General features: G+C 40.8%; 4 protein-coding genes and 11 non-coding genes across 23 annotated transcripts in view; 2 read left to right on the top strand and 13 right to left on the bottom strand.

The window, feature by feature from the left end:
- Positions 1 to 10209: 10209 nt before the first annotated feature.
- On the bottom strand, positions 10210 to 40899 carry CENPL (centromere protein L). 2 transcript variants are annotated; one of them, XM_003258900.4, is made up of 7 exons: positions 40398 to 40899; positions 40178 to 40271; positions 27384 to 27558; positions 20145 to 20396; positions 17159 to 17296; positions 13665 to 14207; positions 10210 to 11174 (listed from the first exon to the last, which is right to left on the bottom strand). In XM_003258900.4, the coding sequence occupies exons 3-7, from the start codon at positions 27549 to 27551 to the stop codon at positions 11103 to 11105; spliced, it is 1173 nt and encodes a 390-aa protein (XP_003258948.1). In that variant the 5' UTR covers positions 27552 to 27558; positions 40178 to 40271; positions 40398 to 40899; the 3' UTR covers positions 10210 to 11102. The 2 variants fall into 2 exon arrangements, with proteins under 2 accessions (XP_003258948.1, XP_003258947.1); XM_003258899.4 differs by lacking the exon at positions 17159 to 17296.
- Positions 40900 to 40934: 35 nt separating this feature from the next.
- On the top strand, positions 40935 to 75175 carry DARS2 (aspartyl-tRNA synthetase 2, mitochondrial). The gene is made up of 17 exons (XM_003258898.4): positions 40935 to 41588; positions 42917 to 43016; positions 44527 to 44593; positions 47089 to 47190; positions 47985 to 48080; positions 50322 to 50445; positions 51420 to 51466; positions 53252 to 53358; positions 54498 to 54567; positions 56030 to 56209; positions 57519 to 57626; positions 61850 to 61912; positions 66964 to 67116; positions 69973 to 70191; positions 70417 to 70527; positions 73296 to 73371; positions 74148 to 75175. The coding sequence occupies exons 1-17, from the start codon at positions 41462 to 41464 to the stop codon at positions 74333 to 74335; spliced, it is 1938 nt and encodes a 645-aa protein (XP_003258946.1). The 5' UTR covers positions 40935 to 41461; the 3' UTR covers positions 74336 to 75175.
- A 3393-nt stretch (positions 75176 to 78568) lies between these two features.
- On the bottom strand, positions 78569 to 83272 carry LOC100602364. Of its 7 annotated transcripts, none has more exons than XR_001116696.2 (12): positions 83168 to 83272; positions 82231 to 82283; positions 82001 to 82036; positions 81767 to 81806; positions 81422 to 81451; positions 81097 to 81134; positions 80676 to 80752; positions 80434 to 80487; positions 79873 to 79902; positions 79682 to 79704; positions 79454 to 79502; positions 79096 to 79276 (listed from the first exon to the last, which is right to left on the bottom strand). It is a non-coding gene; the product is annotated as an uncharacterized LOC100602364 (transcript). The 7 variants fall into 7 exon arrangements; XR_001116695.2 differs by having other exon boundaries at positions 79096 to 79272; XR_004032602.1 differs by having other exon boundaries at positions 79098 to 79272; positions 79454 to 79902.
- Positions 79343 to 79419, bottom strand: LOC115837761. Its single transcript, XR_004032813.1, has one exon. It is a non-coding gene; the product is annotated as a small nucleolar RNA SNORD81 (small nucleolar RNA).
- On the bottom strand, positions 79567 to 79643 carry LOC115837777. Its single transcript, XR_004032829.1, has one exon. It is a non-coding gene; the product is annotated as a small nucleolar RNA SNORD47 (small nucleolar RNA).
- Positions 80025 to 80106, bottom strand: LOC115837780. Its single transcript, XR_004032832.1, has one exon. It is a non-coding gene; the product is annotated as a small nucleolar RNA snR60/Z15/Z230/Z193/J17 (small nucleolar RNA).
- On the bottom strand, positions 80553 to 80637 carry LOC115837763. The gene has a single exon (XR_004032815.1). It is a non-coding gene; the product is annotated as a small nucleolar RNA SNORD79 (small nucleolar RNA).
- Positions 80827 to 80891, bottom strand: LOC115837798. The gene has a single exon (XR_004032848.1). It is a non-coding gene; the product is annotated as a small nucleolar RNA SNORD78 (small nucleolar RNA).
- LOC115837779 lies at positions 81208 to 81268 on the bottom strand. The gene has a single exon (XR_004032831.1). It is a non-coding gene; the product is annotated as a small nucleolar RNA SNORD44 (small nucleolar RNA).
- Positions 81546 to 81609, bottom strand: LOC115837797. The gene has a single exon (XR_004032847.1). It is a non-coding gene; the product is annotated as a small nucleolar RNA SNORD77 (small nucleolar RNA).
- Positions 81874 to 81955, bottom strand: LOC115837758. Its single transcript, XR_004032810.1, has one exon. It is a non-coding gene; the product is annotated as a small nucleolar RNA SNORD24 (small nucleolar RNA).
- LOC115837800 lies at positions 82119 to 82178 on the bottom strand. The gene has a single exon (XR_004032850.1). It is a non-coding gene; the product is annotated as a small nucleolar RNA SNORD75 (small nucleolar RNA).
- On the bottom strand, positions 82875 to 82954 carry LOC115837778. Its single transcript, XR_004032830.1, has one exon. It is a non-coding gene; the product is annotated as a small nucleolar RNA SNORD74 (small nucleolar RNA).
- A 90-nt stretch (positions 83273 to 83362) lies between the features above and the next one.
- Positions 83363 to 102473, top strand: ZBTB37 (zinc finger and BTB domain containing 37). Its single transcript, XM_003258901.2, has 5 exons — positions 83363 to 83614; positions 84146 to 84341; positions 85423 to 86371; positions 88693 to 88792; positions 100647 to 102473. Exons 3-5 carry the CDS (start codon positions 85449 to 85451, stop codon positions 101133 to 101135), a joined length of 1512 nt encoding a protein of 503 aa, XP_003258949.2. The 5' UTR covers positions 83363 to 83614; positions 84146 to 84341; positions 85423 to 85448; the 3' UTR covers positions 101136 to 102473.
- A 14656-nt stretch (positions 102474 to 117129) lies between these two features.
- The window catches only part of SERPINC1 (serpin family C member 1), an 18931-nt gene continuing 7430 nt past the window's right edge, over positions 117130 to 128630 (bottom strand). The window contains exons 6-8 of one of the 2 annotated variants that reach the window (XM_030823958.1): positions 125220 to 125610; positions 123133 to 123197; positions 117130 to 119627 (exon numbers count right to left, since the gene is read on the bottom strand). In XM_030823958.1, the coding sequence (XP_030679818.1) occupies positions 119451 to 119627; positions 123133 to 123197; positions 125220 to 125610 (633 nt within the window). In that variant the 3' untranslated portion in view covers positions 117130 to 119450. The remainder of the gene's footprint in view (positions 119628 to 123132; positions 123198 to 125219; positions 125611 to 128630) is intronic. The other variant, XM_003258904.3, reaches the window with a different exon arrangement.

Raw genomic sequence — 128630 nt, 5'->3', positions numbered from 1 at the left:
AAGTCTGGTTTTACATGTAAAAAGTATAAAAACTTTCATGAGATCCTTACTGTAGTACATCATTAACAATCAGTCTTCAAGGCAAAATCATGTATTTCCCAAGACTCTACTATTTCCTACATCTGAGGCAAAAGAGAGTGATGATAGCAAGAACAAAACTAGGGATTAGACTCTCCATTAGGAAGTCCCCAGTGGGAGCAATTCATAGGGCACTGATTCAAGAATAGAGACCCAGGAATTAACAGCACTGGCCAAAGTCTTCATTGGAGCCTGTTAGGGGTTTGTTTTTCCCCCTCCACTGAAGGCACTCCAGTTTTATTATTGATTGAAATGTATACTATTAAAGGTGTTGCTGTAAAATAGAATGTTTATTAATTTGTGTGCATAGTTTTTTCCACAACTCAAGTTTGGAATGGGGGTTGGATTGGCAGTCATTTTCATTTCATAAATAAGTCCACTGAAGCTTAGAAAAGTTAAAATGACATGGTAGGAGCTGAACCTTAAATCTATAACCCCTGATTGTAAATCCTTTGTGCTCTATACACATTCCCCCATTCCTGTTTTTGATTGCTTCCCAGCTTTGTTCCATAATGTTTTACCTCCAGATATTCATACTGCAGATAATACTTCTTGACCACTGTGTAAAAGGGGTCTTTCCCGAACAAGATTTGAGGGAGTAGGGGACGAACCTTTCAAACTTTTATGTTAACTGAGGAAACAGATGGGAAGAGAAAAAAATGCAAGAAGGAAAGAAATACAGAAGAAGAGAGAAAGAAGCAGCAGGAGGCAAAAATTACCCACTAAACCTGAGTATGTCTGCCCAATTGTGAGAAATGGCTCTGCGAATTGCTTTGAGGGCCCTGCTGGAAATGACTGAAAAGAATGGTCCCAAGAAATGATAAAACTCTTCAACTAAGTTGTCTTACATGTCCTTAATATTGATCTTTCAATTATTTAGCTGTGTAAGGTTAGGAACTTAGATTATTTTAAATGTAAAAAAAGAAAGGATGGTTATTCACTGAACTATCATAAAATATTTGGGATTATTCCAATAACAGTAACCTACTAATACCCCTATCCTAGAAAGACTGTTTAAGCCTGAATTCCTGGGAAAAGAGGACACATATCTTCAGTGTGAATTCAGATCAGTGAGCCCTTGGACTTCTAAACAGGAACAGCCCCTGCTTTCAAAAAGCTTAGTTTTAAGCCTTAGTTTCATCAAGCCTCTGTATCAGTGGTTCTCAAAGTATGGTTTGTGGACCCCGAGGTCTCCAGTATCTTTCTTTTTCTTTTTTTTTTTTTTTTTTTTTTGAGACGAAGTTTCGCTCTTATTGCCCAGGTTGGCGTGCAATGGTGCGATCTCGGCTCACCGCAACCTCCACCTCCCAGATTCAAGCGATTCTCCTGCCTCAGCCTCCCGAGTAGCTGGGATTACAGGCATGTGCCACCGGGCCCGGCTAATTTTTTGGTATTTTTAGTAGAGACGGGGTTTTGCCATGTTGGTCAGGCTGGTCTCAAACTCCAGACCTCGAGTGATCTGCCCACCTTGGCCTCCCAAAGTGCTGGGATTACAGGCGTGAGCCACTGCACCCAGCCAAGTCCCCAATATCTAAGTATCCTTGAGTCGAAACTATTTTTTTTTTCTTTGAGACGTTGTCTCGCTCTGTCGCCTAGGCTGGAGTGCAGTGGCGCGATCTCGGCTCACTGCAAGCTCCGCCTCCCGGGTTCACACCATTCTCCTGCCTCAGCCTCCCCAGTAGCTGGGACTACTGGCGCCCGCCACCACGCCCGGCTAATTTTTTTTTTTATTTTTAGTAGAGACGGGGTTTCACCGTGTTAGCCAGGATGGTCTCGATCTGCTGACCTCGTGATCTGCCTGCCTCGGCCTCCCAAAGTGCTGGGATTACAGGCGTGAGCCATCGCGCCCGGCTTAAACTATTTTCTTAGTAAAACTAAGTTTTCTGCCTTTTTTACTGTAGTGGCATTTGTGCTAATGGTGCAAAAGCTATGGTGGGTAAAACTGCTGGTGTCTTAGCATAAGTCAAGGCATAAATCAAAGCATAAATCAAACTGTATAACTAGACATAGTATTCACCACCATAGACTTGCAGGACTTTTTTTTTTTTTTTACATGTTTTTGTTTTTGAGACAGAGTCTCGCTCTGTCACCCAGGCTGGAGTGCAGCGGTGAGATCTCTGCTCACTGCAGCCTCCACCTCCTGGGTTCAGGCGATTCTCCAACCTTAGCCTCCCAAGTAGCTGGGAATACAGGCGCCCACTAGCACCCCCGGCGAATTTTTTTATTTTTCGCAGAGACGAGGTTTTGCCATGCTGGCCAGGCTGGTCTGGAACTCTTAACCTCAACTGATATGCCCACCTCGGCCTCCCAAAGTACTGGGATTACAGGCATGAGCCACCGTGCCTGGCCTGGAGTTTTGTAAATTTGCTTAAGCATGTCCTTGATGAAGCAACAAAAATTATTAGTTTACTAAATCTCAACCTGTGGACATATGTCTTTTTCAATATTTTATGACAAAATGGGAAGTATACATAAAACACTGCTGCAAACCAAAATACAGTGGTCATCCCAAGAAAATCTTCTGAGATTTTTTTTTTTTTTTTTTTTTTTTTTTTTGAGACGGAGTCTTTCTCTGTCCCCCAGGCTGGAGTGCACTGGCGCAATCTCGGCTCACTGCAAGCTCCGCCTCCCGGGTTCACGCCATTCTCCTGCCTCAGCCTCCCGAGTAGCTGGGATTACAGGCACCCGCCACCACGCCCGGCTAATTTTTTGTATTTTTAGTAGAGACGGGGGTTTCACCGTGTTAGCCAGGATGGTCTCGATCTCCTGACCTCGTGATCCGCCCGCCTCGGCCTCCCAAAGTGCTGGGATTACAGGCTTGAGCCACCGCACCCAGCCTGAGATTGTTTTAAGATGCAAGCTGAACTACCTACTTTTTGAAAGAATGACGGGCACACAAATTAAGGTCATTCAGACTTGGGTGTTGAGCAGACATTTTCTCTCAAATGAACAAAGTGAGGCTATCATTTCAAGGAACACAACTGACAGTACTTATTGTCAACCATATTCAAGAGAAAAATTACAATTTTGAGAAAGCTGTGTTGACTATGAACTTGACAGCTACTTAAAAACTTTTCTGATGAAATTGGTGATGACACTGATGAATGCCTTTTTAATTGCATAGTGAAGTGTGTCAACATGTGGAAGATCTGCATAACTCATGGAATCAGTTTTTCTAAATGATTAATGCACAGGTTAATATGTATCCAAAGCAGAAGATAGACCAACAGATCTAAATGGGAACAATATGAAAGGTCTACTGATATGGTTTTAGATTTCAGCAGTCACTTGTCAAGTTTTGATGTAATATCAAGAAGAATATCCATAATTATCAGAAAAGCTATTAAAATCCTCCTCCCCCTTCCAATTTCATATTTGTGTAAGCCATATTTTCTTGACATACTTCAACCAAAATAACATTGCAAAAGATTGAATGCAGAAGCAGGTAAGAACTCAATTGCCTTCTAATATAGCCAGATATTGAAGAATCATACAAAAATGTAAAAGAACACATCACTAATTTTTTTGCTTTAGAAATACAAAAATTTGTTTTAAAAATGATAGTCTGGACCAGGCACGGTGGCTGATGTCTGTAATCCCAGCACCTTGGGAGGCCAAGGCGGGCAGATACACTTGAGGTCAGGAGTTTGAGACCAGCCTGGCCAAAATGGCAAAACCCTGTCTCTACTAAATATACAAAAATTAGCTGGGTGTGGTGGTGCACACCTATAATCTCAGCTCCTTGGGAAGCTGAGGCAGGAGAATCAATACCCCTGTTGTTAAGTGATGCATGACTGTATTTCACCCACATTTGAATATTTAACAGATAAGGTCTAACTATAACAACATTATCACACTTGATAAAATTAACATTCCTTAATATCATCTAATACCCAATGTTGAAATTCCCCTAGTTACCACTTAATTTGTTTACTATTATACTTTGAAGTTTTCTTTTTTTCCTGTCCCTTCTTTTGCTCACTTGGTCAAATTTCTATTTTGTTCTTTTGCCCTTTAATTTTAGAAATTCTTCTATAGTTTCTATTCTATTTGTGTGTGTGTATCTGCACTGCAACAGATATAAACATATTTCTCTACGAAGATTAAGTGGATTCTCTACTCACATTAAGAGGCTGTTATCCATCCTGGCTAACATGGTGAAACCCCGTCTCTACTAAAAATACAAAAAAAAAAAAAAAAATTAGCCGGACACAGTGGTGGGCGCCTGTAGTCCCAGCCACTCAGGAGGCTGAGGCAGGAGAATGGGGTGAACCTGGGAGGCAGAGCTCGCAGTGAGCCAAGATTACGCCACTGCACTCCAGCCTGGGCGACAGAGGGAGACTCCGTCTCAAAAAAAAAAAAAAAAAAAAAGAGGCTGTTAGAAATACTTCATAGGTGCTCTATAGCACCCAGTCATAACATACGTGATACCTAGACAGCCCATGTTTGGAGATACTAACAGTGGGCAGTGGCTTCGGGTGTTATCAGCTCGCTCCATTATAAAATACTCCATCAATCTTTCACCTAAGGGTTTAAGCAGATACTAATGATTGATGCTTACATCTATTATTTCACTGAGAGTTATAAATGATGCCTTCTGATTCCTTTGCATTTATCAGCTGAAATATATCTAAAAAACTTGCCTTGATCAGCTATTTATCTTGAAATATAATTTATACTAGAAAGTAGAAAATGTTTGCTTCTCCCCTTTACCAATTTTCAGAACTTGATTCTGCAGCAACCTCCAAAAGTAACTCACCAATTTCTAAAATTTTGTTTAGTACCAGTATGAGCTCATAAATTATTTTTTACTTTAATATTCTGATATAAATAAATTTTTATATATTTAATCAATTGCACTTTTTCCTTTTGATATTTGAATTGTCTCACCTTTGGCAAGTAGGGTCCCCCTTCATTTTGGCTCCTAGCCTTTTGACACAACTTTTGATAGCTATTTTGCTTTTCTGATATATGAAAGGTATTTTTATGCATTTCTTGTCCCAAACCTGAAATCAGCCCTTCCTCAAGAATTTCTAGCTCCTTTCAGTGGGAAATACTTATAGAACATAATCTGTGTGTTAGTAATGTTCATTGTTAATGGCTTTTTACTGCTTCCAGGCCTCTCCAGTAAACAAAGCTATGCGTTTTTTAGCAAAAGAAAACTAAATCATGAATAACCTCAATAGATGCAGAAAAAATTTTTGACAAAGTGCAACACCTATTCATAATAAAACCCCTCAACAAACTAGGAATAGAAAGGATCATTCTTAACTTGATAAACGACATCTATGAAAAAACCTACAGCCAACATCATATTTAATTGTAAAAGACATGATGCTTTCCTACTAAAAACAAGACTAAAATGTACATTCTTACCAGTTCTATTCACCATTGTACTGGAGATTCTAGCCAAGGCAATTCAGCAAGAAAAAGAAACAAAAGATTAAAAATTAAGAAATAAAACTGTCTTTATTCACAGATGAAATGAACCTTATATGTAGAAAATCCTAAGGAATTCAGTGAAAAAAAACTAAATTCAGCAAAGTCACAGGATACAAGAGCAATATACAAAATCACTTGTGTTTCTATATGCTAGCAACAAACAATTTGAAAATGAAATTAAGAAAACAATTCCATTCTCAATAGATCTAAAATAATAAAATATTTAAAGATTAAATAAATGGAAAAACATCCTGCTCATAGATTAGAAGATTTACTATCATTATGGCAACACTCCCTAAACTGCTCTATGGATTCAACACAATCATTATCAAAATCCCAGGAAGTTTTTTGGTTTTTTTTTTTTTTTTTTGCAACAATTGACAAGCTGATCCTAAAATTCTTATGGAAATGCAAAAGACGCAGCCAAATAACCTTGGGAAAAAAAGTTGAAGGTCTCGCACTTCCTGATTTCAAAACTCACTACAAAGCTATAGTAATTGAGACAGTGTCATACTGGCATAAGAAGTAACAAGTAGATCAATGAAATAGAAAGTCCAGAAATAAACCCAAACATCCATAAAATACTGATTTTTGAAAAAAGTGACAAGACAATTCAATAGGAAAAAAAGTCTGTTCAACAAGTGGTGCTGAAGCAAATGAATATCCACGTGCAAAAGGATGAATTTGGATCCCTACCTCACACCATACACAAAATTTAACTCAAAATGACAGACCTAATTTTCTAATTAGAAAATCCTGAGAAGAAAACAAAAGTAAACCTTTAGGACCTGAGGTTAATCAATGATTTATTAGATTCAACACCAAAAGTACAAGCAAGAAAAGAACAAAAATTGGTCAATTAGACTTCATGAAAATTAAAAACTTTTGCACTTTAAGAGTTAATTCTGATATTCCCAATTAAATATAATATTAGAGTTTTTACTTACTTGATTTTATAATTTGTATCTTTTACACTGATAATCTCTTTTTTTTTTTTTAATGTCACCCAGGCTGGAGTGCAGTGGCACAATCTTGGTTCACTGCAATCTCCACCTCCCAGGCTCAAGTGATCCTCCCACCCCAGCCTCCTGAGTAGGTGGTACTACAGGCATGTGCCACCATGCCTGGCTAATTTTTTGTATTTTTTATAGAGACAGGGTTTCGCCGTGTTGCCCAGGCTGGTCTCCAACATCTGACCTCAGATGATCCACCCACCTCAGCCTCCCAAAGTGCTGGAATTACAGGCACAAGCCACCATGCCCGGCCTACACTGAAAATCTGAATAACTACACGTTACCATATTATAAATAGTGCCGAAATAATAATAGCTATATTATTAAGACAACTGAATGTGATTTAAAATTTATTTGCTGCTCTTATTTTTCTAGGATGGAGCCTGCTAGAATATACAACCAAAATACCACAAATTTAAAGATACTAAAAATTTAAAGATACACAAATTTAATGATACTCCAGGTTGGGTGCAGTGGCTCATGCCTGCAATCCCAGCACTTTGCAAGGCCAAGAGGGGAGGATCACTTGAGCCCAGGAGTTCAAGACTAGCCTGGGCAACACAGCAAGACCCCAATTCTAAAAAAAAAAATTATCAAAAAAAAAGAAAAAAGGCCAGACATGACGGCACACACCTGTAGTCCCAGCTACTCAGGAAGCCGGGGCAAGAAGATCACTTTAGCCCAAGAGTTTGAGCCCAGCCTAAGCAATACAGCAAGATCCCATCTCTAGAATAAAAATATAAAGGCCAGGTGTGGTGGCTCACATCCATAATCCTAGCATTTGGGGAGGCCAAGGCAGGAGGATTGTTTGAGCCTTGGCTCAGGTGGGAAGGGTTAAAGACCAGCCTGGACAACATAGTGAAACCCCATCTCTACCAAAAATACAAAAAATTAGCTGGGCATTATTGCATGCACCTGTAGTCTGAGCTACTTGGGAGGCTGAGGAGGGAGGATGGTTTGAGCCCAGGAGGCAGAGGCTACAGTGAGCTGCGATTATGTCACTGCATTCCAGCCTGGGCAACAGAGCCAGACCCTGTCTCAAAAATAAAATTAAATTAAATTAAAATAGATACTGAAAAAAATTTGTGTAGGCTGGGCACAGTGGCTCATGCCTGTAATACCAGCACTTTGGGAGGCCAATGCAGGAGGATCGCTTGAGCCCAGGAGACCAGCTTGAACAACATAGGGAGACCCCATCTCTACAAAAATTAAAAAATTAGCCAGGCTTGGTGGCAATATGCCTGTGGTCTCAGCTACTTGGAAGGCTGAGGTTGGAGGATTGTTTGGGCCAGGGAGGTCAAGGCTGCAGTGAACTGTGATTGTGCCACTGCACTCTAGCCTGGACAACACAGCAAGACCGTGTCTCAAAACAGAACAAAAAAACTTGTGTGATTATGCCATGAACTTATATAGTTAGGCTCATTTGTTTTTAATTGCTAAGGATTGCTTTGTTTTTTCCTTTTGTTCTAATTTTGTTTCATAATTATACAAAACACATGGTTCTAAACTATTAAAAAGGAACATTCAGGTAAATCTTAACTCTCATTCCTGTCCCCTCTACACTGTTCCTTCCTTCTCCCTATAAGTAAATACATTTATAAGTTTGTGGTTTATCCTTTCATTGTTTTTTGAAAGCATAAGGAAATACACACTCATCTCTCCCTCATTCCTTACATAAAAAGTACAATACTCTACATTCTGTCCACATACATTGCTCTTTCACATAACAGTACATCTTGGAGATCACTCCATGGGAGTAAAGAGATACCTTCCCCAACCCTTTTTATAGTTGCATAGTAGTAATTCATTTTGCAGCTATACCAGGCCTGATGAGCATCTGAGTTGTTTTTAGTCTTGCTATTACAAATACTATTGTAATAAGTAACCCTGTACATGCTTCATTTCATATTTTTTTGCCAGTGAAGTTTTGGGACAGAATCCTAGAAGTGGAATTGCTAATCAAAGGGTGACGGCACACATAGTTTTGTTTAATATTGCTAACTTCTTCTCCATTAGGGTTATATCATTTGCAATAACCTTTTAACTGTTTCCCTTCTTCCACTCTTGTCTACCTACACCCATTCTCCCTCGTATCTTATAAAATCCTATAAAATACTAATCGAATCATATTACTCTCTTAAAATCTTTCAGTGACTTCCCATTGCATTTAGAATAAAATCCAATCTCTTCACACTATAAAAACTTAGATGATATAGCTCCTGCCTCTGTATCAAGTTAGGATTAAGTTTGACTATGAGCAAGGAAGACCCAAAATGACAACAGCTGAAACAAGAGAGAAGTTTACTTCTCTGACAAGTAAGTCTAGAGGAAGACTGCCCAAGGCCGGCACTGGAGTTCACCTTCAAGAAAACCTTAGGGCACAAGCTCCTCCCAGGCCATGCTCTGTCATCCCTAGGACTTGTTCCTCATCCCCATGACCTAAGATAATAGCTACAGTACTAGTCATAATATCAATGTTCCAAGGCAGCAAAGTTGGAAGAAGGGAAAAGTAAGAAAAGGGGGAAGGGGTACATGCCAGTTGTTTTTTATTATAGGTAAGATTTCTGGAAGCTCTATATGACACTTCAATTTGTATCCCAAATCAGAACGTATTCATATGACTATACCTACCTACGAGAAAGGCTGGAAAATATCATCTTTATTCTGGGCAGCCAGGTGCCCTAGCCAAAAATTGGGAGATTTTATGCCATGGAAGAAGTCTTTGCTGCACAACCTATTCAGTTTCAGCTCATAATAGGCCATATACCCTTATTCACTATGTTCTAGCCAAAAAACTTCTTTGTTCTTCAAAGCAGCCAAACTCTTACCTATCTCAAAGTTTCTCCTGCCTAGCACACCCTTCCTTAGATCTTCACATGGCTGGTTCTATCTCATCATTCAGGACTCAGTTCAAAAGGTCACTTCCTCAGACAGATCTTCTTGGACTACTGTATGAAAGGTAGGCCCCACCCCAGTCACCCTTTTTCATATTGCACTGCCTTATTTTCTTCATAGCATTTGTCTCCATCTGAAATTATTTACCTTTTGCCTTCTTTCACTAGAATATAATTTCCTCAGAACAAAGACCTTTTTTTCACTTCTTCACTGCTATATTCCTATTATGCAATACAATTCTAAGCACATGGTAGGAGTTTAATATTAGTTGAATGGATGAATGTCTGACTCCAAAGCCCATGCTTTTCCCATTACATCAGCTGCTCCTAGTATATCTGAAATAATATCCCATTCCAGTAGTTAATCTTTGTTTTTTAGAGAATGACAGCCTATTAATTTTCTTTCAATCAAGATTTTTAAAAAATTATTCCTAAAGTAAAAGAAAATCTTATGCTCAGTAAGTAAAAAGAAGAGATTTGGATAAAACATCATGGGCAAGACTCTTAAGTTCCTCGATCTCACAGTTTTCATCTGTAAAAAGAAAGAGTTGATTAAAATTGATTTAATCTACAAATATTTACCAAGCATTATGCTAAACTGGGACATGAAGGTTAAATAATTTCTGACCTCAAAAGGGGCTCACAGGTGCCTTTCAACTCTACAATTTGTATGATTCTATATAATTGTTAGTCTGTACCCTCTCTGTTAACAGAAAAAGCCTACCAATTTCCACTACTGAGATATTAATTAAAAGATGTCGAGACATTGATAAACACATTGCTTCATTTTAAAATAAACATTTAATTCAACATTGCAACAGGAGTTGAACTGTATTTAAAACAGAAGCATATTAGTGACTAAAAAAATGTGTATATTAATCTTTAGTTCCCTTTTGAGGGGATTTTGATTGCCAGTTCTCTGCAGTGAAATGCTAGGAAAATGTCTTTAGAAGACAGAATTCTTTCTGAAGGCAAGTCTAAAATGCTTAAAAGAGATTAAAGGTTTTAAAGACCCAAATCAGAAATATCCATTAGATACATCTCATTTGAATCCTAAGAGTTTAAACATAATAAACATTATATTTATTTATTTTTTATTTTTTGAGGCAGAGTTTCACTTTGTTTCCCAGGCTGGAGTGCAGTGGTGCAATCTTGGCTCACTGCAGACTGTCTTCCGGGTTCAAACGATTCTCCTGCTTCAGCCTCCCCAGCAGCTGGGATTATAGGCATGTGCCACCACGCCCAGCTAATTCTTGTATTTTCAGTAGAGAAGGGGTTTCACCATGTTGGCCAGGCTGGTCTTGAATTCCTGGCCTCAAATGATCCACCCACCTCAGCCTCCCAAAGCGCTGGAATTACAGGTGTGAGCCACCAAGCCCAGCCTATATATATATATATATTTAAAGATGACAAGAAATTAACAACTCAGCATTTTGAGACTGGCATGCCAGGTTATCATGATTAGTACATGGGCACCTGGCTGTGGCTCATCTACTACCATATTCTTTGTTCTTCTAGATCCTTCTTAGCTTCCATCTTGGCAACTCCAAAGGCATGGTGGGGAAAACAGATGCAGAGACAGATGCCCATTTCTCCTGCAGTCTCTTTCAGCATAGCAATTAGGCAAGTAATCAATAAGAGTATATAATCTATAACTTATAGTCCACATAAGGCTTCACTCAATTTGAAAAATTGCCAGTTCTGTCAAATATGCTAACACTCCAATAAGGTATTTATGACACAGAATCTGCAAAAAGAAAAAGAAGACATTTAAAATTAGAATAGTATTAATTATAACAAAGCAGACTGATATTTGAATAATCAATGTTATATTGGTCTAACTTCTGGATTTAATTCATGAAGCTTACCACATGCAATACACTCATTTTTGGCCAGGCACAGTGATTTATCCCTATAATCCCAGCACTTTGAGAGGCCGAGGTAGGAGGATCACTTGAGCCCAGCAGTTCTAGACCAGCCTGTGCAACAAAAGGAGACCTCATCTCTACAAAAAATTTTCAAATGTAAAAAACAGCCAGGTGTAGTGGTATACACCTATAGTCCCAGCTACTCCCAAGGCTGAGGCAGGAGGATCACTTGAGCCCAGGAGTTAAAGGTTATAGTGAGCTATAATCACACTACTGCATTCCAGCCTGGGTGAAAGAGTGAGACTCTCTCTAAAGCAAAAAACAAACCCCTCATTTTTATATTTTCTATTTCTTTCCTTTTTTGTTTTTTAATGCTGGTCTCTTCTCATCAAAATTATTTCCCAACCTACTGTTGCACTGTGACCTCCAGTTTGAAAAGCATGAATATAGTGCTTACAGAGTATTGACTTATTGGATCTAAGAGGTACAAGTTCAAATCTTGATTCTTCCTCTTGATAAGCTATCTTGCTTGTCATTTAAACCTATCTTGGCCTCAGTTTCCTTGTTTTAAAATAAAATATGGATAAAAACACCTAACTGTCCAGGCACGGTGGCTCACGCCTATAATCCCAGCACTTTGGGAGGCCAAGGTGGGTGGATCACTAGGTCAGGAGTTTGAGACCAGCCTGGCCAACATGGCAAAACCCCATCTCTATTAAAAATACAAAAATTAGCCAGGTATGGTGGTGGAGCCTGTAATCCCAGCTACTCGGGAGGCTGAGGCAGGAGAATTGCTTGAACCCAGGAGGCAGAGGCTGCAGTTAGCCAAGATCACACCATGGCACACCAGCCTAGGCGACAAAGCAAGACTCCGTCTTGAAGGAAAAAAAAAAAAAATCTAACTAGCCAGGCACGGTGGCTCACGCCTGTAATCCCAACACTTTAGGAGGCCAAGGCAAGTGGATCATTTGAGGTCAGGAGTTCAAGACCAGCCTGGCCAACATGGTGAAACCTCATCTCTACTAAAAATACAAAAATTAGCTGGGCATGGTGGCAGGCACCTGTAGTCCCAGCTACTCGGGAGACTGAGGCAGGAGAATCACTTAAACCCAGGAGGCGGAAGTTGCAGTGAGTTGAGATCACACCACTGCACCCCAGCCTGGGTGACAGAGCAAGACTCCGTCTCAAAATAAATAAATAAATAAAGATAAAAATAGTAAAAAAAGTAAAATTACAAAAATTAGCCAGGTGTAGTGGCTCATGCTTGTAGTCCCAGCTACTCAGGAGGCTGAGGCACGAGAATCGCTTGAGCCTAGGAGGCAGAGGTTGTAGTTAGCTGAGATCGCACCACTGCACTCCAGCCTGGGTGATGGAGTGAGATTCTGTCTCAAAAAAAAAAAAACAAAAAGCACACACAAAAAAAACACCTAACTAAAGGGTTGCTCTAAAGATTAGAATTTAAGGTCTGTTAAACTCTTAGCACAGTAACAAGATCACAGGAAACATTTACTGAATGTATATTGTGGCTGCATATTTTAATATATTTTAGGAGCCAATTCTCAGTTTATTTCTGTCTGATACCTTTTTTTTTTTTTTTTTTTTTTGAGATGGAGTCTCGCTCTGTCACCCAGGCTGGAGTATTCTCGTTCTGTCGCCCAGGCCGGAGTGCAGTGGCGCAATCTCGGCTCACTGCAAACTCCACCTCCCGGGTTCACACCATTCTCCTGCTCAGCCTCCCCAGTAGCTAGGACTACAGGTGCCCAGCACCATGCCTGGCTAATTTTTTGTATTTTTAGTGGAGACGGGGTTTCAGCGTGTTAGCCAGCATGGTCTCGATCTCCTGACCTCATGATCTGCCCGCCTCGGCCTCCCAAAGCACTGGGATTACAGGCGTGAGCCACCATGCCCGGCCTATTTCTGATACTTCTTATCAGAAATCACTTTGTAGAGAATAAAACAATGTCTCTATTCTTTCTTTCCCAATGAGGACAGAAAAACCTAGAATATAAAGATGACATCTTAGTTCTGTGTTTCTGGCTATAATTTTGTCTAACACAAAATTCTCTATTACTCTGATAATTATTTCAAAATTTCACAAGAAACAATTTTGAAAGTTTCAAAGTTACTACAAAATAATAATTCACATTATTACCAAAGGCTGAAGCACACAGCATATAGTGTCCTTCCATTATAAGGCTATATCTAGAAGGCTAATGACTTTAGTAAACCATAAACCATAAAATAAAAGCTCTCTATTGTCTTAAATACATTCAAGTGTGTTTCTTCAATTGAGTGGACAATACAATCATCATACATTTTTAAAACCATAAAATAAGGAAAAATTACTTAACTAAATTGTTCAAACTAACCTTTATTTTTCCATCAGTATGTGCTGAAGCTACAGATGTTGAAACACGAACTAATCTTGTGGCTGATAAATGAATTTTGAAATGTCTATGGAAATGTGAATAAAGGCAGTCCATGAATAGGTCAACTTCTTCCTGGGTAACCTCCCCAGGTGTTTTGTGGACACTGTCCCATAGAGCTTTTGCATCCTCTGGATGTATTGCAAAAGAAATGTCCAGACTTTGAGGGCTACAGGGTACAGACCAAAGAAATTCAGTAGTAGCCACATAATGGTCCATTTTGCATGCAGTCCACATGGCAGCCATCCAGGAAAGATTAAATGCATTGATTGCTAAAGGACTGAAATAACAGTCAAAGGTTTTCTGAAACCAAGTTCCAATTATTGCTGTGTTAGACTCTGCTCCATTTGCAAGGAATAAGGGCAGACAGGTGAAATCTTCTGAAACAGTCTCCAGAAGACTGTCTCCAAATATACAGCAGAACCAGCCAGTCCACAACACTTTACCTTCTCTATTCTCAGATGGCAATTGAGATTTTGACAGAATCTACAAAGAAAGTAAACAGGTTCCTTAAATTCAAAAGTACATTTACTTCTAAATTCCATCTTCTCAAAATTAGTTCATTAAAAATAAGACGAGCCAATGTAATACTTGCAAAAAAAAAAATAGAGGGAATAGTCTCCCTAATGATTAACAGGGCTTATCAAAATAATTGGCCTTTTTTTTTTTTTGAGACAGAGTCTCACTCTGTCGCCCAGGCTGGAGTGTGGTGGCACGATCTCAGCTCCCTGTAACCTCTGCCTCCTGGGTTCAAGTGATTCTCCAGCCTCGGCCTCCCAATTAGCTGGGATTACAGGCATGCACCACCATGCCCAGCTAATTTTTGTATTTTTAGTAGGGATGGGGTTTCACTATATTGGTCAGGCTGGTCTCCAACCTCTGACCTCAGGTGATCTGCCCATCTCGGCCACCCAAAGTACTAGGATTATAGGCGTGAGCTACCGTGCCCGGCCCCCAATATTCTTATACAGTGGAAACATGATATATGGCAAAATCTTGGTGTAACCAAACTGCAAAATAAGGGCTACCAATAGGGCATAACCAGGTGTAGTACCCTGAAAGAAACAAACAAAAAAAAACCCTCAACTTTAGAAAGAACTGTGAAAGGTCACAAAATCCAACATGTTTGAATTCTTTCATTGAGGAAGACTTCGATATTTCCTAAGGCAGCACTATCAACTTAAAATGTTCTTTTATATGTTAGACCCTACAGTTTCTACCCACTGGTCCTGCTTTCTTCCTTTTGGGCATGTAGAATATAGTCACATCTGATCTCTCTTCTACAAGAAAAGTCCTTCAAATATCTGATGGTCCCCATCACACATAGTACTAAGTTCAACATTTCCAGTTTCTTCAACCATTCGCCTATGACATACATTCACATTCTCTCACTATTCTAGTCACTCTTCCCTGAAATTATTCTGCATAGGAATCATTCATAAGTGAACATAATTACTTTAAAAAGGTCTGATTTGCGGAGGGAAGGGGGAAAAAGGTCTGATTGCAAGACTAACCACCACCTTTAACTAGATTATACTCCTATTAATGTAATCTCAGATTGCAGTTTTCTGGTTTTTAGTTGACAGCTTTATATAAACTAGCCCTGTATATTCATGTTTGCTTTATAGGTAAATCTCTCCCCACTTATACTGAGGCTGTAAATTTATTCCTGCTAACATTTTAATCTCTTTTGATTTGGCTCATTGGACAATCCATTCAAATCATTTAGGATATTTTATTATATTTTTAGCTGATTGCCTAACCCCTCAAACTTTAAATTTTAAGTTACATGACAAACATTCCAGATACTCAAAGAACTCTCTGTTAAAGCATTAAGCAGACCAAGGTTAAGATCACAGCTTTGTATCATACCCCTTCAGAAATGATCATTTACACAGTTCTTTTAACATATTTCTCCTTCTTGTTTAAGAAATTATGGAAGACTCTCAAATACCTGGAAGCTTAGATATATTAACTTTATCACACTTTCATGACCTAAGAGTCTTGTAACCCTATCAAGAAACGAGATTTAATTTGAAAACTATTAGAACACTATACCAGGAATTCAAGAGGTCATTTCTAATCCTCACAAGGGTAGATGCTTGACTGATAATATGCAAGTCACAAAATTTCTCTGTGCATCAGGTGCTTCACTTGACAAAAACTGCTAATTGTCTCTTGAGTATCCATTTTTCCTTCCACAATAAAATAGTCCCTTTATGGCTGGGCGAGATGGCTCATGCCTGCAGTCCCAGAACTTTGGGAGGCCGATGTGGGTGGATCACGAGCTCAGGAGTTTGAGACCAGCCTGGGCAACATGGTGAAACCCTGTCTCTACAAAAATATAAAATTAGCCTGGCATGGTGGCACATGCCTATAGTCCCAGCTACTTGGGGGGGCTGAGGCGGGAGGACTACTTGAACCCAGGAGGTAGAGGTTGCAGTGAGCCAAGACAGTACCACTGCACTCCAACTTGGGTGACAGAGTGAGAAGCTGTCACAAAAAAAAAAAAAAAAAGTCTCTTTAGTTAAGTTGGCAGAGTATCCACTGAAAAAAAAGTCTTTTCTAGCCTCCCTTCCAACTAAGATGTAAAGAGAAGTTATTGGGTCTCAGCAAGATTTACTCTGCATCAGGTTCTGTTTGTCCTTCCCAACTTCTTCCTACTTCCTGCCTGGAACTTGAATATAACGTTTAGAGCTGCTGGAGACGTCTTATGTTAGACCATAAGGTAACTTTTAAGATGAAAACCATGCACTAAGGAGAAGAAAGAGCCTAGATTATTAATGATTTCATCAAGCATCATACCAGCCTTGGACAGCTTACATCCATGCACTTTTTAAAAAAAAAAAAAAAAAAGACAGTATACCACTATCTTGTTTAATTCACTGTTATTTAGGCTAACCCTAATCCCAGAACATCTTGAGATCTTTGCCAACACCATGACCTATATCAGGGGTCAGCAAATTTTTTCTGTAAAGGGCCAGTTAGTAAGCATTTCAGACTTTGCTGGCAATATGGGCTCTGTTGCAACTTCTCAACTCTGCTGTGCTGTACAAAAGCAGCCACAGACAACATAGAAGCAAATAAAAGGGGCTATGTTCCAATAAAACCTTATTTACAAAAACAAGCAGCAGGTCAGATTTGGCCTATGGGCCATGGTTTACTGACCTCTAATCTATACAAACAAAAAGTCAGTCCTTTTCAACTGCTTGAGAACTTAATTTCCTTATCCATTATTAAGATTAGTTAGCTCAAAAGAAACAGAAGCAGCAGGCATGAATAATAAACAAAATAAATCTGAGGCTGAGTGTGGTGGTTCATGCCTCTAACCCCAGCACTTTGGGAGGCCAAGGTGGGTGGATCACTTGAGCCCAGGAGTTCGAGACCAACCTGGGCAACATGGCGAGACTCTGTCTACAAAAAAATACAAAATTTGCCCAAGTGTGGTGGCATGCACCTGTAGTCCCAGCTACTTGGAAGGCTAAGGTAGAAGGATCACTTGAGCCCAGGAGGCAGAGGTTGCAGTCAACCAAGATCGTGCCAGTGCACTCCAGCCTGGGTGACAAAATCAGATCCTGTCTCAAAAAAATAAAATAAAATAAAATAAATGCAACATTTTATATTCCTTCCTATAAGCAGTATATAAGAGCAATAGAACTATCTTGATTAAGAAACCAGATTTATTTATTTATTTATTGTATTGTTTTGTAGAAATGGCCTCTTGTCATGTTGCCCAGGATGGTCATGAACTCCTAGGCTCAGATGATCTGCCCGCCGTAGCCTCCCAAAGTGCTGGGATTACAGGCGTGAGCCACTGCACCCAGCCTTAAAATGTTACATTTCTGAGAGTAACCTGGCATGAAGTATCACAATATTTAATGATATATATTTTTATACTAAAATTCTACTTATAGAAATTTAATCTGCCCTCTCTCACCACTCCTATTCAACATAGTGTTGGAAGTTCTGGCCAGGGCAATCAGGCAAGAGACGGAAATAAAGGATATTCAATTAGGAAAAGAGGAAGTCAAATTGTCTGTTTGCAGATGACATGATTGTATATCTAGAAAACCCCATTGTCTCAGCCCAAAATCTCCTTAAGCTGATTAGCAACTTCAGCAAAGTCTCAGGATACAAAATCAATGTACAAAAATCACAAGCATTCTTATACACCAATCACAGACAAACAGAGAGCCAAATCATGAGTGAACTCCCATTCACAATTGCTTCAAAGAGAATAAAATACCTAGGAATCCAATTTACAAGGGATGTGAAGGACCTCTTCAAGGAGAACTACAAACCACTGCTCAAAGAAATAAAAGAGGATACAAACAAATGGAAGAACATCACATGCTCATGGGTTGGAAGAATCAATATTGTGAAAATGGCCATACTGCCCAAGGTAATTTATAGATTCAATGCCATCCCCATCAAGCTACCAATGACTTTCTTCACAGAATTGGAAAAAACTACTTTAAAGTTCATATGGAACCAAAAAAGTGCCCGCATCGCCAAGTCAATCCTAAGCCAAAAGAACAAAGCCAGAGGCATTACACTACCTGACTTCAAACTATATTACAAGGCTACAGTAACCAAAACAGCATGGTACTGGTACCAAAACAGAGACATAGATCAATGGAACAGAACAGAGCCCTCAGAAATAATGCCGCATATCTACAACTATCTGATCTTTGACAAACCTGTCAAAAACAAGCAATGGGGAAAGGATTCCCTATTTAATAAATGGTGCTGGGAAAACTGGCTAGCCATATGTAGAAAGCTGAAACTGGATCCCTTCCTTACACCTTATACAAAAATTAATTCAAGATGGATTAAAGACTTACATGTTAGACCTAAAACCATAAAAACCCTAGAAGAAAACCCAGGCAATACCATTCAGGACATAGGCATGGGCAAGGACTTCATGTCTAAAACACCAAAAGCAATGGCAACAAAAGCCAAAATTGACAAATGGGATCTAATTAAACTAAAGAGCTTCTGCACAGCAAAAGAAACTACCATCAGAGTGAACAGGCAACCTACAGAATGGGAGAAAATTTTTGCAACCTACTCATTTGACAAAGGGCTAATATCCAGAATCTACAATGAACTCAAACAAATTTACAAGAAAAAAACAAACAACCCTATCAAAAAGTGGGCGAAGGACATGAACAGACACTTCTCAAAAGAAGACATTTATGCAGCCAAAAAACACATGGAAAAATGCTCATCATCACTGGCCATCAGAGAAATGCAAATCAAAACCACAATGAGATACCATCTCACACCAGTCAGAATGGCCATCATTAAAGTCAGGAAACAACAGGTGCGGAGAGGATGTGGAGAAATAGGAACACTTTTACACTGCTGGTGGGACAGTAAACTAGTTCAACCATTGTGGAAGTCAGTGTGGCGATTCCTCAGGGATCTAGAACTAGAAACACCATTTGACCCAGCCATCCCATTACTGGGTATATACCCAAAGGACTATAAATCATGCTGCTATAAAGTCACATGCACATGTATGTTTACTGTGGCACTATTCACAATAGCAAAGACTTGGAACCAACCCAAATGTCCAACAACGATAGACTGGATTAAGAAAATGTGGCACATATACACCATGGAATACTATGCAGCCATAAAAAATGATGAGTTCATGTCTTTTGCAGGGACATGGATTAAACTGGAAATCATCATTCTCAGCAAACTATCGCAAGGACAAAAAACCAAACACCGCATGTTCTCACTCATAGGTGGGAATTGAACAACGAGAACACTCATAGGTGGGAATTGAACAGGAAGGGGAACATCACACTCCGGGGACTGTTGTGGGGTCGGGGGAGGGGGGAGGGATAGCATTAGGAGACATACCTAATGCTAAACGACGAGTTAATGGGTGCAGTACACCAACATGGCACACGTGTACATATGTAACAAACCTGCACATTGTACACATGTACCCTAAAACTTAAAGTATAATAATAAAAAAAAATTAATCCCAGTAAAAACCACAAAAATATAGAATTCCTAATGATATAAGTGTCTACAATATTACTAAAAATATCATAATGTAAAAGTAGCAGCAATATGATCCCAATTTCAAGACTATATAGATACAGATAACCAAACACATATACCAAAATGTTAAACTATAATTTTTAACTTTTTTCGTACTTTTATGTATTTCCTCAGTTTTTAAAAATAAACATGATTTTGTACAAACTACCTATATATACATAGGAAAAAATTTTTAAAGTAGATTATATCTAATTATTATAGTTTAGTCAAACAAGACATAAAATACATTATAAATCACAAAAGAAATTTTTAAAACAGTTAAGAAAATACCACAACAATTTCCAAACAAAGAAAATGCAGATTCTTTTCCCCTAGGAAGCAAGTATTGTTTATGTACTATACCTGGACAAGAAATGCTTCCGGGTCCCTTTGTGTTCCTTTCATTCCTAGCAGAGTAGAAAAAATCACTTTGATGTTGAAGTCTTCTCCCACTTCCACAGCAAGTCCTTTTTGCTTTTCAGCAACAATAAAAGCATTGAGAAGTCTAGAATACTCTTTGAGATTACTATAGGAGAATTTATATAAGGGAGTTAAACTATATAAAGTCCACTGTTTATGCAGAAGGAATGCAACCTTTTGAGGGTCAACATCTTCCTACAAAAAAAAAATCAAGACAAAAGAAGTTTAAAAATTAGGAAACAATAAGAATTTAATCATAGCATTTAAAACATCTAATACAAATATATTATTGGGTACCTGATTTTTGCACTCCAACCAAATGGGTTTGCAGGACTTTTTGCAGATCCTTGAACAGACCTTTACCTTTGCTGTACTTTCTCTTCAGAATGCTCTTCTCCCAAGTGTTCACATGGCAAGTTCCTTCACTTCATTCAGTTCTCTACCCAAATGTAAGCAAAGAGGCCACTTGATCTAAAGCAGCACCTGCACCCACTCCAACTTTGTATCACCTCACCCGGCTTTATTTTTCTTCACAGCACTTATTACTACCCAACATTATATTCTTGTCTGCAATTTTTTTGTACTTTTATTATCTGTCTTCCTTACTGGTGTATAAGCTTGATTACAGCAGTGATTTTGTCTATTTAGTACTCTCTAGAACAATGCTATCTAGAACAAGTGTTCAATAAATATTTAACATAAAATTTATAACTGTCTCTCAGACCACAGTGCAATCAAACTAGAACTCAGGATTAAGAAACTCACTCAAAACCGCTCAACTACATGGAAACTGAACAACCTGCTCCTGAATGACTACTGGGTACATAATGAAATGAAGGCAGAAATAAAGATGTTCTTTGAAACCAACGAGAACAAAGACACAACATACCAGAATCTCTGGGACACATTCAAAGCAGTGTGTAGAGGGAAATTTATAGCACTAAATGCCCACAAGAGAAAGCAGGAAAGATCCAAAATTGACTCCCTAACATCACAATTAAAAGAACTAGAAAAGCAAGAGCAAACACATTCAAAAGCTAGCAGAAGGCTAGAAATAACTAAAATCAGAGCAGAACTGAAGGAAATAGAGACACAAAAAACCCTTCAAAAAATTAATGAATCCAGGAGCTGGTTTTTTGAAAAGATCAACAAAATTGATAGACCGCTAGCAAGACTAATAAAGAAGAAAAGAGAGAAGAATCAAATAGATGCAATAAAAAATGAAAAAGGGGATATCACCACCAATCCCATAGAAATACAAACTACCATCAGAGAATATTACAAACACCTATATGCAAATAAACTAGAAAATCTAGAAGAAATGGACAAATTCCTCGACAAATACACCCTCCCAAGACTAAACCAGGAAGAAGTTGAATCTCTGAATAGACCAATAACAGGCTCTGAAATTGTGGCAATAATCAATAGCTTACCAATCTAAAAGAGTCCAGGACCTGATGGATTCACAGCCGAATTCTACCAGAGGTACAAGGAGGAACTGGTACCATTCCTTCTGACACTATTCCAATCAATAGAAAAAGAGGGAATCCTCCCTAACACATTTTATGAGGCCAGCATCGTCCTGATACCAAAGCCTGGCAGAGACATAACCAAAAAAGAGAATTTCAGACCAATATCCTTGATGAACATTGATGCAAAAATCCTCAATAAAATACTGGCAAACCGAATCCAGCAGCACATCAAAAAGCTTATACACCATGATCAAGTGGGCTTCATCCCTGGGATGCAAGGCTGGTTCAATATACGCAAATCAATAAATGTAATCCAGCATATAAATAGAACCAAAGACAAAAACCACATGATTACCTCAACAGATGCAGAAAAGGCCTTTGACAAAATTCAACAACCTTCATGCTAAAAACTCTCAATAAATTAGGTATTGATGGGATGTATCTCAAAATAACAAGAGCTATCTATGACAAACCCACAGCCAATATCATACTGAATGGGCAAAAACTGGAAGCATTCCCTCTGAAAACTGGCACAAGACAGGGATGCCCTCTCTCACCACTCCTATTCAACATAGTGCTGGAAGTTCTGGCCAGGGCAATCGGGCAGGAGAAGGAAATAAAGGGTATTCAATCAGGAAAAGAGGAAGTCAAACTGTCCCTGTTTGCAGATGACATGATTGTATACCTAGAAAACTCCATCGTCTCAGCCCAAAATCTCCTTAAGCTGATTAGCAACTTCAGCAAAGTCTCAGGATACAAAATCAATGTACAAAAATCACAAGCATTCTATACACCAATCACAGACAAACAGAGAGCCAAATCATGAGTGAACTCCCATTCACAATTGCTTCAAAGAGAATAAAATACCTAGGAATCCAACTTACAAGGGATGTGAAGGACCTCTTCAAGGAGAACTACAAACCACTGCTCAGTGAAATAAAAGAGGATACAAACAAATGGAAGAACATTCCATGCTCATGGGTTGGAAGAATCAATATCATGAAAATGGCCATACTGCCCAAGGTAATTTATAGATTCAATGCCATCCTCATCAAGCTACCAATGACTTTCTTCACAGAATTGGAAAAAACTACTTTAAAGTTCATATGGAACCAAAAAAGAGCCCGCATCGCCAAGTCAACCCTAAGCCAAAAGAACAAAGCTGGAGGCATCACGCTACCTGACTTCAAACTATACTACAAGGCAACAGTAACCAAAACAGCATGGTACTGGTACTACAACAGAGACATAGATCAATGGAACAGAACAGAGCCCTCAGAAATGATGCTGCATATCTACAACTATCTGATCTTTGACAAACCTGACAAAAACAAGAAATGGGGAAAGGATTCCCTATTTAATAAATGGCGCTGGGAAAACTGGCTAGCCATATGTAGAAAGCTGAAACTGGATCCCTTCCTTACACCTTATACAAAAATTAATTCAAGATGGATTAAAGACTTACATGTTAGACCTAAAACCATTAAAATCCTACAAGAAAACCCAGGCAATACCATTCAGGACATAGGCGTGGGCAAGGACTTCATGTCTAAAACACCAAAAGCAATGGCAACAAAAGCCAAAATTGACAAATGGGATCTAATTAAACTAAAGAGCTTCTGCACAGCAAAAGAAACTACCATCAGAGTGAACAGGCAACCTACAGAATGGGAGAAAATTTTTTCAACCTACTCATCTGACAAAGGGCTAATATCCAGAATCTACAATGAACTCAAATTTACAAGAAAAAAAACAAACAACCCCATCAAAAAGTGGGCGAAGGACATGAACAGACACTTCTCAAAAGAAGACATTTATGCAGCCAAAAAACACATGAAAAAATGCTCATCATCACTGGCCATCAGAGAAATGCAAATCAAAACCACAGTGAGATACCATCTCACACCAGTTAGAATGGCCATCATTCAAAAGTCAGGAAACAACAGGTGCTGGAGAGGATGTGGAGAAATAGGAACACTTTTACACTGTTGGTGGGACTGTAAACTAGTTCAACCATTGTGGAAGTCAGTGTGGCGATTCCTCAGGGATCTAGAACTAGAAATACCATTTCACCCAGCCATCCCATTACTGGGTATATACCCAAAGGACTATAAATCATGCTGCTATAAAGACACATGCACACGTATGTTTATTGCGGCACTATTCACAATAGCAAAGAGTTGGAACCAACCCAAATGTCCAACAACGATAGACTGGATTAAGAAAATGTGGCACATATACACCATGGAATACTATACAGCCATAAAAAATGATGAGTTCGTGTCCTTTGTAGGGACATGGATGAAACTGGAAACCATCATTCTCAGTAAACTATCGCAAGGACAAAAAACCAAACACCGCATGTTCTCACTCATAGGTGGGAATTGAACAATGAGAACTCATGGACACAGGAAGGGGAACATCACACTCCGGGGACTGTTGTGGGGTGGGGGGAGGGGGGAGGGACAGCATTAGGAGATATACCTAATGCTAAATGACGAGTTAATGGGTGCAGCAAAACAACATGTCACATGAATACATATGTAACAAACCTGCACATTGTGCACATGTACCCTAAAACCTAAAGTATAATAATAAAAGAAAAAAATTTATGTTTCACTTTTAGAAACTTCAAATTATAGATTTCAAAAGTAGTAACTACTACTAAAGTATCTAATTTGATTAGCCTTAATTTAAAAAATTGTTTGGGCCAGGCGCGGTGGCTGACGACTGTAATCCCAACACTTTGGGAGGCTGAGGCAGGCGGATCACGAGGTCAGGAGTTCGAGACCGGCCTAGCCAACACGGTAAAACCCCATCTCTACTAAAAATACAAAAATAAATAAGCCGGGCATGGTGGCTTATACAGGGATACATGCACCTGTAATCCCAGCTACTCAGGAGGCTGAGGCAGGAAAATTGCTTGAATCTGGAAGGCAGAGGTTGCAGTGAGCCGAGATCACGCCACTGCAATCCAGCCTGGGTGGCAGAGTGAGACTCTGTCTTAAAAAAAAAAAAAAAAAGAAATTGGTAGCGAATCTACTCTATCAAACCATGCCCAATTCAACAGATTAAATAAAAAGATACTTGGGGGCTGGTCCAAAGGTAGTGAGTTATCTCAGTTGATTGTTCACAATCAGTTATAGATCAAACTCCTTGTTTCCAATTCCTTGTTCTACTCTTTCCCCCTTCCCCCTTCTCACTACTGTGCTAGACTAGTCTAAAAAAAAAAAAAAAAAAAAAAAAGAGATACTTGGGAATATTTTTTGCCATGCTCTATTAGAACCACAGTTACCATTAAAAACAAAAACACTTCATTTGTACCATATACCATATACAAAAATTAACTCAAGGTGGATTAAAGACTTAAATGTAAAACGCAAAACTATAAAAACCCTGGAAGACAACCTAGGCAATACCGTTCAGGACATAGGTACAGGCAAATATTTCATGTCAAAGATGCCAAAAGCAATTGCAATGAAAGCAAAAATTGACAAATGGGATCTAATTAAACTAAAGGACTTCTGCATAGCAAAAGAAACTATCAGTAGAGTAAACAGAAAACCCAGAATGGGAGAAAATTTTTGCAAACCATGCATCTGACAAAGGTCTACTATCCAGCACCAATAAGGAACTTAAACAAATTTAAAGAAAAAAAATGGGCCAGGCCAGGTGTGGTGGCTCACGCCTCTAATCCCAGCACTTTGGGAGGCCGAGGCGGGCAGATCATAACGTTAGGAGTTCGAGACCAGCCTGGCCAAAATGGTGAAACCCCGTCTCTACTAACAATACAAAAAAATTAGCTGGGCGTGGTGGCAGGCACCTGTAGTGCCAGCTACTTGGGAGGCTGAGGCAGGAGAATCGCTTGAACCCAGGAGGCAGAGGTTGCCGTGAGCCAAGATCATACTATTGCACCCCAGCCTGGGTGATAGAGCAAGACTCCCAGCATTTTGAGAGGGTGGGGAGGGTGGATCACCTGAGGTCAAGAGTTCCAGACCAGCCTGGACAACATGGTGAACCACTGTCTCTACTAAAAATACAAAAAAATTAGCCAGGCATGGTGGTGGATGCCTGCAATCCCAGCTACTCGGGAGGCTGAGGCAGAAGAATCGCTTGAATCTGGGAGGCGGAGGTTGCAGTTAGCCAAGATCGTGCCACTGCACTCTAGCCTGGGTGACAGAGTGAGATACTCCCTTAAAAACAAACAAACAAAAAACCCCATTAAAAAGTCAGCAAAGGACATAAGTAGACACTTTTCAAAAGAAGACATACATGAGGCCAACAATCATATGAAGAAAAGCTCAACATCACTCATCATTAGAGAAATGCAAATCAAAACCACAATGAGATACTATCTCACATCAGTCAGAATGGCTATTATTAAAAAGTAAAAAAAACAACAGATGCTGGTGAGGTTGTGGAGAAAAATAAAAAGTCAAAAAATAACAGATGCTGGTGAGGTTGTGGAGGAAAAGGAATGCTTATACACTGTTGGTAGGAGTGTGAATTAGTTCAACCATTGTGGAAGACTGTGTGGCAATTCCTCAAAGACCTAGAGACAGAAATATTATGTGACCCACCAATCTCCTTACTGGGTATATACCCAAAGGAATATAAATCGGTCTACCATAAAGACGCATGCGTACACTCACTGCAGCACTATTCACAATAGCAAAGACATGGAATCAACCTAAATGCCCATCAATGACAGACTGGATAAAGAAAATGTGGTACATATACACCATGGAATATTATGCAGCCATAAAAATGAATGAGATCATATCCTTTGCAGGGACATGGATGGAGCTGGAGGCCATTATCCTTAGCCAACAAGTAAAGGAACAGAAAACCAAATACCACGTTTTTGCTTATAAGTGGGAGCTAAATGATGAGAACATGGAAACATAAGAGGGGAACAACACATGCTGAGGCCTATTGGGGTGGAGGGTGGGAGGAAGGAGAGAAGCAGGAAAAATAACTAATGGATATTAGGCTTAACATCTGGGTGATGAAATAATCTGTACAACCAACCCCCATGACGCACGTTTACCTAGATAACAAACCTGCACGTCCTGCACATATACCCCTAAACTTGAAATAAAAGTTAAAAAAAAAATACCGTGGACATGATTCAGATTAAAGGAGGTTAAAATACATAAAAACTCCTGGTATATATGGGTTATATGTTTGAAAATTACTTTAAAAATAAATAAACAGGCCGGGTGCGGTGGCTCATGCCTGTAATCCCAGCACTTGGGGAGGCTGAGGTGGGCAGATCACGAGGTCAGGAGATCGAGACCATCCTGGCTAACACAGTGAAACCCCGTCTCTACTAAAAAATATAAAAAATTAGCTGGGCATGGTGGCGGGTGCCTGTAGTCCCAGCTACTGGGGAGGCTGAGGCAGGAGAATGGCCACCAGGAGGCAGAGCTTGCAGTGAGCCGAGATCGTGCCACTGCACTCCAGCCTGGGCCACAGAGTGAGACTCCGTCTCAAAATAAATAAATAAATACATAAATACAAATATAAAAAACAAATCAAAGACATAAAAGAGGTAGTGCTGATCGTTATGAAATTGTTTATTTCTCATTTATTTTATTAGCTGAGGGGTTAAGAAGATACTAAGAATACTATAGTTACAAAAATTGAAATGTTTTGTTCACAGATATTCTCAATTATTGACTAACACAAAGGAACACAAAAAGCATACCTGCAACTGCGAACACTGGGGAATTTTCCTTCGAGGTGGAGTCGGGATAAATGAACTCTGCTTCCTGACTGATTCTAATCGTTTCTGCAGAGGAGTGGCACCTATAAAGTAATCTTCAGGTCTTGAGGATGCACTAGGAGTTGATTCTGGTGCGTCGTAAGAATCCATGGTCTGTCTACATAAGAAGAAATAAAACCAGAATTTTAAGCACTAAAAAGTTAATTCACACTTACAGTTTCACTGATTCCTCTCCTCACTCTAAAGGAATCCTTTCTCTTTCTTTCTTTTCCCCTCCCTATCCCCAGTCCTATATTCCTCATTGGCTATAGCCCACTTTTATGTATATCTTACAGATACCTCGAAAACAGTGTATGTTCAAAACTAAATTCAACTTCTTTTCCACCTTCAAAAAGGTAACTGATCCATTTTCAAATTCCTGTCAATTTGCTAAGTTAACTTAAATTCATGTAGTCCCCCACCTTCATTAACATATAGTCATTAAGCACATTCTACGGAGTTTTTCTTTCAAGAATCTGTCGAATCCAGTTCCAAGATGGCTGAATAGGAACAGCTCCAGTCTGCAGCTCCCAGCGTGATTGACGCAGAAGACAGGTGATTTCTGCATTTCCAACTGAGGTACATGGTTCATCTCACTGGGACTGGTTGGACGGTGGGTGCAGCCCATGGAGGGTGAGCCAAAACAGGGCGGGGCATTGCCTCACCTGGGAAGCGCAACGGGTCCAGGGATTTCCCTTTCCTAGCCAAGGGAAGCCATGACAGACTGTACCTGGAAAAACGGGACACTCCCACCCAAATATTGCGCTTTTCCTATGGTCCTGGCAACCAGCAGACTAGGAGATTCTCTCCCGTGCCTGGCTTGGCAGGTCCCACGCCCATGGAGCCTTGCTCGCTGCTAGCGCAGCAGTCTGAGATTGACCTGCGAGACAGCAGCCTCGCGGGGGGGAGGGGCGTCTGCCATTGCTGAGGCTTGAGTAGGTAAACAAAGTGACCAGGAAGCTCAAACCGGGCGGAGCCCACCGCAGCTCAGCAAGGCCTACTGCCTCTATAGACTCCACCTCTGTGGGCAGGACATAGCTGAACAAAAGGCAGGAGAAAAGTCTGCAGACTTAAATGTCCCTGTCTGACAGCTCTGAAGAGAGCAGTGGTTCTCCCAGCATGGCATTTGAGCGCTAAGAACTGACAGACTGCCTCCTCAAGTGGGTCCCTGACCCCCGTGTAGCCTAACTGGGAGACACCTCCCAGTAGGGGCCGACTGACACCTCACACAGGCAGGTGCCACTCTGGAACAAAGCTTCCAGAGGAAGGATCAGGCAGCAATGTTTGCTGTTCTGCAAAATGCTGTTCGGCAGCCTCGCTGGTGATATCCAGGCAAACAGCGTCTGGAGTGGACTTCCAGCAAACTCCAACAGACCTGAAGCCTAGTGACCTGACTGATAGAAGGAAAACTAACCAACACAAAGGAATTGCATCAACATCAACAAAAAGGACATCCACACCAAAACCCCATTTGTAGGTCACCAACATCAAACACCAAAGGTAGATAAAACCACAAAGATGGGGAGAAACCAGAGCAGAAAAGCTGATAATTCTAAAAACCAGAGCGCCTCTTCTCCAAAGTATCACAGCCCCTCGCCAGCAACAGAACAAAGCTGGATGGAGAATGGCTTTGATGAGTTGACAGAAATAGGCTTCAGAAGGTCGGTAATAACAAACTTCTCAGAGCTAAAGGAGCATGTTGTAACCCACCGCAAGGAAGCTAAAAATCTTGAAAAAAGGTTAGACGAATGGCTAACTAGAATAAACAGTGTAGAGAAGAACTTAAACGACCTCATGGAGCTGAAAACCATGGCACAAGAACTTCATGATGCATGCACAAGCTTCAAAAGCCAATTCGATCAAATGGAAGAAAGGACATCAGTGACTGAAGATCAAATTAATGAAATAAGGCAAGAAGACAAAATTAGAGAAAAAAGAGTAAAAAGAAACAAACAAAGCCTCCAAGAAATATGGGACTATGTGAAAATACCAAATCTACGTTTGATTGGTGTACCCGAAAGTGACGGGGAGAATGGAACCAAGCTAGAAAACACTCTTCAGGATATTATCCAGGAGAACTTCTCCAACCTAGCAAGGCAGGCCAACATTCAAATTCAGGAAATATACATAACACCACAAAGATACACCTCAAGAAGAGCAACCCCAAGACACGTAATTGTCAGATTCACCAAGGTTGAAATGAAGGAAAAAAATGTTAAGGGCAGCCAGAGAGAAAGGTTGGGTTACCCACAAAGAGAAGCCCATCAGGCTAATATTAGATCTCTCGGCAAAAACTCTACAAGCCAGAAGAGAGTGGGGGCCAATATTCAACATTCTTAAAGAAAAGAATTTTCAACCCAGAATTTCATATCCAGCCAAACTGAGCTTCATAAGTGAAGGAGAAATAAAATCCTTTACAGGCAAGCAAATGCTAAGAGATTTTGTCACCACGAGGCCTGCCTTACAAGAGCTCCTGAAGGAAGCACTAAACGTGGAAAGGAACAACCGGTACCAGCCACTGCAAGAACATGCCAAATTGTAAAGATCATCAATGGTAGGAAGAAACTGCATCAACTAACGGACAAAATAACCAGCTAACATCATAATGCCAGGATCAGAGTCACACATAACAATATTAACCTTAAATGTAAATGGGCTAAATACCCCCATTAAAAGACACAGACTGGCAAATTGGATAAAGAGTCAAGACCCATCAGTGTGCTGTATTCAGGAGACCCATCTCACATGCAGAGACACACATACGCTCAAAATAAAGAGATAGAGGAAGATCTACCAAGCAAATGGAAAGCAAAAAAAAGCAGGGGTTGCAATCCTAGTCTCTGATAAAACAGACTTTAAACCAACAAAGATCAAAAGAGATAAGGAAGGCCATTACATAATGGTAAAGGGATCAATTCAACAAGAAGAGCTAACTATCATATATATATATATATATATATATATATATATACACCCAATACAAGAGTACCAAGATTCATAAAGCAGGTCCTTAGAGACCTACAAAGAGACTTAGACTCCCACACAATAATAATGGGAGACTTTCACACCCCACTGTCAATATTAGATAGATCAACGAGACAGAAGGTTAACAAGGATATCCAGGATTTCAACTCAGCTCTGCACCAAGTGGAGCTAATAGACATCTACAGAACTCTCCACCCCAAATCAACAGAATATACATTCTTCTCAGCATCAAATCCCACTTATTCTAAAATTGACCACATAATTGGAAGTAAAGCACTCCTCAGCAAATGTAAAAGAACAGATATCACAACAAACTGTCTCTCAGACCGCAGTGCAATCAAATTAGAACTCAGGATTAAGAAACTCATTCAAAACCACACAACTACATGGAAACTGAACAACCTGCTCCTGAATGACTACTGGTTAAATAACGAAATGAAGGCAGAAATAAAGACGTTCTTTGAAACCAATGAGAACAAAGACACAACGTACCAGAATCTCTGGTACACATTTAAAGCAGCGTGCAGAGGAAAATTTATAGCACTAAATGCCCACAAGAGAAAGCAGGAAAGATATACAACTGACACTGTAACATCACAGTTAAAAGAACTAGAGAAGCAAGAGCAAACAAATTCAAAAGCTAGCAGAAGGCAAGAAATAACTAAGATCAGAGCAGAACTGAAGGAGATAGACACACCAAAAAACCCTTCAAAAAATCAATGAATCCAGGAGCTGGTTTTTTGAAAAGATCAATAAAATTGATAGACCGCTAGCAAGACTAATAAAGAAGAAAAGAGAGAAGAATCAAATAGATGCAATAAAAAATGATAAAGGGAATATCACCACCGATCCCACAGAAATAGAAACTACCATCAGAGAATACTATAAACACCTCTACACAAATAAACTTGAAAATCTAGAAGAAAAGGATAAATTCCTGGACACATACACCCTCCCAAGACTAAACCAGGGAGAAGTCGAATCTCTGAATAGACCAATAACAGGCTCTGAAACTGAGGCAATAATCAATAGCCTACCAACTAAAAAAAGTCTAGGACCAGATGGATTCACAGCCAAATTCTACCAGATGTACAAAGAGGAGCTGGTACCATTCCTTCTGAAACTATTCCAATCAATAGACAAAGAGGGAATCCTCTCTAACTCATTTTATGAGGCCAACATCATCCTGATACCAAAGCCTGGCAGAGACACAACAAAAAAAGAGAATTTTAGACCAATATCCCTGATGAACATTGATGCAAAAATCCTCAATAAAATACTGGCAAACTGAATCCAGCAGCACATCAAAAAGCTTATCCACCATGATCAAGTCAGCTTCATTCCTGGGATGCAAGGCTGGTTCAACATATGCAAATCAATAAATGTAATTCATCACATAAACAGAAACAACAACAAAAACCACATGATTATCTCAATAGATGCAGAAAAGGCCCTCAACAAAATTCAACAGCCCTTCATGCTAAAAACTCTCAATAAACTAGACATTGATGGAACATATCTCAAAATAATAAAAGCTATTTATGACAAACCCACAGCCAATATCATACTGAATGGGCGAAAACTGGAAGCATTCCCTTTGAAAACTGGCACAAGACAAGGAAGCCCTCTCTCACCACTCCTATTCAACATACTGTTGGAAGTTCTGGCCAGGGCAATCAGGCAAGAGAGAGAAATAAAGGGTATTCAATTAGGAAAAGAGGAGGTCAAATTGTTCCTGTTTGCAGATGACATGATTATATATTTAGAAAACCACATAGTCTCAGCCCAAAATCTCCTTAAGCTGATAAGCAACTTCAGCAAAGTCTCAGGATACAAAATCAATGTGCAAAATTCACAAGCATTCCTATACACCAATAACAGACAAACAGAAAGCAAAATCATGAGTGAACTCCCACTCACAATTGCTACAAAGAGAATAAAATACCTAGGAATCCAACTTACAAGGGATGTGAAGGACCTCTTCAAGAACTACAAACCACTGCTCAACAAAATGAAAGAGGACACAAACAAATGGAAGAACATTCCATGCTCATGGATAGGAAGAATCAATATCATGAAAATGGCCATACTGCCCAAGGTAATTTATAGATTCAATGCCATCCCCATCAAGCTACCAATGACTTTCTTCACAGAATTGGAAAAAACTACTTTAAAGTTCATATGGAATCAAAAAAAGAGCCCACATTGCCAAGACAATCCTATGCAAAAAGAACAAAGCTGGAGGCATCATGCCACCTCACTTTAAACTATACTACGAGGCCACAGTAACCAAAACAGCATGGTACTGGTACCAAAACAGAGATATAGACCAATGGAACAGAACAGAGGCCTCAGAAATAACACCACACATCTACAACCATCTGATCTTTGACAAACCTGACAAAAACAAGAAACGGGACAAAGATTCCCTATTTAATAAATGGTGCTGGGAAAACTGGCTAGCCATGTGTAGAAAGCTGAAACTGGATCCCTTCCTTACAACTTATACAAAAATTAATTCAAGATGGATTAAAGATGTAAATGTTAGACCTAAAACCATAAAAACCCTAGAAGAAAACCGAGGCACTATCAATCAGGACACAGGCATAGGCAAGGACTTCATAACTAAAATACCAAAAGTAATGGCAACAAAAGCCAAAATAGACAAATGGGATCTAATTAAAGACCAGGCCGGGCGCAGTGGCTCATGCCTGTAATGTCAGCACTTTGGGATGCTGAGGCGGGTGGATCACAAGGTCAGGAGTTCGAGACCAGCCTGGCCAATATGGTGAAACCCCATTTCTACTAAAAATACAAAAATTAGCCAGGCGTGGTGACGTGTGCCTATAATCCCAGCCTTGGGAGGCTGAGGCAGGAGAATCGCTGAACCCAAGGAGGCAGAGGTTGCAGTGAGCCAAAATGGTGCCACTGCACTCCAGCCTGGGTGACAGAGCAAGACTCCGTCTCGAAAAAAGTAAAAAAAAAAAAACGAAAGACCTTCTGCACAGCAAAAGAAACTACCATCAGAGTGAACAGGCAACCTACAGAATGGGAGAAAATTTTTGCAATCTACCCATCCGACAAAGGGATAATATCCAGAATCTGCAAAGAACTTAAACAAATTTACAAGAAAAAAACAAACAACCCCATCAAAAAGTGGGCAAAGGATATGAACAGACACTTTTCAAAAGAAGACATTTATGAAGCCAACAGACACATGAAAAAATGCTCTTCATCACTGGTCATCAGAGAAATGCAAATCAAAACCACAATGAGATACCATCTCACAACAGTTAGAATGGCGATCATTAAAAATTCAGGAAACAACAGATGCCGGAGAGGATGTGGAGAAATAGGAATGCTTTTACACTGTTGGTGGGACTGTAAACTAGTTCAACCATTGTGGAAGTTGGTGTGGCGATTCCTCAAGGATCTAGAACTAGAAATACCATTTGACCCAGCCATCCCATTACTGGGTATATACCCAAAGGATTATAAATCATGCTATTATAAAGACACATGCACACATATGTTTATTGTGGCACTATTCACAATAGCAAAGACTTGGAACCAACCCAAATGTCCACAGTGATAGACTGGATTAAGAAAATGTGGCACATATACACCATGGAATGCCATGCAGCCATTAAAAAACGATGAGTTCATGTCCTTTGCAGGGACATGGATGAAGCTGGAAACCATCATTCTCAGCAAACTATCACAAGGACAGAACACCAAACGCTGCATGTTCTCACTCATAGGTGGGAATTGGTCAATGAGAACACTTGGACACAGGGTGGGGAATATCACACACCGGGGCCTGTCGGGGGGTCGGTGGCTGGGGGAGGGATAGCATTAGGAGAAATACCTAATGTAAATGATGAGTTGATAGCTGCAGCAAACCAACATGGCACATGTATACCTATGTAACAAACCTGCACGTTGTGCACATGTACCCTAGAACTTAAAGTATAATAAAAAAATAAATTTTTTAGAAATGTTAAAAAAAAAAATCTGTCATCCCTTCACAAAGCTAATTCCTTAGCCACAACTAAGAGTTATCCGTATTCTTCCAAAAATAGCACTTTATTTTTATCTATGCAAAAACCTTTACAGTAACAAGACAAATCCTAAACTCTTCTGCTGGGCTTAAGGTCTTTCTAATTCAGCTTCTCCTTATCTTCCTAATTCTCCTCTCCAACCTGGGACATAAACATATTCTTATCTTCATGTGTTTGCTTCTCAACTGTATTTCCTATCTTAAGTGTCCTTTTCCCATCTCACCTCCTTTAAGACCATGCTAGAAATTTGATCTCCTTTCAAACTAGGGTGTTTTTAACCTTTTGGTCCTGAAATATCCATGACATACATTTTTATCTGTTATCTGTTATCAGTGGCTCATTCCTGGAAGCAGAGTATGCATGTGTGTGTGTGTGCTGAATGAGCTCTCATCTCTAACTAAGTCTGAAAAAAAATCCCTCAAGAATGTTCTACAAAATCCTTGGAGATATACCAGCACACATAGCTTTCCTCAATCACCCAGTCTGTACCACTCATTTTAGCCCCGTTCATATACTTCCTTGTACCATTTTTTAGCGTGTATTTCTTGTATCCTCAGTAAAACTAAGCTACTGTAACTGAAACCAGGCTTTATATTTCTCTTGTATAATTACCCAAATACAAGGCTGAGTGTCCTTTAATTGTTAAACAAGTATTGGTTCAATTAAACAGAAGTATTTCATAGAACTTCCAAATTAGGGCCAGGCATGGTAACTCATGACTGTAATCCCAACACTTTGGGAGGCTGAAGCAGGTGGATCACTTGAGCCCAGATGTCTGAGACCAGCCTGGGCAACACTGTGAGACTCCATCTCTACAAAAAATAAAAAATAACTAGCCAGGTGTGGTGGTGCACACCTGTGGTCCCAGCTACTCAGGAGGCTGAAGTAGGACTGCATGGCTCAGGAGGTCAAGGCTGCAGTGAGATGTGATCATGACACTGAATTCCAGCCTGGGTGACAGAGCAAGAACCTCTCAAGAAAAAAACACAAAATTAAAATACAATTTTCATTAAAAGGAATTATCATTTCAAAGTTATGATTAGTCTCAGCCAGGCGTAGTGGCTCACACTTATAATCCCAGCACTTTAGGAGGCCGAGGAAAAGTGGATCGCCTGCAGTCAGAAGTTTGAGACCAGCCTGACCAACGTGGTGAAACTCCGTCTCTACTAAAAAAACAAAAATTAGCCGGGTATGGTGGCATACACCTGTAGTCCCAGCTACTCAGGAGGCTGAGACAGGAGAATCGCTTGAACCTGGGAGGTGGAGGCTTCAGTGAGCTGAGAGCACACCACTGCACTCCAGCCTGGGTGAGACAGGGCAAGACTCCATCTCAACAACAACAACAACAACAACAAAAAAAAGTTATTAGTTTCAGCTACTACACAATTACCCTTTTGAAAAGTTTTTTACAAATAAAAAGTTATATTACTATATTTACTTATTTTATTTTATTTTTTGAGATAGAGTCTCGGTGTTGTTGGCCTGGGCTGGAGTGCAATGGCACGATCTCGGCTCACTGCAACCTCTGCCTCCCAGGCTCCAGAAATTCTCCTGCCTCAGTCTCCTGAGTAGCTGAGATTACAGCTGCCCGCTACCACGCCTGGCTAATTTTTTGTTTGTTTTTTTGTATTTTTAGTAGAGACAGTATTTCACCACTTGGCCAGGCTGGTCTTGAACTCCTGACCTCAGGTGATCCACCAGCCTCCCAAAGTGTTGGGATTACAGGTGTGAGCCACTGCACCTGGCCCATATTTAAATAGTATTATATTTAAAATAGCACAGGTTGAGCATTCCTTATCCAAAATGCTTGGGACCAAAAGTGTTTTTGGATTTCAGATTTTCTCAAATTTGGGAATATTTGTATTACACTGGTCAAGCATCCTTAATCCAAAAATCTGAAATCCAAAATGCTCCAGTGAACATTTCCTTCCAGCATCATGTCAGTGCTCAAAAAGATTCATGTTATGGAGCATTTCAGACTTCAGATTTAACCTGTAACTTCAATTTCAATATGTTAGACTAGGACACCATTTATATCTTGCACAAAACTCCATAAATTAAACATGTAGTCCTAGCATGGACAACATAGCAAGACCCCATCTCTCAAAAAAAAAAAAAAAGAATTAGCCTGGCATGGTGGTAGTCGTAGCCACTCCAGAGACTGAGGCAGGAGGACTGCTTGAGCCCAGGAGTTTGAGGCTGCAGTGAGCTATGATCACACCACTGCACTTTAGCCTGAGCAACAGAGTGAGACCCTCTCTAATTAATAAATACATAAATACATAAACTAAACATGTAGCATTATTTGTCCTTAAAGCTCAAATAATGTCCAGAGCAAGTTCATATACCACACAATTTATTTATTTATTTTTACAAATGTTCATACTAGCTTTATTCATAATAGCCAAAAATTGAAAACAACTCCGTGGGTGAATGATTAAATAAACTGTGGTACATCCACACCATGTAATAGTACTCAGCAATGAAAAGAAACAAATTACTGATACATGCAACAACTTGGATGTTAAAGCCAATCCAAAAAGGTCACATAAAATTTCATACATTTAACATTTTTAAAATGACAAAGTTAAAAGAATGAAGAACAGATGAGTGGCTGACAGAGATTAGGGAAAGGGAAGAGGGTGGGAGGGACATAAATGTGACTATAAAAAGGCAACACAAGAATCCTTGTGGTGATGGAACCGTATCTTGACTGTGGTGAATACATGACTCTACAGCAGACACCACACAATTTAAAGCAGCTATTCTAAAGCATCCTAGCTTTAAATGCATATTGAATTACCTATTTCAAAGGGAATTTTAATCAATCCTACTTACACAGAATGTTTCCTTCAAATTTGTTACTTGGTACAATAATTGCTAACACTTATTGAGCATTAATCCTATTTCAGGTACTCTTCTAAGCCCTTTATAAATATTTTCTCATTTAATCTTCAAACAACCCCATGAAGTAGATCATGCTCCCAGCTGACAAACAGGAAACCAGACAAGTTAAGTAACTTGCCAAAGTCAACAAGTTAGAGTGGAAGAGTCAGGATTTGAATCCAGACAGTCTAACTCTGCAATGAGTGCACTTAACTACTTCTTTCACGTTGCCTTTTAAACAGGGATCAATTATGAGGCAACATAAGCCCTGCTGAATTTGACTCCTTAAAAGAGAAATGCTACGAATTCCAAAAAGATTTTAAAGTCTAGGTGACTTTAAAAAGTCTAGCAATAAATGTAGGTGAGAAAAAGACTATCAGCACTAAGAGGGATGGTTTTGAAAAAACATGTCCTTTGAGTATTTAATGTTAAAATAGCCCAATCCACGAATTAAAGATTAGCAAATGATTTATACTTATTTTACCTTCTCATCTCACACTCAAGAATGTGTAATTTTTGCCCAGCACAATAATCAAGAGGTTATAAATATACCTTGATTCAATATATTACTGTCCCAATACTCTTCCTTCCAATCGGAAGCAAAGAGGTCCTCTTACTTGTATCTCCTCTGGACACCATCTCTTTTGTGTACTTCAGCTTTTTTTTTTTTTTTTTTCTTTTTTTTTTTGAGACAAGGTCTCACTCACTCTGTTGTCCAGGCTGGAGTGCAGTGGCTCGATATCACTGCAGCCTCCACTTCCTGGGCTCAGGCGATCCTCCCACCTCAGCCTCTCGAGTAGCTGGGACTACAAGCGTGCACCACCACACCAGGCTGTACTTCACCTATCATCTTCAATCACTCCTATACAGGATCCTTTTCTTTCACTGCCAAGCATATTCTAGTATTTCTAACATTAAAAATTTGTGTTTAAATCCAATTCGTCTCATTCCTTCTGAGACCAATCTCCTGGAAATGTGGTCTACACCTATTGCCTCCAGTTACTAATAAATATTTTACTAGAAATCTTCAGCAATCTCTTTTTTCCATCTATCACTACAAAGAAACTGCACTTTTGAAGATCACTGTTTTTCCCAAAACCATGGCCAAATACTTTGTTGATCAAGTTTGTTCATCCTTACTCATCTAAACTTTCTGGGACCTTGTTTCCTCTGACATTCCATTTTTCAGGGGCTTTTCTCTTCCTTACTTTTTATAGTTCCAATTTATTTACTGATTCTTTTTTTTCCTCATGTTCCAATAGTAGGTGGCCCCAGACTCTGAAAATCATTCATTCTACATAGGAAAATAATCATTCTGTATGACTCCTAAATCTCTATCTTCAGACCATTACAGCTGCAACCCAGTCCTGCATTTTCAACTTCCTATAAGATGGTAAACTTTCATGTTGTCAAACTCATTAAGTTCAAAACTAATCATCACTTCACATCTCATTCAATCTTTCTTTGCCAACTACTGTACTCTGTTTTGCTCAGTAATAATTGCATTCTTCCTTTTCATTTTCTTTCCCCACCAAAAAAACTTTCATCATCTTTTACTCTTCCTTCAACATCACCTTTACATCTAAAAAGTTAACTTTGTTAACTTTATCATCAAATTCTGACATATTTCTTTTTTTTTTTTTGAAGACAGAGTCTCACTCTGTCTCTCAGGCTGGAGTGCAGTGGTGCAATCTTGGCTCACTGCAGCCTCCACCTCCCAGGTTCAAGTGATTCTCCTGCCTCAGCCTCCCGAGTAGCTGGGACTACAGGTGTGCACCACCACGCCTGGCTAATTTTTGTATTTTTTGGTAGAGATGGGGTTTCACCATGTTGGCCAGACTGGTCTTGAACTCCTGACCTCAGGTGATCCGCCTGCCTTGGCCTCCCAGTGCTGGATTACAGACATAAGCCACCACACCTGGCCTCTGACCTATTTCTTAAAAAGATATACACTTGTTCTCTTAGATGTGGGCTTCACTTTCATTTTCACTTATAGCTACTTATCTTGTTCCCAGTCTTAGCCCCTTTCCCTAATCCATCATCAGTCTTTCGTTGTCACCACTTTTATCATTACCTTGCTTGAGATCCCATAACAGTTCTCACACATCTATATGAAGTCGAATCAGAATTCCTGTCTGGCTTTCGAGGCACTACTGTATTTGATCTTATTATCTGATCCTATCCTGGTTCATTTTCTACTACTTCAGTTCTTACCCCAAGATCCATGGACATTAGTCTTTCCAAAATCCAACATTCTGCACACACTTCCTCTAAGGTTTTGTATACAACATTGGGGGGTGGGGGGGTGGGAGTGAAGAAAGTTCCAGTAGACAATTAAGAGGTTAAATGACAGCCCCATACCCAAACATGCACTCCTTACTCTAGACAGATGATCACTCTACTGTTCTCCCTGCCTTTTTATTCACCTTATCGCCAATTAAAAACACTTCTCTACTCCCGTTTGTCTCAGTAAATCTTATCCATTTTCCATGTGCCATATCCTCAGAAGTTTTCCAGAGCTTGGCAGGGCTAGTTCTCTTGACAATTCCACTTGCAGTTGTGGTTCACAGCACACAAGCTTTGTTGTTTCTCTTGCGGTTAGTCCGTGAAGGGGCTCTGACTTGATCACTTTTCTACATTGCCACCAATACCTAAATCCAACCGCCCCAATGCCAATACTTAGCCGGGTGTTAAGCACGTAGTGTTTAAACACACCTCAACACGCAAGTATTGTAAGATAATGACCACACAACAGGGCAAATACAAAGTTAAAGCAGGTCCGGGACCAATACAAAGCATTTTTACCAATAAAACGCCGTGATGACGCTGTCACCCATTCCGGATTCATGAATCATTCTTCAAAAGTCCGGCTCCAAAACTATGTGGAGACTGAAATCCCCTGAAGAAGAAAAAAAAAAAAAAAACCGCCAAAATGACAGCTAAGACAGAGGCCAGACTAACCCCTGGCCCTCCCAAATTCCCTCTCGCTCCACCACAAGTGGGTTCACAAGAGACACAAACGCACCCAGGAAGACGTCCGCTCCCTCAGACGCGGTGCGGGCCCTGCGACTTCACTCTGGGTGGGACATTTCCGCTCGCCCAGCTCCGCGACCCTCGCTCCAGCGGAGTCAGCTTCTGCTCGCGGAGGGGAAAGGGCAAAAGGACAGTGCGTCCCAACCCGTCCCTCTCCAGCTGAGCCTGTCAGAGACCAGCCCAGCTCCGAAATCAAGCCGTTGAGAAAAGGTAATTCGGCCCTCCGCCGCCTCTTCAGTTTAAAATCGTTTCCCGACTCGCTCTGCGGCACCACGCAGGAAGCCTCCTTGGCGCCTCGCCGATTCCGTATCAGTGAAGCAACTAAAATTGCCATTTTAACTGAGGGCAAGGCCGAGCCACTGAACCACTATCGTAAACCTTTCCAATCGTGCTCGGTTGCTCGTCGGTTTTCCTACCGGTGCAAAGCTTCCTCTCAAATTTCCGCCCGTAGTAAGCATGGCGGCCGCACCTCACCACTGATTCGTTGAATTCCTTCCCCGTAATTTTGGGCACTAGCGGGCGGAGTTGGAGGGCGCTTGGACCCCAGCGGCGATCTGTGGTTGGGTTCGGGCTCTGGGAGCATTTTGGCTTTGCTCGCCTTCCTCTTTCAGAAGACTCGAGATCGGCCAGCAGGTCTGCGAGATTTGAAACGCGACTGTTACTCCTTGTTTTCCGGTTCTGGCCGCGAGAGCCTCTCGAGAAGCGTCGTATACCTAGTGACCGCCTCTGGTTGTCTTGGGCGCTGCTATTTGGAGTCGCTCTCTCGTCGTCACTTTTGGCTGCCGACTTGTTGAGTAGAAGTGCAAACTGATGCTTTAAGATTCAGGGAAAGGTCTTTCCCTCATCTCCACTCCAGCAAGCACCCCAGAGACCTTGGAGATTTGTCTTGTTTCTAGACACGTGTACTCGAATGTTGTGCGGAGGAGGACTTAAATATTCGAGAAGAGAGTGGGAACTCCTGGAATTTTAAGGGATTTCTGTGTATTTCCAAAACTGACTTTTAACTACCGGCAGCGTGGGATTCGTGATTGTTTTTCGCCATCGTGTGGCTCCAACATGTACTTCCCTTCTTGGTTAAGTCAGCTGTACAGGGGTTTATCCAGACCCATCAGAAGGACCACCCAACCGATCTGGGGTTCTCTCTACAGAAATCTGGTGCGGAGTTCACAGAGGAGAATTCCAGGTGAAAATAGCGAAGAGATCTGTCCTATGAACAGTACTTCAGCCTGTTATCTACGGCTGGAGAGCTTTTATTCCATTTTTTTTATTTTTTCCCCCATTCTTTTTTTTTTTTTTTTTTTTTTTGAGACGGAGTCTCGCTCTGCCGCCCCAGGCTGGAGTGCAGTGGCGCGATCTCGGCTCACTGCAAGCTCCGCCTCCCGGGTTCACGCCATTCTCCTGCCTCAGCCTCCCCAGTAGCTGGGACTACAGGCGCCCGCCACCACGCCCGGCTAATTTTTTTGTATTTTTAGTAGAGACGGGGTTTCACTGTGTTAGCCAGGATGGTCTCGATTTCCTGACCTCGTGATCCGCCCGCCTCCGCCTCCCATAGTGCTGGGATTACAGGCGTGAACCACGGCGCCCGGCTTTTCCCCCATTCTTAACTGGATAGCCTTATGTGTAGAAGCAGATCATTCACTCTCATTATATTCATTATAAGGCAGTTTTATTTTCCCTGAGTTTTTAGAAAGACCACAAAAAGGTAACCACGTAATATATAGAATACTCTGCTTTTGGTCGATGCCTTAAAAAATCCTTCTTCGGCCGGGCGCAGTGGCTTACGCCTGTAATCCCAGCACTTTGGGAGGCCGAGGAGGGCGGATCACAAGGTCAGCAGATCGAGACCATCCTGGCTAACACGGTGAAACCCCGTCTCTACTAAAAATACCAAAAAAAAAAAAAATTAGCCGGGCGTGGTGGCGGGCGCCTGTAGTCCCAGCTACTGGGGAGGCTGAGGCAGGAGAATGGCGTGAACCCGGGAGGCGGAGCTTGCAGTGAGCCAAGATCGCGCCACTGCACTCCAGCCTGGGTGACAGAGCGAGACTCCATCTCAAAAAAAAAAAAATCATTTTTCACAGAATTATAATAGTGTTTTCTAGTGTACAAGTGGCTGTTAAACACTAGATTCATACTAAAACTAAATAGTTCCTACACCGTCCATTTCTGCAGTTTCTAAAATCCTATTTCATTTGAGGAAGAAATGTGCAATGTTAAGAATTGGGTAATGAGGATTTTAGGTCAATGCAAATGCTAGAAGATCAAAAAAATTTTGATTTCCTAACACAAGACAGAAATTTATATTCAGTTATTCACTTGGCTTTTGACACATTTGCAGGTAAATTTAATAGTGAATGAATTAAATTACATACTCTGACTTATTTTGTAAATTTCACCTGTAGCCCTGAAACACCTAAGATATATTTTGAGAATTTTCATTTTTAAGCAACCTGCAAGTGATGTATTTTTAATCTTGCCTTGTAAAGTTTCTTTTTTTTTTTTTTTTTTTTTAAGAATTCAGTAGCTTTGTTGTCCGGACCAACACATGTGGAGAGTTGCGTTCGTCTCACTTAGGCCAAGAAGTCACCTTGTGTGGATGGATTCAGTACCGAAGGTAAATTGAGGAAGACAGTCTGAAATGCATGGTGGTGGTTTTCCCAGGGCAATTCCAAACCTTTACTAATTTACAACCAGTTCGAAGAATAAAACGTTTTGCAACTCCTGCAGGATTAAGAACTTACTGAATTTTCAACTTTGTTTTAGTTTTGAAAGACCCAAGTGTCATTCTCAGTAGGTACATTTCAGTAACATCTGTTGAAGGGTATAACAACGAAGCTTGATCCACCAATGGACTGAAATGATACTGGGCTTACTAAGACTGAAGAGTTCCTATAACCAGTAATTAAAAATGGGCCAACCTCCTATAAACCAGCTGTTAAACTCCAATAGCATGGGGGAAAAGCTCATTTTATTCCATTTAGGTAGAGAACAAGCCTAGAAACATAAACAGTGATTCCTTAAGATCAGAGCCCATTTTTATTGTTGTTCATCTCTCTATTCCAGAACATGCCTGAATAGTACATTAATTCACATGGAAGAGATCCAAAATACATAGGTTATATGACCTTCTTAAAGAATATGTCCCAGCCTGGCGTGTAAGCCTGTAATCCCAGCACTTTGGGAGGCCGAGGCGGGCGGATCACGAGGTTAGGAGTTGGAGACCAGCCCAGCCAACATGCTTAAACCCCGTCTCTACTAAAAATACAAAAAAATTCACCAGGCGGGGTGGCGCTCGTCTGTAATCCTAGCTACTCAGGAGGCTGAGGCAGGAGAATTGAACCCAGGAGGCAGAGGTTGCAGTGAGCTAAGATCGCGCCACTGCACTCCAGCCTGGGCAACAGAACGAGATTCCGCCTCAGAAAAAAAAAAAAAAAAGAGTTTGTCCCAAGTAGGTGGATATTTTTCCCATTAGTTTAGTGACTGTTTCCTGAACCCAAATCTGAAAAGGATTTCTGTACCTGTTCCTTGTGCTGAGGACAGTATGAGAAATAGAGGTTGGATGTTAAAATGTTGGCATTTCTGGGACCTTTTGATGATTCATAGAGGTATTAAATTAGTAGTTGGAACTCTTCCAGAAAATGTTAGATTGTATATTTTTTTAGAAAAAGACTTTATATTGCTATATTTCAAATATGATCCATCAGATGTTTCTATTATGCTAAAATATTATCTTTGGATTTTACTATATGCAAAGTTTCCAAATTTAATAAAATTTTCTTAAAAGGACTTAAGCCAATGAAATTTCTTTTAATTGTTTATCTATAATAATTTTTCATTAATAAGCCATCTGTATAAGATTAATATACCAGATAAGTAGACAATAAAAATTGAAACTGAAATAAAAAACAATCTTTTTTCGTCAATGAGCTACATAGATAACAATTGCATGAATGTAACTAATGAAAGTACATAATTATAAAAAACATGAAAAATTATAATTGTAAAAAAGAAACATGAAAAATTGCATGGATTTTTGTTTGCTTTTTATTTTGTATGCTTAAACTTTAGACTTAGAGATTTTATCTTAAAATGTTTCTTTTTCCCCCCCTCCCCCCATTAATCAGGCAAAACACATTCTTGGTCCTAAGAGATTTCGATGGGCTTGTTCAAGTTATCATTCCCCAGGATGAGGTAATAGAAAATTTCTTGTTATTATCTAAAAGCCTCTTTGATGCTATTGCTGGGGTAAGCTAAGTAGTTAGATGAATATGTTAGAGGTTTTAAATTCAGAAGTTTATTGTTAATGAAAACTGAAAAATATAAGCAATGTTAAGACATAGCAAAAAGACCAGTGACCCAGTAAAATTAGGAACTCAGGATATGAACAAAAAATTTAGAGGAAAAAAATATATAAATGGCTTGTAGACATAATGAAAGTATGCCCAGCCTCACTCATAGGTAGAGAAATGTGAATTAAAACTGCATGTAATTGTCATTTTTTTTTTTTTTTTTTGGAGACAGAGTCTTGCTCTCTCGCCCAGGCTGGAGTGCAGTGGCGCGATCTCGGCTCACTGCAAGCTCCGCCTCCCGGGTTCACGCCATTCTCCTGCCTCAGCCTCTCCGAGTAGCTGAGGCTACAGGCGCCCGCCACCACGCCCGGCTAATTTTTTGTATTTTTAGTAGAGACGGGGTTTCACCGTGGTCTCGATCTCCTGACCTCGTGATCCGCCCGCCTCGGCCTCCCAAAGTGCTGGGATTACAAGCGTGAGCCACCGCGCCTGGCCGTAATTGTCATTTTTAACACATTAGATCGACAACACACTGTGTTTGGGAAAGCAGGTGCTCAATACCTGGAGGGAGTACAAATTGGCACTAGCTGAAGGGAGAGCAATTTGGCAATATCAAAACTATAAATGCATATATCCTTTGAGCCATTAATTTCACTTCTGGTAAATTATATCTAGACTTATACAGATATAAAATGACATATGTACAAGGATATTCATTTCAGGATTCTTTTTAATAGAAAAAAATTTGGAACCACCCAGATGTCCTCCAATAAGAGACTGGCTTAAAAAATAATGTATATTCTTACAATACGATACTCTGCTCAGCCGTACAAAAAAGAATGAAGAAGTTCTATTCTAATAGGAAAAAGAAAATCCAAGGAATACTGTTAACTGAAGAATCCTGTATTCTTGAGTATACAGAAGAGCAGCTGTTAAACTCCAGCACTCTAAGTGCTGTCATCTGTATAAAAACTGGGGGAAGGATGCAGAATATACATTTGTGTGTGTGTGTGTGTGTTTGCTTGTATATATGTTACAAAATGTCTCTGGAAGGATACCTAAATATCTGGTAACATTGGGTGCTGCTGGGGGAAGGAAGCTTTTCACTATATCTTTTTGTACTCTTTGAATTTGAAGCCATGTGAAGGTACTAACTGCTCAGAAAAGTATTTAGTTTAATTACCATTGAAATTAGATAAAATATTACAGAGTAATATTCTGAAAAAAAAATTTTTTTAATTAAAAAATTCAAGGCCAGGCACGGTGGCTCACACCTGTAATCCCAGCACTCTGGGAGGCCGAGGCCAGCAGATTGAGTACAGGAGTTTGAGACCAGCAGCCTGGGCAACAGAGTGAAACCTTGTCTCTACTAAAATACAAAAAATTGGCCAGGCACGGTGGCTCATGCCTGTAATCCCAGCACTTTTGGGAGGCTGAGGCAGGTGGATCTCGAGGTCAGGAGTTCAAGAGCAGCCTGACCAACAACATAGTGAAACCCCGTCTCTACTAAAAATACAAAAATTTAGCCGGGTATGGTGGTGGGCGCCTTTAACCCCAACTACTCAGAACCCGGGAGGCAGAGGTTGCAGTGGGCCGAGATCGCACCACTGTACTCCAGCCTGGGCAACAGAGCACGACTCCATCTCAAAAAAAATAACAACACAAAAAATTAGCTGGGTGTGGTGGCATGCGCCTGTAGTCCCAGCTACTTGGGAGGCTGAGTTGGGAGAATCACCTGAGCCCAGGAGGTTCAGGCTGAAGGGAGCCAAAATTGCACCACTGCACTTCAGCCTGGGCAACCAGAGTAATACCCTGTGTCAAAAAAAAAAAATTAAAATTAAAGAATTAGATAAAATAAAGAACTTCCATCATACTTACTGGGCAAAGTTGGTTTCTATTGTAATTTTTACTAATGCTTGTATGCCTAAGAAAAATATTATTTATTCAGCTCTTAAGTTTTGAAATAAATAAAGAGCAATGAATTATCTTTTAGGGATCAACATCCAGAGATGAGTATAGCTAACCCTGGAGAACTCCTTTGACTTTGACCCATTATTGCTATTGGATTTAACTGCCCCTAAGACTAACCCTGGAGACAATTGCTTTTCAAGTATGTGGGACTTGTTTGCACTAATGATAGTCATTCTTATCCTTATTTTCCTTTAAGGAAATTTTTTTTAAAGCTCTTAACTAATAGTTTTACTTGCTGTATTATATAGAGTCAAAATGGGGATGTAATTTTTACTAAATTTGGTAATAAAGTCATTAAGGAGCAGCCCCAGCCTTTATGGTAATTAAGCTGTGACTATTGACATTTTTTAAACCATCTACTTACAATTACTGAAGATTCCTGTAAGTTCATTTGTTTCTCAGAACTCTTTCCCCCTTGTTCTGTAGTCGGCAGCCTCTGTGAAGAAGATTTTATGTGAAGCCCCTGTGGAATCTGTGGTGCAAGTGTCTGGTACAGTCATTTCCCGTCCTGCAGGACAAGAGAATCCAGTAAGTAGTTTCGAAGAGATCTGTGTAATTTTTGCTTGTATGCATTTGCACTGTCTGTGTACACATTCTGGCAACATATGACTGGACATTAGGCACTAAAGTTGAATAAATTCTACAAATGAACTGACAGATTTCAAAATCTTGACTACAAACAAACACATCTATGTAAATATGCATGCTAAGTCTCGATCTGTCTCCAGGCTGGAGTACAATGGCGCGATCTTGGCTCACTGCAACCTCTGCCTCCTGGGTTCAAGTGATTCTCCTGCCTCAGCCTCCCGAGTATCTGGGACTACAGGTGCGTGCCACCACGCCCAGCTAATTTTTGTATTTTTAGTAGAGAGAGGGTTTCACCATCTTGGCCAGGATGGTCACCATCTCTTGACCTCATGATCCGCCCATCTCAGCCTCCCAAAGTGCCGGGATTACAGGTGTGAGCCACCGTGCCTGGCCCTTTTTTTTTTTTTTTTTTTTTTTTTTTTTTTGAAGACAGTGGTCTTGCAGTATTACCCAGGCTTGTCTTGAACTCCTGGGCTTAAGTGATCCTCCTGCCTCAGCCTCCCAAGTATCAAACTGCAAGGATATGCCATGATGTTTGTTGATATCTGAACACATCGGCCACAGATATGCATAAGAATGTCAAAATCATGCACAGACATGTATGTTTTATACTATACACTATAAGGACTTTGCACATTTTACATATGTAAATAAATGCATATGTTCTACAAATGTGTATTTTGTGTATATCCTGATGAGTAATTTTTAAAACACTTCCTTTCTCACTCTCTAAGAAAATGCCAACAGGTGAGATTGAAATCAAAGTTAAAACAGCTGAGCTTCTGAATGCCTGCAAGAAGCTGCCCTTTGAAATTAAGGACTTTGTGAAGGTACCATCCTCTGTTATTAATAAAATAGAGTATCTAGAAAATGTTGATGACTAGTCAAGTATTTTCAGAGTGTTTTTAAAGAAAAGTTTAACTTCTACAAAATTAAACATTTTATTGTAGACACATCATGAAGTGTTCTCTTAGTTCTACAACTTCTTGGCACACTGTTCTGAAATAATGACAGTTCAATAAACTGTTGCAATCCCTAAATACCTAGACTGTTTTTTCAGACAGATTAAAATGTGATTCTCTCTTTAAAACTTGAGGTGTTATATTATTCAAGTTTTTTGTTGCTATTATTTAACATTTGAAAGGAAATTTATGTCTAGCTTAGAAATGACCAAATGGGACAGGGGAATCCTATATCTATTAAGTGATAAAATGTGTGCTTAGAGCAACTCTTGACCTCCCAAGCATATAAATATAAATAGGATTACCATAATTTAGAATGTTCTTTGCCAAAGTTTAAGGGGTTGATGGAGCTATACACTCATATGATTTTCAGCTTTGTCACAGTTTATAGACTTATATATTCCTAATTTTTAAACTGATCTATTAATGGATTTTTAAATTCATTTCATGGCCAATTAGTCTTACATTTAAGTTCTCAATACTTAATTATCTTTTTTTTTTTTTTTTTTTTTGAGACGGAGTCTCGCTCTGTCGCCCAGGCTGGAGTGCAATGGCATAATCTTGGCTCACTGCAAGCTCCGCCTCCCGGGTTCACGCCATTCTCCTGCCTCAGCCTCTCCGAGTAGCTGGGACTATAGGCGCCTGCCACCACGCCCGGCTAATTTTTTTTTTTTTTTGTATTTTTAGTAGAGACAGGGTTTCACCGTGGTCTCGATCTTCTGACCTCGTGATCCACCCGCCTCGGCCTCCCAAAGTGCTGGGATTACAAGCATGAGCCACCACGCCTGGCCCCTCAATACTTAATTATCTAATTAGAAAGAGCAATGTAATTATAGAGTTGACCTTATTTTGAAAAAGAAAATATATAGTTTTCCTCAGATGAGCATTCAAAAAGAGAAGTTATAGGCATTTCCTAAGTTTTCAGCACAAAGAGGGATGCAGAGATTTGTACCCTTGAAAATAAGCAAACTAGGCTGGGTGTGGTGGCTCACACCTGTAATCCCAGCACTTTGGGAGGCCAAGGCAGGCGGATCACAAGGTCAGGAGTTCAAGACCAGCCTGGCCAATGTGGTGAAACCCCGTCTCTACTAAAAATACAAAAATTAGCTGGGCGTGGTGGCAGGCATCTGTAGTCCCAGCCACTCGGGAGGCTGAGGCAGGAGAATCGCTTGAACCCGGGAGGCAGAGGTTGCAGTGAGCCGAGACCGTGCCACTGCACTCCAGCCTGGGTGACACAGCAAGACTCCATCTCAAAAAAAAAAAAAAAAAAGAGAAAATAAGCAAACTGTTTCTACTAGTACAACCATGGAGATTCCATCCACTGTCCCCTTGCATTCTTTACACTTGTAGTCAGCATCCCATTCAGGTGAATCTTCTACTCTGGTGTATCTTTTTTTAGGAGATGGGGTCTTGCTATGTTGCCCAGGCTGGCCTCAAACTCCTGTGCTCAAGTGATCCTCCCACCTCAGCATCCCAAGTAGCTGGGATTATAGGCACATGCCACCATGCCCAGATACAGCATAATGGTGCTGTGTATTTTTCTAAGAGATCTTTGAAATCTTTAAATTTTTTTCAAGACTCAACTATGGGCTTATTTTTTTTTTTTTTTTTGAGATAGAGTCTCGCTGTCGCCCAGGCTGGAGTGCAATGGCGCGATCTCGGCTCACTGCAGGCTCCGCCCCCCGGGGTTCACGCCATTCTCCTGCCTCAGCCTCCCGAGTAGCTGGGACTACAGGCGCCCGCCATCTCGCCCGGCTAATTTTTTGTATTTTTAGTAGAGACGGGGTTTCACTGTGTTAGCCAGGATGGTCTCGATCTCCTGACCTCGTGATCCGCTATGGGCTTAAATTAATGGATAAATGTTTAGTAAAGTAGGCAAATTTCAGTCAGTGAAGAGTGATATTAATAATAATGAATAGTAAAAAAATGTAAAATCTGCACTGATGACAAAATTAGAAGTTGTAGGAATTAACAGCATACAGTGGGCTACTTGATGATAGAAACTAAAGACAGAGCTAAAATTTTTGAAAATTCAAACTCTATTTCTAAAGATAATACCTTTCTAATATTGAAAAATATTTAAATATAAAAATCTTTCAACTTCTTTAGAAAACAGAGGCTCTTCGGTTGCAGTATCGCTACTTAGACTTGCGTAGTTTCCAAATGCAGTATAACCTGCGACTGAGGTCCCAGATGGTCATGAAAATGCGGGAATATCTCTGTAATCTGCATGGTAAGAGAAATGCCTAGATGCTCTTTGGAGCTTTGTAGCATCTCTTCTATTTTATTCAGCAGTTTTATTGTATCCTTTCCTTAGCATGAGGTCAAGATGTTGCCAGAAGTCTGGAATTCACTCAATGTGTAATGTAGTTTTTGAAGAAAAGTTAACATTATTTTAAAGATGATAAAGATGATAGTGGCTATTACATTGATTAATGTATTATAGTATTTCCCATCATCATCAAAGGCAGGACAGCCCTTTGGCTTTTTCTATAAGATTTGTTTTCTTTTTTTTTTTTTGAGACGGAGTTTTGCTCTGGCTAGAATGCAGTGGCATTACCACAACTCACTGCAGCCTCAACCTTTTAGGCTCAAGTGATCCTCCCGCCACACCTTCCCAAGTAGCTAGGACCACAGACATGCACTACCATACCCAGCCAATTTTTTAAAATTTTTTGTAGAGACAGGGTCTCATTATGTTGCCCAGGCTAGTCTCAAACTTCCGGGTTTAAGCAATCCTCCCACCTAACCATCCCAAAGTGCTGGGATTACAGGCATGAACCATGATACCCAGCCAGTTTCCTTAATTCTTTATCATGTGCATACATCACTTATTGGGAGCTCAAAAATGTCATGTGAATTAAAGTAGACATCTCATTCAGTCCTGGACTTTTTCTGCTATATTTGTGTTATTTCTACACTAACAGAACATTTAAAAAATCAGAATAGTTCAGTAGACAAGAATCCATTAAATATTTAGAATTATTTTATGTGAACAGTATGCTTTATGAACAGAATAGTATTTATGAAAATCTTCAGCTTCCTTCTTAGATTTGTAGAAACCAGCACCAGTAGGCTTGGTAGCTTATTTCAGCTAAAATTCTTAATTAAAGGGAAGCCTCAGATTTGTTGTACTATATTGTGGACATGATATTTGACAAATTTCACATTCCTGTCTACTAAGTGATAATGTTTCTCTCTTTTTAGGGTTTGTGGATATAGAAACCCCCACGTTGTTTAAGAGGACCCCAGGGGTATGTATATTCCTTCAATCAGTCTATTAATAATGTCCTATTAGTTATAAAGCTAGACTGCTTTGCTTTTATATTCACTTGGTTTATTTTATTTACTTTATTTTTTATTTTATTTATTTACTGCCTCAGGATGGTCATATTAACTAGGTTTTTCTGAAGAATTGAGAAAATTATTTGGGTATTTTGAGTCAGAATCATTTTATTCCACATAAATTTTCTTTCCTTTGAGATTTTTTGTTTGTTTTTTTTTTGGTTTGTTTTGGGGTTTTTTTTTTTTTTTTTTTTGAGACGGTCTCACTCCATCACCCAGGCTGGAGTGGAGTGGCATGATCTCAGCTCACTGCAACCTCTGCCTACTGGATCCAAGAGATTCTCATGGCTCAGCCTCCTGAGTAGCTGGGATTACAGGCATGCACCACCATGCCCGGCTAACTTTTGTATTTACTTTAGTAGAGACGGAGTTTCACCATGTTGGCCAGGCTGGTCTCGAACACCTGACCTGAAATGATCCGCCCGCCTCGGCCTCCCAAAGTGCTGAGATTACAGGTGTGAGCCACCTTGCCCAGTCTCATTTGAGTTTTATAGATGTAATCATTAATAAATTGGTATTTTTTGTTTTTGTTTTTGTTTTTTTAGACAGTCTCGTTCTGTCACCTGAATCCGCCTACTGGATTCAAGTGATTCTCCTGCTTCAGCCTCCCAAGTAGCTGGGACTACAGGCATGCGCCACCACACCTGGCTAATTTTTGTATTTTTTTAGTAGAGACAGGGTTCTGCCATGTTGGCCTGGCTGGTCTCGAAATCCTGACCTCAGGTGATCCACCCGCCTCAGCCTTCCAAAGTGCTGGGATTACAGGTGTGAGCCACCGCGCCCAGCCAATTAATTGCTTCTTTAAGAACAAATCTCTTGGCCGGGCACGGTGGCTCACACATGTAGTCTTAGTACTTTGGGAGGCTGAAGCAAGGAGGATGTCTTGATCCCAGGAGTTCAAGACCAGCTTGGGCAATAAGACCGTATCTCTTGTCTTAAAGACCCTAAAGAAAAAAAAAATTATTTTAAAGAACAAATCTCTTATATATTAAAATTTGACATTTTTTGGCCAGGCGCAGTGGCTCTCACCTATAATCCCAGCACTTTGGGAGGAAGTCCAAGGCAAGCAGATCACGAGGTCAGGAGTTCAAGACCAGCCTGGCCAACATGGCGAAACCCCGTCTCTACTAAAAATACAAAAATTAGCAGGGCATGGTGGTGGCAGGTGCCTATAATCCCAGCTACTCGGGAGGCTGAGGCAGGAGAATCACTTCAACCCGGGAGGAGGAGGTTGCAGTGAGCCGAGATTGTGCCATCACACTCCAGCCTGGGTGACAAGAGCAAGATTCTGTCTCAAAAAAAAAAAAAAATGACATTTCTAAACATTAATATTTACTCGATTTATACAGTCTATGGAATTATAAAACTACAGTTTAATTTGGAAATGCAATTAAGAATTACTTGGATAGGAAATGATACACAAAATTCATTCATCTAGTAACAATTGGAAATTCAATTCCGCAAGCATAAACTTAACACCTACCGTATACAATGGTGTTTAAAGCCTACTATGTGCAAGTCTTTTTAGGGACTCAAAGATAAGCAAATTATCTCTGTCATTGTAGGAACTTTGTTCTTTAGTCATTCATTGATAAACTGAAGTAACAACTTCTACTAGTCAGTTATACTTTGGGTTTGTTTTTGTGTTTTAATAATCTGTCTTCTCTCTCTCTCTCTCTCTCTCTCTCTGAAAGGGTGCCAAAGAGTTTTTAGTACCATCCAGGGAACCTGGAAAGTTTTATTCTCTCCCTCAGAGTCCTCAACAGTTTAAGCAACTTCTGATGGTTGGCGGTTTAGACAGGTGAGCTTTTTTTATGCTAGCAGTTGTCAGAAAAGGAAAAGAGAAAAAGGGAAAAAAGGAAACACAAAATCCTCTCTGTTCTCAAGAGAAGGATAGAAAATTTATGAGAATTTGGAGAATACTTATAAAATGCCCTCATAATTTGTAGTCATCCTTTATTAAAGGTTTATTGGGTGGCCACTATGTACAAAGCTCTATGGTAGTAGATGTGAGAGGGGATTTAAAAAAAAAAAAAAAAAAGAATAGGTTCTACTCTCAAGGTGTTAAGGCTAGTAAGCCAGAATAGGATAATGAATAAAACCAACTGTGATATAAACCAAATGTAAATGTATTGAGATTTGCAAGTTAGGTGTTAAGAGCTTTAAAATTATACTGTTTGAGGAAATACAGAAAACTTTGTGAGCTAGATCTTTGAGGACAGAGCTACATTTCAGCAGGTGAAGATGAGAGTTGGAATGGCATAGCACAGAAAGTCTCAAGTGTATCCATGGCACAGTAAGTATTTCACTTTGGCCAAAGCAAAAGAGTATATATGAAGAAGCATGGACTAAAAAAAAATTTTAATAAAAAGAGCTGGCATGGACTGATTTGCATGCTAGTCTATTACATGAATATCCAGAGGTGCCAGTGTTTATTTTGAAAACAATATATAGAATAGTTAACTTCTCATAGGTCAGCTGTATATCTAATTCAATTAAAGCGTCATAAAAAATAAAAGTATTTCTTACTTGTTTTTTTTTTGAGACAGAGTCTTGCTCTGTCACCCAAGCTGGAGTACAATGGCACGATCTCGGCTCACTGCAACCTCCGCCTCCCTGGTTGAAGTGATTTTCCTGCCTTTGCCTCCCGAGTAACTGGGATTACAGGCACACGCCACCTGCGCCCAGCTAATTTTTGTATTTTTAGTAGAGACAGGGTTTCACCATGTTGGCCAGGCTGGTCTTGAACACCTGACCTCATGATCTGCCCGTCTTGGCCTCCCAAAGTGCTGGGATTACAGGCATGAGCCACCATGCCCGGCCCTTCTTACATTTTTTCAGTATCATTGTTTTATAGCTTGCATTGCTTTAAACTTTTGGGGAAAAGTGTGTATGCCTTCCTAGAATCATAACTCAATTAATGCTGTTTCTCAATTGTAGATATTTTCAGGTTGCCCGTTGTTATCGAGATGAAGGTTCAAGACCAGACAGACAGCCTGAGTTTACTCAGGTACAAAGTTATATTCACTTGTTTCTTAAAATTCAGGCTTACTATTTTGAAAATAGTATTTTCAAAACCAGTGCAGTATTAATACTTTACTTCTCATTACATTTTATCCATCAGATACTTAATTAAACTCACCTGCAGTTGAGAAACTAATTATTCATTTTTTTATTCATTTCATGTGTCCTTTTTAAAATTTTTTTCTTTCCTTGGATAGCACAGGGGCCACACTGTCATTCAAATTTTAGTATATGTGCTGCCAAAATGAGCATGTGTCCTTTTCATAAAGAATGTGGTCAGCAACTAAGGAATGCCAGAAATTCCTAAAGTGTTCTAATGTTCATGATAAAGTCTTTAAAACAAATCTCTTATATATTAAGAATGAATAATTTTATATATTGATATTTTAATCTAATATGTGGACTTACCAAAGCTATTATGATTTGCTTTCTTTTTTTTTTTTTTTTTTTTTTTTTTTTTTTTTTTTTTTTTTTTTTTTTGAGACGGAGTCTTGCTCTGTCACCTAGGCTGGAGTGCAGTGGCGCAATCTCGGCTCACTGCAAGCTCCGCCTCCCGGGTTCACGCCATTCTCCTGCCTCAGCCTCTCCGAGTAGCTGGGACTACAGGCACCCGCCACCACGCCCGGCTAATTTTTTGTATTTTTAGTAGAGACGGGGTTTCACCGTGGTCTCGATCTCCTGACCTCGTGATCCGCCCGCCTCGGCCTCCCAAAGTGCTGGGATTACAAGCGTGAGCCACCGCGCCCGGCCTTATGATTTGCTTTCTGTATGATAGCATTTTATTTTATTTTATTTTATTTTATTTTATTTATTTTATTCTATTTTTTGAGACAGAGTCTCACTCTGTCTCCCAGGCTGGAGTGCAATGGCGTGGTCTCGGCTCACTGCAGCCTCTGCCACTCAGGTTCAAGCAATTCAACTGCCTCAGCCTCCCAAGTAGCTGGGACTACAGATGCGTGCCACCATGCCCAGCTAATTTTTTGTGTTTGTATTAGAGACGGGGTTTGACCATGTTGGCCAGGATGGTCTGGATCTCCTGACCTCGTGATCCACCCACCTTGGCCTCCCAAAGTGCTGGGTTTACAGGCGTGAGCCACTGCGCCTGGCCAATAGCATTTTAATCATGTGTTGAAGTGAAAAAATTATGAGCTTTGGAGTTGGACAGACATGGGATCAGATGTAGCTTCGCTGCTTACTAATTGCACATATGCAAATAAGTAACTTAGTTCTCTGAGCCTTCAGCCATGAAATAGTTGTGGGAACTAAGCAAGTTAATGTATGTAAGGCCATTAGCACAGTGTCTGACATAAAAGAGATGTACAATAATATTTATACCCTCTGCATGTATTATTTATGTGCAAAATTCTATAGTAACTTGAAAGCAGAAAAATATATAAACGTGTATACATTGTGGCTAAATTAGTTTCCATATGTTACTTTGGTTTCAGATTGACATAGAGATGTCTTTTGTAGACCAGACTGGGATCCAGAGTTTAATTGAGGGTTTGCTCCAGTATGCCTGGCCCAATGACAAAGATCCTGTGGTTATTCCTTTTCCTACTATGACTTTTGCTGAGGCGCTGGCCACCTATGGAACTGATAAACCTGACACTCGCTTTGGAATAAAGGTACTTATCTTCACTTTTCTAGGACTCTGTCCCCAAATAATCCTGCAGTCTTTTTAAACCACTTTGAAATTGACAAGTGTTACACACTGTTAGATGATATTTTTGTTGTTACCTTGTTACCTTCATTGTTACAGAGCTAGGGCAAGAGAGAATAATAGCATGTTAGCAATACAGTGCTTTCTATCTATCATGTTCCAAGATCCATTTCCAAGAGCAAGATTCTTGCCATAAAGTTTTTATTACTTGCAAGTTATTGATTATATGGATATGAATGGTAACTTGAAAGAAAAAATAACTATTCTTTCCTTTTCAGTTTTCTTTAAAGCCAAGGAGTTACTAAGTTTCCTTGGTCCATAAAAAGCTCAAACATATGACAATGTTTATTCAAATTATTAATATCTGTAAGTATTTAAGGCAGGGGTAGAATTTATATAGAACAGTTTCATTACCAGGCCTCTACTTGTTTGCTCTTAAAGAGCAATATCCCTTGATCCCTGTAATGCTGGTGACATTTCTATATCTCAGTTCTCAGTGCACATTCTTTAGAAATTGAGTCCTGCCTGGTCTGAATAGTCAGTGCTCAATTCTTAGAATGAAAAAAATATAATACACAAAAAGTCATAACTACCAACTTATAGCTGCCAACTCAACTACTTCTTGTTTCTTCGTTTGTAATATGGAATAGTGGTTCTTTTTTTGTATTTTTTTGAGACGGAGTCTCACCCTGTTGCCCAGGCTGGAGTGCAGTGGTAAGATTTTGGCTCACTGCAACTTCGGCCTCCTGGGTTCAAGCGATTCTCCTGCCTCAGCCTCCCGAGTAGCTGGGACTACAGGCGCATACCACCACACTGGCTAATTTTTGTATTTTTAGTAGAGATGGGGTTTTGCCATGTTGGCCAGGCTGACCTCCTGACCTCAGGTGATCTGCCCGCCTCAGCCTCCCAAAGTTCTGAGATTATAGGTGTGAGCCTCTGCGCCAAGCCTGGAATCTTAATCTGGTTCTTAAGTCAGACTGCTTGGGTTAAATTCTGACTCTGCCACTTACTAGCTATGCCATCTTGGGCAAGTTCCTTATTTCTGTGTCTTGGTTTCATCTATGAAATAGGGATAATAAAGAGTGCTAACCTCATATGAAATGAATGAGTATATGTAAAACACTGGTCATATTGCTTAACCCATGGTAAACACTCTTTGAATGTATTCTATAAATGTTAAATTATCAAGATCTATTCTTTAAAATGTTTGTAACGTGTTTTCAGATAAAAATTACTTCATATTTAGTTATCTCTTTTTGTTACCCATTTTCCAGATTATAGATATCAGTGATATGTTTAGAAACACAGAGATTGGATTTCTTCAAGATGCACTTAGTAAGCCCCATGGAACTGTGAAAGCCATATGTATCCCTGAAGGAGCAGTAAGTGAAGTACAGTTTTATGTTTCTCTAGAATGTATGCTTTGGAAGTAGCTTTGTTCAATACTGTCATATTTAAACTTCAGAAAGAACAATTCTTTTTAAATAAAAATAGGGATTTTTGCTGGGCGTGGTGTCTCACACCTGTAATCCTAGCACTTTGGGAGGTCGAGGTGTGTGGATCACTTGAGGTCAGGAGTTCAAGACCAGCCTGGCCAACATGGTGAAACCCCATCTCTACTAAAAAATACAAAAAATTAGTCAGGCGTGGTGGCATGTGCCTGTAGTCCCAGCTACTCAGGAGGCTGGGGCAGGAGAATTGCTTGAACCTGGGAGGCGGAGGTTGCAGTGAGCTGAGATCATACCATTCCAGCCTGGGCAATAAGAGCAAAACTGTGTTTGAAAAAAACAAAATAGGTATTTTTATACAGAGTCTAAAAGTATTTCTAAAACCGTAAGTAGAGAACAATAAAATCTTATGAATGTGAGTTTACATTCCAGATCCAGGGTGTTTTTCTTTTTTCTTTTTTTTTCCCCCCTTTAAACAATGCTATCAGCCAGGCATGGTAGCTCATGCCTATAATGCCAACACTGTGGGGGGTCAAGGCAGGAGAATTGCTTAAGCTCAGGAGTTCGAGACCAGCCTGAGGAACACAGACCTCGTCTCTACAAAAATTTACCTGGCGTGGTGGCTCACACCTGTAGTCCCAGCTATTCGGGAGGTTGAGGTCAGAGGATCACTTGAAGCAAAGTGTTCAAGGCTGCAGTAAGCCATGATTGTGCCACTGCATTCTAACCTGAATAACAGAGCAAGACCCTGTCTCAAAAATAAATAAATAAATAAACGATGCTATGAAGTACTCCTGTACTTCATTGTGGATAATATGTGAGCATAAAATAATACGTAGTATTCTGTCTGCAGCCTCGGTTGTCTGTCTGTCTCTTAGCCCTGTATCAGTGCCAGCATGGCCATTGCATGTTGATTCTTTATCTTCTGAGAGTTCTCATCTCAGTTGCATTAATAACAGGGAAATAAAAGGAGATGGAGCTAAATAAGCGAAAAGGAAGGGAAAGAAGTGGGAGTAGAAGAGAGAGAAAGAATGGTTGGGCTGAGCAAGCACTGACTCTAAAGCAATGGTACACGTCTCTTTTCTGTAGGTAGTACATCTGCTTTAAAAATAATTTCATAAGAAGCATTCCAGTTATATTTTAAATACGATGATGATTTTGAAAGTCTATACTCATTTGGATACGTAAGCAGTATATTCAGAATGGAGTAAGAACTCAGGAGCTCAGTCTCATTACTTTCTTTTTTTTTTTTTTTTTTTTTTGAGAGTGAGTCTTGCTCTGTTGCCCAGGCTGGAGTGCAGCGGCCCAATCTTGGCTTACTGCAACCTCTGCCTCCTGAGTTCGAGCGATTTTCCTGCCTTAGCCTCCTGAGTAGCTGGGACTCCAGGTGTGTGCCACCATGCCCGGCTAAGTTTTCTTTGTATTTTTAGTAGAGATGGAGTTTCACTGTATTAGCCAGGATGGTCTCGAACTCCTGACCTCAGGTGATCCACCCACCTCGGCCTCCCGAAATGCTGGGATTACAGGTGTGAGCCACCATGCCTGGCCTCTCATTACTTTTTATTTACTTCATATATTCAGTAAAAAGTAATTTATTGTCATGCGGGGTACGGTGGCCCACACCTGTAATCCCAGCACTTCGGGAGGCCAAGGCAGGTGGATTACTTGAGGTCAGGAGTTTGAGACCAGCCTGGCCAACATGGCGAAACCCTATCTGTACTAAAAATTTAAAAATTAGCTTGTGGTGGGTGCCTGTAATCTCAGCTACCTGGGAGGCTGAGGCAGGAGAATCACTTGAGCCCAGTAGGCAGAGGTTGCAGTGAGCACGAGATCACACCATTGCACTCCAGCCTGAGCAACAGAGCAACACTCCATCTTAAAAAAAAAAAAAAAATGCAATTTATTGTCCATACTCTAGTCCAGTCATAAGAAATATGTTCAAGTAAGCTCAGTATGATATTTTGCCTATCATTATTTACACCATTTCAAGTTTGTTCTTTCTCAAGTAGATATAAGAACTGCAGGAGTGTGGATCATGTTTTCATCTTTTTATACCTCCCTTACCTAGTTAAATGCCACATTAATATAGTTAATGATGCATGGCATATGGTAGAAATAAGATGGTTAAAGTATGATTTCACAAATCACATGGTTTATTGCCATACAAAGAAAATTTTTTCTTAGGTTCACAATGCTTAAAAGAGAGAGAGAATAAGGGCCAAGCACAGTGGCTAATGCCTGTAATCCTAGCACTTTGGGAGGCCGAGGCAGGCAGATCACGAGGTCAGGAGTTTGAGACCAGCCTGGCCAATATGGTGAAACCATGTCTGTACTAAAATATAAAAAATTAGCCAGGTGTGGTTGCACACACCTGTAGTCCCAGCTACTTGGGAGGCTGAGGCAGGAGAATCACTTGAACCCGGGAGGCGGAGGTTGCAGTGATCTGAGATCGCACCATTGCACTCCAGCCTGGGCAACAGAGTGAGACTCCATCTCAAAAAAAAAAAAAAAAAAAAAAGAGAGACTAACATGAACAATCCTCACAGGGAAAACACTCAGTAGCTGAGGTGCATTAATCACATAGCGAGTGAGTTCCAAAATTATTAAAGTCCACTTGCTCTATTAAGATGGAAGTAGTCCTCTGGGGAAAGTAAAGTCTAATTAAAGTTTGAGGTGTACTCTTATATGAGCTGTTCTTGGGAGAAGCTGGTTTGACCACCACAGTATAGACTGCACCTAAGGTCCCTCGATGCTAGAGGGCAGTGCCAGTGTGGGTGGGCAAGGCTTCAGAGATTAGCTCCAAGACTAACAGAGTATCACCCATCTCTTGGCTGTAGGAGAAGCCGTTGACGGAGTATAGCCAGTCACAGCATGTGCTATCAAAGTGTCTGTGGAACTCTTAAGTTTATATGTATTTTTGAAGTCCAGTAGTTGAGGTCAGTAATTCACAGATGGGGGTTATGATAAGGTTTGAGGTAACATTCCTGGGGGGAAGAGGGAGTTCACTCGAAGTTCTCACATAGGGGATCTGATAAAACATCATGCTCTCGAAAGGAGGAGGAATACACCCCAAAACATCAAACTGTGTAAGTGTTTGGATCATTTCAAAGTTATATAACATGATAACCATAATGTCTCACTTGAAAGACATTGAGATAATTTCAAAAAAGAAAGAATTTTAAGAAACCTCAAATAATCAAATTCTGAATCCTTTTATTGATCTGAAAGTTTTCTTTCACAATTCAGTTGTAGACATTCATGTTGAACATTTATCCTGCATATTAGATATAGAGGGTCTTCTGTGGAATACATTCACAGCTATTTCCAATAAGAGCTGCATGCCCAGCGTGGTGGCTCACACCTGTAATCGCAGCACTTGCGGAGGCCGAGGTGGGCAGATCACGTGAGGTCAGGAGTTCAAGACCAGCCTGGCCAACATGGTGAAATCCCATCTCTACTAAAAATACAAAAATTAGCAGGGTGTGGTGGCGGGCACCTATAATCCCAGCTACTTGGGAGGCTGAAGCAGGAGAATCACTTGAACCTGGGAGGTGGAGGTTTCAGTGAGCCGAGATCACGCCAGTGTACTCCAGCCTGGGTGACAGAGCTAGACTCCATCACAAAAAAAAAAAAAAAAAAGCTGCGTAACTGGAAAAAATAGCCACTATAACAAGCTTTAAAAATGTGTCATTTGGTAGCAGAAATTGGATTTTTTTTTTTTTTTTTTTTTTTTTTTTTTTGAGACAGAATCTCACTTTGTTACCCAGGCTGGAGTATAGTGGCACAATCTCGGCTCACTGCAGCCTCTGCCTCCTGGTTTCATGTGATTGTCCTGCCTCAACCTCCCGAGTAGCTGGGATTACAGGCACCTGCCACCACACCTGACTAATTATTGTATTTTTAGTAGAGACGGGGTTTCACCATGTTGGTCAGGCTGGTTTCGAACTCCCAACTTTCAAGCAATCCACCCGCCTCGGCCTCCCAAAGTCCTGGGATTACAGGCATGAGCCACCGTGCCCAGCCCAGACATTGAATTTTTATTAAATCTTACTATTGTAATAGAAAGACACAAAATATATTTGTCATTTGATCGCATAACCATGTTTATGAAGCTAAGTGTCATACTGACAAGTTTACTTTGATTTTTCTTTCATCAGAAATACTTAAAAAGGAAAGACATCGAATCCATTAGAAAATTTGCAGCTCACCATTTTAATCAGGTAAGGAGTTAATTAGAGCAGTTTTTTTTCTTATAGAGATTCAATATTTTTAACTATTATTAACTATCATTATCATTAGTTTTGAGCATCTTGTTATTTCAGATCATTCTTCTGCTTTTATTTACTTTTTATTTTATTTATATATTTATTTTGAAGATACAGTCTTATTCTGTCGCCCAGGCTAGAGTGCAGTGGTGCCATAATAGCTCACTGCTGCCTTGATTTCTTAGGCTCAAGCAATGCTCCTGCCTCTTTCTCTCAAGTAGCTAGGACTGCAGGCTCAGGCCACTATGCTGCCCAGTTGCACCCCTAGTCCCAGCTACTTAGGAAGCTGAGGTGGGAGAATGACCTGAGCCTGGAGGTCGAGGCTACAGTGAGCTGAGATCGAGCCACTGCACTGCAGCCTAGGCATCAGAGCAAGATTCCATCTCGAAAAAAAAATTGGACTGGGTGCGGTGGCTCACACCTGTAATCCCAGCACTTTAGGAAGCCAAGGCAGGCGGATCACTTGAGGTCAGGAGTTTGAGACCAATCTGGCCAATATGGCGAAACCCCATCTCTACTAAAAATAAAAAAAATTGGCCGGGCGTGGTGGATCACGCCTGTAATCCCAGCACTTTGGGAGGGCGAGACAGGCAGATCACGAGGTCAGGAGATTGAGACCATCCTGGCTAACACGGTGAAACCCCGTCTCTACTAAAAATACAAAAAAATTAGCTGGGCGTGGTGGTGGGGGCCTGTAGTCCCAGCTACTCCGGAGGCTGAGGCAGGAGAATGGCGTGAACCCAGGAGGCAGAGCCTGCAGTGAGCCGAGATTGTGCCACTGCACTCCAGCCTGGGCGACAGAGCAAGACTCTGTCTCAAAAAAAAAAATGCAAAAAGTTAGCCGGGTGTGGTGGTGCTCACTTGTAATCCCAGCTACTTTGAGTGGCTGATGCAGGAGAATCACTTGAACGCAGGAGGTGGAGGTTGCAGTGAGCTGAGATCACGCACTGCACTACAGCCTGGCCACAGAGCAAGACTCAGTCTCTAGATAAATAAATATTAGCTGGGCATAGTGGCACATGTCTGTAGTCCCACTACTTGGGAGACTGAGGCAGGAGAATCACAAGCCCAGGAGTTCAAGGCTGCAGTGAGCTATGATCATGCCACTGCATTCTAGCCTGGGTGACAGAGTGAGACCCTGTCTCTAAAAAAAATAAAAGATCCAGCCAGGCACGGAAGTGCATACCTGTAATCCCAGCACTTTGGGAGCCCAAGGTAGGAGTATCACTGGAGCCCAGAAGTTTGAGATGAGCCTGGGCAACATAGTGAGACCTCGTCTCTACAAAAACAGAAAAAAAATTAGCTGGGCATGGTGGCACACACCTGTCATCCCAACTACTTGAGAGGCTGAGGTGGGAGGATCACTTGAGCCCAGGAGTTCGAGGCTGCAGTGAGCTGTGTTCACGCCACTGCACTCCAGCCTGGGTGACACAGTGAGACCCTGTCTCAAAAAAAAAGGAAAGAATCTTAGGTATGATAACAGGAATAAAATGAAACCATATGGGAGTAATTAAATTATGATATAATCAAAGGAATTAGTATTAAAGTTCCTTTTTAAAATCTTGTTTTCTAAGACTTAATAGAGGAAAAATGCTCTTATAATGATATGTAAGAAAAGGAGGATATAGGATTATATTTATACTGATTATAACCATGTAAAAACACTATATTTGTATATTGAAAATGGACTACCTACCTCTACTACCACCATTTCCTCATACCTCAAGCACAACAAACAATAAGTAGATTTTTATATAAGAGAAAAAGATTAGGATAGTGGTTTCCAAAATGTGTTGAGACAAGATCAGAAAAGTCAGGGCAATATAACAAGCTTTTCATAAAGTTAAACAAATTTAAAGAACTATCCTTTTTTTCTCTGTTGGCAGTGGGGGTGGCGGGGGGATGAAATATGCCTTTTCTTTATAAAATTAAAAATTGGCAACCCTTTATCTTCCAATTTTGGTTATTTTTATTTTATTAGTATATAAAATCTGCATCTAAGAACCATAGGACCAGGAAATAAGCCTTCAGTTGATGGGACTATTACTACATTTTCTTCTTTCATTCTTCTCTTTCTTCTCCTGTTTTCTTTTTCTTTCCCAATTTCCTGAATTTTTATATAAGAAATGGGTACTACTACTACTATTTTTTATGAATGTTTTAACTTGATTTGGCTTCTAATTGCTTTTAGAAGATCTTATGTGTTTTTAACAACATATGGCATACACATGGTTCAAAAAATAAAGAAGCATTAATAATGAAATGCAATAATCATTTGCTCTAGCCTGCCCCATCCATCCTAGTATTCTGCCAGAGTATCTCTGTTTTTGGAAATATCTCTACATACCTTTTTTTCTTTTTACTTAATTCATTTAAACCTTGTTAACTTCCTGTGATGAGAGATGAGGCTCACATATACAGACCTCACCTAGTTACTCTGTACCTTCTGCACAGCTCTTTCTGAACGTTTTGTTTGTTTTGTTTTTTTCATTTTGTTTTGTTTTGTTTTTGAGACGGAGTCTCGCTCCGTCGCCCAGGCTGGAGTGCGGTGGTGCGATCTCGGCTCACTGCAAGCTCGGCCTGCCAGGTTCACGCCGAAGGCCTCAGCCTCCTGAGTAGCTGGGACTACAGGCTCCCACGACCACACCCGGCTAATTTTTTTGTATTTTCAGTAGAGACGAGGTTTCGCTGTGTTAGCCAGGATGGTCTCGATCTCCTGACCTCGTGATCCGCCCGCCTCGGCCTCCCAAAGTGCTGGAATTACAGGCGTGAGCCACCGCGCCCCGCCCTTTTCTTCATTTTTTTCTGAGTTGAAGCCACCCATTCTGGATCCCAGGTTTTCCTCTTTCTTTTTTGTGTTGGAGTATGTAATCAAGTAACTTCCTAAGAAAGCATGTGAGAGATCAACTTACTTAGGTCTTACAAAATGTCTTTATGTTTAAAACCTCACACTTGATTAATAATAATTTGGCTTAGTACAAAATTTTGAATTGACAGCCATATAATCTTAGAAGAGTGCTGTCCAATAAAACTTTCTGTAATGATGGAAACGTTTTATGTCTGCATTGTTCAGTATAGTTGTTGCTAGCCAATGTAGCTAGTGAACACTTGAAATAGGATAGTACAACTAAAAGGCTGAACTTTTTACTTTATTTCATTTTAATTAATTTAAATGTAAATAGCCACAGTGCATCGCTAGACAGCACAACAGCACAGCTTTAGAACATTTAAGGCATTGCTTTACTTTCTTCTCCCATCTGTTGTTACTGATGAGAAGTCTGATGCTTTGATGCTTGTGTGAATTTATTCCATTATAGCAGACCTGGTTTTTTCTCATTGGAAGCTTTTTGCCTTCTGATTCTTTATGTTCTGAAATTTCAGAGTTTGTTTGCCTTTTGATCATTTTTCATTTAATGTCTTACACACTTGCAGAGCCCTTTCAATATGAAGGTTTATGTCTTTTTATGTGTAGAAAATTCTTTTATTATCTAATTATTTTGACCTCATCATTTTTTCTAGTCTCCCTTTGGAATTTCTACTAGTTGTATGTCAAACCAATTTAACCTGTCTCTTTTCTTTTGCATGTCATTTTTCACCATTTTCTTTGTCTTGTTCTATTTTCCTGGGGATTTCTTCAACTCTTCTGTTGATTTTTTTTTTTTAATTTCCCAATAGCTTTTTTCACTGCATCTTATTCTGGTTTTATTCATAAAATATATTTTTGAGTACCTTTGAGGATTCAAGTTCTCTTTTGGTCCGTAACTTATGTTTTCTCTGGGGCTAATTTTTTGGGTTTATCTTGGTCTTTTTTTTTTTTTTTTTTTTTTTAAATGCTGCAGAGTTTCTTCAATGTGCAGTGATTGTTGGTTATCTGTACATATTCAAGAATGGGACATTTTAAAAGCTGGTTGGAGCCGGGTGCAGTGACTCACGCCTGTAATCCCAGCACTTTGGGAGACCAAGGCGGGCAGATCGTTTGAAGTCAGGAGTTTGAGACCAGCCTGGCCAACATAGTGAAACCCCGTCTCTACTAAAAATACAAAAATTAGCCAGGCATGGTGGCACACATCTGTAATCCCAGCGACTAGGGAGGCTGAGGCAGGAGAATTGCTTGAACCTGAGAGGCAGACTGCAGTGAGCCAAGATCAGGCCACTGCACTCCAGCATGGGTGACAGAGCAAGACTCCATCTCAAAAAAAAAAAAAAAAAAAAAATCTGGTTGGAAGCGCAAGAGAGAGGCTTTGTAAATGGTTAGGTTTAGTTTAGCATGAGCAGCAAGGCTGCTCTAGGCATTCAAGGCTTAAGAGTCCTGAGCCTCTCCAAAATTCTGCAGGGTAAAATCAATTCCTTCTTGGGCTGAGGCCGCCTCCATTATTCTTTATGCCAGACCTTCCTGCACCTTGCTTCTTTAATCATTCCTACTCAGTTCACTTGCAATCTGCCAGAAGTTCGCAGAAATCTCTCATCTGCTATTATTCTCCGTTCTTCATCCCTTCCCCCTTTTTTTTCATTATGTTGAAATGACTTTTTTTTTGAGTCTCACTCTGTCACCCAGGCTGGAGTGCAATGGCCCAGTCTCAGCTCACTGCAGCCTCTACCTTCCAGGCTCCAATGATTCTCATTCCTCAGCCTCCTGAGTAGCTAGGATTACAGGTGCACAGAACTGGCACAGCTAATTTTTGTATTTTTAGTAGAGAGGGGGTTTCACCATGTTGGCCAAACTGGTGTTGAACTCCTGAAGTGATCCACCCACCTCAGCCTCCCAAAATGCTGGGATTACAAGCATGAGCCACTTTAAATGTTATAAATATTTACATTTATAAAGTAGTGCCAAGCCTACTTCATAAAATTCCCTTAGTATCATTTTGAATGGGTTCATGGAGATAATAGAGATAATCTCTTTTAAATTCTCTTCTATTGGGAACCGGAAATCTTTGTACTATAAGAAGATAAATTAATCCCACTGTTTAAAAAAAAAAGTGAATAAGTCTTTTTCTTTTACACAGGAAATCTTACCTGTATTCCTTAATGCCAATAGAAACTGGAATTCTCCAGTTGCTAACTTCATAATGGAATCACAAAGACTGGAATTAATCAGACTAATGGAGACCCAAGAGGAAGATGTGATCCTACTAACTGCTGGAGAGCACAATAAAGCAGTAAGAAAAATTACTTCCAAGCATCAGTGCTGTTGATGCTGAACAATGCCTTACTCTCCTATGTATATAGTACGTGTTTGAACTATAGACTGTTAATTCATAAAATGGAGCTGCTCTGCATAAATCTTTTTTTTTTTTTTTTTTTTTTTTTAAGAGACAGAGTTTTGCTCTGTTGCCTAGGTTGGAGTGCTATGGTGCGATCTTGGCTCACTGCAACCTCTGCCTCCCGGGTTCTAGAGATTCTCCTGCCTCAGCCTCCTGAGTAGCTGGGATTACAGGCACACGCTGCCACACCCGACTAATTTTTTGTATTTTAGTAGAGATGGGGTTTTACTGTGTTGCCCAGACTGGTCTCAAACTCCTCAGCTTAGGCAGTCCATCTGCCGCAGCCTCCCAAAGTGCTAGGATTACAGGCGTGAACCACCGTGCCCAGCCTGCATAAATCTTATAGTACTTTATAATGCACTGTATAAAAACTAAGGGTTGGCTGGGCATGGTGGCTCACTCCTGTAATCCCAGCACTTAGGGAGGCTGAGGTGGGCGGATCGCCTGAGGTCAGGAGTTAGAGACTAGCCTGTTCAATGCGGTGAAACGTCATCTCTACTAAAAATACAAAATTAGCCAGGCGTGGTGGCAGGCTAATTTTTGTATTTTGTAGTCCTAGTTACTCGGGAGGCTGAGACAGGACAATCACTTCAACCTGGGAGGCGGAGGTTGCAGTGAGCCGAGATCGTGCCACTGCACTCCAGCCTGGCCGACAGAGCCAGACTCCATCTCAAAAAAAAAAACTAAGGGTTTTTTTCATAGCTACCAGCCTCCATTGGCATTACTTAAATAGATTAGACCTGACCCTAATTAGAAAAGCCACTTAGATTAAGGGGTAGTGAAATCAGTCATATAACCATGAAAAAATATTTTCAGTGTCAAGATTTCACAAATGAAGAAAATTAGGAGTCTCAAATTTTTATACATAATGCATTCCTAAATTGTGGAGGGACGGATCAGACCACTGGAGAGCTGGTGGGCTGGCAGACACCCCTGGACCAACTTGGTCAGAGTGGGACCCTTTTTCCTCAAGAACAGCAGCTGTAGGTGGTGAGTGCCATCATGCACTGGCTGAATCATGATTCTTCAGGGGATATGGAAGACTGAATTAGCTTTAGGGATCTTTGTAAAATATAGAATAGTACAAAGTCAAACATGAATACTAAAAATGTACTGTAAAGATCAAGCATGATATAAATTTATTTTTTCACTTTAGTATATAGTTTTTTTAAAATGATAGTGTGTCTAACTAGTACTTCATCAAGTTCTTTCTTCTAATCTATATTTTCATTTATCATTGTTTCTTCCACAGAAAAAGTTTTCAGAGTTCAGCTTCAAAGCTAAATGTAATCCCCCGTCTCCCCTTCCCCTACAATAGTAAAATGAAGAAAGCGATTTATTTCCAAATTTTATTATGAATGCATTTCTTAAAAAAGAACATGAGATTTTGTTCCAAACTAATTTGGCTATTAAACATTCTCTTGGTATGAAATAAACTTGCTAGTGTTTCATTCTCAGGAAGTTATAGGTCTGATTCCTACAAGACCCTCCTTGAAAGAGAGCTAGAAACCAGACTTTCGAGGAATAACATTAACATTCTGAAAATGTCACAATGAAGGTCCCTTATGTAGACATAATAAGATAGAATGGGCTGCAAAATAATACCCTATCATGTCTGTAGGCATATGTCACTGTTCTAACCAGCTGTCCTTTCTCAGGGAAGTCCTGCCACCATAGGTAGCACTTATTAAGCACTTAGTATTTGCCAAGCCCTGTTCTAAGCACTTTGTATACATTAACTCATTTAATCCTCATGCCAACCCTATGAAAGAAGTTCTGATACTGTTGCTATTTTAAAAATAAGAAAAGTGAGGCACAGAGCTTAAAATTTTGCTCACAGTCACACAGCTAGGAAGTGGAGGACCCCGATTTCTAACCCATGAAGTTGGGTTCCAAAATTCGCACTCTTTTTTTTTTGTTTTTTTGAGATGGTCTCACTCTGTTGCCCAGGCTAGAGTACAGTGGTGCGATCTCGGCTCACTGCAACCTCTGCCTCCTCCCGGATTCAAGCGATTTTCCTGCCTCAGCCTCCCGAGTAGCTGGGATTACAGGTGTGTGCCACCACGCCCGGCTAATTTTTGTATTTTTAGTAGAGGCGGGGTTTCACCATGTAGGTCAGGCTGATATAGAACTCCTGACCTTGTGATCCGCCCGCCTCGGCCTCCCAAAGTGCTGGGATTACAGGTGTGAGCCACTGCACCGGGCCGTACTCTTAAATGGACCTCTAATCTGCATTACCTGTAGTGATAGCCAGCCTTCACTGAACATGAACAGTGTGCCAGGCACTTACCAAATCCTCACCACAACCCTTCAAGAGAAGTGAGGAAATAATCAGAATGACTACCACTCACATACTTTGTCAGGTCCTGCACCTTATGTACATTATCTCACTTAAGCTTCATAGCAGTCTTTTGGAGTTGATATTTTTATCACAATTTTACAATGAAAAAGGGTACAGAGAAGTTCGTAATTAGCCACACTGAGATTCAGACCCAGGTCTGTGAAGTGCTGATCCCTGTGTTCTTAATCACCGAGTTATGCAGTACTCACCCAGTTGGTTGAGTCTGATGTTCTCAACCTTGTTGCAATCAAACTCATCCTCAGATCTTTGTGTCCTGAGAGGCAAAGGGCATCCTATCTGTTAATTGGCTAATCCTTTCCTAGAGAATGGCCTGGCTTCGGAATCCAGGCTGTCATTTCCTGCCTGCTCTGTCAAGAAGTTAACTCAATGTTTATGTCTTCTGTTTGCAGTGCTCTTTGTTGGGAAAATTACGACTGGAATGTGCTGACCTTCTAGAAACAAGAGGAGTGGTGCTCCGTGACCCCACTCTGTTCTCTTTTCTTTGGGTGGTAGATTTCCCACTCTTCCTCCCCAAGGAGGAAAATCCCAGAGAGCTGGAATCAGCCCACCACCCATTTACTGCTCCCCACCCGAGTGACATACACCTCCTGTACACTGAGCCCAAAAAGGTACCGTATCTACTTCCAGATCAAAAGGAAATGTGTATATAAAGGCAAAGAACTTCAGACTTCAAGGTCTGATGAAAGATAGGACCCAGTTCTGGAAGCCCCAGAAGAAATTGTGGAGTTTGAGTTAGTAGTAATACATTGTCTTTAAGAATCTACAGGGTCTTCAACCTGTAGAACAGAAAACCAGACATTTTCTCTAACATAAAGTCTCTGTGAATCTTCTAGGCCCGTAGCCAACACTATGACTTGGTTTTAAATGGCAATGAAATAGGAGGTGGTTCGATTCGAATTCACAATGCAGAGCTACAGCATTATATCCTGGCAACCTTACTAAAGGTAACAAACATTATCTGCTATCCTGGGCTTATTTTTTTACCAGAATATTTTTCAGTTTTGTGTTGTTGTTGTTGTTTGCTTGTTTTGTTTTTGAGACATTCTGTCACCCAGGCAGGTGTCTACTGGTGCATTCATAGCTCACTGCAATCTCAATCTCCTGTGCGTAAGCCATCCTCCCACCTCAGCCTCCCAAGTAGCTGTGACTACAGGCACATGCCACCATGCCCAGCTAAATTTTTTAATTTTTTTGAAGAGATAAGGTTTCCCTATGTTGCTCACACTGCTCTCAAACTCCTGCCCTCAAGCAGTCCTCCTGCCTCGGCCTCCCAAAGTGCTGGGATTATAGGCATGAACCACTGCATCTGACTTAAATCAGCCTATTTTATTAAACATTTGTTATGAATGGAGCATTCACAAGATACAAAATAGCGTCAGCTATCTCTCTACCTTTAATGTAGGACTTGGAAAAGTAAATAATAATATTAAAAGTAAATAATAATATTACATGCTTAAATAGTATCTGGCACATAGCACTATTAAACAGCACTATTTAAGTACTAATTAATAGTGCATATTAAATACCCGTATTATAATAGTGCAGATAAATATCCTTATTCTGCCCACTCTAAAGATGAGATTTACTGAGGCAACTTACTTAACTCGCCAAAGTGACAGTACAAAAGTAAGCAGAGCCAGGATTTGAATCCAGGTGAGGTGGCTCTTAAGCCCATGCTCCTAACCACTACCCTGCTTAAAAAAACCATGCAGCTTGAAAAACATAAAAATCAAATCAAATGAAAACCATGCAGTCTGAAGTGACTAAAAATGTTGATAATGTTAGAGAAAGAGAGAGAAGTTTGAAAAGATTTTATATCATGTATTAGATACTACTTTAGCTATATTTAAGGCAGGGATATATTTTAGTGATAGTGGAGTAATCAGGATTTTTTAAAAGAAAAAGAAGACTCTGTACAGGTGCAGACCTAAGAATTTGAAGTTTGTTGGTGATACTGTAGAAGGCTTGGGTAGGTTTCAGAAAGGAAAAGGTCTGAGAGAGTCTGGTCCTAAAAGATCGTTTTGTGGGATTAACTGACAAGTGTGAGGTAGAATGGAAGGAGAACTCGGACCATGAGATGACTCCTTTAGCTTTAAGCCTTCAGTGTCCTTAAAGTTTAAGGGCATTGTGAAATCTGTTAACTTTTTTTTTTTTTTTTTTTTTTTTGAGACAGAGTCTTGCTCTGTCACCCAGGCTGGAGTGCAGTGGCTCAATCTTGGCTCACTGCAACCTCCGCCTCCTGGGTTCAAGCGATTCTTCTGCCTCAGCCTCCTGAGTAGCTGGGATTACAGGTGCACACTAACACACCCGGCTATTTTGTATTTTTAGTAGAGATAGGGTTTCACCATGTTGGCCGGGCTGGTCTCGAACTCCTGACCTCAAGAGGTCCACCCGCCTTGGTTGGCCTCCCAAAGTGCTGGGATTACAAGTGTGAGCCACCGCACCCAGCCGAAATCTGTTAACTGTTCTCCTGCCAAGTCAAAGCCTCCAATCACCCGTTGGGTTTTGTGTGTTTGTTTGTTTTTAAAAAGATAGAGTCTCACTCTGTCACCCAGGCTAGAGTGCAATGGCATGATCGAAACTCAGGGCAGCCTCAAACTCCTGGGATCAAGCGATCCTCCTGCCCAGCCCAGCTTCCAGTCAGCAGTTTTCAGCCTATCTTTTTCATTCCTCTCATTGTCAAACTTTTCAAGAGTCAATAAGAATACATTACTTTCTTTTTTTTTCTCACTTTGTCACCCAGACTGGAGTGCAGTGGCGTGATCTTGGTTCACTGCAACCTCCGCCTCCCAGGTTCAAGTGATTATCCTGCCTTAGCCTCCCGAGTGGCTGGGACCACAGGCACACACCATCATGCCCAGCATTTTTTTTTTTTTTTGGTATTTTTAGTAGAGACAGCGTTTTGCCATGTTGGCCAGGCTAGTCTTGAACCCCCGATCTTAGGTGATCTGCCTGCATCGGCCTCCCAAAGTGCTGGGATTACAGGTGTGAGCCACCACACCTGGCCTAGAATATATTACCTCTGTTGCTTCCCTAAATAGTGGTTCTCAGCACTGCTGCACCTTACAGTCAAGTCACCTGGAAAGCATTAAAAAAAACACTGGTGCCTTGGCTACACATCAGACTAACTGAATAACAAAGTTCTAAACGTGAGGCTTTGGCCTCTGTTTGTTTGAAGCTTCCCACTTGATCCTGATTTGTAGCCTGGTTGTAGAACCATTTCCAAACACACTTTCAACATTTCTACACATACTGCCCCACAAAAGTTACTTACAAGATCACCAAATCCAGTGGCCTGTTCTTGGCCCTTAAGTTCTCCTTCCTCCTGGCAGCATTTGACAATGTTGCCCACTTAGTAATGCTCTCTTCCCTTGGTCTCTGTGACAGGAGAGTTTCCTGCTTTTTATCCCCACCTCCTCATTTGGTCTCACTCTGTTTGCATTGTCAATACAGTAAAAGCTGCATTTACTGAGCACCAGGCATTTTTGTACATGTTATAATCATCTATGACTTGTCTTTTTCCCTTGCTAACCTGCAAATCACTTAAGGTAATTTTTTCTTTACACTTTTCCAATAAGCTTTTATTATTGGTTAAGTCAGGTTTAGGTGTTTTAAAACTCAACTTTGTTTCCCCTTTATCATCTAAGCCTAGATGGTGGCACTTAGTGGACCTTCAAAATATATTTAAACTGAATTATCTTTTGAATTTCAGGAGGATGTGAAAATGCTCTCCCATCTGCTCCAGGCTTTAGATTATGGGGCACCCCCTCATGGAGGAATTGCCTTAGGTAAACAACTTTTCCTTTTATAAGCTAAACTGAATTCCATTGCACTGTCTCAAATTCGGGTTCTCAGTTTGTGTTGGTAGAGGTGGAAGGATGAGTCCAAGAGTTCCATGAGAATGTAAGTTTCTGTTGAAATTTCAGTAATATATTTTTTAAATATATCTTAACAGTTATAAAGATATAACTTAACTGATAATTTACATTTGAAAGATCATTAATAGCTTAAAACTGCAGATCTTAAGTCAATATTGTTCAAATCCCCATGGCCTCACAGACGTACTCATTGGAGTCTGGAAAGCACTGCTCCATAATGTTCAGCTTGTATGAAAACAGGAATATGCCAGTGTCCTTCTGATTGCCATGGTTACTCACTTTGCTTGTTTTGTCAAAGCAAGGAAGAGTAAGAAATTCTAGGAAGCTCACCTAGATTGTAGGCCCCAACAATAGGGACTTCCTTCTGTGTTTATGGAGTTCCCTGCCAAGCACCAGATACACTGTTGAATCTGTTTTAGGGCCTTTAGTAAGCTTTTGCTAGGAACACTAATCGCTGTGACAATCCAAGTAGCATGTGAACATTAGTCCTGAATAATTTTCCAGAATGAGATAGAAAAGAACCTCTCAAACAAACAAAAGTTCTCTAAAAAGGTAGGGAACAATGGTTGGCTACAGTTTGTTAAAAATTCTTATTTAAAAGTTCTCTACAACTTTTATAGAAAAACTAAGTTATTTCCAACATTAGATTACATTTCTCATCTGTTATCTTTGTATTTTACTCACAGGGTTAGACAGACTGATATGCCTTGTCACTGGATCTCCAAGCATCAGAGATGTCATAGCCTTCCCAAAGTCCTTCCGGGGACATGACCTCATGAGCAATACCCCAGATTCTGTCCCTCCTGAGGAACTGAAGCCCTATCATATCCGAGTCTCTGGGCCAACAGACTCCAAAGCAGAAAGAGCTCATTGAATCATGCATACCATGCAGAAAGTTGAGCTTTTAGGTTTTGTCCTCTTTGCTTCCCCAAGGCCAAAGTCAGATCTAGAGTTCTGCCACAGGTCTGACAATCAAGTCTTTATTTAGATGGAAGGAATCCAGGCAACATTCTTCGCCACAACAAAGAAACAGATAGAAGATACCCAATTTTGACTTGATTTCATGCATCATTCGGATTTTTTTTGGTTAGGACTTTTTTTGAAGTTCCTTTTTACTTAGGTGTGAAAGATGGTTCTTTGTTGGAATAATATAGTGGTTTAGTGTTTTCAAATCATGTTTCTCATACCCAGATAGTAGATTATTCACTTAGGACAGAGGTAATCAAATCATGTGTGAAATTTAGGAAAATGCTTGCCCCTGTAAACTAGTGAGTTGATGGAGCATTTGCTTCATCATCCTCATCAAGAGAATCATATAAATTAAGCTTTATAATGACATTTCAACCATCAATATAATATAGTGAGGAGTACATAATATTTTATAATAATGCAGAAAACATCACTGAAATGAGAGTCACAAATTTTTCTTCAGTGTTTCAGCCTGAGCAAGTTACATAAACCTCTCTTAGCCTCCCTTCCTGCTAATGTGTAAAATACATACTTGCCCTGGCTACCTCACAGGGCTGTTATTGCTGGAATCAGAGGAGATAACATATATGGAAGATAAAGTGAATTAAAGTACTTTGAAAAACTATAAAGCATTCCACAAATGTGAGATGATGATATTATCCATCCATAAATAGGTAGATGTATCTCTATTTTATAGTTTCAGATTAAACAAAACTGATATCCATAGTAAAAGTCATTTTACTTATCAATTTTCTGTTTATATTTTTAGTTTTAAAGATATTATTGGCCGGAGTGGTGGCTCACACCTGTAATCCCAGCACTTTGGGAGATTGAGGTGGGTGGATCACTTGAGGTCAGGAGTTCAACACCAGCCTGGCCAACATAGTGAAACCCTGTCTCTACTAAAAACACAAAAATTAGCCAGGCATGGTGGCACATGCCTGTAATCCCAGCCACTCGGGTGGCTGAGGCATGAGGTTTGCTTGAACCTGGGAGATGGAGGTTGCAGTAAGCCAAGATGGTGCCATTGCACTCCAGCCTGGGTGACAGAGCAAGACTCCATCTCAAAAAAAAAAAAAAAGACAACAAAGATATTATTAATCACTGAACACTATTTTCTCTCAATTATAAGTAATTGAAAATTCTAATCGACCTTAGATTAACCTCAAATGTGCGAAAAAGTGAACACCAAAACTCATTGTGATTTTAAGTTCTAATCATACACATAAAAGTTTTAATAAACTAATAATTATAAAATGAGGCCAGGCGCAGTGGCTCACGCCTATAATCCCAGCACTTTGGGAGGCTGAGGTGGACAGATCACAAGTTCAAGAGATTGAGACCATCCTGGCCAACATGGTGAAACCCCGTCTCTACTAAAAATACAAAAATTAGCTGGGTGTGGTAGCGCACGCCTGTAGTCCCAGCTACTCAGGAGGCTGAGGCAGGAGAATCACTTGAACCCAGGAGGTGGAGGTTGCAGTGAGCCAAGGTCACACCACTGCACTCCAGCCTGGCAACAGAACAAGACTCCATTTCAAAGAAAAAAAATTACAAAATGAGAATAAGGTCTTGATCAGTGATTTTGAAATTGTTTTCTTCTACTCAGTCTTCACTTCTGCCTTGAAATTCTTTTGATTTACACCTTTTTTTTTTTTTTGAGACGGAGTCTCACTCTCTTGCCCAGGTTAGAGTGCAGTGGCGCCATCTTGGCTTACTGCAACCTCCGCCTCCTGGGTTCAAGTGATTCTCCTGCCTCAGCCTCCTAATTAATAATTGATTTAATTATTTAGTTGAAAATGTTTAATTCATTTTAAAATAACCCATTACATGTTAACACAATAGCATGTTTTTATTTTATTTTGAGACAGAGTCTCACTCTGTTGCCCAGGCTGGAGTGCAGTGGTGTGATCTCGGCTCACTTCATCCTCCACCTCTCGGGTTCAGGCAGTTTTCCTGCCTCAGCCTCCTGAGTAGTTGGGACCACACGTGCCCGCCACCACACCTGGCTAATTTTTGTATTTTTAGTACAGACGGGGTTTTGCCATGTTGACCAGGCTGGTCTCAAGCTCCTGGCCTCAGGTGATCCACCTGCCTCGGCCTCCCAAAGTGCTGGGATTACAAAGGTGTGAGCCACCACACTCAGCCATGTTTTTATTTTAAAAATAATTATTTAAAAAACAAAAATAGAAGAGTAACATTGTTTTATATTTCTGCGAATATTTTTTATTTCTGGTTTAATAGAAGACACTAGATTCTGATATCTGCTTCTGTATCCTATCTGTTGTTATATGATGTTTTGGTTGAAGTCTATGAAGAAAATCTGACCCCACTCAAATATAAAGTTGGAAAAGGGAGGAGTATTTTAATAGCTTTCTCTGATAATTATGGATATTCTCTTTGATACCACACCAAAATATGACAAGTAGTAGAGTTCCTTAAAGGTTAGTTGCAATGTGGATTCTGAAATTGTATTGATGAGCTTTTCTAAAGTCCATTGGTGTACCTTGTATTTAAATAGAACTTTTACCTATGTGTGATATTTGTAACACCAGTCCAGTGATTGATCATTTGGAAAATATTGGTTCACTGAGTTATGCAAATCTTCCAAATGTTGACACGTTTTGATATACAATATCTAAAACAAAATACCATTAATTAATATTACCACCAATCTCATTACAAAAGTCTTTAAGTCTGAGGAAGCTATAAGGGGCACAGAAGTGTATACAAGCCTTCCAAAATTTTAGGTTTCATTTGGAAGCTTGAGTTTTATCATCGGCAACAAATGTCATCAGTTTTTTCCAAGCTGACCTGTTCTTTTTTGCGCAAATCTCTGCCAAAATTACCCCTAAAATATGAATAATCAATTTGTCAGGTTTTTTTCAACTAAAAATGTTCTGTGAAAAAAAGCAGCTAGTTCAGCTTGTATCTCAAACAATTGTAACTACTTTTTCTAGGGAAAAAAATCTAGAAATCCATACTTTGAGGCAGATGTGCTTCATGCGTACTTCCCATTTTGTCACACAGAATATCAAAATAATGTGTACTCAAGGTCAAGATTTACTAACAACTAAAATTCCAAAACTGCTAAACAGAATGCTGAATAAGGTGATCCAATTTTTTAATAATTCATTTGAGACAACATCTCACCCTGTCACCCAGGCTGGAATCCAGTGGTGTGACACAGCTCACTGCAGCCTCAACCTCCCTGGGCTCAAGCGATCGTCCCACCTCAGTCTCATGAGTGGTTGGGACTACAGGCATGCACCATCATGCCCGGCTCACTTTTTTTTAAATTGTAGAGACAGGGTCTCACTATGTTGCCCAGGCCGGTCTTGAACTCCTGGACTCAAGCAATCCCCCCGCCTTGGTTTCCCAAAGTGTTGGGATTACAGGCATGAGCTACTACTACATACAACTGAAATCTTTTAATATGCCTGTCAAAAAGTTTTCTGATTCAGAAAATGGCACTTATATATAAAAGAGGGAACAAGAAGCTGGATGTGGTGGCTCATGCCTGTAATCCCAGCACTTTGGGAGGCTAGGTGGGTGGATCACGAGGTCAGGAGTTCGAGACCAGCCAGGCCAAACATGGTCAAACCTCCCTCTCAACTGAAAATACAAAAATAGCCAGGCATGGTGGCCCATGCCTGTAATCCCAGCTACTTGGGAGGCTGAGGCAGGAGAGTCGCTTGAACCTGGGAGGTGGAGGTTGCAGTGAGCCGAGATTGCGCCACTGCATTCCAGCCTGGGCAACATGAGCGGAAACTCCATCTCAAAAAAAAAAAAAAAAAAAAAAAAAAAAAAAAGAATAGAACTTGGCTGGATACAGTGGCTCACACCTGTAATCCCAGCACTTTGGGAGGGCAGCGCAGTTGGATCACTTGAGGCCAGAAGTTCAAGAGCAGCCTGGGTGACATGGTGAAACTCCATCTCTACTAAAAATACAAAAAAAAAAAAAAAAAAAAAAAATAGCTGGGGAGTGGTGGCACACACCTGTCATCCCAGCTACTCAGGTAGTTGAGGCACAAGAATCACTTGAGCCTAGGAGGCCCAGGCTGGAGTGAGGTGGCACGATCTTGGTTCACTGCAACCTCCACCTCCAGGGTTCAGAGTAGCTGGGACTACTACAGCTGTATTGACACTGAAATAAAAACTGACCCACCTTGGAATTTTGGCCCCAATCTACCTGTTTCCCTGGGGGTAGATTGCCTTAAACCAGTTGTGCCCCTTTTACCCACTTTTGGCAACCCTTAACACTTGCTTGCCAAAAACCTATCACCATGGCTATGGATTGTAGATCTTCCCAATTCCATTAATTCCTATCACTAGTTGGGCATTTCTATAGTGTCTTCTGTAACTTACTTTCCCAGCCTCAGACTCACCATGACTTTCTCCAAATAGCTCCATCAATACTTTAAGCTCAAAACCAATTAGCACGGGGGCCTATGAAACCTGACAATTTGCTCATATGGAGAATTAGGAAATATTGCACTTTAATGCATAAGACACCTTGTAAAATACCCATAAAATTTTAACTGGCTGCAGTGTTAATGAAGCAAATGCCACGGAGTTATAATAGCCTTTGAATGTAATTTATGCTTACAACTAATGAACAAATGAAAAGCACTGTCTTTTTTCAAGTAAACACTACACACTCCAGATGGATTGCAAAAATTTATTAAAATTGGAGACATTGTTTTAATCTTCTTGTGCCACGAGACTCCATCAGGCGGTCTACAAAGACCATTGGGAGGCTGAGGATCACTTGGGCCCAGAAGTTTGAGGCTGTAGTAAGCTTCAAAGGCCACTGCACTCCAGCTTGAGTGAGGCAAGACCCTGTCTCAAAAAATAAGACAAGACTTTTAGCCACATGTACAGACTTCAATTAAAATGCTACATGGGAATGCAGAATATCAGATCTTTTATTGTCATCAAGTAATCAGTGAGAGAGTTCAAGTTGGATTGAGATCATCATGTATTCTGCAATTATAATAGTCCCAACATTTCCAATCCTTACCTTTCAAGCAGTAAGCTGCATGCTTGCTTGTTGTGGTCAATTAAAAACCCTGAAAGCAAAGCCAATATATTAATCATGGCAAAAAACAAATGTGTGATGCTTGTTAGTAGAGTAACCTCAGAATCAAAATGGAACGGTTTTATAGTGATATCATTATATTTCATTTGGCAGAATCATTACATCATTGGTTACGTTGAAAATTATCACAAGTACCAAAAGCTGACTCACCTAGTTTAGGATAACAGGTCTGCCTGTTTGAAGATGAAAAATAATACCCATTTAAAATTTGCCCTACTAGATTTCCTTCTCAGTCACATTTTAACTTTTAAACAGCTAATCACTCCCATCTACAGATTAAGGTGTATATGCCACCAAAACCTTTTGCCACCTTAAAAATTTCCTTAAAAGTTTAAACTAACCTGCATTTCTTCAAGCATGAATTCTGAGTCCTGAAATTAAGGGACAATACACCGTAAGACAACTTGCATACAATTAGGAGTAATCCAAAATCTCCAAACATTATAGAATGGCTATATTCCCCTTTCCAGGGCATAAACTAGAATGTTACTGCCAGATACATCAGATAGGAGCGAAAGACTTAATATTGCTCATCAACGTTAGTCTGCTGAACTATGTTATCATCATTGTATCGGCTTTTCCAACACTTAAAAACCAGACTTGAGGCGGGCACAGTGGCTCACGCCCGTAATCCCAGCACTTTGGGAGAACGAGGAGGGCAGATCACTTGAGGTCAAGAGTTCAAGACCAGCCTGGACAACATAGCTGTACAAAAATTAGCCAGGCATGGTGTCACATGCCTGTAATCCCAGCTACTCAGGAGGCTGAGGCAGGAGAATTCCTTGAACCCGGGAGGCAGAGGTTGCAGTGAGCTGATAGTGCTGCTGCACTCCATTCTGGGCAAGAGCTAGACTCTTGTCTCAAAAAAAAAAAAAAAAAAAAAATACTTGGGACTGCTATACCTTTGCTTCTTTAAAACTTGCTCCACACCGTGTAGTCAAGCCGACTCTCCATACCTGCAGAAATTTAATCTCCTTTACCAATAGGTAGTAATAGGTGGATTTCTAAAAGATTTCCCAACTACTGTTTCAGTTTAAGATTAATCTCCATTTTCTTTCTCAGAGAGATTCCCATCTGCTTTAATTTTAAAATCATCACTAACAGTAGCTCAATCAATTAACGTTAACATCAACAAAATATGTACCTTTAAAAGGTATGACAGGAACTGTCTTCATGTCCTTATCCAAGCAAGCCATCCATGGATAAAAACGTTACCAGGAGCTGGAATACAAATGAGGACTTCCATTAAAATGCTAAACATCATTAAACTCTTTTCAAAGTTGTCTGTCACAGGGTTCTTCAGTGTTACCTTTGTCTACATGCTCATTTCAGGTCAGACATTTGATCAACATCATTACACAAACCCCGTTCCAAACATGCTCAACGAAAACACATAAACACCGTTCCAAACATGCTCAAGGAAAACACATAAACACCGTTCCAAACATGCTCAAGGAAAATACAGTCAGTATTCATCAGCCAAGCCTTAAGCCATTAGCTCAGCAGTAAGCATATCACCATCAGCATTTTCATTAAGTCTATCTACTGTTTTCATTAATACTTACCAGAAACATTAGGCTGGTCCAGACAAGTTGGACTCCACCTAAGATATAAGAGTGGTCTTAGAATAGCCACAGATGAGTTTTCTCCCCCTGCCAAAACTAACAAATGCCTTTAGTCAGTTAGAGCTAATTAAGACCTTCATGTTCAGTCAGTGTTTGCTTATCATCACCCAGGTTGCATTTACAAACTTTCTTATTAATCATAACAAGGCAAGAATCCGCCATTTATTTAATGCATTCAGCACTGGTAGGAGGTAACTCTAAAAAGCCATTTGTGCCGTAGGCAGTTTGCCCAGTTACCTGTTTACTTGGATATAATTTCACTTACCATTTCAACTTCCAGCTTTCTGTCTAATGCCTGTAATTTTAATACAAAATTGTCAGCAAAGAATATTTTAATGGTAGATTGGTGGTACACTGCTTAACTATTAACAGCAAACCACAACCACCCCAGATACATCAGACAGTACATCTCTTCATGATTCAATCTGCTGAACTATGCAACCATCATAGTATCTGTATTCACATTTTCTTCAGTATTAAACTTAGTATCAATGAGAGCAAAATTCTCATTTGAAAAGGAGGGAGAGAAACACTAACATAGATAATCATCATTGCCTTGGCTATTTTCTAATCCCTTAAAAGTAAGAAGTACAATATAGAGGTTTCTCACCTGTGTGCCAATGGCTTGAGTTAGGCTTGCTCTTTAGGACCTGGGAAGAAACAACTTCATGTGAACTTTGGTGTACTCTCTAATGTTCCCCAAATCACCATTTTGGGTGCCTCAGTTAAGATAATGGTGGTTAAGATCCTCATCATTCTAGCACTCAAGAGTAGCAAATAAACTGTCATCATTGTGGCACATCCAATGGCTTTAAATCTTTTTGAGAGGGCATTTTCAACTTACTTCAGTAGCTATTCTCATCCGTCCTTTGGGACACAACTAGAAAACAAGAAGATGCAAGCAAAACAGTGACAATGAACCTCACGGCAGTCACGTTAAATATCAATGCTGTTAACATTAAAGCCTCAGAATAGAATTTCAGAAATCCCTTCTGTCCACTACTCTTAAAGCATCACAGGCTAAGACCACCTCTGAGATTTCATTCTTCCCACCATACTTTCCCCGATTCTTACCTGTCCATAAGGTGCTACCCAGAGCCACACTGCATCTGCACCCAGCACCATACCTAAAGAGATCGGGTACAGATTTTAATTCATTGTTCCACGGTTCTTTATGTCGTCTTTTTAAACCAATGATGCATTGGTTTATCTAGCGACAGGTAAAAGATACACTTAATGTTAGAAAAGAGCACTGCACCCGCAGTTAAGAACCACTAATGGCGGCCGGGCGCGGTGGCTCACGGCTTGTAATCCCAGTACTTTGGGAGACCACGGCTGGTGGACCACCTGAGGTCAGGAGTTCAAGACCAGTCTGGCCAACATGGTGAAACCCCGTCTCTACTAAAAATATAAGACTAGCGTGGTGGCACGCGCCTGTAGTCCCAGTTACTTGGGAGGCTGAGGCAGAATTGCTTAACTCGGGACGGGGAGGTTGCCGTTAACCGAGATCGAGCCACTGCATTCCAGCCTGAGTGACAGAACGAGGCTCGGTCTCAAAAAAAAAAAAGAAACACGAATGGAAATATTGATGGCACTGCGGAATGCAGGCACTTAAGAGAAGCACGTGGACTACCACCGACAGCCTTTCATGAGAGCGGGCGGCTGATGGAGGCTCGGGTGACGGCCCTTAACAATAGCTTACTCAGGTGACTCGGCATGTGCCACCATCAGAGCGGTTGGCATTCATCATCACTCTCAGATGTCCCTACCAACACAGGCTTCATCAGAGGCAGGGCACGAGAGCCGAGGCTTCTCCGCAGTTCTACCCGAACAACATAGTCGCAGCTTAGGTCACGCATGCACCATATGTGCAAATCCCCCACCATCCTCAACTTGTAGGCCCTGCAAAGGCGCGCGACTGGCTTAGAAGTCCCAGTCAGTTCAGGGTCACCTTAGCAGACAAAGGCTGGAGGACCCAAAAACCCGCAACATTCATAAAGACAAAGCATACCTCACAAAAGTCGACTCCTACCTCGAAAAGACAAGATGGTGCCTGGGCTCCTGTTTATAACAGGTCTTTTGATGACGTCACGACGCACGCTCCCGGCAGCGTCCGCTTCGGCTCCTCCCCCTAACCTCCCTCAATTTTCCCCTCATCCAGTACCACCTTCTTCCCACCCCCCTAAGCCCGCCCCTTTTCCCCGCCCTTCCTCGCCATTGTGGGCAGAGACATGACCGTCCACGTGATGCCTTGCTCCCCCCACTCCTCCCGACTGAGGAGGAAGAGCAGAGAGGGGAGGGGGCGCGAGGCAAGGAAAGCTCTGGGGGTGGGGGAAGGGGGGCGGTGTAAGGCTGAGTGATTTCCTTCCGGCACGTCGCCCGCTCCATGGGAGGGGGTGGGGGGTTTCACTTCCGGGACGGTGTTCCGGCCCATTCCGGCCCATTTCCACCCCCGGAGGTAGGTGCTGCTCCTTGACTGGACTCGGGCCCCACACCCCGGCGCCACTTCCCTGCACCGGGGTCTCCTCGCCCGCCCTCCGCCGCAGCGCGCTCCTGGGGCGCTCAGCTACTTTCCTTCACCCCGCCTCCAGGCACCGGGCGACCTTCCACCCCCTTGGCCCCCGGCCGGGCTGATCTGCCAGACCCGCCCCCTAGCGGGGCCCCTCCCTCAGGACCCCGGGAAGGGCGGCCCCATCCCCCTCCCCCTCCCCCACCGTAGCCGGGACACACCCAGATAAGCACACCCACCTCCCGGCAGCTCCCCGCCCGCCGCCGCCTGGAGCCGGTCCCCGGGCGCCGCCCCCTTCCTAGTTCTTACCTGAGCGCTGGCTCACCCGCCCGACGCCTTGTCCCCATATTCTCCAAAGTTCCTCAGTGACATTTTGCCGTTTAGCCAGTTCCCCTCTCCCCAGGCTTCCTAACGCAGAAGAAAGCTGCTCAAGTGCTGGAGTGGCCAACCCCATGCCGTTCCCAATTCTCCCTCTTACAGCTCTCACCCGTCCAGTGCCGACGGTAGCGAAAGACTTTCCTCCAGGGGCTTCCTCACTGGGGAATTGCCGGAAAGAGCAAACAAAAAAGGCGCTGGTGTAGGCTCCAAAATAAACACATCTGAATTCATGATGGCATCGACAGAGGCTCTTATTGGATTAAAAGTTTCAAAACAAACAATAACGCTTTGGAAAAAGGTCAGATTGGCTAAAGTTGATTGTTGAAAACAGTGTATACACTTCCCTATTTAATAAGTGTGTTGTTAATGCGGGGCAGTACTGTGAGCTTGGCAGAATAAGTTCCTGAAGTTTCAGGTGTGGTGTAACAGTGTAACATATAGATAAGTGAACGCATATTGGGCTTAAGTAAATGTCTTCCTGTTCGGATTTATACAAACTACTTTCAGTAGTTGAAACTGTACTTTCAACTATCTTGTATACAACTTCAGGTTTAGTGTTTCAGCCATTTTTTAAAAAATATTTTAATGGAAAAATGTTGGGCATACTTGGTAAATGCTGTATTTTTTCACCGGATCTGGAGAACTAAGTTTCAGGATGGAAGTATCATCACCACCTTGGAATTGCCAACTTCGAATTTGGCAGATTTACCCAGCTTTCCTAATTTTGACAACTGAACTTTACATTCTCTGCATCTTGGTTGAATCCTGGCACAGCTGTGGGATTTTTCCTAGAGTTTGCCTCACAGCCCTATAACCAAAGTCTTTTTGGGGGGGGGGCTCTGATTCTTAAGCTTAGAAATATTAGCCTACGTTCATGTGGGATAGTCCCTTTATAAAATAATAAGCATAATTCTTGCAGCAGGTAGTAAAATACTAAGAAGAGGGATATCAAGCCACGTATGTAGAATTGCGTTTATTCAGAAAGCTTTCCTCCTCCAGAGAAAAGTTGTCAAGTTATGAGATATTATGTTCAGTCTGCAAGTATCTTATAGTTAACACTTAAAAGTCCTTCCCCCTACCTTCTGTTGAACTTCTGTTTTGATGTTATATACCTTATTAGTAAGGAAAGCATAGTCATAACATGAATTTTTAGGAGTCTAAAGATCACTTTTTAGTTTTAACTGTATCCTCCTGTGAAACTTAAACTAAAAAACCTGTTGGTAATTCTGTTTCCACATCTAAACATAAGGAAGGTATTTCTTTTATCTGGAGATTTTGAAATTTTACCAGATAACTATGTTTAAATACTTTTGAAATGGAAAACATCCAGGAAGTAAAATTGTAGTTATTAATGAGAATATGGTTTCTTTTTTCAGCAGGGTTGAATGCACCCTCAGGCACGACCATGGAGAAAGGTGGGAACATACAATTGGAGATTCCTGACTTCAGCAACTCTGTCCTGAGCCATCTAAACCAGTTGCGCATGCAGGGCCGTCTCTGTGATATTGTGGTCAATGTGCAAGGACAAGCTTTTCGGGCTCACAAAGTGGTGCTGGCTGCCAGCTCCCCCTATTTCCGGGATCACATGTCCTTGAATGAGATGAGTACAGTCTCCATTTCAGTCATCAAGAACCCTACTGTTTTTGAACAGCTCCTTTCTTTCTGTTACACAGGGCGGATATGCCTGCAACTGGCAGATATCATCAGCTACCTAACAGCTGCCAGTTTTCTGCAAATGCAGCATATTATAGACAAATGTACACAGATCCTGGAGGGCATTCATTTCAAAATTAATGTGGCTGAAGTTGAAGCAGAATTAAGTCAAACAAGGACAAAGCATCAAGAGAGACTTCCAGAGTCTCACAGGGTTACACCAAATCTCAACCGCTCCCTTAGCCCACGACATAATACCCCAAAGGGAAACCGGCGAGGTCAGGTTAGTGCTGTGCTGGATATCAGAGAGCTAAGTCCTCCTGAGGAGTCCACCAGCCCTCAGATCATTGAACCAAGTTCTGATGTAGAGAGCCGTGAGCCCATTCTTCGGATCAACCGAGCAGGACAGTGGTATGTGGAGACAGGAGTGGCTGACCGTGGGGGTCGGAGTGATGATGAAGTTAGAGTTCTTGGAGCAGTACACATCAAAACTGAAAATCTGGAGGAGTGGCTTGGGCCTGAGAATCAGCCTTCTGGAGAAGATGGGAGTAGTGCAGAGGAAGTAACAGCCATGGTCATTGATACCACAGGCCATGGTTCTGTAGGACAGGAAAATTACACTTTAGGGTCTTCAGGAGCCAAGGTGGCTCGGCCAACAAGCAGTGAAGTTGACAGGTAGGTTTGGTTTGGTTTTCCCATGTAATGGCTATTGTGTGGACATCACTAAAGTGTCCTCTGTAGTACAGAGAGCATTTTCCTTACCTGATTTTCTTGGTCAAAATAAGTTGATGTTGGGGAAACTGAAGGTGTGCCGAAAGACTTGCATTCTTATTTTTTTAAACCAGGAAGCTCCATTCCTGAAGTATTCACAATGTTGTGAGAACTGTGGTAAAGTTAGACACTTCCATGAATCAGAATAGCATCTGCAGCCACACTAGGATAGGATCAGTAATTGCCAGGGCTTCCTCGGGATTCCAGGCAGGGAGCCAATCATCAGCTGGGAACCTAGCAGCATTGCCCTTCCTTGATGTGTTATCACACAGGTAGGTGGCCTCCAGGAGTCTCACTTTCCTTTGTGGCACTGCTTACTTTTCTTTGCCCCCAAGTACCAAATTAGAGGAAGTATGGTACTTCCAGTAATTGTTCTTTTCAAATTAGTAAAATAGTAATTCTGAAGAAAAGCATTATGGATATTTTTCATCTCTTTTTCCCTTGTCATGTGATGGTATCTTCCCTGTTTTCTTTCATGGGTGACTGCTGCTACCACAGGCCTGACAATCTCCCTTTTTTTCACCAGTGCTACTATGCCCCATGCCTCACTTTTCTCTTTTAATACATTGTATTTATTAGACATTTCTTTTTGGTGGAAATGCCATGGGTTTCAGTCAATTGAGAGAAAGTCTCAATTGAAAGAAAGAAATATTACTAATTTAGATTGGTAATATTTGTTCTTTTTCCCTCTTAAAAATAAATTTAAATTGACTATAGGAGCAAAGAAAACTAAAGAACTATTACTTTGGTCTTGAGAAACAAATATATCACAGAGATTCAGTTAGTGTATACCGTATCCACTTCAGGTGGTCTTTTTATTTTATTTTATTTTACTTATTTCATTTGAGACGGAGTCTCGCGCCATCACCCAGGCTGGAGTGCAGTGGTGCAATCTCGGCTCACTGCAAGCTCTGCCTCTTGGGTTCACACCATTCTCCTGCCTCAGCCTCCCAAGTAGCTGGGACTACAGGTGCCTGCCCCCATGCCCGGCAAATTTTTGTGTGTGTGTTTTTAGTAGAGATGGGGTTTCGCCATGTTAGCCAGGATGGTCTCGATCTCCTGACCTCGTGATCTGCCTGCCTCAGCCTCCCAAAGTGCTGGGATTACAGGCGTGAGCCACTGCACCCGGCCTTATTTTATTTTATTTTTGAGATGAAGTCTCACTCTGTTGCCCAGGTTAGAGTGCAGTGGTGCAATCTTGGCTCACTGCAGCCTCTGCCTCCTGGGTTCAGGCGTTTCTCCTGCCACTGTGCCTGGCTTCAGGTGATCTTGATTTGAGTATTGTCTTCCTGTGTCCTTATTAAAATAATCTTGAGCATAGAACTTGTCCTCCTATGTTAGAACTGTATCAGAAGTTCTCGGGTGATGGGTGCACCAAAATCTCACAAATCACCAAAGAACTTACTTATGTAACCGATACCACCTGTTCCATGATAACTTATGGAAATAAAAAAAAATTAAAAAAAAGAAAACTATCAGAAGTAATATCAGGGCCAGGTGTGGTGGCTCACACCTGTGATCCCAGCACTTTGGGAGGCTGAGGCAGGTGGATCACTTGAGGCCAGGACTTTGAGACCAGCCTGGCCAACATGGTGAAACCCCATCTCTACCAAAAATACAAAAATTAGCCGAGCGTGGTGGCACACACCTGTAGTCTCAGCTACTGGGCCAGCTGAGGCAGGAGAATCGCTTGAACCCAGGAAGTGGAGGTTGCAGTTAGCTGGGATCGTGCCACTGTACTCCAGCCTGGGCAACAGAGCAAGACTCTGTCTCAAAAAAAAAAAGTAATATCAACTTCAATGCAAAGATTTTTTAATCTCCATGATCTATATCAATAGTCTAAAATACAGATTATTATGGGACCTTGGGAAAGAAACAGCCAAAAACCTGGTAATTACGTAGAAGAAACAAAATTATAGGCCCCGTTTTAATTTATTCTTTTATGGTCTCCCAGTATTTATATAAGGAAGAAAGGTTATATTTAGCTTTAGCTTCACCAGCTCATATGGTCTGTTATGTCGTTTTGTGTTTATTAAATTTACTAGGGCTAACCTATTATTTCAAATCAGATTATGTATTAACTCCACGAAACTATTCCTCAGTTATTTGTTGCTTGGTTTGTTCCCCCTTCCTCAGCCATAGAATAAAGAGGGGCGACATCACCATTTTTCAGGTTCTTTGATGCTGCTTTTCTATTAGTCCCCTTTATGTTCCTCTTCCAACAGATTTAGCCCCTCCGGCAGTGTTGTTCCCTTGACAGAGAGACACAGAGCCAGAAGTGAGTCTCCTGGGAGAATGGATGAGCCTAAGCAACCCAGCTCCCAGGTATGGAGTTGTGGATTTAGAACTGGTGTGGTGGTTGGAGGAATTGCTATTGTGTATGAATAGAAAATAATGAAAAAGGAAAGATGTAGGAGAGGTAACAGTGGCCCTGTTAAAGAAATACTGTATTTTTTTTCCCTGAGGGTAGCAGAAGTTTAATATTAAAATTATACAGAGACATCACCAGAAAGGAAAATTGCAGACTGGCATTTCTACCAAGCATAGATGCAAATATTTTGAAAAGAACATTAACAAATTAACACTGATAGCTGGTTTAACATTTTAAAATTAATCATTGTAATCTGTTTCATTAATAAGGAAAAAGTGATAAATTACATGTGACAATTTTGATAGATACAGAGAAGAGCAATTGGCTAAAACTCTTAGCAAACTAGAAATACAAGGGAACTGGCCGGGCGCGGTGGCTCACGCCTGTAATCCCAGCACTTTGGGAGGCCGAGGCAGGTGAATCACCTGAGGTCCGGAGTTCGAGACCAGCCTGACCAACATGGAGAAAACCCGTCTACTAAAACTGCAGAATTAGCCGGGCATGGTGGCACGTGCCTGTGATCCCAACTACTCCGGAGGCTGAGGCAGGAGAATGGCTTGAACCCGGGAGGTGGAGGTTGCTGTGAGCTGAGATTGCGTCATTGCACTCCAGCCTGGGCAACAAGAGTGAAACTCCGTCTCAAAAAAAAAAAGAAAACAGTAAAGAAATACAAGGGAACTTTCTTAATCTGATTGAAAGTATCTATCTAAAAAATCTATAGAAAACATCTTTTTTTTTTGAGACGGAGTCTCGAGTCTCACCCTGTCGCCCAGGCTGGAGTGCATGGAGTGCAGTGGCACAATCTCGGCTCACTGCAAGCTCCGCCTCCCGGGTTCACGCCATTCTTCTGCCTCAGCCTCCCGAGTAGCTGGGACTACAGGCGCCTGCCACCATGCCCGGCTAATTTTTTGTATTTTTTAGTGGAGACGGGGTCTCACCGTGTTAGCCAGGATGGTCTCGATCTCCTGACCTCGTGATCCACCCACCTCGGCCTCCCAAAGTGCTGGGATTACAGGCGTGAGCCACTGCGCCCAGCCCGGAAAACATCTTAATAGTAAATTATTGAAAGCTTCCCTTGTGTGATTGGAAATGAGACAGAATGCTACCACCACTTCTACCCAGCTTTTTATTTGTAGTCCTAATCAGTACAATAAAGCAAGAAATACAAATATATAGCGTAAGGATGACAAAGAAATAGAACTTTTGTTATTAGTAGACAGCCTGACTTGTTATGTAAAAAATGCAAAGTGAAATACTGTATTTGATTACTTTTTTTTTTAATTCTTGCTTGTGGGCCTGCAGGAAAATACACTTTTGGTGTCAGCAGAGTTTGGGAAATATAAAAAAGTAAGATTGTGGAACTCTTTCCTGATTATAATAACCATACTATAGACCTAATAGTAATAAAAAATAATCCCAGAAAACTGCATACAGGTAATTTAGGACCTGGAATGGAAAGTCTGATTTTTATACGTGTGCGTGTGTGTGTGTATGTGTGTGTGTGTACATGTGTACTGTATATACTATATGTAGTATACACACACTATATATACTATGTGTAGTATACACAGACACAAAACACAGTTACCAAGTTACTAATTTATAGCATTTTATTTATATATGTGTGTGTGTGTGTGTGTGTGTGTATGTGTATATATATATATATATATATTTTTTTTTTTTTTTGAGGCAGTCTTGCTCTTGTCACCCAGGCTGGAGTGCAGTGGTGTGACCTCGGCTCACTGCAGTCTCTGCCTCCTGGGTTCAAACGATTCTCCTGCCTCAACCTCCTGAGTAGCTGGGATTACAGGCGCCCGCCAGCACGCCTAGCTAATTTTTGTATTTTTAGTAGATAACAGGGTTTCACCATGTGGGCCAGGCTGGTCTTGAACTCCTGAACTCAGGTGATCCGCCCACCTCAGCCTCCGAAAGGCTTACAGTTGTGAGCCACCGCGCCCGGCCTGCATTATATATTTGTAAACAAATTGCTTATGATTTTTTTTTTTCTGAGATAGGGTCTCACTGTGGTTGACCAGGCTGCATTGCACTGGTGTGATCTCAACTCACTTTAGCCTCAACCTCCGAGGTTCAGGTGATTCCCTCACCTCAGCCTCCTGAGTAGCTGGAACTACAGGTGCGCACTACCATGCCCAGCTAATTTTTTTGTGTGTTTTTAGTGGAAATGGCGTTGCACCAGTTTGCCCAGGCTGGTCTCAAACTCTTGGACTCAAGCAATCTGCCTGCCTCAGCCTCCCAATTTGCTGGGATTACAGGCATGAGCCACTGTGCCCAGCTGCTTACACATTTTTATGTGTGTTTGCTATTTCATGTACTGTGTCTTGTCATTTATTTTCTTCTGAATATTTTGTTAGACTAACACATTCTAGAAAGGATAGGAATGATGGGTTTTTTTCTATTTTCTTTGCAACTCTCCTTAGCAACTAGTATGAGTAGTTGGTTGATATTTTTGTTTTTTTCTCACAGGTCTGATTGAATGATTTTTTTTAAAGCTCATGAACTCACCAAGTAGAAGACAATAAATTGTGAACATTTTTGCCTTTAAAAAGTAAACGCTGTTGAATTACGATTACATAGCTCATGTTTCTAGCCTCTGCATTACACTGATAGTATCTTGTCTAATTTTTAACTAAACCACTGAATTATTATTACTTTTCTTTTTAGACGGAGTCTGGCTCTGTCACCCAGGCTGGAGTGCAGTGGCGCAATCTTGGCTCACTGCAACCTCCACCTCTCTGGTTCGAGCAATTCTCCTGTCTCAGCTTCCCGAGTAGCTGGGACTACAGGCACATGCTACCACGCCCAGCTAATTTTTGTATTTTTAGTAGAGACAGGGTTTCATCATATTGGTCAGGCTGGTCTCAAACTCCTGACCTCAGGTAATCCAACCGCCTCGGCCTCCCGAAGTGCTGGGATTACAGGCATAAGCCACCGTACCCAGCCTAAACCACTGAATATTTATTGTGTGCATGGTATAGTAATAGCAGTAAGACATTGTTACAAACTACGTTTTTTAGTTTTGATAAGATGTTAGAGAAAATATTAGGAGCTTGGAGGAAAGGTAATTTCGCTCATATTATTAGGGCCCTTTTTCTCCTCGTCTCTCAAATATGGTACGATAACAATGCAGAGGAGGCTGTTAAGCAGATATAGGCATGTGTCACTAATTGACAGTATATTCGGAGAAATGCTAGACCATTTTGTCATTGTGCAAATATAGAGTATACTTACACAAATTTAGATGGTATAACCTACTGTACACCTAGTTTATATGATATATCCTGTTCCTCCTAGGCTACAAACCTGTATAGCATGTTACTGTACTGAATACTGTAGGCAGTTATAAAGTAAATATTTGTGTATCTAAACATAAATTACTAAATATCATAGTAAATATTTGTGTATCTAAACATAGAAACGATAGTGTAAAAATATTGTATTATAATCTTATGGAAGCACGGTTACATATGTGGTCCATCATTGACCAAAATGTTATGTAGTACATAACTGTAAATTCAGTAATGAGACAGACATTACAACTTAATGGGAGCATAAGACAGACTAACAAATACACACAAGAAAACTGTAAGACTCTACAGTATAAACTTCAGTAATAGTGTTGTGGGACTAAGATTGCTTAAAAGGCAATGGAATAATGAAATCGGTGTCCACTTAAGGAAAGTGTTGTCAAGATTTTCTTTTTTTTTTTTTGGAGACAGGATCTCGCTTTGTCACCCAGGCTAGAGTGCAGTGGTATGATCATGGCTCACTGCAGCCTTGCCCTCCCTGGCTCAAGCAGTCCCCTCACCTCAGCTCCTGAGTAGCTGGGACCACAGGCATGTGCCACCACACCCAGTTAATTTTTTTTTTTTTTTTGTAGGCACAGGGTTTCACTGTATTGCCCAGGCTGATCTCGAATTCCTGAGCTCAGTGGTGGCGCACACCTGTAATCCCACCACTTGGAAGACCAAGGTGCAGTCCTCCCACTTTGGTCTCCCAAGGGGTGGGACTACAGATGTGAGCCACCACATCCAACCTCAAGGATGTTTTAAATGCAGTTTTTAAATAAGTTAGGAAGGGATAATTTATTCCATTTATAGATGAGATAGGGATAAGAATTAGAATTCTGTAAGAATATTTACCTTCTTGAAGCAAAAGGTACAGACAGGCTATAATGAAATAAGAGATAAGTAAGATTGTGGGAGATTATATTAAGGGTAATATATATGCCTTAATGGATATGAAAGTTTAATATGGTAAGTCTACTCACCAGTTTTTTCCCCCTACTACAGAGAACTACAACAGGGCAAGGACTTACAGTAAGAATGAATATTGATAGATTTGAAGAACTTCCTGATTATGGGGGTGATTAAACTGGAACACACTAATAAAGTTACTCTTTTACTTAAAAACATTCTGTATCTTTTTCTATGACATGAAGATTAATATACTTGGCCTAATTTTTCAAGTGATTTACAGTCTTTTTAACCCAACTTTTCCCACCACTCATCAGCTTCACTGTCTCAAACAGATAGACTCTGCCTGTGTCAGAACCACATTAAACTATTTCTCTTTCTGCATCTAAAGTCTGAATGCCTCATTTCTTTTCAGGTGTCTGGGTTCAGCCAAGGCCCAGCTCCTAGTTTTATCTGTCCTAACAGCTCCAGTCCTCTTTGATTTTTCCTTTTTAGGCTACTATTATAGCATGGTACAATACAATTTTTCCTAATTCTCTAGACTCAATATATGTTGTTCCTTTTTTATTTACATTAGTTTTGTGTCTCCTATTAAACTGAAATCTCCTTGAGAGCAGAGACCACATTTTCTTTCCTCTTTTTGTTTTTGTCTTTTGACAGTTTTAGTACCAATAAGTCTTTGTTTATTCATTGTATTTTCCCAGGGAAAGGAGAAGGGAAGGAAGGGGAAAGAGTCAGCCTGTGTTACAGAATGATTAGAAAATGGGCAAGGAAGTACCCAGTACAGCAAAATCAACCATCAAATAAACACACCCCAGCGATGGGGTCACCAATGCCCAAAGAGGCTCTGTCTCCTGCAGTTCAGGAATGAGGGGAAGGGACCAGGAAAAGAACAGACAGGTACAGACTTTCCTATCCTCCCTTCCACCTCATAAATTCAAGATTTCACATAAACCTTTAGTTTCTAGTGGTAAACATGAAGTTACATTTGTTCATTTCCTATTAAGCAATCTTGTGGCCACTTTGACATAAATTTCTTACACCTGTATAAAAGTTCTTGAGTGACTTGGATATAAATTCAACATTTAGGCCGGGCGCAGTGGCTCATGCCTATAATCCCAGCACTTTGGGAAGCTGAGACGGGCGGATCGCTTGACGTCAGGAGTGAGGTTCAAGACGAGCCTGGCTAACATGGTAAAACCCCTTCTCTAGTAAAAATACAAAAACATTAGCCAGGCATGGTGGTGGGTACCTGTAATCCCAGATAATTGGGAGGTTGAGACAGGAGAATCGTTTGAACCCGGGAGGTGGAGGTTGCAGTGAGCCAAGACCGTGCCATTGCCCTCCAGCCTGGGCAAGAAGAGCAAAACTCCATCTCAAAAAAAAAAAAAAATCAGCATTTATTCTCTTTCTTGGCTTCCTGACCTCACTTTCTACATGGAAAGCCCCCAATTGCTTCTCTCTACTTCAGGATTAAAGATAAGGTAGGTTTAATCCATCCAGAATCCAGCAGTGTCTTAAGGGTTTAGCATGAATCACATCAAGAAAAATGGTCTTGACTCAGGAGATTGGAAACAAGGGATGGGGGTTTCCTAGCTTCTTCAGGATTTTTGCATCAACCATTTCAGAGTTGTGGAGATGCCCTAAAAATTAAATATGTGTATGCTTGGGTGTGTAGATTTTCTTTTGGGGGTCAATGGAAAAGAGGGAGAAGGGTAGGAGACAAATTTTTAGGACAGAAGATCTGGCCCAATAGGTAATAGGGAAAGGAGAAAATAAAAGAAAGGATGGTTCAAGATCCCCACTTTTAAGAAGAGGGCTCCCCAGTCTAATGTTTCAGATTTTTTGCCAGGTACAGAACCTTCTGTCAAAGATGCTTTGGCTATTTTTCTCTCAATACAAAAAGAAGTTTGTAAACAAACCCCAGAAGAACACAGAGAAGTAATTTGCAACTATCGGCTGGGCGAGGTGGCTCACACTTGTAATCCCAGCACTTTGGGAGGCCCAGATATGTGGATCACCTGAGGTCACGAGTTCGAGACCAGCCTGGCCAACATGGTGAAACCCCATCTCTGCTAAAAATAAAACATTAGCCGGGCATGGTGATGGGCACCTGTAATCTCAGCCACTCGGGAGGCTGCAACAGGAGAATCACTTGAACCTGGGAGGCAGAGGTTGCAGTGAGCCGAGATGATGCCACTGCTCTCCAGCCTGGGCGACAAAGCAAGACTGTCTCAAAAAAGAACATGGAGAAAGACCAGCACATTATATTTAGACAAAGTAGGCCACCTAGCAATCACCAACTCAGTGAAGTCCTACAAAGCCCAGACAAATACAGTAACTAATGGGGTGTGGGGGAAAGCATTTAGGGGAAACAAGAACACGGGATCAGACACACTACCCAAGTGTGTTTTATTGCATTTGAGAGACCACATTTTCTTATCTTTGTATCTCTGACATTATCTTCTTAGTGCCTGATTAATAGTTGTTTTATCTCTAAGTCATTCTAAGTAACTAAGTTTACTTAGTAGTTGCCCAATAAATAGGCACCTACTAAATAGGGAGTTATTTAGTTACTTGTAAAATCCTTAATTTTGGAGATCTTTCAAAACCATTAATACACCAAACCAAGTGACTTTTTAAGGCCCTTCAGTTAACTTTGGGTCTGTGGTTAGTAACTGAAAATTAGAATGGTAGAAGGCTTTGAAGTCCATGTCAAGAATCTAGACTGATGTTTGTTTTAGAAAATATGGAAACTTTTCATTTATATGGAGTTTTCATATAAATTATATGGAATAATTCATTAAGAAATAGCTATTGAACCAGGCACTGATCAAATTCCTAGATATTTGGCAATGCAGAATGTCCCTGTGCTTACAACAGAGTTTACAATCTAATAGGTAATTGCCAAGTGAGAGGAATGAAATAATCTACTTCTTGACAACAGAGAGAACCAAGAGGTAGCCATTTTTGCCTTTGCTTCTTTTTAAAGTTTAAAACAAAACTACAAAAAGTATATTGCTGCCATTGACAAGGACCCAATATACATTTTGTGGTGTTTGTTCTATTGCAACTTCACTGCAGTAATTTTTTGGATGAGACTGATCATAATGTGTGATGTTTATGCTTACAGTTTATCACTGATTACTAAAATGCATTTACTTTCTGCATGTGGACAATACTGTATGCTATTACCTTCCTTAGAGTTGGGGAGATTTCTTTTTTTTTCTTTTTTTTTAATTATGCTTTAGGTTCTAGGGTACATGTGCACAATGTGCAGGTTTGTTAACACATGTATACATGTGCCATGTTGTTGTGCTGCACCCGTTAACTCGTCATTTACATTAGGTATATCTCCTAATGCTATCCCTCCCCCCTCCTCCCACCCCACGACAGGCCCCGGTGTGTGATGTTCCCCACCCTGTGTCCAAGTGTTCTCATTGTTCAATTCCCACCTATGAGTGAGAACATGCGGTGTTTGGTTTTCTGTCCTTGTGATAGTTTGCTGAGAATGATGGTTTCCAGTTTCATCCACATCCCTACAAAGGACATGAACTCATCCTTTTTTATGGCTGCGCAGTATTCCGTGGTGTATATGTGCCACATTTTCTTAATCCAGTCTATCATTGTGGACATTTGGATTGGTTCCAAGTCTTTGCTATTGTGAATAGTGCTGCAGTAAACATACATGTGCATGTGTCTTTATAGCAGCATGATTTATAATACTTTGGGTATATACCCAGTAATGGGATTGCTGAGTCAAATGGTATTTCTAGTTCTAGATCCTTGAGGAATTGCCACACTGTCTTCCACAATGGTTGAACTAGTTTACAGTCCCACCCACAGTGTAAAAGCATTCCTATTTCTCCACATCCTCTCCAGCACCTGTTGTTTCCTGACTTTTTAATGATCGCCATTCTAACTGTTGTGAGATGGTATCTCATTGTGGTTTTGATTTGCATTTCTCTGATGGCCAGTGATGATGAGCATTTTTTCATGTGTCTGTTGGCTTCATAAATGTCTTCTTTTGAGAAGTGTCTGTTCATATCCTTCACCCACTTTTTGATGGGGTTGTTTGATTTTTTCGTGTAAATTTGTTTGAGTTCTTTGTAGATTCTGGATATTAGCCCTTTGTCGGATGGGTAGATTGTAAAAATTTTCTCCCATTCTGTAGGTTGCCTATTCACTCTGATGGTAGTTTTTTTTTTTTTTTCTGAGACAGAGTCTGGCTCTGTCGCCCAGGCTGGAGTGCAGTGGTGCAATCTCTGCTCACTGCAAGCTCTGCCTCCCAGGTTCACGCCATTCTCCTGCCTCAGCCTCCCAAGTAGCTGGGACTACAGGCGCCTGCCACCACGCCCAGCTAATTTTTGTATTTTTAGTAGAGACAGGATTTCACCATATTAGCCAGGATGGTCTCGATCTGCTGACCTCATGATTCACCCACCTCGGCCTCCCAAAGTGCTAGGATTACAGGCACGAGCCATTGCGCCCGGCCCTGATGGTAGTTTCTTTTGCTGTGCAGAAGCTCTTTAGTTTAATTAGATCCTGTTTGTCTATTTTGGCTTTTGTTGCCATTGCTTTTGGTGTTTTAGTCATGAAGTCCTTGCTGATGTCTGTGTCCTGAATGGTATTGCCTAGGTTTTCTTCTAGGGTTTTTATGGTTTTAGGTCTAACATTTAAGTCTTTAATCCATCTTGAATTAATTTTTGTATAAGGTGTAAGGAAGGGATCCAGTTTCAGCTTTCTACACATGGCTAGCCAGTTTTCACAGCACCATTTATTAAGTAGGAAATCCTTTCAGAGTTAGGGAGATTTCTTAGGGTATTGTTACCCTCAAGATTATAAATATGAATTTGTAATGTTTAATAATAGCTAACATTTATTCAGCACTTTAGTGTATTAACTCATTCAATGCTCAAAGCAACTAGTGAGGGGATGCTATTACTATATTCACTTTACAGGTGTGGAAACTGAGGAATAGAAGTGTTAACTAACTTGCTGCAAGTCACACAATAAATAGAACTCAGATTTGAACACAGGTTCCAGCATCTTTAATTGCTATGTAATATTATGCATTCATTGCGTAATATTTTAGGACCATTGAAGGTCCTAAAAGTTACCATTGTATTTAGAAAAAAGAGTACTGTTGGCCGGGCACGGTGGCTCAAGCCTGTAATCCCCACACTTTGGGAGGCCAAGGCGGGCAGATCACCTGAGGTCGGGAGTTCGAGATCAGCCTGACTAACATGGAGAAATGCCGTCTCTACTAAAAATACAAAAAATTAGCCGGGCATGGTGGTGCGTTCTGTAATTCCAGCTACTCGGGAGGCTGAGGCAGGAGAATTGCTTGAACCCGGGAGGCGGAGGTTGCGGTGAGCCGAGATCGCACCATTGCACTCCAGCCTGGGCAACAAGAGCAAAACTCCGTCTCAATAAAAGAAAAAAGAGTACTGTTACTGTGTTCAGTTCTCATGAGACTCCTCTAAAGCTGGCAAATCATATGATAACCTTTGTACCTTATGGATGAGAAGACAGCCTTAGAGAAGTTATTCTGTTTTGTCCTTGGTCACCCAAGACCTTTAGTGGGATGATTCCTCATTCTTTATGTGAACTCAGTTTTTATTATCCAGGGAAATGAAGCAGAAATAAATATTAATATAAAACAAAATAATCTTAAAACCTCAGTCTTAGTATTCAACCCTTGACTTTACATGCTGCTTCCCAAACCTGTTGAGAACTGCCTTTATTGGAAAGGCTGAATAGCACCGTCAGCATAGGAAGGGACAAAACACATTTAGAAATTAAAAGGGCACAAGATCTTCTATATCTTAGGGGGAAAAGTACGGGCACAAGATTAATTGCTAACTAGATGAATCTTGCTTCAGTTACTCCGGAGTCAACTTTGACATTTTCTTCTCTTTGCATTGGTACTTTATCCTTTGTTAAACGTATAATTCCCTCCTAGATATTTAAAAAGGTTTTTATTCCCCTAATATGACTTCAGAAGTCAGTCATTATTAACTCAGGGTAAAAAAAATAATTTCTGATTGATTTTTTAAATATAGAATTTTGAACAAGAAGCATTTCTAAATCCAAAGATTTTTATTTATTTATTTATTTTTTTTTTTTTTTTTTGAGGTGGGGTCTTGCTTTATCACCCAGCCTGGAGTGCAGCGGCCTGATTACAGCTCACTGCAGCCTTGGCTTCCCAGGCTCAAGCGATCCTCACACCTCAGCCTTCCCAAGGAGCTGAGACTACATGTGCGCACCACCACACCCAGATAATTTTTTATTGTTATTTTTTGTACAGGTGGGGTCTTGCTGTATTGCCCAGGCTGGTCTCAAACTCCTAGGCTCAAGTTATTCTCCCACCTCAGCCTCCCAAAGTGCTGGGATTATAGGCATGAGCCACCACATCTGGCCTTAAATCCAAGATTTTTAAGTAATTATTGAAAGGAATATGTTCATACTGCCTCCCAGTTTTCAGATAAAAGAAACCCATACCCTCAGACAGTTTACTCTGAAGTCAATTAAACTTTAATAGTCTTTAGAGTGCAAATAATATGTTCATATGATACTGAATATTTTACATAAAAAGGAATACTGTCACCTACAAATTGTATACATTTTTATAAAGCTAGCTACTGCTAGATTAAAATCTGGTATTAATGATAATGTCACAATTTATAATATGTTGCCATTATATATTCTATACTATCTGATATAATAAATGGTAGCCATTAGTCACTTGTCACATGTGGCTATTTAAATTTAAATTGTAATTAATTGAAAGCACTTACAATTGTAAAAATTACTCAGTTGTATTAGCCATAGCAACTCAATAGCAACAGGTGGCTGGTGGCTACTGTAGTGAGTGGGGTAGAGCATTTTCATCATCACTGATAGTTCTGGCTGAGTGTCGTGGCTTATACCTGTAATCCTGGCACTTTGGGAGACCGAGGTGGGTAGATTGCTTGAGTCCAGGAATTCAGAACCAGCCTGGGCAACATGGCAAAGCCCCATCTCTGCAAAAAGTACAAAAATTATCTGGGAGTGGTGGTGCGTGCCAGTGGTCCCAGCTACTCAGGAGGCTGAGATGGGAGGATCATCTGATCCTGAGGAGGTCTAGGCTGTAGTGAGCCGTGATCACACCACTGCACTCCAGCCTGAGTGAGAGTCCCTGTCTCAAAACAAAAACAAAAACAGATAGTTCTGTTAGACCAGCACTGCCTAAGTATTTGATTGTCTAGAATATAATTGTAAGATTAGGATCCAGGGTGTAGTGTAAGTGGGCTCAGTTTCTCCTCAGATTACTATAAAATAGTACATTCAGCAGGGGTTTAATAAGCATCCAGTTTGTCAGCCAGAAAGTAACTTTACTGTGTTGTTCTTTTATAGTAATGGAATAGAGTAGTCTCAATTTTTTAAAAATTATTATGGTAATATATTTACTTTTTGGTAATAATTTTCTGTTTGATTCGCCACTAAAAAGGTACATATATCTTAGTAACAAGTAAAAATAGATTTGATTGCTTTTAATGTGTACGCTTAATAATATTTGTTCTTTCTTGGTTATTTTCCTTACCTGGTACAGGTAGAAGAGTCAGCAATGATGGGAGTAAGTGGCTATGTGGAGTACCTCCGAGAGCAGGAAGTATCTGAGCGGTGGTTCCGGTACAACCCTCGTCTCACCTGCATCTATTGCGCCAAATCATTCAACCAGAAGGGAAGCCTGGACCGCCACATGCGCCTACACATGGGGATCACACCATTCGTCTGCCGCATGTGTGGCAAGAAGTATACCCGGAAAGATCAGCTGGAGTATCATATCCGCAAGCACACAGGCAACAAGCCCTTTCACTGTCATGTCTGTGGCAAAAGTTTCCCCTTCCAGGCCATCTTGAATCAGCACTTTCGCAAAAACCACCCTGGCTGTATACCCCTGGAGGGGCCTCACAGCATCTCCCCTGAAACAACTGTCACATCTCGAGGACAAGCTGAGGAAGAGTCACCTTCACAGGAAGAGACAGTTGCTCCTGGGGAAGCTGCCCAGGGCTCTGTGTCCACCACTGGGCCAGATTGAAACATCCAGCGGGAGGGGGCTGACCCTCTTCCCCTTTGAGCCATAAGCAGCCAGCATCAGAGCCATGGGCTGATACTTAGATTCACAAAATGCCACATCACTAGGCCAGAAGGTGCTCCCAAGATGTTGCCAAACTGGAGGATCAGCAACATACACAAAAGCACTAAAGGCTCCTCCCTTCTTATTGCCCGCCTCACACTTTGGAAAATAATCAAGCAAATCAACTTTCTAATTCAGGGATCAACAGCCTTGGTTTGTTAACTTTATAAGAAAAAAGGTTTTTTAACAAAACGATGGTGATAAATGGTCATTTATCTATCAGTCATGTTTGAACACTGTACTTTGGTCCATATCATCTTGGTGGCTATAATTGCCCAGATCTAAAAAATGCAGCAGGAGCCTCAACCATCTGAAGCAGCCAACCACAAGAGAGGAGGTAGTCATGATGGTGATGAGGAGGAGAAATTTCTCCTCTTCCTTCCCTGCCATAACATGCATTTTTGTGTTTCAAGAAAAAACAAATGAATACTGGTGGTTCTTATTTTGAAAGGTTAGACTTTATCTTTCCCCTGACTAGGCATCTAATACTTTGCCTGGTTATTTCATATAATCAGCCATCTTGAAGCAGTATTCTAGTGGACAGCATCACCTGAAGCACTTGGCAACTGGGAGTGAAATGATCAGCAAAGTGTATGCAATAGGTACTGCTACATTTGGGGGCTTGAGTGTTGTGTTGAGGAAGAGGAGAGCAGGGAGGGAAGTGTTTATATGTTTTGCAAATATCAAACAGCACAGAGCCGTTCTGCAACTTCCTGACTGGTATTTGTAAACCATAGTGCTACACATCCTTGGGTAATGGCTCTAGTTCAGGTGAATTAATGTGTTAGGCTGACTACCAAAGTTTCATCCAGTCTCTTTGGCTCCTATTTTCACATTCAGCAATATTGTACATCAAAAATGTCACTTTCCAGTGAAATGAGCCTGGATTGTATTTTTAAATCCACAGGTCTCCATATTTGATAACTTTTATATGAAGTTTTAAACATGTTTTTTCTGCAGTATTGTGGTTGAAGAAATTCAACTCTATGGTTCTTACTGCAACCACAATTTCATTTCCTTATAAATATGTAATAGTTTATATTTTCAGGCGTATAGAAGAACCTCACTTAAACATAACTATGTCTCGGGTCTGCAAACCTAGTAATTCATAAACCAACCATCAGCAAATAGCTGGTGACTCCAAGAGCTTTGCTTTTTAATAATATACTACAGGGCACTTATCAGAAAACATCATGCAGAATCATGTTGCAATAAATGATCAAAGGATCAATTTTGATCAGGTTTGGTTACTTAGTCATTCCTAAGATTTTTAAAACTTCAAGGGACCCTTTTAGTAATTCTGGGTATTTCTAAGATTCTTAATCCAGCACTGAGAGAAAGAACTTACCAAACATGTAGAGCTTTAGATACCCTGTCTTTCATGCGGTGAGAGAAGGAGGAATATTAAGGGATGCGGGCAAATAGATGCTTATAACTTACAGTGCAAGTTGAAAAATCTCTAGCTTCTCTTGACGGAGCACTAGTTGTTGGGGTTCTTTTAAGTATTTAAGTATGTAATGGTTTAAGAAATTGTTTCAGTGCAGAGGCATAGATGATTGTAAAAGAGATTTGGCAGAGGGGCAGGTCATACCTGCACTGGTGAACCATTTGTGAGAATGTTAGTCATGTGCTCCTTTCCTGAGATTGCTTTGTGGTTTGTGAAAAGGTGGGTAGAAAAGAAAGAAATTTCTCTGAGAGAAGAAATTAGAATGCAAAGGGTAGATCTTAAGCAATCTGAGAATTGTACATGTACATAAAGCTGCACCCTCTCACAAGAGAAAGGTTATTTTATCTTCTGAAAAAGCGTAGAAATGCATCTTTTATGGGAAGATAATGATGCTACCATTTAATAAGAGCCTACCCTTAAAGGCAGCATTGAAACTGTATTTTGTCTTTAGAAGACATAGACTGGTGCATCCTCCGCTTTAGTTAGGCAACAGCATGATAGGGAAAAAACTGTCTTCTAAAGCCGTCTTTAGGGACTGGCTATGCTCTGTGGCATAGAAAAGGTAAAGTTGAATTAGACAAAAATCTTTAGGGAAACAACTGGTAATAAGGTTTTCAGTGGACAGATTTTGTCATTACTAAATAGGCAGTGAGGTGAGAAGTACAGATTATGCTGCTTTGGATGGAGCTTTTAAGCCTACCAAAAAACTTTTAAGTCCATCCTACTTTTGAGAAATAGTATGCTAGAAAGTTCTTTTTTTCTTTTTCTTCTTTGTTGTATTTTTTAGAGACTGTGTCCTGCTCTTGTCACCCAAACCAGAGTGCAGTGGTGCAATCATAGCTCACTGTAATCTTGAACTCCTAGGCTCAAACGATTCACCTGCCTCAGCCTCCAGGTAGCTAGGACTATAGGCATGCACCAGCATGTCTAGCTAATTTTTTAATTTTTTTGTAGAGACGGTGTCTCTACAAAATTTGCCTAGGTTGGTCTTGAACTCCTGGCCTCAAGTAATCCTACCACCTTGACCTCCCAAAGTGCTAGGATCACAGGCGTGAGCCAGTGAACTTGGCCTGGAGAAAGAATTCTTTGTTGCTTTGTTAGTTTCTTAGATTATATGTGAGAAAATGGAGCTTTTTAAACTATTACCAAATTTTAAAGGTGAAGTGCAGTAATTTCTGTAAAGAGAAACTTTGCAGCATTTGTCAATTCTCCATCCAGGGTTAGCAACAAACAAATGAGGTAAGGACTATCTCATTCATGTGGAAATGCTATGAATGTTTGGTGGGTTTCCCCTCCCTTTTCTTTTCATTCACTTTAAATAGCTTTTTCCTATATTGATACTGTGAATAGGGTGCTTCCTGGTTATCTAGGACCGCTTTAGCACAATCATGTTTGCTGGTTCTCTCAATTGGCCTAGCCAGAGCCACAAAATTCATGAAAATTTAAGGCAGACTAGCTTTTAACAAATTAAAACTTCTGAAAACAATTTCAGCCTTTTCGTTAGAAGAGATATCATTATTCTAAATAACTGTCCAAGATTCTTACCCACATACACTGTGACATTGCCCTAGTTCTTAGCTAACAACACGTTGGTCATAGGAGTTACTGATGTTCTATCTACACACCTATTGGTGTGTGCATAGAGGACACCTCTTAAGGATGTACTAAATGGACTTTGGTTGATGCTGAAAATTAATTACCAAATCCTAACTTGCAAGTGTTACCTTGTGAAGGGAACTGCATTAGCAATGAGAGCTACATCATCATGAAGTACTTTAATGCCATGAAATTGCAAACACTGGGACTGTTTTCATTTATTGAGTGACACTTAGTAGCAAAGGAGCTATCCAGTAGTCTCAGCAAAGAAGAGAGACAGAAGTATATTAATCTATTTTCATTCTAAGATGTTCCTTTATTCTCTCTGAACTCTAATACCAGTATAAAATATAGCATTGGCATGAACAGTTAATGCTGTACTTAGGCAGAAAGGCTCCTTTTAATGACTTGTTCTCTCTTTACTCAGAACCATATTTACCTCTGAACCAAGTTGAATTTTATTTTATCCAAGTTGCAAACTACCCCATGCCATTTTTATTATAATAGAGGGTTAAATCTAATCTCAAATACATAAAGGTAAATTCATAGAGGATAAAGTTTGGGAATGAAGAGAGCAGTTAAGGAAAATTTTATTTTTTGTCATTTTTTAAATGTTTCCTGTTCCCTCTACATCAGTGAAACAAGGTTTTCCAAAGATGGTTTGAAGATAGAAAAAACTTTTTCCCCCCAGCTTCATAGTTGACATCTGGCATTGGTTGGAATTGGTCTGGTGGCAGAGTGAAATAGGGAACTTCATTTTTTTCTTTTTTTTCTTAAAGGCAGGATCTCACTATGTTGCCCAGGCTGGTCTCAAACTCCTGGGCTCTAGTGGTCCTCCTTCCTCAGCCTCCTGGGGAGCTGGGACTACAGGCATGTGACCACACCTGGCTGTAAATGTCATTCTTAATAGCTGAATAATCTTTGGTCAAGAAGTAACTTTTCCAGAGTTTTAGCTGTTACTTGACATTAATTATGTTTCTTTTAACTGGTGAAAACTGTGTTTATTTTGTTTGACTAGACTGTCTAACTTAAATTAAAGCAATGGATAATGGAAAGGAAATTGAACAAAGACAAAAGTCTTCTTCATCATAGTGGAAAGGCATTTAATCAGGAAGAAGTTGGAATCCTGGAAGTTTTTCTTTTTTTCAGGTACAAGAGGCATGATTTTTTTCTCTTCGTAAAATGTTCTTCCCCTTATCTGTGTACTTATTAGTTCAACTGAGTCTTAATTGAACTTAGTCTTTGGAAATTGAGCTCTTTATTTAGGTTATATGTGAAAGAGTTTAAAATATTGAAATACTTTGGTTGCTAAGCAGATCTAGAAAAGGAACAAGCAATTGTCAGGCAAATCCCTAGGTTTGAGAAGATGTCCTCAGCAAAATATACCCCTAAGACTTATGGAATTAGATCAGGGTTCAGCAAACAGTAGTTTGCCAAATGCTGAGGCTACTTGCTTGTGTAAAGAAAATTATAATGGAATAGGGCCGCACTTGTTTAGGTATTGTTTATGCCTTCTTTCTACTATAATGGCAAAGTTGAGTACTTGTGACAAAGATCACATGGCTGCAAAGCTTGAAAATATTTACTGTGGGGTACTTGTTAGAAAAAATTTGCCAACTCCAAGAAAGAATTACCTCCTAAAGTTCTTACTCATGACATTTTGCCTTTGTAATAGTTTGGTTGAAGTTTTAAATTCATGTTGTCTCATATACATGTTTTCTTGAAAGAGTTTGCCAACTTTTTCTAGATCCTCTTCTCATAACTCTTTTTGTGCTCCTTCATGATTCCCATTGCTTTAAAAGCATTTAGAATTGGCCTATGGTTTGTCCTTGCCTTAATGGTGCAGGTATTTTAAAGTTTAGTTGTAAGTAAGTTTTGCCATTCCTCTGAGTTAACTTGAACTGGTTTGCATAATGGTGACAAGAATGAATTCTTTCCCAAGTGGATTAAAAACTAATTTCATTATGAAGAAGTATTTTGATTCATATCCAAAGTACTGTTTTTCTAGATTAGAACCCCTACCTTTTCCCTTTACAATGTATCTTAATTTCAACTTCTTTAAACTTACTCTGTTCCATGTAGAGCAGTAAAAAGCCAAGTTTTTCTTCCTTTTTTCCTGGATGTTTTGAAACATAATGAAACATCTGAGGATTTCAAATTCTTTTTAGTCCTCTCTTCCTATTTCTGTTATTGTCTATAATTCTTCTAAATACATATTGGACCATTACATGTTTGCTTTGTGAATTTTCATTCTTAGTGTTCAGATAGCCCACTTATACTCAATGTGGGAAAAATGGGAAATGTTAGGGGGTTAATAAACAGAAATCCTTGCAGGAAGCCGGGTGTGACAGCAGACACCTATAATCCCAGCTACTTGGGAGACTGAGTTGAGAGGCCCACTTGAGGCCAGGAATTTAAGGACCAGCCTGGGCAACATAGACCTTATCTCTAAAACAAAAAGAAAATCCTTGCAATAGAGGAGAATAATTGCTTCCCATTTGGAAATGATAGAGGGACTTTCGAATTAGATCTATCTTGACAAAGTTTTCTAGGCCATGCTGATACAGTATAGGGAGTTTGATTCTGTTGTGAGCTCTGTCAACATAGACAAGTTCAGGTGAGTAACTAGCTTTTTATAATAGGGACTCTTCACTAGGTGTTTTAAAGTTGCTGCTTTCTAATTGGTTATTAGGAAGTTTTATATGATATACCCTCTGAGTAATAGATAATCCTCATCTATAAAGTTCCAGAATATTTGCCTAGGTTAGATCTCCCCTGGCTTAGAGCAGTTATACCTATAGTAACAGTAGGTTTTTGAGATTTTGGAGTATTACTTTTCTGATTAACCTAGGATTCTGATTAACCTGGAATGTGGGACTTGTGAAAGAAATTGGATTTTGTTAGCCCGGTGAATCATCTGCTCTATTTGAGGTCTTGGTAATAGATGTCAATTTAAATATGCATCTATTGAAAGCAATGGAGTTTTCCAAGCATTATGACTTCCTTGATAATTTTCAGTCTTATCTTTTTTCTTATTTTCTAGTCTCTTTCCCTGTCTTTAGTCTTCTTCCTCTTAAATGGTGCTTTTTCCAGGGCTAGTCTTTTTACTTTCTAAGCAAGCAGGCTTTTTTGTTCAGGATAAGCCAGAGTTAGATATTAGGAATACTTTGAAACATCTGAATATGTTACATTCCAAAGTATGTAATTATTGATAGTAGGCCGGGCGCGGTGGCTCACGCCTGTAATCCCAGCACTTTGGGAGGCCGAGGCGGGTGGATCACGAGGTCAGGAGATCGAGACCATGGTGAAACCCCGTCTCTACTAAAAATACAAAAAATTAGCTGGGCGCAGTGGCGGGCTCCTGTAGTCCCAGCTACTCGGGAGGCTGAGGCGGGAGAATGGCGTGAACCCGGGAGGCGGAGCTTGTAGTGAGCCGAGATTGCGCCACTGCACTCCAGCCTGGGCGACAGAGCGAGACTCCGTCTCAAAAAAAAAAAAAATAAAATTATTGATAGTAATATCAAAACCTGAAAGATATTGGTACAGATTATTCAGTTTTGCTGTGTAGGCAGACTATGTTTCTCCTCAACTGTGACACACAGCAGTGACTTGAGAAGGCAAATATTACTTGAAACCCCCATTATCTTTATAAAGGGTACGTATATAAATAAATTTCTTACCTGACATTTTTACCATTATCAATATATCAGTAGCTCGCATCTTAACATAGAAGAAGTCCATTAGCTCAAATACTGGAAGCTTCAAACAAGAAAGTAAATTACAAAAGCAAAGCAGTTAATGAAAAAAACTTGTCTGTTGCCTGCGTCTTTCATGTCTACTCAATAGGTCCTGTTGAGGAGGCTAGAATACACCATCCAGTTAAGAAAGGGGTTGTTTTGTTTTCTTTAAGACAGAGTCTTGGTCTGTCGTCCAGGCTGGAGTGCAATGGCTCAATCTTGGCTCACTGCAAACTCCACCTCCTTGGTTCAAGCAATTCTCGTGCCTCAGCCTCCCGAATAGCTGAGATTACAGGCGTGTGCCACCATGCCCAGCTAATTTTTGTATTTTTAGTAGAGATGGGGTTTCACCATGTTGGCCAGATTGGTCTTGAACTCCTGGCCTCAACTGATCCTCCCGCCTCGGCCTCCCAAAGTGCTGGACTTAAGAGGCATGAACCACTGCACCCAGCCCCAGTTAAGATAGTTTTATATTCAGCATCTCATATGGCCTACACCATGATTTAATATACTGTGAATCTTAAGATTTCAGTTAATCCGTAATGCCAGGAGTTAAGGTATTTCATGGGAACATATTTCCTCTTCTATGAAATCACCTGTCTGCAGTGATAGGTAATATATAAGAGAATCTGTTTCATTAAGTAAATATTAAGTACTTTTTGATACCAGACAACGTGCTCGGGATTTGTATAATAAAAATGGTTTTAGACATAGTTTAGACGTGATGTGTCTTCCTATACTTGAGAGTCCTAAGCCCACTTGGTTGGTCGTCTGGGATGTATTGCTTTTGAAAAGCCTGCACTTTTTACTGTAGAGATAAAAGATCAAAAAGGGGACAGAATTAGCTTTATTAAGTGCTTTATCATCATAACTGTGGTTAATACAATAATACTATGAGGTAATAACAGTAATGTTAAAAATAACTTTTTTTGAATGCTTACTATGTGCCAGGCACAGTTCTATGTGCTTCACACTGATTAACTCATCTAATCCTTATGACAATCCCATGAGGGTAGATAACATCCTCATTTTAGATGGGAAGAAACAGACACAGCTGACTCAGGCTAACACTAGAGTTGCCTCTAGTAGGTGTAATTATATCACATTTTATAGATGAGGAAACTGATGAACCCAAGGTTACATAACTGGTAAATTACAGAGCCAGTATTTACCAATCTGATTCCAAAGCCCAGACTATCTGCATGATGTCATATTGACTCCATTTACTTATCAAGAGTTGAAGTTGACTGGAATATATAGTAGCCAGCAACAGTACTGCTTTTTGTGAATGTGTAATTCAAGAGTGAGTGATTAGAAGATTCTTCAAAAGCCGATGCAGTTGATCTCTAAGCAGAGTTGAATAGTGAATATTTTTGGTGGATATTGCCCACTGATTCAAAGGAGTCACCCGTGTGGTTAGGTCTAATAGTGAGTGAGGTACTATCAAGGCAGAAATTGAAAGATAGAGTTCCAGTTACCTATTGCTGTGTAACAAACTTAATTAAAATTAAGTAATTTTAATTACTTAAAATCAGCCATTTCCTATATCATGATTTTGTGAATCAGAAAATCCAGGAAGGGCTTGTCTGGGCAATTCTGCTCCCTGTGACAATGAATTAGGTCACCTGGTGGTATTCAGCAGGTGGTTAGACAAGTCTGGAAGGAGTGTCCAAGATGATCTTACTTACATACCTGACACTTTGGTGGGGAGACTGGAAGGATGGGCTCAGCAGGGCTCCTCTTTCTCTCCATGAAGTCTAAGGACTCTTCATATGTTCTCTTCATCAAGGTAGTCAGACTTACTACAAGGACAGCTAAGGCCTCTGAAAGGCTGGGCAGAAGAATCTAGTCAACTTAAAGGCCAGGCCTAGAACTATTATATAGCCGCCACTGTAATCTTGGTCAAAGAACTTAATGGTAAGATGACAGCAAGAATGAGGGGGGAAAAAAGAACTCAATGGTCAGCCCAAATTTAAGGAGAGAAGAAATACCCTACCACTTTATGGAAGGCATGTCCAGGACTTGGGGCTATTTTTAATGTGTTAATGTTTTTTTTGTTTTGTTTTTTGTCTTGACTCTTTGATGTTTATTCATCAATTGTTTGTGCTGTAAAAACCATTTATTATGTCTACCATGGGTCACTAAAGGAGCTAGAAGGAGAATGAGACAAATATCTGGAGCATACTTCATTTGCTGCCCTCTCCCTCCAAGTTTCATTTATATTATAGCAAAATTTTCATTTTGTACTGTGTTCCAAGTTGTGAACATTTGCCTGTTTTTGCTCTGAAGCCACAGTAACTACATGCGGAGCTGGAAATACTCTAGAGGGAGTAAAAAGCTTAATTTTTTTTTTTTTTTTTTTTTTAGGACAGAGTTTCACTCTGTCACCCAGGCTGGAGTGCAGTAGTGCAATCACAGCTCACTGCAGCCTCAACCTCCTGGACTCAAGCAATCCTCCCATCTCATCCTCCCAAGTAGCTGGGACTCCAGACGTGTGCCACTACACCTGGCTAATTTTTGTGTATTTTTAGAGACGGGATCTCACCGTGTTGCCTGAGCTGGTCTTGAACTCCTGGACTCAAGAGATCCACCTTCCTCGGCCTCCTGAAGTGCTGGGATTACAGGCATGAGCCAGTGTGCCAGGCCCCAAAAGCCTACTATTAAATAATTTGATTTATTAGAGATATCAGTTGTATTTTAAGTTTACAAATAGGTGAATACTCTTGTGGTATGGAAACATTGCATGGCTACTGAATCTCTTTCAACAGGAGTTTCTATTGGGTGGCTACATGGATCATATTCTTGAGATAGTGAAAAGTTTTACCTAATTATCTTAATCCCATCTCTACCTCTACACCTCCTCTAGCATGATTTTGTGCTAGATGATGAATCAGTTCCTTTCATTCTTGTTACTTTTCATACAGGAAAATTCATCGCCCAATTTTATATGTTGTTAATATTTTAAAATTAGCAGTTGTTACCAGCCTCTCTCATTTAAAATAGCAGATCATTGAAGTTTTTTGATTTTTGGTTAGATGTGTCAGATTTAGGATGCCTTATTTAAACTCGTGCTGTCTTACTAGACTGTTCCTGCTCTGAGAAGAAATATGGACAGAGGATGAATTTCACTGTCCATATTGATGAACCCCAAATCAATACACTTCTTAAGAAAGGTTTGAGATTATCCAGTCCGTGTGCAATGAATTCTTGGAGCATTAGCTGTGTGGGCTTCCTACTGATCATCTGCAGTTATCAGAGTAAAGAGATCTCTGTTCTAGGTCAGGCCTCAGCAATTACAAATACAGGAAATAAAGGGGTACTCAATGCTGAAGACTTAATTTAGGGTACCTACAAAATCCTGGGAAGGGAAAAAGAAGACCTTGGCATTTGTAGTTGAATAACCAGAGATGGAATGTTTGAGGCTTTTAGGCATAAAGATTTTTTTTTTTTTTTTTTTTTTTTTTTGAGACGGAGTCTCGCTCTGTCACCCAGGCTGGAGTACAGTGGCGCAATCTCGGCTCACTGCAAGCTTCGCCTCCCGGGTTCACGCCATTCTCCTGCCTCAGCCTCTCCGAGTAGCTGGGACTACAGGCGCCCGCCACCACGCCCAGCTAATTTTTTTTTGTATTTTTTAGTAGAGACGGGGTTTCACCGTGGTCTCGATCTCCTGACCTCGTGATCCGCCCGCCTCGACCTCCCAAAGTGCTGGGATTACAAGCGTGAGCCACCGCGCCCGGCCAGGCATAAAGGTTAATTAGATTTTATCATATGAAGATTAGGGCAAATTATTTTATTTTTTTCCGGTTCATTCTTAACATGTTAAGGGGCAAATTTTAATGAATAAAAAATTAAAGGCCTTAAAACTTTCTTTTGGATTCACGTTTCCACTCTGGTATAATCCACTCTGGTGTAGTCTGCCCTTTATAACAGAGAAAGCCTTTGAAAATATTGTCCCAGGGAATGAAAAATCTTATGATGATCTATGGAAATGTCTCTCATTCTCTATTATAGCCCTTTGGGCCCTCCTATAGATTCTCTGTGAATCTAAGTTTGAAATCATTTGGTGTTTGCATGAAAAATAATTCTTACTATTCATTTAAATAATTCTTAAATGTGGTCTTAAATTGCAAGAGAGAACAAAGCCAGAAAAAAGGGAACCTTGTAGATTGACCAAATATTTATTCTTTATTTTCAGCATCACAAATCTAAACCATTTCAAGCTAATACAACAACCTGAGTGAGTAGAAATTCCTTAAGGTTTAGATTTCTGCTTTTAGTCGCATCTTGAAGCAGATGTTTATGACGTATTTGAAGATGATCCACTGAGTTTCCTATAAAGTAGTAGAATCCTAACTATAGTGGTTCTTTAAGAACCACTGAAAAAAACAGAATTGCAGTGCAGGGAACAAAGCTTAAAATGTATTTCCTCTGGAAGCCAAGATGCTAAAAAAGGGGTCACTAAAAGTGTGACTGAAGTCCATCTCTAGAATGGCTATCAGTTAGATAGCAGAAATATTTAGAATGTATATGGCATTTCTGATATTTTTACAAAAATTTAAATCATGTAACTTGAATTTTTTTTAAAAAGTCTGTTTTCTTTTTGGAAAACTGACACAATAAAAATAACACTAATATAATTCCATTGTATATGCATGTGCATTGAACCCAGAGTGGGTATACTAAAGATAGTTCATGCAAATAACTTATGGGAAGTTTGGCTATTTTTTCATAAATGTATGTTTATAAATATATTTAGTCATCTACTGTGACCTTGGTAGCACAGAAGCATTTTGTTAGCTGTATCATTAATTCTAAAAATCAAATTCTTGGCATAGTAGGCTAAGAGCTTTTTGTTACTTTGTATTTTGGCTAAGAAAATTATTTCTTGCACTTTCTATTTATAAAGATGTTATAACACAATGCACCCACTTAATGCAGCTTTTCTTTAGAGAAAAAAGATGTAGGTGTAAAAGTGAAATGTATGTTTTAAAACCTGGCAAAAGGAGGGACCTCAAAAAAATAAATTTGGCTTGCCATCTACCTGAGTAGGGTTGGAGATTAATATAAAACTTAGATTGAAAGTAGCTGTTGGGATAGGTATACTGTTGCTGTGAATTGCAATATTGCTGTGAGTTGCCAGCTATGTGTGTGTAAGTTTATGTGTGTATGTGAGAAAAAGGTATTTCATGAAGGCATAAAAGTCAGTGTAGAATATCCTACCTCCCACTAGAGACTGAGCATATTCACGATTGCTCTGTAGTCCCTTGGGCAGGAAGCTGGATTCCTCAGCCACTGTCTACCCCATTCTTCTCTATACTCACTTCAGCTTCTCTACCTCTGAGCACTTGGCTGAAAAAGAGTATAGCTTTCTGTAGCAAGCAAAGGAAAGCCAGACCCGAAATACAGAGGCTGCAGTATCTGAAATTCTTACCATGTTCAGATATTAATATTTGATTTTGTTGCCCAAATCAAACAATGTCAGAACACTTGAGTTTAGTGCTTTTTTTTCTCTCTTCCACAAACTTCTCCCGGTTTACTGCTTTTATCCACTGGCTTCTGTTTGGCATGAGTAGCCAGTGGAGGTCAAGTCTGTTTTTAAAGACTAAAACACCTAATTCCTTTTAATGATGTGTAACATTTGTTTGAATCCTCAACTTCTTTTTTTTTTTGGGTAAAGATGGAGTCTCCCTATGTTGCCCAGTCTCCTCTTAAACGTCTAGGTTTGGCTGGATGCGGTGGCTCGCACCTGTAATCCCAGCACTTTGGGAAGCCGAGGCAGGCGGATCACCTGATGTCAGGAGTTCGAGACCAGCCTGGCCAACATTGTGAAACCCTGTCTCTACTAAAAATACAAAAAATTAGCTGGGTGTGGTGGTGGCATCTGTAATCCCAGCTACTCGGGAGGCTGAGGCAGGAGAATCGCTTGAACTCAGGAGGTGGGGGTTGCAGTGAGCCAAGATCGCACCATTGCACTCCAGCCTGAGCAACAAGAGCGAGACTCCGTCTCAAAAAAAAAAAAAAAAAAAAAATTCTGGGCTCAAGCGATCCTACCACCTCAGCCTCCCCAAAGTGATGGGATTACAGGCGCCAGTCACCACACCTGGCCCATGATGGATTTTCAGATGACCTCTTTTACTTTTAATCTCTCCAAAGAGATATTCTTGTTTTTAATGTCAGTATTGTTATAATAGTCATGATGTCCTCACCTGAATGTTGTAGGTGTCAGAAAGTTGTTTCAATAGTAATATGCCACTAGGCAGACCACCTAATCTTTAAATCCAGTTGTAGCACTCAATTTATTTTCTGTTTGGGGCACTAGTGCACTGAGCCAAGTCAACTTGCCCACTTTTCTAATATTTCTTACAGCTAAGGAGGAACTGTTGGTCCTTTGATATCCCAGAATGCTTTCTACCTTGTGGAAATGCTTTTCACCCTAATACACTGATTATATTGTCTAAATGTCTAAACAGGGATTCTCTGTTTACAAGTGAAATGAGAGAGTGATCCATTTTCAGATTTTTAGAGATTGGCTCCCATATTTTGGGTACTAGCTGATAAGTAGTTTCCTGGTGACTTTGGATACGGCAAGTGGAGATATAGAGAATGTGAAATTCCAAATAATAAGACAAGCATTACTCACAAATGACAACTGATACAGTAATTTCTGCCCAAATGCAGTAAAAATCTTGTAGGGAGATGAAGTGGTAAAATTAAATTATATGAATCTTTTTACCACGACTATTTATTTTTTTTCCTACCTGTAGCATAGTTCTCTGCCTATAAACCATGCTAATATCCTAGACCCAGGAATTAATTCTTGCTTAGGAAAATTTTTCCTTCTGGCTTATCTTTTGTTTGTGCCCAGAGTTTTGTCCTAGGCCTGTCCCCTGATCTTTTGCTGTAACACATACTTAAGGTGCAGCCTTCTTACCTAAATCAGTACTTTACTATTGGTGTTGCTGCCTATTACAGCCAGTTATTTATTTAAAAAGAAAGTGAAAAAATGCCTAGGTAGTTTGATTGCAGCATGTTAAATCCATAAATCTGGACAGAAGCCATGGATTCTTACCTTTTCTCTCTCTAGCTTGGATGAACACCGGCCTTATGCTTTCTATTACAGGACTAGTTGACCCAGTTCTTCATATTGGTTGCACATTAGAATTGCATAGGACCCCCCTCTAGACATTTACATTTTGTTGGTCTGTTGTGCAACCTGGGCTTTAGGTGATTCTAATGTGCAGCCAAGGTTGAGAATCACTCCCTATGTAATCCCTAGTGGTCATTGGCAGGATAACCTCAATCCAGTTCTCTTTGACCTGAAAACATCTTTATTGATATTCCATGCATGGCTCTCAATTCAAAGTGTACAGTGGATCAAGGCTTAGGTAGTAAAATGGATCATCCATTTGTCCTCAGAATAATTCTGGAGGGAGATACTGTCATCCATCCAGTTTCCTCTCTATACCAAATACAAAGTACACATAAATAAGCAAAAAAATTTTCGAAGTTCCTTCTCTAGAATCCTCTTTCCTTTGCATATGTAATTTCAGTGGAGATTTCTCAACTAGCTGAAATGGAGCACTTGAATACATTAAAAGAGCCCAAACTGCTTACAGCAATTTCTATTTGTAAAATAAACAGGTGGTATTGTTAATGGAGAAAAGGAAGGATCCTGCCTGTGGTGATGGCAATATGTTTATTTGTCTCTTAGCCTGTCTTCTAAGTGGGATTTCAGTGTCAGTTAACTTTCACTTTTCTTGGATTGTTTTTTTGTGAATGAAATGAACTAGCTAAGGCTTAAGTATTTCTGAATAATATATGAAATGTGAAATGAGTCATTTTAGGATCTTTCTTCTGGGATGTCAAAGACCTAACCAAGTAACTGCCAAATGAGGTTCCAGATTCATTTTTCTCATCCCAGGTAGTAAAGGTGTTTTAATGGGTTTGTTACTTGCCCATGGCAACCTCACACAGAGGGGAGAACTGTTTTATTACCCTAAAATAGTGAGAACCACTGTTCAAACTAACTAGCTACCAAGTGACTTCTAACTCATGAAGAAAATTTGTATTTAAGAGCAAGTTCAAATGTAGCAGTCTCTCTTCTGAGAGTATTCTGGATACCACGGAAAGTTTCATTTATATATTGCGTACAAGTAATTGGTAATTTGAACTTCAGTAGGTGATGTGTGCAAGGAGAAAAAGTAGGTCAAGGAGAAAGTTGGTTAGTGCAGAGGACTGAATTAGCATCAGTCTGTGAAATTTCATTAAAGTAGCACTAAGGCCTGGCTGTTTGCTTAGCATGTAAATGCTGCAGTGTCCGAGAAAATGCCTCCTATGCCTTAGAAAATTTGCTGAAGGCTTCCTGTTAACTGGTGGACTAGAAAAGCAATAGCCTTTGAGACTCCAAAGAGAGTAGCCCCCTTAGGGTTTTCATACTGAAGAACCTTGTGGAGTACTGTGAAACATTGTTGAACTTTATGCAAATTATACTGCACTGGATTTTAAGATTTTATGGGGGGAGAGTAGAGCAGAGTGGGGAAGTAATGATAAAAGATAAATACGTAAACTTGTACTATATTTTAAGCAAGGAATGAAACAAATTCTCTAACAGGAATTCCCTGTCAGCACTGTGAAGTTTGGTCAAGTTCTGCCTAATGGGTTGGCTTGCTGATTCCTCTTAAACCTCTAGGAAATCCTTTGTAAAACAGCAAAACAAATGTTAGTTTGAGTACTGTTTCACCACCCTGCTCCATCCCCCTACTCTCAACAAAAGAAAAGCATTCCCAAACTATAGGCAAAAGAAATATGTTCTCAGTCCATTAATTTTTCATCTGCTGTGATCTCAGTTCACAGTTTTAGCACATTGCATTATTTTGTGATCTGATAGCAGAATATCAGGAACTAATGGCTTCCTTCCCTTTAAGAAACCTTAAAGTTAGAACTTTTTTTTTTTTTTTTTTTTTTTTGAGACAGGATCTTGATCTGTCACTCAGGCTGGAGTGCAGTGGTGCAATTATAGCTCACTGCAGCCTCCACCTCCTGGACTCTATCCTCCTGCCTCAGCCTCCCAAGTAGCTGGAACTACAGGCATGTGCCACCACACCCAGCTAAATTTTCTATTTTCTTTTAGAGACAGAGTCTCACTATGTTGCCCAGGCTGGTCTCAAACTCCTGGGCTCAAGCGATCCTCCCACCTAGGACTCCCAAAGTTACACGCATGAGCCACTGTGCTTGGCCTAGAACTCTATTTTTGGCATTTCTTTCTAAATGAGTACATTGAAAGAACATTTAGGTTTCTAGGCTCCTCATAATTTCTGAATGGGACCCGCTCTGCTCTGCCTCTGAAAGGAAAAGAAAGGCTGAGGGCTCAAAGACAGAAAAGTCAATGTAGCAGAAATTTGATTTCCTTCAGATGGACATAGTCTGAAAGAAATCTATCCAGCTGTTCTCTATGGTGCTTATATGATGGGTGACAGCTGTCCCCATCTACCTGTCCCTGGCACTGTGCCTTCACACTGGTCACTGTGAAAAGCAGATCACACTGGACTCAGAGGCCAGAATCCAGGACAAGATCCCCCTTCTCATCTTGAGCCCATCACATCTTTGTATAGCTGTTAATGTAGCATTTACTTCTCTATGGGAAACTCTTGGGTTTTTAACCCAAGAAGAAATTGTAAAGCATTTAAACTAGTCAGAAAATAAGATTCTGATGGTAGCGATCAAATAAAGAGATCATAGGAAAATTTCACTTCCTCTCAGTTGATATTGATTAATAGCAAGGATCAACTACGCCCACCTCTTCCCAAGTTTCTAAAGGCTACCATAATATTTGTAAACAACAAATTTATCTAATATTTTTTACAACTTGCTAATCAAGGAGGATTCGTATTAAAACAGACAATCAGTTTCTAAAATGTTATCCCTGAAAGGGAATGGAATAGAGTATTTTTAGCTGTAAGAACCTACCAGTCTGTTTTTTCCCTTTGAAAAAAACTAATGTTTGAGATTTGTGTCTTTTTATCTGAAGCAGTTACTCCATTAATAGTAAAGATGCCTCGGGAAAGTCAGTGAACCAGAATAGTGCTCTTGCACCACTGAGGGTGCTAGACTGGCTTTGTGCATCTTATTTCCTAAGAATATCAGTTTTTATTATGACCTTAATTATAAATACCTATATATAGGAGTAGGATTTTCTCTCACCCAACCCTACTTTAATCATCACTTAAGTGTAAACCACCACCTCCCCCTCTTTCCCTTTACTGAAAAAAAAATGCACTTTAATTCCTAAGGAGAGTGGCTGTTCCTGGCCCTGAAACCAGATTACTTCAGGAGGAGAGTTAAGGAGGGAGAACTCTTACCAGACCCTGTGAAATGAACCAAATTTCTTAATGTAAACACACAAGTAATAACATCCACTTTTAAGTGGCCCCCACTCCATGCCAAAGGGAAAAAGAACCACCAAATTGAAAAAGGGTTCTAAATACCTGTCCTGATTTTGGAAGTTTCACTGGGGAAAAACTACCTAAGATTATTTTCACAGCTACCAATTTGTCAGAAATTTTGGTGGTGGTTTGTGGGCGGCTGAGATTTTTTAAATTAAAAATCAAGTGAAAACACAAAGACTCTTAAGATATCCTGATTTGTGTCATTTCTAAGTATCAGATTTGTTCTCCCTTCATTTGACAGGTGTTCTCAGTCTCTCCTCCTGTAAGATTCTGTCCTTCCCCTGAAGACAAGCCAATAGTTCTTGGTGGGGTTGCATGTCTCCTAGAGCCCCAGGACCCCTGTCATGTCGGGGAAGGTGGGAGGGCAGGAGGGTGGGCAGAGACTCGGGTTGGGGGAGGGAGATTCAAAGAAAGAGTGAAAATATGGGTTTATATAAACATATTTAAAGCAGTTTAGCAAAAGCTTTCTCGTTGAACAGCTTTAAGAACAATGTGAATGAAATCTTAGCAACTTGGTTAGTAATCTGAGAAGTCTATTAATGTATACTTGAAATTCTGTTTGTATAAAAATGCATTTTCCCCTTTATTTTAACACTGTGTAAAAGAACATTATGCATGTGAGTGGTTTGAGAATTAAATGGTTTAATACTCAGATTTGAATCTGTCTTTTCTATATATAGAAACTAATTTGTTTAAATTTTTGATATGTTTTAGTGTGATGGAAATACTCAGAATTCACTCTCCCTTCCCTTTCTGGCTCTCTACCATCTTTTATCGCTCTCTCCCTCATTTTCTTGATCCATATGTGGTTACTGGGTAAAGAACAACTTGAAGGCATCATTTTACCAAATGCCCCAATAGCATGTTTCCCCTTTCCTTGTCTTCATTTCAAATGCAGAGTCCATTTATAATGTGAGATGGAAGTAGTTGTATTTATTTTTACTTCTATTCACAAACCAAAATAGGAAGAGGTGCAAAGAATAAGAACATTTTACTTAACACAAGGGTTGGCTACTCTGCCCATGAAGATAATAGTGTTCAGAGGAACTTCTCTTATAAAAACCAGGAAAGGCCTGTTGGCCTTGAAAGTCACCCTGTTGGGGTTTAGCGAACGGCCAGCAATCACAACAGCGGTACTTGCAGCTGCTTCACTGCCTTCTTCATTTACCTGCAGGTCACATGGGAAATAAAACTACATTAGCCACTCTGCCGTTCATTATTGGCAGGTAAATCATCCACAGACACAGCAATTCCTCAAATGCTTTTGTTTTCCAGTAAAAAGTACATTTGGGTCAGGTTGGATTCCCTCCAGAATCCTACTTCTACTCATTCTTTCATGCAGAGAATGTAAGGTACTTGTGTTTGTCCAAGCCTTGTGCTAGGTAATAAGTGTAAGAGTTCCATTCAGGTAACCCAGAAATCTGAATGTACACAGGTTATCACATTTCTGGCTGGTACCGCTGTAAATGGTTTTACAGCAGATTTTTTTTTGTGCCAGCCGCTGAAAGATTTTTGGCTCAAGATCTGAACTCCATAGTTGAAACAGTTTCACTCTCGGAGCATCAAGATCCAAGATACAGCTACTCCAAAGAGCCACACAGGAGCTAGGGCCTGTGAAAAGAGGTGGGTTCTCTGGCTGGACGAGATGCCATTTTCTTGGAGTAATAGACTGAAACAATGGTATTTGAACATGGCTGATAAGCAGGTCTAGGGAAACACCTTCAGAAAATTTTGCCCCTGGACCCAGAATATCACTAAAACTCTGTTTCTGCTCTTAATGAAAGTACATGATTAACCAGCTCCCTGGGTTTTGTGGAGCTGGTTGATGATGTCTTCTCCTTCCTTCTCACTCTTCCTTCCCCTTCTTTTGTTCCTCCCTTCCTTACCCGCTATCTCCCCATATTACCTATTTCATGCTCATTCCAGCACTAAATTTATTAGCAGACTAGAGTGTTTGCATGACCAGGATCCTTTTATTCAAATCAGATTCTGGTTTTTAATGGCTTCTCAGATCTACCATTAGTTGGGGTCCTGTTTATTAAGGATTCCCAGGGTTTTCAAAGAAAACAGCTTTGTTGTAAGAACCATGGAAAAATCTTACATCATTGTGTACTGGGCTCAGGTGGATAAAATGAATCCAGACCTCTGCTTCTTCCTAGCAGTAACTCAGACCCCTCAAGGAGGTCTGAGTTGACCACTTCTAATTGGAGTCCTTACAAGAGGATATTCAATGACAGTTAAAACCCTGAGGACTCAATTTCCCTTGCAGTCTGCCTAAGTATTCTTTCTTCCAAAAATCCATGTGAAAGAGGGTGTGAGCAGTGTCATCTTAACTTCCAAAACCATTAATACAGCACTCTTGTAAAATCCCTTGTTCTGACCTCAATACCTCTACTCTTGCTATTGTCTTAAAGGTCATTGACATTCATTGTCCTATAGATTATATCCCCACACTGATGATTTTTGTACTTAGCCTTTCTGTCCACTCCAACTCCTGCTATCATTTGAGGCAATTAAAACATATCAGTAGGCCGGGCACAGTGGCTCATGCCTGTAATCTCAGCACTTTGGGAGGCTGAGTCGGGTGGATCACTTGAGGTCAGGAGTTTGAGACCAGCCTGGCCAACATGGTGGAACCCCATCTCTACTAAAGATACAAAAGCTTAGTCGGGCGTGGTGGTGGGCACCTGTAGTCCCAGCTACTTGGGAGGCTGAGGTGAGAGGATCGCTTGAACCCAGGAGGCAGAGGTTGCAGTGAACTGAGATCATGCCACTGCACTCAAGCCTAGGCAACAGATCAAGACTCCATTTCAATAAAAAAAAAAAAAATCTCATTAGGAGACCCATTCAACACCCTAGTCTCCCATTTCTTCCATCTCATCAAACCTAATGAGCATTACCTTCATTCCACTTAAGCAAACCTGTCCATGGCTACACTTTGGACTTGCCATCTCAGAACTGCTCTCCACCTTGGACTTGCCATCTTAGAACTACTCTACCTTTGAAATTATATTAATAGCATCCTTTTCTCAGACTATAACCTTGTGTTCTTTCAAGCTATCACATTTCCTCACTCCCGTTAAAATTCCACTTTCCTCTGAGTTTGATCCCAGGATCTATATTTACTTAGCACCATTCTCTGAAACCTTTCTCTTTGACTACAACCTTCATTCTTTTCGATTTCTTCAATTCTAGGAACTTCTCTACCATTGTCAAATCTCCTTTCCCTCACAGCCTGGCTCCCGCAAAAAATAATCTATACCAGTGGTTCCCAAATCTCATTGTGCATAAGAATCCTCTGAGGAGTTTAGTACATACACAGATTCTCAGGGCCCATCCCAGAATCTCCAGATAAAGCTCCCCAGATAACTACTGCTGTTGGTCCATAGTTTTGTGTTTACTTAAGAACCAGAAGTTCCACATGCTGTACACAGCTATTACTCTAACACGGGGTTCCATGCACACCTCAGTTGGGGGAACACTAGGTTAAGTGATATTCAACCATTTTCTTTACTGTGGGACTTCTCAGACCTCAGCATGCCAGTGTGTACTGTTCATCTCCCATGAGAGGATATGCATTTATTTGACCACCTTTTTGTTTCCTCCAGTGTAGTCTAGTGCTCTTGTTGTCTGGAGCACACCTTAAGACACTGATGCACACTCACCAGCTTCCCTTTCTTACCTTCCATTTGCTCTTTATCCATTACAATTAGGCATGTGGCCACACTATTCTGTCCTCAGGGAAAGGTAAGCTATGGGCAGTCTCCAAACTTGTTTTTTTTTTAAGATTTTTTGGTAGAGACAGGGTCTTACTGTGTTGCTCAGGCTGGTTGCGAACTCCTGGGCTCACGTGATCCTTCCATCTCAGCCTCCCAAGGTGCTGGGGTTACAGGTGTGAACCACCATGCCCAGCCCGGGAGTCTTCTTACTTGATGCCATCCATTTTCTTAAAACTTCTCCCTGGGTTGGCCAGGTGCAGTGGCTCATGCCTGTAATCCCAGCACTTTGGGGGTGCCAAGGAGGGTGGATCACCTGAGATCGGGAGCTCAAGATCTGCCTGACCAACATGGAGAAACCCTGTCTCTACTAAAAATACAAAAATTAGCTGGGCGTGGTGGCACATGCCTGTCATCCCAGCTACCCAGGAGGCTGAGGCAGGAGATTCGCTTGAACGTGGGAGGCAGAAGTTGTAGTGAGCTGTTGCACCATTGCACTCTAGCCTGGGCAACAAAAGCGAACAAAGCTCTGTCTCAAAAAGAAAAACAAAAAAAAAATTCTCCCTGGGTTTCTGCGACCCCATACTCTTCTGGTTCTCCTCATGCTGTAAATTTCTTCTTGATGACCTTTGCTGGCTTCTTTTCCTGTATCACGCTCCCTAAATGTTTGTGTTCCCGCTTGACCTGCTGCAGAAGAGGTAGTGGGAGGGAAGGCAAAACAATCACACCATGAGGGTTTCGGGGAGGGCTGTATTATAGCAGGCCTTGTGAGGCCTTTTGCATGCCTTAACACTGGAAACAGGCCTTTTCCACATGTGTTCCTGTTGTTCATGCATCTCCTGTCTGTACCCTAAGAGCTAGTGGAGCAAGAACTCCAGAGTTAGAAATCACACGAAATACTGAATAATAAAGTGGCAGAAAAGTAGCATAGGAAGAGAGTGGGGCAGGTGTACTCACCTCAAGAAATGCCTTATGGAATGCATCTGAGACATAGAGGTCATCCCGGCCTTCTGCAACAATACCTGGAAGGAAGACCGGAGAAGGCTTTGTGAGATGGGAGAAAGTTGGCTTCAACCCACAGATGGGAATTCAGTTTGAATTAAGAGATCCTTTGGGCCTTTTTGAAACATAAGAAGAAATCCTAAATCTTCACCTAATCATACTCTCACAATGAATATGTGTTAAAAATAATAAAGTACTTTGGGGGCCGGGTGCAGTGGCTCACACCTGTAATCCCAGCACTTCGGGAGGCCAAGGCGTACAGATCACCTGAGGTCAGGAGTTGGAGACACTCTGACTAATATGGTGAAACCCTGTCTCTACCGTGAAAATACAAAAATTAGCCAGGTGTGGTGGCACATGCCTGTAATCCCAGCTACTTGTGAGACTGAGGCAGGAGAATTGCTTGAACTCGGGATGCAGCGGTTGCAGTGAGCCAAGATCACGCCACTGCACTCCAGCCTGGACAACAAGAGCAAAACTCCATCTCAAAAATGATAATAATAATAATAATAAAGTACTTTAGGCTTGTTCAGCGTGGCTCCTGATAATTCATTCTCAGGCTTCAGCTTTTTGTGGGAGAGAGAAAGGGCAAGACTCTGTTCTTACAGAAAAAACTCGCTCCATCCAGAGGGAACATCTTTCTTTCCAGTCTGGCAACATTTTTAGTTTTCAAAACTAGCTTAAAGACAGCCCAATAGCGCAGTGGCTCATGCCTGTAATCCCAGCGCTTTGGGAGGCCGAGGCAGGTAGATCGCCTGAGGTCAGGAGTTCAAGACCAGCCTGGCCAACATAGTGAAACCCCATTTCTACTAAAAATACAGAAATTAGCCAGGCGTGGTGGCAGGCGCCTATAATCCCAGCTCCTTGGGAGGCTGAGGCAGGAGAATCGCTTGAATCTGGGAGGTGGAGGTTGCAGTGAGCTGAGATTGCACCACTGCACTCCAGCCTGGGGGACAAGAGCGAGACTTCGTCTCAAAAAAAAAAAACATAAAGCCCAATAAAGATAAATCTAATTACTTAACCTCATAAACTTATTTTATTATTTATTTATTTAGTTATTTAGTGATAGGACCTCACTCTGTTGCCCACTCAGGCTGGAATGCAGTGGTGTGATCACAGTACACTGCAGCATTGGCCTCCCGAACTCAGGCAATCCTCCCAGCTCCGCCTCCCAAGAAGCTAGGACTACAGGTGTGCGTCACCATGCCTGGCTAATTTTTTTTATTTTTTTGTAGAAACCATCTCACTATGTTGTCCAGGCTGGTCTCGAACTCGTGGGCTTAGACAATCCTCCCACCTCAGCCTCCCAAAGTGCTGGTATTACAGGCATGAGCCATCCTGGCCAGCCAACTCCCTTAAAAGATATTTTAATGCACCAGGTGTGGTGGCTCACGCCTGTAATCCTAGCACTTTGGGAAGCCAAGGCAGGCGGATCACAAGGTCAAGAGTTCAAGACCATCCTGGCCAACATGGTGAAACCCCATCTCTACTAAGAATACAGAAATTAACCAGGTGTGGTGGCACGTGCCTATAATTCCAGCTACTCAGGAGGCTGAGGCATAAGAATCGCTTGAACCCGGGAGGCAGAGGTTGCAGTGAGCCAAGATCGCACCACTGCACTCCAGCCTGGGCAACAGAGTAAAACTCTGTCTCTAATAATAATAATAATAATAATAAATGTCAGTGAGGCCTGTGTAATGGGAACCAAATTTCCCCAGCTCTTAATATCTGTCTCTTTGCTCTGAATTCCAATGCCCCTTCAAATTCCTCTCCACCTGGTCCTGTCTCCTCTACCTGATACAGACTCACAGGGCACCAGTGCTGGCTGGGCCCATGGAGATCCAAGAACAAACTTCCCTTTTACAGAAGAGGAAACTGAGGCCTCAAAAGGAAAAGAGATCTCCACAAGTTAGCAGTAGAAACTAGGATCAGTATCCAGGAGTCCTGACTTGTTGCTCCTTTCCATTCTTTCTCCAACTCTTCCACTTTTGGTCAGACTACCTTGCGAGTAGAGAAGGGAGGAAACTCCTTCCTAGACAAACCTGGGAGTTTGGACTTTTCAGGGCTGAACAGATCGACAAGGCCCATGTCTTGCAGCTGTTCCTTCAAACTGAAGCTGTCCTCAATGCGGAAGCGGGGCATGTGGACCACCAGCATCATCTCCTCCAACTCATCCAGCCACTCCTGCAGCACCTCTGGGGTGAGTTCCTTCTCCACCTTGGCCAGGCTCTTCTCAGGCTTGGGCAAGATGAGGACCATGGTGATGTCATCACCTTTGAAGGGCAACTCAAGCACCTGGGTGCCTTCAGCCACGCGCCGATAATGGAACTTGCCTTCCTGGTACATCATAGATGCTGAACATGACTCTCCATCAGCCTTGTAAAACAGTTCCTTCCTTGTGTTCTCAGGGCTGAACTTTGACTTCCACAGGCCCTGGAAGAGAATCACAAAGTAAGAACACAAACATTCATAGGAGGATAGTTATTGACACAAGACATATCCATATTATAGTGTTACATTAATATATAATTATTCGGAAAAAAGACTGGCGGGATATGCACAAAAAGGTTAATAATGACTGTGTCAGAATGATGGAATTATGAGTAGGTTTTTCTCTGTGTACTTTTCTGTATTTCCCCAGATTTTCAGCTGTGAGTATTTGCTTTTATAATCATAAAAATAAAAACCAAAACCAAGAACAATCTAGAAGCCTCTCTGCAAGTCTCTTCTTGAGTTTAAATCTAATTGCTTTGTGCTGTCTGCCTTCCACCAACTTTTTTTTTTTTTGAGACAGAGTTTTGCTCTTGTTGCCCAGGCTAGAGTGCAATGGCACAATCTCGGCTCACTGCAACCTCCACCTCAGGGTTCAAGCAAATCTCCTGTCTCAGCCTCCCAAGTTGCTGGGATTACAGGCACCCGCCACCACGCCCAGCCAACTTTTTGTATTTTTAGTAGAGACGGGGTTTCGCCATGTTGGCCAGGCCGGTCATGAACTCCTGACCTCAGGTGATCCACCTGCCTAGGCCTCCCAAAATGCTGGGATTACAGGCGTGAGCCACTGAGCCTGGCCCCACCAACCTCTTTTCTCAGGGCCAACCTCCAAGGTCCTGGGCTCTGCCAGACACAGACACAGATAACAGGCAGAGGATGAGTCTTGACTGACTTCCTCTTCAAACTGGGAGGGACCCTGAGATAGAAGACACACTTTTCAAAATTACCATTCTTTATCACTTTCTAGCTCTTTAATTTGGGGACAAGCCACTTAACTCTTCTTCTTTTTTGGGTGGGGGGACAGGGTCTCACTCTGTGTCCCATGTTGGAGTGATGCAGAGGCAAGCTCATGGCTCACTGCAGCCTCAACCTCCCAGGCTCAAACTATCCTTCCACCTCAGCCTCCCAGATGGCTAGGACTACAGGTGTGTGCCACCATGCCCAGCTAACTTTTTTATTTTTTGTAAAGACGGGATCTCCCTGTGCTGCCCAGGCTGGTCTTGAGCTTCTGTGCTTGAGTGATCCTCCTGCCTCAGTTTCCCAAAGTGCTGGGATCACAGGTGTGAGTCATCATGCCTGGCCCATTTAACTCTTCTGAGTGGTGATTTCTCATCTGTAAAACTAGGAGCTGATGATAGCTAATATTTACAGAATGCTTACTGTGTGCCAGGCAATTTTCTAAGCATTTCGCATGTATTAACTTACACCTTATTTACATGCAGTAACTACCTCAGTATCCCTATGTGGTAGATGTATCATTATTACCACATTATAGGTGCAGAAATTGGAGCATAGAAAGATCTCGGGTAACTCACTCAAGTTCACGCAGTCAGAAATGGAAGAGTCGGGATTTAAAATTAAGTAATCTGTCTGAGTGGCCCAGGTTTCATTTGTGATGTTGTGAGGATCAAGAGGGCTAATAAATGGCAAATTGTTCTGCAAACTGTAAAGGGCAAATACATATGGTGGAAATACAGTCTGCTCTATACTTGGGGAGGGGAAACCATAAGAGACAGAGCGACTGACAGCAGCAGCAACTGGCTAATCCCCTGGGCCCTGTGGGAGGGAAGAATGTACCTGGAGGCACATCCCAGGATGGGCAAAATATGCCACGATTCTACCTGCCTTAAACTGGTGGCCCCCTGAGTGTCAGCAGTCTGCTTATTCCCACTCCCCTCTTCCTTTTCCTTCCCAAATGTAATCAAGTTGACAGAGTCTTCAGAACACTACCCTGAGGAAAACAAGGCCTTCTGCATCGGTAAATAATAGCACCTCCGCTAAGTCTGAGGTGAGCCTGTCACCTAGAAGCGCAGAAGATTTAAGCTAAAACTGGACTTTACAGGAAAGAAAACATTTTTAAAAAAGATAAAATAGGCCAGGTGCAGTGGCTCATGCCTATAATCCCAGCACCTTGGGAGGCCGAGGCGGGCAGATCATCTGAGGTCAGGAGTTCGAGACCAGCCTGGCCAACATGGTGAAACTCCATCTCCACTGAAAATACCAAAATTATCCAGGCGTGGTGGTGGGCACCTGTAATCCCAGCTACTTGGGAGGCTGAGTCAGGAGAATTGCTTGAACCTGGGAGGTGGAGGTTGCAGTGAGCCGATTGCACCATTGCACTCCAGCTTGGGCAAAAAGAGCAAGACTCTGTCTCAAAACAAAAAACCAGCAAACATACAAAAAATAAAATATATAAAAATAAATTTTAGAAAATAAGATTTAGGCAAAGGGAACTTTGGGTCATTGTAGAAGCTGCTCCAGGTGGTGGGAAAAAAATCGCAGCACTAAAGATTGTGAACACATTGACTCTCATTTCGTTCCAGATTTCAAAATGGAGTTAACTGGACAGCAGAATCACATATATATGAGAGTTTGTCACTGCGCACACCTTGCAGTGGGACGTGATGGGTTTGTTTGTGTGCCCACTCTGCCATCAGCCTGGGGACACTACCACACCTCCCTGGACGGTAGCCCAGCAGCCATGGTTCAAACGGTTCTGGGCTCTCAGCAAATGTTTTGTCTGCCCAGACCGTGCATGGACCATTTCTCAGAAAGGATCTACCTACACATGCCCAGTAGTGTTAAAGAGGATAAGCTGGCCGCATGTGGTGGTTCATGCCTGTAATCCCAGCACTTTGGCAGGTCAAGGCAGAAGGATTGCTTGAGCCCACGCGTTCAAGACCAGCCTGGGCTGTGGCATACAAAAAAATAAAAAAATTCATCTGGTATGGTGGCATGCACCTGTAGTCCCAGCTACTTGAGAGGCCAAGGTGGGAGGATCATTGGGATCGCTGGGAGGTCAAGGCTGCAGTGAGCTGTGATTGTGCCACTGCACTCCAGCCTGGGTGACAGAATGGGATTCCGTATTTAAAAATAAAATAAAATAAAATAAATGGAGGCGAGAAGGAAATAGGGCAGGGACAAGGAGGCAGAAGCAGGACCTTTGGAGAAGTTGATTCAGC

Source organism: Nomascus leucogenys, chromosome 12, assembly GCF_006542625.1.
Source record: "Nomascus leucogenys isolate Asia chromosome 12, Asia_NLE_v1, whole genome shotgun sequence".
Taxonomy (NCBI): domain Eukaryota; kingdom Metazoa; phylum Chordata; class Mammalia; order Primates; family Hylobatidae; genus Nomascus; species Nomascus leucogenys.
Note: the sequence above shows the minus strand (reverse complement) of the source record. Positions and strands in the feature narration are given on the sequence as shown.

Coding starts and splice junctions, on each gene's coding strand:
- CENPL (XM_003258900.4), bottom strand. CDS start 27,551: ATGGATTCTTACGACGCACCAGAATCAACTCCTAGTGCATCCTCAAGA. Junction 17,297..20,144: donor CGGAAGCATTTCTTGTCCAG/GTATAGTACATA, acceptor TTTTTGAGACAG/GATCTGATTTTGTCACCCAG. Junction 11,175..13,664: donor ATACTGATGGAAAAATAAAG/GTTAGTTTGAAC, acceptor TTCTTTTTGCAG/ATTCTGTGTCATAAATACCT.
- DARS2 (XM_003258898.4), top strand. CDS start 41,462: ATGTACTTCCCTTCTTGGTTAAGTCAGCTGTACAGGGGTTTATCCAGA. Junction 47,191..47,984: donor CTGCAGGACAAGAGAATCCA/GTAAGTAGTTTC, acceptor TCACTCTCTAAG/AAAATGCCAACAGGTGAGAT. Junction 51,467..53,251: donor TGTTTAAGAGGACCCCAGGG/GTATGTATATTC, acceptor TCTCTCTGAAAG/GGTGCCAAAGAGTTTTTAGT.
- ZBTB37 (XM_003258901.2), top strand. CDS start 85,449: ATGGAGAAAGGTGGGAACATACAATTGGAGATTCCTGACTTCAGCAAC. Junction 86,372..88,692: donor ACAAGCAGTGAAGTTGACAG/GTAGGTTTGGTT, acceptor CTCTTCCAACAG/ATTTAGCCCCTCCGGCAGTG. Junction 88,793..100,646: donor CTAAGCAACCCAGCTCCCAG/GTATGGAGTTGT, acceptor TACCTGGTACAG/GTAGAAGAGTCAGCAATGAT.